This window comes from Calypte anna, chromosome 12 (assembly GCF_003957555.1).
Source record: "Calypte anna isolate BGI_N300 chromosome 12, bCalAnn1_v1.p, whole genome shotgun sequence".
NCBI classification, from domain to species: domain Eukaryota; kingdom Metazoa; phylum Chordata; class Aves; order Apodiformes; family Trochilidae; genus Calypte; species Calypte anna.
This window is the reverse complement of record NC_044258.1, coordinates 5,097,800-5,239,464: the sequence shown is the minus strand read 5'-3', so window position 1 is coordinate 5,239,464 and position 141,665 is coordinate 5,097,800. Positions and strand designations below refer to the sequence as shown.

The window sequence follows — 141,665 nt, the reverse complement described above, 5'->3', positions numbered from 1 at the left end:
CTGCTGATACCACATACATCCTTTGCAGGCTGGCTGGTGGCTTTCTTATTTTTTTTAATAAAGGGAAGGAATAAGAAGAGGACCTGTGGCTAGAGCAGTAGCCTTATTCTTAGAAAACTCTGACTCCATTTGCTGCTATCTTATAGATACGGTGCTGAGAGTGAGGCTTTTAGATACTTAAAGTTTATGATTTTCAGAAACAAAGTGTCTAATTTCCATTGAAATTGATCGAAAGGAAATAGGCTCCTCAGGGCTTTTCAGTTCAGCAGTTTGAGTTGCAGTTATGCATTTCATGTGTTTGAAAAGTGTATCACTCAAGTTTGCATCTGTAGACTTCTTAAGGACCTTTTAAAACTTGCCTTTAGTGCCCTAACTTCCAAGTTCTAAAGAAAGGATTAGATCTGTCCATTTCAGAGAGGTGTGATGGAGAAACACATTGCAGACCATGAAGGGTTCATCTCCCAAGGCAGAGGAGGGACACATAAGGGCCTGAACCATCTAATGAAGGCAGAGGACTGTCAGAGGTTCATGTTTGCCAGAGGCACTCAACCAAACACAAGTGAGTGAAATGGGCAGCTGACCTTGCTACACACTGACAGAAAAGCCCCCTCCTGGGACAGTGTAATCACAGTATAGTTGGAGGGGAAAGGAGGTGCTGGGGTGAGCAATGAAATGGAACCCCAAAGATGCTCCGAGTCTGAAACAGATCAGCAATACCACATCCATCAAATGACAACTGCCTAATGTGGGGTCACCTGTGTCACCTCACTGTGCTCTCCAGCTACATGGAGCACATTAACACTATCTGGTCTTCACAGATTCTGCAAGACCCACATCAGCTTCTGTGTTAGTGCTGTCTGACCTGAACTTGAATGGAGGCTGATGGCAGAAGGCTACCATGTTACTCGGGGTGCTGATTTCACAGCCTTCAATAATAAAGCACTGGCAACAGTTGTCACAAAACTCATCACAAATCGGAATATCCCCTTTTCTGTGTGCTCTCTGCAGAACATGTCAGGGAGGTACTGCCTGCAGGGTGGCAGGAGGAGCTGCTGTTGGCTTTCCCTGTGACTGCCCTGACCACAGGCACAGGCATTTATCTTCCTTGCTTGCTTTTTCACTTTCTGTTCTACTTGCCAACCATTCTGACTGCCCGTCTGGTTTCAGGTCACTGATCAGTTTTCTTATGGAGGGATGTGAAATAACAAAAGCACTTCATGCACCAAAGTGGTTTTTCTGCAGGGGATAAAACACTGCTTAGCCAGATACCCTGTTTACAGCTTAGAGCAGAAACTCAGTGTCCCATTGTTGTTACTGTAAGCACCAATCTTTTCAAATGTGATGCACATGATGGCAAAACGAGAATGAATTTGATGTTGTGATTCACCTTTTAGGCAGCATAAAGGATCAGTTAAGGCAGCATAACGCACAGACCAGAGCATTCTTATGGGATGAGCTCTGCACTTCTGGCTTGCCTGGTGCTAGCTAAGTCTGGGCCAAGGTGCTGAACAAATGGTATTTTTTCACTGTTGTCTTCCTGGCAGGTTGCAGTGCTGACTGTTTTAAAGCAACTTGATGACCTTAGACTCAGACAGATCTAAAGGCTGCAGCAATCAATGCATGTGTAACTAAGAAGCTGTGACATCAAGTGTCAGAAAGGGACCTTCTGCTAATAGCTACAGCTGGATCTGCCTTTGGCTTAGAAGGGCTTGGGAGTCTTGTTTAGTATGTAAGGGAGGTGTATGTAATTTAACCATTAGTAGAATCTGTCTCTAGTACATTTCCCTAAAATATCACTTAATACTTAGGAAAAGCATTCTCATCATGGAACCATTCTGCTTCTGCAGCCCATCAAATTCAATGACTGTGGGTTCAGAGGATGTAAATAATGAGTGAAAGACACTCAGGGAAACTCATGTGCCAAGAGCAAGCTGTAAGAACTAATGTGTGCTGCAAGTACCTGGTGCAGTGCTTGGTCACAACAAACAAAAAGCAGTGTCCCCTTTGAGATTGGCTTCCCCCTCCAAAGCTGTTCCATGGAAGGACAGGGTGCTTTACCCCACGTCCTCTCTGTGCTGGCCCTTTACATCAGGCCATGCAGCCTGAAGTAGCCATTTGGCAACTGTCTTCTGTTTGCTTTGTGCCCTCTTTTTTGCAGTTTTAGCTGCTTTGCTTTTCTTTGCTTTTTAGCTACTCCTCTACTTGCTCTGAAAGGCAAGGTGCTTTGTTACTCTGATGGTTTTTGTTGTGCACTGTGTTTTTTGACTTGTATCAGAAATAATATAGAAGAAAAATAGGATGGGGAGAGCAGAGCTTCAAAGATCCCCAGCCTGTAGTTTTCTGCCTTGTGATGATGTATAGGCTGCTAAGGGGAGAGTGTGTGCTTTAACTTAACATGTCTCCTGGGATTAGAGGGGTATAATTAATATTAAAAGTCTTATTCTGGCAAAGTATCTGCCCCTTACTCTGGTTAAAGTCAAAAAACTTTACATAAAACCCTAACACTTGCCACATTTATAATGTTCTTTATTAATGAAGAATGTTCTTCACAGTTTAATCATATTTGTCTTATATCACCAAGCTTCTTAATTTATGATAACTGGCACCTCTGTAATGATAAGAAAATAACTGTCTCACAGTGCTGGGCACCTCAGCAGGAAAAATCTCTTAAGTTGTAGTCTTAGCTCTCCCACAAATGTGTTTCATCTTCTACTCAGTGTCTGAACTGTGGATATGCCAGTACTGCTTCAGTACTGCAGTACTGTAAGACAGAAGTGTTGAGTGCCCTGAAAGGGCTATGAGGTTTTAGAGGTGTGTAAAACATCATTATTATTTCTATTTTTATACATAAGAAAAAATGAGTTTGCAGCAAGCAACAAAAATATTTCCCAGCTCTCAATGTATAGAACAAGCTACATTGCTCAGCTCTTGTGGTACTTGGGAATGATGAGATATAGGGTGTAACCAGTTTGGATGTAAGCACTGAGTGTCTGCATAGTTAGCATTCCAGAAGCACAGGAAAGCCATTTGTTCAAGCCTTCACTTCCTAGGAGTACCTGGTTTTCTCTCTGTGTGCCTCGAAAATGCTTGCTTGCTATTTATTTCAGCTGTGAACAGGTTTTCTTTTCTTCATTTTGCACTTTTAACTCAAGAGAGAAGGGAGGTTGAGCTGTACTTCAGGTACTTCTGAACCAAGTAGATTCAGAAAACGATTTATTAAGGGTTTCATAGCACTATTAATCTGGAGCAGGTGTTGGCATCAAAACATCATGTCACGGTTTAACACTGGCCCGGCAATTAAACCGAATAACAGAGGCTCTCTATTAATCTCTCTCTCCTTGATAAAGAAAGGAGAGAGAATAAGGGAGAGAGACTGATGGGTTGGAAACTAAACTACACAACTTTAATGAACAGTAATGATAAATAGGTAAAATTACTAAATATATACAAATATACAGGAAAATGGAAACCACATTCCTCCCCCCTCTCCCCCAATAACTCTCACGTCACCACCGAGGCTGTAGGGCAGCCCTGGGAAAGTCCAGGCTGGACTCCTGGAGTCGGCAGCAGTCGGGAACTGGAGGCAGGAACACACAGATATGGGCTGGCAGGGATCAGGACCACAGGCAGATGAACGGACGGGATCCTTCCAGGATGCCAAGAAGGAAGGGAAGCAGGAAATCAGGAAAAGATCTGGCTCGGCCCTCGTGATGCCTCAAATTTATACTGAGTATGACGTATATGGGATGGAATACTCTGTTTGGTCAATTCTGGCATCTATCTTGTCTGTTCCTCCCCAACGGAGGGCTCAGGTGGGACCTCTGTATCCTCCTGGACGGTAAAATGTTTTCCTCAGAGCTGAGCAGTGTCCTTGGCTCTGCATACCAGTCTCTAGCAGTAACTATAAACATCAAGTGTTATCAATCCTAGAAGCACACACTGTCTGAGAAACTTGCTGTTAATTTCAGCAAGTGCAACTACTTACAAGAGACTTAGCTAAAAGCAAAAGTACAAAACAGAAAATCACCTTTATCCTGGCCCAAACCAGGACACATCATAAGCCAGGCCTCCTAAAATCACGATAACTGACTTAGAATCTCTGATATTTGCAAACACACACATTTACAGAAATGACATAAATATATATATATTTAGGGTCATATGAAACCTTCTATTCTCAGACTTTTATCTGTTGCCTCTTGTCCTATCATTTGGCATAACTAAGAAGAACCTGGCACCACCCTCCTGGCCCTCTCCCTTTATGTATTTATAAACATAGAAACCCTCATTCTCTCCTCCAAGCTCCCCAGCTCCCTCAGCCTTTCCTCATAAGGGAGATGTCCCACTCCATCATCTTGGAGGCTCTGCACTGGACTCTTTCAAGAAGTTCCCTGTCCTTCTTGGACTGAGGGGTTCAAGAGAGGTTTATAAGCATAGTAGATATACCTCTTTTATGCTTTCCTTTTCAGTGAAGTATTGTAGAAATTTTATTTTTAAATTCAATTACTGCTAAATTATGCAATCCAGGCACTGAAGCTTTAATGAAAGGCTCAAATACAGTTATGTCCCTGATAAAATAAGTGAGATTTGGCAGTGTCATTTTAAGGAATTTGCTTGGGTTGTTTTCTCATGCCTCTTTCCTCCCCAGTGAATTTACTGTAATGAAGAAGCAGGGAAATGGGTGCACAGGCTGTCAGACTGGTATCACTAGTTTAGCCATACCCTAAAATAAACACAAAGAGAAACATTATTCTGATTGGCAGGATGTTGGGTCTGAGGGAGGGAGCAGACTTTTGGGGATAGCAGATGAGCTGTGTAATTTTAATGGAGTTTTTTTTTTGCTGAGACTCTGAAGTAAGAGTCTGGAGGCCACTAACATAAGCAGTATCCTCTCTCCTGTCCTCCAGAGGGATGCTTTTTTTCAACACAGAAAGGCAAGGAAACTGTTCTTGCCTCATTACAGATGGATCTAGATATAAAGGACAGACAGCAAGAAAAGACACAAGCACCCAAGTGAGGAGACACTTTTTTTATTCCATGTGTCAGAGCTACAGCACTGAGGAACACGAGTTAATTGCAGTGGTCAGGAACTAAAAGGAAATATGGAAATGTATAGTACTGTGCAATCTGTAGTCTTCTACCACTCCCTTCCCTCAAATCTGAGTACTGATCACAGCAAAGTACTTTTTTCTTTTTTTTTTTCCCACTTTTGTTTATCCTGTCAAACCATTCATATCCCAGCCCCTGTGTGTATGAAGCAGCACCCTGCTGGAGCTGGTGAAAGGCACCAGTGCACACAGCCACAAGGGAGATGCAGCAACATCTCTGTTGTAAGCTCTGTTGTGCAGGATGAAGAGACAAAAGTGAAATCTCAGGGGAGGAAAAGCATTGGGTTTATTTTGGTATAATGGTCCTGCTAGGGCCATCAGTGTTTCTTGGAATTTGTACACATTAGAAAATGTGATCTTTGTAAGTTTTTATTGATCTTGTCTCTGTGACAGTGATTAATAGTATTTTCATGCCAACATGTCAGATCTGCTTAGAAACCTGAATTTTTCCCCTTCCATGCTTCCATTCACCCAGTCCCTGGAGAGAACTGATGTGAGAGGAAGCTGAAGCTGAGGGGGAATGGTGTTGCAGACCACACCATCACCACATGACACTTCATTAACCCAATTAAGTTCCTGTATTATTACCTCTTATTGCAGCAGCATTCTGCATCTGCTAAGGGGGGGAGCATCTGTGTTAGATTTTTGTGTGGCTGATAGAAAGGGGTTCCTTATTTCAAAGAACTTGCTGCTTAAGGAGCTGTGCATGGGGATAGTATCAAACCATGTACAAAGACTATTAGGGCTATGTTGCTTGGAGACTGAACTATTCTATAGCTTAGAGGAATATATGGAAATGGTGTCTATTTAGGAAGGACTCTGTGGGGTTTCATTTCTTGGTTCAGGGAGGCCATTACTTTCCAATCACAAATCCAGCAAAAGGTGATCCAACAGCAGTCCAACAGCTGCCTACCTTGTGCTTGCCCTTAGTAATTTGTGTATTGAAATGAAGCCTCTGCTGGTGTCTCCCTTAGTGCTAAAGCTGATGGAAGCTGCAGTTCAGCAATGGGTTTTAACTCAAAGCAGATTATTCATCAGAACTGGGAGGCTTGTTTTCCTATCACTTGCCAAAACTGGAAAAAACATACTTTTTAAAGTTCAAGCTCAGAGCTGTATGGTATTTAACTGCCTATCATCTTTTTGGAGCTTGAGGGAAACTGAGGTACCTGAATCTCTTTGTGGGGTGTCTTCAGCACCCATTGGAGAGGAAAAATAAACACAGTGTGTGTTACTGCTCTGCCTGTGGCTCTTTGAGAAGTCAGAGGTCTCACAGCTAAACTGCTGTGAAAGCTGAATGCTGCTAAGGGTCAGGCTGGCTCTGGAGTATTTCTCCAAGCATCAGGTGGGATACCAAGAAAGCAAAACCAGCTGTTATCAGGTAAAATTATTTCCCTCCAATTTCTCCCTTGGGTCAGGAAAAAATGGCACCAGGAACAAGGGAATTTTGCCTCTGAAGCAGAGAGAATTTCTGGGATATAGGTTGAGAGAACCAATCAATAAGTAAAATGACCAATGGTGGAGCCAAATGCTTTTTGCCTTTGCTCATCAGCAAAGGGGAATGTTCAGTGGCTCAGCTGGACTGCTGCTGACACTTACTGCTGTCTGCCAGCAAGTCAGTAGTGCTGGATGGCATTAATGTGTTGTCAGGGTAATATACATATCCATCTCCCTGCAGTCACACTCAGATGCCTGCCTCTTAAATACAGCCTGCTATTTTATCACTGTTTTGCCTATGGGTCTTAGTGAGCAATCTTAAGGTGCTGAGGTCAGAATTAACAGTCTGCATCCAAGGCTGTGTCCTCAGCAGAGACTCTCTCATTAACTGATGATGACCTGGGGTTTCCTTAGTAGGTTTGAACTTGCTGGTGTGGATTCTCCATAAATTATTATATTAAGTGTGTATCCCCAAAGGATGTAGGTGTGGTGCCTACCAGTAGGTATGTAAAACCATGCTGCCAGTTTCAAGCAAAACTATTTACTTGAGATGCATCCTCTGAGACTGAAGAGGCAACACTGGAAATATTTGTGTAATAATTACTCATGGAAGACCAGTATCTGGACATGTAGGAAATTAATTTGGTGGCATGTGTATGCGATTAGTCTGGGGGATGATTCTATCTTGATGAGTACATTCACTTTTACTAATCCTTTTTCATGCAGAATATACAACAGCAACTGTAATGCTGAGTTAATGAAGGTTGTTGGGGTTTTTTTTTGGAGGACATATATATAATTGCAGGGAAATAAAACATCTGTGGGATGTATATTACATATCTGTATCTGTCCTTGATTGTTACAGTTTTTCTCTTTAGATTTTCAGAACTGGAGATTGGAATGTTATTGAATCTTTACTGCTTCTGAGATCCTGGATTGATATTTGGAGATAGTGGGCTATATAACATCACTGATCTGATTTTGCTTTCTGTGCACTGCAGCTTTACATTTCTAAGAAGTCAAGGCAGCATCTTAAAATAAGGAGTGGGTGCACACTCCACTTCCTGGAGCCTTCGCTTTTGTTCTTTCTTGCTTTTAGACTAAAATAAGTCATTCAGAATAAAAGCCTATTTTTGCTCTTTGTGGGTGGAAAAAACGTACCTCCTTTGGTTCTCAAACTGTGCACATAACTGTGATATACGTACACCCAGTGGTACTGTCTGGGAGATACCAGATAAAGCCTTCAGTTACTTTGATCTACTAGTCATGTGTTAACAGGAGAAATAAAAGTTCCTCTTTAAAATACAGAGATGTTGAGGTGTTTGCAGCATTGTGCTTTCCATCCCTCAGCATTCTGTAAATGTAGGAAGCTAATGTCAAGGGCCCACTTGAATCACCACCCTTCCTTACTGAGGAAAGGAGTTTTTGTAATATATAGGCATGAAACACAAGGGCTTAGGAGAAGGTGTGCTGTGGTCAACTGAGGGGGCAAGTGGAACATCTAGAGTCCACAGAGGAGATACTTAAATTACAGAAATAGAACATGGAGCTTATGAGGTCATTTGTTCCTTTCACTCTGCTCCCTGAGGCAGGATTTTTAATACTTAAACTATTTTTGACAGATGACTGTTTAGCCCATTGCAAAAAATTCAAATGATGGAGATTCTACAACTTCCCAAGGCAATCTTTTCCAGTCTTCAACTGTCCCAACCATTATTCACATATAATCTGTGGAGGACACAAGGACTGACATCTCTTCCATACTAAAAGGAAGGGACTTCTAGAAAACAGAGGATCTTTCAGTTCACTGGGCTGGTTCTCCTGTGATTTGAAGGGAGTTTCCTTCCCAGCACACACTTACGTGTGGCATAGATTGGGCACCTGGAAGAAAGCAGCTGTAAATCACAATTTCCAGAGCTGCTTGTGAGCTTGAGGTCTCAGGAACTCACACCTCCTCGTGGTGTGAGACTGGAGCATGGGTTCCCTTCACGTTTCTTGTTCTCCCAGAAATTTTGTATAGATACAGTATATGAGTTTTGTCAGTTTTGGGGGTATTTCTGGACACGTGCAGGACAGAATGCAGCAAATAAACACAAGATTTTCAAGAGGGTGAGACAGCAGCATGTGGAGAGCAACAGCAGCTGCAGGGATATTTAGCACCCACTTGTGATGTATGCAAGGAGGGAAGGGAGAAAAAAAGGGGAAGGAATACAGGAATATGCTAGAAGGGCTGAGGGCTATTAAAGTCATTCACATAAGAGAGGCAAAGATGCAGAGAAGGGGATTTAGAGTCCTGTTAGCAGTGTGCTGTTGTCAAAGTAGAAATGCAGGAGCTCAGTGCAATTTGTGTTTGTGTCAGTTCCCTTCTGCAGAAGTGGTAAGCTGTCACACAGGGCATGTTTCAACCATGAGCTGCAATTCGTGTTACATTTGTGTAGAATTCTCAGAAAAGTGGTCCAACATGGATCTTCTTGACCAGCAGCTCACGGTTGGTTCTGCAGGAAACTCTTACTTTGTGCTGTGCCCTATCCACACTCTGTGCTGGCACCAAAAAAGCTGCAAGAAGAGTGGCATGGGTTTTTTTTTTTTCTAGTGCAATGGGTTCTGAGAGGAAAGTCTGCAGGCCTAGGAATGTGTGATGTTAGGGGTTGTGCTGTCCCAGTCACTGCTGAGGGATCATCAGAGTTGTTGGCACAGCTTGGATTGAAAAAGTGTCAGTGCCTTGCTTATATGACAGCTGGAGTGTCCTTGGGGGGCAATGGCCATCTGAATTTATTCACATTTTGGGAGAGAGTGAATACCAACTCTTATTTTATGTAGCAATCCACTACTGGAGATTTGGAATCTGAAGCAGACAAATCTGAGACCCTGGCTATGTGCACTGGCCAGGTTTTATTTTTTTCCTGGATGCACACAGGGTAGCTGAGGTGCTCCCTCTGTAACTGTCACACCTAGTGGATGTCCCAAAACATCCTTTCTTAGATGGCTGGGGAGCTCTCTAACCACTACCTTCATTTCTTTTGTTGGAGGAATAGGATATGTGGATATCCATACCTTCTCTTGTAGCTCATGCAAGGTGGGTCCTGAAGCAGGAGCAGCTCAGAGCTGTGTGACAGCACCCTCTGTGACAGGCAGCTATTTTTTCTAATGCTTTCCTGGCATCCTGGACCAGCAAGCCATTCTCAGCCCTCAAAACTTTATTGTCAACATTTTAACTGATGACTCTTAAATTTTACTGTTGTGTGGTTTGGATCTGCTGCAAATTTAATTTGACTTCCTCAACTGGTCTTTACAATGCCATCTGCTGGAAGGGATCCGGGAAGTGCTGCCTGAGCCAGCCTAAGGATCAGGCAGCTTTCCCTGAGCTCTTGTTGTGGCTGAAGCAGATAAGATCTTCCTTCAGATCTCATTGGGTAAGGTATTTCAGTACATCAGAAATATAAATATAAATAAAATGGCAAAGTGGGGTAAATCTAACAGATATTTCTAGGCTATACAGATGCCATAGACCTGAGCACATTTTAGGCAGAAAGGGGTTAACTGCACATGGTTTCCTACTCGTGTGGAAAAAGAATGACACCTTTTTCTTTATCAGCCATTTTTGGTGCTGTCTTTTTTAATTATTTCAGGCTTTGAACTCCTGCTCTGAAAGAGTCTCTGTCTCTTCATCTTTGGTGGCTGCCAGGTCCAGAGGCCTAATCAATGCAGGTTATTGATAGCAAATCAATTAATGCAGACAAAGGATCAAAATTAAGGAGCTTTCACTAAATTAATAAGTGATTCCAAGTCTTTTAACAGAGTGCCTCAGATAAGGGCAGCTCAGTCTTCTGGGACAGCAGCCTCCAGTCCTGTGTTTCCAAAGACAATCAGCTGGAGAGAGAGCTCTGCTTTTATATTTTTTTTTTACCCATTTAAATAACCTGTTTTGTTCAATAGGAAGTGCTTAAAATCTGAGTCTGGAAAGGCTGCCAGGGAGCAGGTCCTAACTGAAAAGAGCAGATTTATCTGCATAGGGATGTCATGGTCTTGCTAAGCTGATTCAGAGAGGACCAGTTATTTCAAGTCAGATTTATGTATGATAGCAGCCAACATCAGAGTTAAGGTTTACTTCAGTAGCAGATAGGTCTGAAATTGGACTGGTGATGTCCTCAGAAACAACTTGATGCAGGAGAGCCAAGAGTAATTTGGACCTCCTGACAAACCCATCCCTTCTGACAAACCCATCCCTTCTGACAAACCCATCCCTTCTGCCCTATGGCATTCTCTCCTGGGAGAAGGTGGGCCAGGCTCAATCCAAGCTCCTTGCAGTTGGTTTCCCTGCCCTGTTCCCTGCCAGGAAGGGTCAGACAAGATGCCTGATGTGCCTGGTACAGCCAGCATCCCTGTCCTGTGGCCCTCAGCCTGTCCTAAGTAGATCCCCACCAGTCGCTGCAGTTTTCCCACCTTCTCTCCTGATTTGACCAAGAGAAACCCACCAACAGTGTCAAGCAGGAAGAAGAGAGAGTATCTCTGGCAGTCCTGGGCCTGTAGTGCTGCTTGTTATCTTCTCCTATTTTCCTGCTTAATACGAAGGGGCATTCTTTGAAATGCCAGAAACTCTCCTGCTGTGACAATAATTAACAGGGATGGGGATGGAGCTGGGAAGTAGATTACAGGCGTACAAATACAGCATTTAGCTCACTGCAGATGAAGAATGGTTTAGGTCACTCTCTGACTCCCCCTCACAGTGTGGTGGAGATGCTCTTTGTGCCTAACTGGGCCTTGGCAGGTCCAGGTGCCACCAGTGCTTGGTGCAGGATGGGGCTGGGTGCTGTCCCCAGGTGCTGTCCCCAGGTGCTGTGCAGGTCAGCCCTGTGCTCTCAGGGCTGGGCAGGGAAGGTGAGAGCAGTCTGCTGGCACCTGCCAAGGGGCCATCAGATGGGGTCCAGTGACCTGGACTTCTTTACAGACTTGATCCTGTGATGCCAGGGCGGATTCTGAATTAAATTCCTGTATGTTTTGGTTGCAATTCTCATGGTGTTAAAGAGTAATAATTTTTATATGCTGTGTGAAAGATTCCTCATGACTAAAAGGGCTGCAGCTTCCAAAACTTCTGACCAGAAGCTTGTGCCAGAGGTTCTAATAATTTAGAGGAATATATGGAGATTTTTTAGCCCTTGTCCCTGCTGATAGCAGACTTGTACCTGAATTTTAAGTTTATTGGGTCAAATCTCATGTATTCAAAGGATCATCTCTTCTTCCTGTTATCTTGTCTGCTTTCCCCTGCCTGCCTGGCTGCTGCCATGTCCAGCCCATTGCTGGCACTGAAGTCCAGTCTGTTACCTCCACCTGCCTGCCTCTGGACTTCAAAGAGCAGCACAGCTGATGGTTGTGGATCTAATTGACTGATCTGTTCCTACCAAAGAGTTACAAACCTGGACACATGGCATAGAGGCCAATGGACATCACAGTCAGCATTGCAGCCCAAAGCTTGGGTCACATCACCTCAAATGAGGTGTAATACTGCAAAAAGTGGCTCTCTGAGGGTACAGTGCTGCTGTTCCTTGTTTCTGTGCCTCTGCAGAGTGACTGTCACTGCTGCACTGCATCTTGCTTACTTCAGGCAGGCTTTGCAGCCCTTGGGTGTACTCTGCTTTGCTTTTCTTCCACAGCTTTTACTTTCCTCCCACAAACTCCTGTGCTGACTGCAGTTCTCAGCAGCCACATATCTCGGTAACTGCTTAACCTAGAAATCCATAGCTAAAAAGATCTGACATCATAACACCCTGGAAAAGACTCCTCTCCCCCCTTCCCCTTCCCTGCTCCTTCTCTTTTCTTTTCCCAGGGTGTGTGAAAAGCTGTAACTACCAAATCAAAATCTATTTGATTTTTGTGCTCCCTTGATAACCGGGCAGCTGATCTCTATCACCCAGCTAAGGCTTATCTGCTGCCTCCAGCCTCCTGCTGGAGCAATTGCTTCCTGCGGGGACAGCTCTGGGTTAAAGTGAGACTGATATCATGGCCAGGGCCTTTAGCTTTCTAACTGTGACCATTGTTGGTGAGATGTTCCTGAGCCAAACGGCTTGGTTTTCTGGGGAAACTTGAAGTAAGAACTGGGCCTCTGAGATTTAGAGGTTCAAAGATGTATTTTTAATCTCTATCTTTCCTTTTTTTTTTTCTTTAAGTTGTCAAGCAATGTCAGGGTACGTACTAGGTCAACAGCATAAGCTAGAGCCTAGGTAATGGGTTGGTGGTTTTGCTTTAGCTCTTGGAGTTCCCTGGTGAGATCTTGGCCTTGTTAGGCAGGCACTAACTCATGTGTTATGTTTGATTCAGCTTGTTCTGAGAACAGTTCTAGTAGGAGAAAAAAATTACAGCTGCTGTACCTAGTATATTACTTTCTAATTATGAACTGTAATGATAATTTTCCTGTAACTTTTGAGTGAGTTTACCAGGGTGCTGAAGAGGCTGTAGATCCATATCTGCACAGCTGGGTGTAGGTAGCTCTCTCCTAGCTACATAGCACCAGTAGGATGTGGGAATAAGAGTGTTCCCACCTCATTCCTTCTGGCTCGGTCATGTCCTAACTGCAGTGATTCAGCTATCTGGAGCCACTGCTGAGGCTGCACTCATGTTACCCCCTTTTCATAACCAACATGGGAGATGAAGAAGCAGGGACCACCACAGGCAGAGCTGTGCTGGTATTCTTTACCTGGCTCAACCTTTGTGTTTCCATTATTCTGGGCACTAGCTTGGGGCTAAGGAATAGAGTTATACCAGATTGCCTTTTTTCCCTGAAATTGAGCAGTCTGGGCAGCACATGCAGGTTTTTTGGCAGTTTGGTTCAAGATCAGTTTGCAGTATAGATAAAAATGCATTTTGCTGTCCCAAGGAGAAGGGTAATGCAGGGTGTTTCTTCCAGTAAGCAGTGTAAGAAAAAAACTGAGCTTAGGTGGAGTGAGGCAGGTGATAAGACTCAGCTAAGTGACAGAGATCAGCTTCAAAAGTATGAAATTCAAAAAGTGAGATAATAATTATAGAAACCTCTGGAAGAAGCCTTCCCTCTGGGCACTCTATCCCAGCAGAAGTCATTGGCCTGGATATCCTGTCCTTGCTTCAGCAGCTGCCACTCAGGTTGTGCAGGGTTCCAGAAGAATACCAAGGGTCCACAGCCATCCTGCCCAGCAGCTCTCCTCTACAGCTGCTGCTCTGCAGGAGTGTGAAGCCACCCCCCTACTCTTTTTATTCTCTGTGCTGCTTTCAAAACTAGCACAGCCAGGCTGGCAATGTGTTTAAGCGTGGTTCTGCTTAAGGAGAAAGGTGAGGGTGGAGGCTTAACTCCTTCCTTTTCAGTTTCTCTTTCTCTAGGTTTGTTACTGTGGTGATGCACCCACCCATGGCTAACAGTACCTCCTGGCACAGCCACAGCCAAGCCCTGGCAAGCTGCCTCAGCTTAGTGGCAGGTGTATTGTCTGCTTCCTCTCTGTGCAAGGTTGGCCTCCCATGTGCACACAAGCAGTTCAGTTCAGTTCCCAAGTTAGCTTGTTTCAAAACTATCTAATAACTAAGACAAATGAGATGGGGTTAGAATTAGCATGTTGAGTACTCCCAGACTGGCTGCTTCCTGGGTCAGGGTGTTCTCCCTGTTGTGAACTCACACAGCTGAGTCATCAACCCTTCAGCCAGGCTGATAAATGTTATTTTGGCATTGATTCCAAGCACTCGTGTTGACCACTGAGATAACTGTAGGATTTTTTGCTTTCAAATGGACAAAACCGTTCCAGTTGGTGGTCTTTGAGGCTGCAACAGCCTAGAGCAAGTCAAAGTCCAGAAATACTGTAGGACTTGATAGCTTGGCTCTGATGCTGACACTGGGACAGCTGGCAGCATCAGCTGGACATGTCTGAAACACTGACTGCTGCTGAGTGAGTTGCAGGCCCCCTTCTTTGCTCTTAGTTCTTGGACAAGGAGGCTTTGTTGTAATGTTTTGATAAACCCTGTCAGGTTTATGATCTGAAGTAAACTCAGGCAGAGGTTTGCAACAGAGACATGCTCAGAATAAACAGCAACTTCACATATAGGTAGCACTTTTCTATAGTCTAGACAGATTATTTTATAATAATCTTAATAATCTTAAGATGTATAATTGCAAGTGGTCAAGATACCAAAGCTCAGGTCAGGCAGCAAATAACCTCATGTACTGATACCCTCACTGAGCAGTGAAGTGCCTTTGTTTAAACCACCAGAATGAAGAACTACTACCTTCACAGTGATTAAAGGCAAAATGTTCTCTTCTGCATTAGAGTTGAATTAAAAGGGTGTGTATAATGTTGCCACAGCCCAGCAGACACACAGTAATTTGATAAACCAATGTCTGCAATCACGTGGCCATGCCATGCTTCTCTGGTTGAACTGAAGTGACTCCATAAACCCTTGAGTTTTAAAAAAGGCTTTTAAAATGTTTCTGCTTGTATTTGTCTGTGTGTATCAGACCTTGACACTCAAATGCAGGAACTGGATGTGCAGACACATTGCCTTCACAAAATGATCTGCACCCATTCCAATGTCAGCTATTTACCAGGAGGGTGCCTCAAATATGTGCTCTTCACTAAGAGATTTCTGTGACTGAGCTTTCCCTTTGTCCTTTTTGCTTCAAGTGGCACATATGTCATTGTGTTCACCATCCAAAGACTTGTGGAGGGTTGAGACAGCCTTATCACCTTGACCAAAATGAACTGAACTTCCACCTGTAGTTGGAGGTGAACATGCATGGTTCAGCTACCAGAAGCATGTTCTTGATGGTTGGTTGCTTTCGCATCAGAAATGGCAACAATTGCCCTCTCCTGAGGCTTAGTTCTGCCTGTGTTCCCTGATGGACAAAAGAGCATCTGGTGGTAGAAGTGCCAGACATCTCATGGGATGGCCTTTTCTGCAAAATGTGGTTAGTGACCAGATCTAGAGAAGTACAAATCACTGCATTACTCTGCTCCTGGACAAAGGAAACAAGGCCTCATGAGTGTGTTACAGAACTCAGGTGCATCCCACTATCATTTTCTTTCTGTTGTGGTTACCCCGAGCAGTGTTGTCTTCCCATTAAGGCAATGAACTGAAGTCTGCAAAAGGCAGTAAAATGACTTCAGGACTGTGGGAATTTCTGCAGTGTGGGAGCAAACCATTGCACAGCAGTTGACAGAAGTAGAAGCATTTGTCCTTACAGTATGGCAGCATTTACTGTATCCAAGCAGAATGCAGACTGCCATCAAATAGATGTGTTGGATGAAAGGTAGGAGGGGAAAGGATGGCACAGAGATAGTGGCAGGGCTAAGAGGAGAACTGACTGTGCTGGCTGCTGCCTCCTGCAGCCCTGCTCACTGGAAGGTGAAGTTTTGGCAACCAGTGTTTAGCATGCAGCTGGGCATTATTTTATATCTCGTGTAATTTGGAAGTTGTCAGGATCTAAAAAGCTCTCAAGAGCAATGATACTGAGCAAGTGGCACTGCTGCCAGCATTGATGGAAGCACAAATTTGAGCTGGCTCTGAGAGGAGAAAAGCATGCTTTAACAAATATGTTTGACAGCAGAAAACAAAGACTTTGCCACTGTTGTCCTACTGGGTCAGGTAAGAATCCCTGAGGGGAAGCTGAATACAAGTGACTGCTGCAGTCCTGCTGCTGGACACCAGCATTGTCTGTAATGGACGTGGTTCTGATTTTGCATGTGTAGCAGTTCTCAGTTTTGCCTACAGGAGATTCAAACAAAATCCCTTCCTCACGCCCTGCAGTGACTGGTTCCACATCCATCTGGCAAAAAAAAATTAAAAATCAGTGTAGCAAGGGACTGGGCTGGGCTGGCAGAGGGTTTGTTTCTTGGGCCATGCAGAGTGTTGTTCTCAGCACTGAGAGCCCTTTGACTTCATTTGCTAGGACAGCAAATGTCCCTGTTGGCAGGGAACAGTCAGCAGTGGTGGAGGGAAGCTGTTTGCAGGTGGGTGGGAGACAGTACCAGTGCAATCAAAAAAATAAAATAGAAGTGGGGTCAGAATCACCCACACTGTTGTCTAGTGCCTGAGAGGAGCAAGAACACAGGTACTCCTATGGTTTGAGACACAAGGAATTTCCCATATAAATCCTGCTTTTCTGTGCACTAATGTTTTTCAAAATACCACTGTTCTTTTCCCTTTTTTCCCCACTCTTGCAGAAACAACATCCCTTTATTGCTTGTAGAATGCATACACAGAGAATTCTTTTTGCAAAGTGCACAATCTCTTCCCCATCCTAAACAGAAATTCAGAATTTCAGCCTGACTTCCCAGAAAAAGGTGGTGCTCAGCATAAGGAAGTTCATTCCCTCTGATGGCTTATCATCATCACTCATTTCACTTTTCTCCTTTATCTCAAAGTGGCTGTTAAAGGAACCAGTCCCTAGTTAGCAAGAAAACTCAAGTCTCTTTGTCCAGCAGCCCAGGCATTGCTAAGACTGTCATTTTAGGGCTGCCTTTAGAAGAGCTGGCCCTGTCATTGGGTTTTTTTGTACTGACCAGAATGATATTTATGTTCAGTATGGCCTGAATAGAGGTAAAAATTGTGTAATGTGTGCTCAGAACAGCTCTTTGGGGCCATCCAGCTGAAGAAGACTGGGGTGTAAATGAAAGACTCTAAATGTAGACTCAGTCCAGTTGTGGCTATACACTCCATTCCTGACAAAGAAAGAGAAGGGAGCTAAAATCTAGGAGAGTTGAGAATCTATTTCTGATTTGGATGAAAACATCCAGAACTGTTTTCATGCAATATATGTTCTCTTTCCTGCCTTCTCCAGTAGGATGAACTACTCCGATGGTTTCCCGGATAGAATCTTGCTCTCAGTGTATGTGTATAAATATGATATTTTCCTTCCAGTGTTTAAGAAATACAAAAAAAAGAAGTTATTCTTTGGCAGCACTGATTCCAGAGTGTATGAATGAGGCTCAGTAGAGCCTGGTGAAGTGTAACTTCTTTCTCTGCAGGGGGGAAATCTGAGCAACAAAGCTGAGGTGACCTGACTAAGATTATGTGATACAGAATTAGGAAGAGGAATCAGGAATTTTGTACTTAAGTCTTTGGCATTCTAACAAGATCTCCAGTCTGTCATCAACAGACTGGAAACATATGAGTCGTGGCTTTGTCTTCAGAAAGGAGAGATTAAATCCAAGTGGGCTATTTCAGTTTGGTCTGAAAGGCTCAGTGGCAGGTGCAAACTTTCTGCTTCCTGTCATCCAGCTCATCATGGCAATTTCTTTGCCATTTGGTGCAGCATTTGGAATTGCAATGATATTATGCTACAGCAGGACCACATAAACATTACTCTGCTGCTGTCTGGTGCCAAGTTCTTCTTTCTGGATGAGTCCATCACAGTCTGAACTGCTAAGCATGACCAAGTGCCAGGGCTTTACTGCAAGTCCTTGGGAAGCTGGGGTAGCTGTGATGTGATCTGACCCTGCATGCAAAATGGGTGACTTTAGGCACGTGTGGCTATTGCCCTGTTCTCCAGTCACCCGTACAATGTTGTGAGCTTTTGTAAGGAGATAGGATGTCCCACCCCCTTTACCTCCCCTCCCCCGGGTGACAAAAAGCATTGAAATGTTGGTTAAGGTTTGCAGCACAGCCTGTCTGGCTGACTCAGCTCCTCTCTGATGGAAAAGCTTAACAAGCACAGGCAGAAAGTGGGCAGATTTCATTGGTGATAGGTGGGGACTTTGGGGAAGAGAAGTAGGGGTGAAGGAAATAAGATGCTCTTAGAGTACTCTGCTACAAGGTCCAGGCAGTTATCACCACTGCCTGATGCAGGCAGTCACTCTGGAGATGTTTGGTGTCTTGTGCTCTCCAAGAAAACCTGAGTGATCCAAAGATCCAAAGAACAGTGGTTACTATGCCTAGGAAATGCTTCAGTTTTGTTCCTCACTTGCTCTACACCCCACTTTGCTCAGTGGGACATCTTTTCTGGTGGGCAGAAGATGGGACACTGGCTCCTTGCTAATACTCCCAACAAGGTGTCTCAGAGCACAGGGCTACTCAAGCTGGGTGCCCCACCAGTGTCTGTCCTTGCTGGCTGCTCGTGATCCCCCAGTGTTTCTCATCTGGAGTACCATAGTGAAACTGGGCTCAGCTCCAGATGAAACAGGTTTAGCGGTGGGGCAGCTGTTTAGGGGGAAAAGGAGGTCCAGTAATCAGCAGCAAGAGTCCTGACTCCTTGCTCTCTTCTGGTGGAAGCTGGTGTGGATTCAGGAGAGCTCTGGTCTATCAGGGTGTTGTGTAGCCTTGGGCATGTGGCTAGGAAGGAAAGGGGAGAAGCAAGGGGCAGGAATAGGGACTGAATCCAGCTTTGTATTCTACAGGGGAAAATTAACATTTCTTTTAAGCCAGCGAGATGGCAGAGTCTGGCTGCACAGAGATAAGTGTGTACAGCAACTGCCCAGTGGGACCGTACAGGCTGACAGTTATTAGCATGCTGTACTTAACAGTTTCATAGCCAGCTCTTCTCAGTGACATGGCACAAGATGAAAAAGCTACAATGGGAAGGTGAGGTGCATATGCTGAATCCTACAAGAAATGTTTTTTCTTTTTTGTAACCTAATGAATGCCTGGATGAAAGAGATGAAGCAAGCATGTGTGAAGGACAGGCAGCTCGTATCACCTCTGTCTGGTGAACTGGCAAGGAGTTTAATGAGGATATCCTGGCAACAGACTGTGGCTCTGCTCTCTGTACAGACAGATCAGTCCTGTTGTGGCTTGGCTGCTTAGAGTTCATACATCTTGATGGGGCTCACCTCTGAGGGGGTGCATGTACCCCCTTGTTTGCAGTGGTGAAGCCAGCTTGCATCTGTCTGCCTCCTTGTCTTGCTGAGAGGAGAAAGGGAGGAGTTGTTTTCAGTGGTCTCTGCAACATCTTGAAACAGGGGTTTTGTCTTTATACACCTGAGGTTGTTCTGAACAGAGATGAGAATGAGGAGCCACAGTGTGCTTGAATGCTTGAAGAAAAGTTTTTTTTTTTTCCTTCTCCAAACATAACCTCTCTGGGGGCAAGGAAGAGTCCTTCTGGGTTAAGAAAGTCACAGCTTGCTTGGAAAGTCTGGGCAGCCATTGATAACTGGGCCTAGATGAGTACCTGAGCTCAGTGCCTCACTTGGTGTGGGTCACTTGTGTTCACAGTACCCTAGCTCAGGCTGGTTTCCCCTTCCTGCATCCAAACAGGCTGTGGTGAATTTGCCTGGCTTAACTGTGTTGTGTCAGCTTTTCTCACTGGGGTACTGAGACAAGTCAAAGGTGCAGACAAGACAACTGGGTCTGGTAGAATTCCTTTGGAGGATCAATGTGAGCTGGCTGGAGCCAGGCTGGTGTTGGTCGTGACCAAGAGGATTAAGTTTCTTTTTTGAGCCCTGTCCCACCATCACTTCTCTCTCTCAGGTTCTGAATTTGGCTTGGGAGATGAGGGCAGCTGAGGTGATCAGGGAGGAGCCCTATGGTCTGGTAAGAGAATGCTAAATATTTGACTCAGTATAACTAGCAACAAAAAGCAGATGGGTGTGAGTGGAGATGCATTATTTAAGCTGAAAAGAAAGGCCAGCAGCAGACAACTGTAAAACCTAATCCTCAGCAAACTGAGGCTGCAAATGAGAATAGATAGAACCATCAGAGAGAAGTTGTGAAGCATCCCTCCCAAAGGAACCATGGAGAAAAAACCTGCTTGTCTAGGATGTTGCTGGTGAATTAGAGGGCACAGATACAAATAGTAGCAGGATCTGGACATAGAAATACACAAGATCCTTTTTGAGCCATATTCCACTTTTTCATTTCACATTTTAAGCTCCCAGCCTTGTGAAAAAAAGTGAGACATGAGCTTCACTTTTACACTCAGGTTCTTCTCCAAGGATTAGGGAGAGATCACTTTGAGTACATCTTCAGGAATCACCAAGAATTTAGCATGGAAACTTTGATAAGGAAGAGGTGTTTACTGTTAAGCTGTGGTTTAAACCTGTTTTATCACCACTGGCTTCCTCTGTAAGGAAATGAAAAGATGAGAAACTCTAAGTATAAATAAGTATATTTTGCATGTACTTATTTTTACAGAACTGCAGGGAAATATTGACAATCTGAAGTTAGTCTGGGCAGAGGAAACGAACCATCAAATCTCAGCAGAGAGGATGAAGACTATAATGCTGGCTGCTGAGAGCAGTACAAGATCTCTCTTTAATAGCAGTTGAAAATGAGGGGATATTTTCACAGGGTGAATATGCAAAACAAAATGCATATGTGGTTCACAGTGGAACACTGGCAGAAGTACCCTGGGATCAGGAAATCATCTGCATATCTTCTGAGATCTTTCTAAATTAAAAGGCTGATGTTTTAGAAAACTAACAGGAGACATTTCAGGGATGTATCCCCCACGTTCTTATTACTGTGCTGTTGGGAGAGCGTCCTGATTTTTTGCAGTTAAACCAAGGCAGGTAACTGTTTCCCATTCTGTGACAGAAGCCAGTGCTACATGAAGGTACTGTGTGTGCAGAGACAGATACCATCCACAGGAAGGGAGTTGGCCAAAATAGGATAATTAAGAGGAATGAAGTGACCCTACCACATCAGCAGACAAATTATCTGAGAATGGAAAAGACCAAGTGGCAGCTTTTGCTGCATTTAGAATAGCAGTATGTTTTCTCAGCATCTGACTGTTTTGTGGGGTTTTTTAAGTATCAAGCACAATCCTTACATATGAAAATGCCTTGTGTGGTCAACAATTGTGTTGCTCCTTAATAACAGGTATCCTGTAACAGGAGCTTGTCAGACTGGTGCTCTCTGTTGCAGCTGTTAGTGCTGAAAAGGCTGAAGTTCCTGTAGTTAATGTGCAGGCTGGATGTTTCCTTGAGTCAAAGGCTCCCCCTGGGTTGTTACTTGTTTCTTCTCTGCATAGTTAAGAACAGATCTTGTTTAAACAGATTTAACAGTATTCTTCCATTGCTGGACATCCCTGCACACATGATCACCAATAATCAGCTGCACAGTAGCAGCTTGTTTGCTGCTATCTGGCTTGTTGGAGATGATACATGAAGTATGAAGAATAGAGTGAGATGTTCTTCTTAAGCTACGTTAAGCCCACTGTGCTGACAGCAGCAGAACAGAACTTGTTTTGACAGGCAGTTGAGCTAAGATGACACAAGAGCTAAACTCAGAAAGATGAGGATCTCTATCAGACCCTAGTGATTTTTTTCTTTTGTGGGTCATTTTTAAAAGCCTTTCCCCAGCACTCTTCTAGGTTCCCAGGCTTTATTTTCTGAGCTGTCACCTTCTCCACAGTGTGAGAGAGATGCCTTGGGTTGTTTTGTTCTGTTTTTTTTTCATTGGTCTTTGTTGCTTCCAGCAAAAAGGCTCAAGATTTATTTTGGGACTGAGGGATCATTACAATATTGGTAGTGTTGCATCTTGATGGCGTTGTGATATGTCACCATGAGTTGTTGCTTCCAAGAAGACTGATGTAGTTTGACAGTAAGGAGACAGTGTCATGTCTCATGACATATTTCTTCTGCACCATGGGGCAGATATGAGGACTTGAGCCCTAACACAGATGGCTTTAGCCTGTAATCATTCTACATCTTCTCTCAGGAAAGCATGGGGAATTCAAATCATCTTCAGGGCATGAATCAGACAGGGATTTCTTTTACTGTAACATTCAAGGGGCAATTGCTACCCCAACAGGTCATTCAGCCAGCTCATTCTGCCTCAGACTGAAAGATGGATTGCTTCAGGTCTGGCATTTATTCATGCTGGGATGGGTTGGGTAGGAGTGAGTCCTGTGCTCCAGAGTGGAAGCTGTTTCCACAGCAGAGGTTGGAAATTTTCCATTCTCCCCCCCCCCATGTTGCATGAACGCTTTGCACAGCTTTGAAGGCTGAAATATTTGAGGTTGCAAGAAATCAGGATGCTGAAACTTAATGGACCCTAAAAGCCTGTGACAAATAGCTTTCATGCTTTTCCATTGATCACCTATACTTGTCAATTCTGCTGGTACATACTGGGGTTCCCTCTGGGCCTGCCCAAGCTCTCGTTAAAGGAAAGTTCCATGTGGTCAGGGATCTTCCCAGCATGCTGCCAGGAGACAGCCATGGTATGCACCCTTCAACCAGGGTTGCAGAGCCTATTGCAAAGCCTGTGCCATAATTTAAGTCTAATGAGTTCATTTGGGTCAGGATTTTGTCCTGCCACTGGAGGCTTTGTTCCCTGTGAGGCCATCCTGACCGTGTCACAGGGAAGTGAGCTAGTAAAGTGCCTTCATCTCTTCTCAAACTGCTGGTCCTCAGACAAAATAGGGCATAAAGTGAGAAGTGTTTGTAAAGCACCCTGGGACAGCTAGGAGCAACATGAAGTTTCATTAGAATTTAGAAAACTCTGTGACCTTCATAATTCCAAGCCTTTTTCCTCTGAAAGCTGCTGCAGAGCTCCCACCACCTGCATCTGTGCAGGACAGAGCCAGGAAATGCAGCAAGTGTTTTGCTGCTTTGCCAGTGGCAATGTCAACAGCTGTCACCTCCTGTGAACCTGGTCCTGGCAGGTAGATAAAGGAAGGAGAAGTCCCTTAACATGCAGGACAAATTATTCATAAGTTCTATAATGTGATGTTACAACAGTCAGCTGCTTGGGTTTTGCCTTTGTGGGCCACGTGCTGGTGTTGAGCAAGAGATAAAATGAAGAGCAGAGGGCAGGCAGCAGTCAAGGGGTCACAGCAAAGCCCTGTGAGAGGGAAACTGTCACCAGTGTAGGGAGGAGCTGGGGAGAATATGGTGAAGGAGTAGGAGTAGTGAAAGATAGGAGTAGTGAAAGAGGAGCAAGGAGTAGGGCGGTGCAGAGAGTTACAGGGTTCTGGCAGTTATGTTGGAATGTGGCTTCAGTGGTAGAAATACAGCCAGAGGCTCAGCTCATGCAGATGGACCAGGCTCATAGGTCAGTAGGGTCCTAGCAATTCACAGCAAATGAGATCCAGTGTGCTGCAGGGAGAGCACAGCCTGAACGCTCTCCAGCTCTCCTCTCTGGAACCTCAGAAGACATCACTGTCTCAACTGAAGGACTAAAGTAGGAACGAATGTCAGAAGAGCCTCCTGCACAAAACAGCTTCTGTTTGTCTACTGCAGTTGGTTGGAGTTGCTCTGTTATTTATCAGTTTGTATCACTTACTCTGCAGTCACATTTTTCTACAAAGTTTTTACTGGAACCATGTGTTAGGGTATAGGAAGTACAGGTACTCTTTAATATATCTCTCTCCCTCTCCAGTGAGAGACATGTTTCTCACATATGCAGAACCTTTGAGGTCAACATTGCTGCCTGATGCAGAAATAGGACTGATGGCCCTGGCAGTACTGCTCTAGGCTTTGTGTGAGCACATGGATATACCTGTATGATAGAAAACATCTTCAATAAAACAGAGGTCACACTAGCAACCACTTCAGCATGTGAGAGGAGCAGCTAATTTTGTCAGAAGTGCTAAACTCCCAGTAACGTTTGTTGTCAAGCTGAAGATGTCACTGGAGATGAGTGTCAGCAACAGAGGTAATGGACCTGAATCATCTGAGATGAGCGATTTGTTGAATGAAGGTCTGTATGTGTTTGGTGAGGAACTGGATCTGCTCCATAGTTTCCTAAAGGACTGTTGAACCCACCCAGTGTTGTCCTGCATGGCACGTAGTTCACAGTAGTATTAAAGACTTTTTTCTAACCTATGCTTTCCACTCTGTTAAGGGAGTATATGGGATACAGACTGTTGGGTCTTCATGTCAGGTCCTTCTGTGTGGTTCAGTAAAGGAACCTCAGACCCAGGCTACAGAGGGACTGCCCCTCCTTTGTGGTTATAATAAACCTCCTGTCAGTGGACAGCATAGTCCTATGCTTGATAGTTGCTGCAGTATCACACATAGTCTCGATGCTCCATCCAGCCAAAATCCAGGTGATAAGATAGGGTGGTCTCAGCCTTGCTTTCAAAGAGACTTTTGCCCCTGTCAGAATCTCTCCAGTCTCCCTGGGCATTTTCAAATAACACCTGTGTGCAAGAACACAGGTGCCAAGTTGCATCTCCAGTCTTGCTGAGAGCTACGAGCTGCACACCAGAGTGTGACACTGTAATAATAGATTTCTTTTGTCAGATGAAATTAATCTTGGATTATCTGCTTCACCAATCCAAATACAGGCTTCTACATTAGCATCCACTTTCCTTAGGCTTGAATCTTTCAGGAAATAGATGCAAATTGGAAAACCTACGTAAGTTAACTCAGGTTGTAAATCCCAGCCACATCACACGTGAGCCCAGGAGGTAGAGAATATCTTTCAAACCACTTCCCACAAATTGAGGCTAAGCATTGCACATCTTATTAAAGCTATGGTGAGAAACAGGCTGGCTAACTCAGTACCCCTGTGCTTGAAGCAACCACTTCCATTTAAGGAACAAAAAAAGCTGTCATCTACCTCCAGCCAGGAGAATCCAGATTAACGTCTGCCCTTTGAATTAACACACAAAAACTTTGTAATGAGTTGCTCAGCCCTTTACTCAACAGATCTGAGACAAGCCCATTGTGTCAAGAAGTCTGTGGTGAATCCAAGGAGCACTTTCCTCTGTCTGTCCTTCTCTCTGCATTACCTGCAACATTTGGGTTTCAGTTTTGGCTGTTAAATCATTCTGTGTGCATAAAGTGTATGTAGTGAAGAGTTTCAACACTGCACATTGCAGTGCAGTAATGCCTGAGCTGGCAAAGGACCATTCAGAACTGGAAACAGGATTGCCAGGGTTAAATATTTTTGTGCCTTGACCTCTCAGATATAGGATGCTGTGGCACAGCTTTCTGGATCAACCCAAAATAGTCTGTCCTTTGCTGTGCTGTGTGGATGTTAAACCCTTTGTCTTTGCATCACCTCATTGCTGACTGCCAGACACACCCTAATTGCCTGAGATTTAATTTCAGGAAACTCCTATATTTTCCTCGTTGTGTTTCCCTCCTCTTTTGCAGATCAGATTGCATCCCTCCAACTGAAGCCTTAGCAACTTTGACATTGTAGTCCAAGCATGATTTAAAAACATGCTAGGAGTGTAAATGCAATTAATGTACCTTAACCACCTTTACTCTGCCCTGCAGCAATGCAAAGGAAAACAATTTGGTTTTAAAGGTTACTGTGTTCTAGAGCTTTAAATTCTAACATGCCTTAATCATTACTGAATGATTATTGAAGAAGTTTACCTTCCTCACAGTCATAAACTGCCAAGTAGAATGTATCTTTTACATTTTTTTTAGACAAACAGCACATCAGCAATGGGCATTGTGACCATTTAGTAAAAGACTGAGGCAAGGATCAGTCAGCAAATGAAACAATGTCAAGTCTCAGCTGACATTATTAAGTAGTGATAGTCATAGCAAGCACATGTATGATGCTCCATACATTTTAAGGCTTTGAAGAAGAAGGAAAATCAGTGCATTGTAAGGTCGATTTCAATACAAACTCCATGTTTCAGCCTGGTCCTGCAATCACCCACAGATGTGATTAGTTTGGTGTTCCTGGGGACCACTCACACCTTTAATGTGAAGACTGATGTATACGGTTTTCTAGCATGAGAGACAGATCTGTCTTCTGAAGCTTCACCTTCTAGACATTATGAAGCACAGAGATGAAGGGCAAAAGAAAAGTCTTTTTGTTGAGTGTGCAGCAGGGCTGATTTGCTCAAACCACATGGGACTGCACTGTGAGTATCTCCTGCCAGCCTCTCCTCACCTGATCTTCCACCAATTTGCTCATGTGATTCAGTAAGGTGTACAGGACCACACAAGAGAAGAATCTGCCCCTTAAGGTGACTTTATCTTAGCGAGATGGAGAGCTCAGAGTACATCTAGTTCCATTTTTTGAAGATCTTTCAAGACAAAGAAAAACCTTCTATCTTTCTCAAAGGACAAGGATTTTCATTTTCAGATGGGTAAAGTGAAATTCTTCATACTGCATGAAGGCTTTTATCGCTCTGTGTCTTCACTATTATGTATCTCCCTGTGAGCCACAGGATGAGGATTTAAAAACCTGTCACTGTTGGTCTTGACTGTTGTCTGTGGTGTGAGGAAAGCTGAGCCAATGGTGTTCTTGGAAATTTTCCACCTTTGTAGAAAAGGGAAGGGCAGTATCTGCTGTGGATCTGTGCTGCTGCAAACCCTTTTGCTGGCTGTGCTTGAACCCGGGCTGTACACCTGCAGCTCAGCTGTGCTGGACAAGGGGTTCATTACACATTACCCTGCTTATCAGGTGCCCTGCTTTGTTAGTGCCTGAGCTGCCATAATCTGACACTTCATTTGGAAAGCATTTGCTGGCCTTTCCTGACAGCATTCTGTGATCCATATTTTTTTACGGCTGGTATAATCTGAAAATCAAGTACTGCTGGCAGGTTTTGTAGCTCCTTATAGTGCACTATATTCATCTGAGCAACTGCCATTTGCCTTTAATCTGTCCAGATCCAATTATTTTAAGTATCCACAGGTGAAGCATTAGAGACCATGTGTCCTTTCCTTTTTAAAAAATGAACTCTTTGTTTTGTCTGTCATGGCTGGAAGTGGGAGCTCAGTTCCTGGTCATCCACTGGCATGTGATGGGAAAAGCACTTCTCTGTGCCTCAGTTCATTCATACGTGCAGCAATACTGCAGCACTCCTTCATTTATAACATGGCTGGAAGTCTACAATGTGCTTAATGTGACCAGGAGAGATTTGTGCATCTGGCCTCTTTCATTTGTTCAGTCCATTTTTGTTGGAGGACAAAAGTTAGTTCAGTATTATCTTCCTTTGGAAAGTAAAAGCAGTGATGATGGGGTCTTCTGTAGCAGGCATGGGCTGGGCTGGAACAGTTAATAAAGATGAGGAAAATAGGGGGGGGAAAGTTTGTTAGCTCAGTGTTTGTCAATTTTTTCATGTTGGGAACACTATTTGAAATGATAAGTATCAACTTTAAACTCTCTTCTCTTACCCTTGTTGTGCAAGTCCACAGAAGTACTAGTGGTTGTCATGTTATGCCAATATAATTGCTTTATATTTTTAAGAGGGTGGCAAAGAGCTCTTGGCTGTAAAGGCTTGGGGTGTAGATAGAACACAGGAGCAAGATTTCTTCTGCCTGAGATCACAGCTGCATGTTCAGATTCTCTCTAATCCTCTTTTCCTTCCCGGACTGTGTTTCCTAACATCCTTGGGGGATTTTGATTCACCAGTAGAAAACCCCTGGCTGTTACTCAGCCTGTGGAAACACACCAAACTAAAACCTGTGTGAGGCCAGGTTGTCCAGGGGTTGCTCTAAAACAAATGTTTCCTCTATGTGTGCAGGCTGCAGGGAAGAAGACTGAAAGACTCAACTCTTCAGTGGCTTGCCCAGCATGTGGATGTGTGCCCCATAGCAGAGGTGGCATTTTAGAGCAGTGGCAGTGTAAAGCACTCAGAATGTACAAGTGTGATGAGGTGTCTGATTTAAGCAGTCTTGTCTCTGGAGCTCAGCAGGGGTGCTGGTCAGTGATGCTGGTTAGAAGATACTGGCACTTCTCTGTGGAAATGGAGACAGACCCAGGGACTGTGGTTTTTGGCATGGATGTCCCCAGCAAGGGCTGGAACCTGTGCTCTGCTGAGAGAGGATTTCTCTCAGTAATTTCTGACCTAACAAAAGTTAATGCTGACTCTTTAGGGGCTGTTTAGTGATATTTAGCAGAGAGGTTTGTGGTCTCAGCTGTACAGCAGCTAGGCTGTTTACTCCCTTACAGTAGCAGCTACCACAGTTGGTAGTACTTGTCCCCTCTGTCTCTCTGCTAAGTCACCTCTCAGCTGAACTGGGGCCACGGAGACGGGATGATCTGAAACATTTCTACCAACTCAACTGGGAGCTCGCCAGCAGCATGACAGAAAGCAGTGCTTGGGCTGTGCCTCAGCCAAACCCCCTTCTCCTGCCTTATCTTGTCAGGACATCTTTAAAAAGGAAGAGCCTATAGCTTTGTCTGCCTGGCAGCTGTGTTAAGGAGTTGGAAGAACCAGGCAGCTGTTTGCTACACCACCACCTCTGCTGGCTGCCTATGAGAAGACCCAAGAAGTCCTGGATGTGCTCAGCCAGCCCAGCATGGGTCTGGGGGCACCCACCCACCCAGAACAGACAAGGCCCATTGAGAGTTAATGCCTGCAATTAGAAATGAGCTGCAAGAGTTGGAGGTTTCAGAAAGATGCCAGTGGGTGTGAAACACTGTAACATTCCCATTAATTCCAAATGTCTCCTCTCTGGCCAGAAAGAAGTGCCCAGATTTTTTAGTCAATATTAATTTTACACTTGGCACCACAGGAGAGTGTGAACTGCTGAGTTCACAAAGGGTCCATCTAATAAACAGACAATAGAAAATCAGAAAGAGAAGATTGAGTTCGCTTGCCCGGGCGATGAGAGCACAATAACCATGAGGGCTGCAGAGGGCAATGGGAAAATCTGAGCTATGATGAGGAGTCACAGGGAGTGCCTGTGGCTCTCTGCTGAGCACAGGTAGGAGCAGTCAGTGAAGGTGGGATAGTGGAGCCTTTTGAGGGAGGGAGGAGGTCTTGGATCTAGAATGAGAGACAGATGAGGAGGAGGGTATCACATCACAGGTGTGCTGGAGGAATGGAGGGACAGTTCAGAAATGCCAATTGCTCCCCTGCAAATGAATCCCAAACCTGATTTCCATCTGATTTGCTTTAGAAGAGAGGTGGAAATTTTAGATGGGCTCTCACATGCATGCCTGCTGCCTGTCAGGTCTGCTCTGCCCCTTCCTGTTTTGAATCACCTCTTTTGCTAGATTACTTTAGGTGAGCCATTCCTGTCTCCTGGTGGCCTGCAGAGTGCTAGACATCAGGCTTTCAAAGCTTCAGAGATTAGCCAAAAAAAATGCTGCTGGAGTAAAGGATGAACTTGCTTCCAAAAAGCCAGATGCTACCAGCTTTCTAACAAACCAGGAGGAAACTCTCTGGCAACAGGAGATAATTATAAGGAAAAGAGATTGCTTTGAGAGCCATGTTTGCTTGCTTTCCTCAACTTTCAATCTGTCCACAAACAGTCAGCAAAGTCTGCAAAACTTGTTTCTTTTATTCAGTCCTGTTGCTAGCAATGAGACTTGCCAAAACCAGAACTACTTATTTTCAGCACTGGATTGCAACCAGTCCATGGGCACTTCAAGCCTGTGTGTGACCCTGTGCCTCAGCCTCTTTCTTCCTGGTATAGCAGGGTCCAAAGCTGGGTAACAGACTGGAAACTCCAGTTCCTGCTTTGGCTGAGATGATGCTTCATAATAGAGATGTGTTCCAAGAACAGATGGATTTTTCTGCAGAATTGTTCTTTTACTTCCCTTTCCTTTGCTTCTTAATATTGTTGATATCTGCGGAATCTGAACTCTACCTTGATTGAAATGATGCCACTGCTATCAAAATTCAAAGCCTGTATCTCAAACTCCAAACCCTTGAAATTCCTGACAAAATTAGCACCTGGTTAATGAATGCATCTCAAGGAACCCAAATACTTTATTTTCATTTGTCCAGGACATGCAAAGTCCTTGGTACAAGAGAAGGTGAAAGGTCTGGTAAAGAAACATGGAGAGAACAAAGTGTGGTTATACAAAGGAAAAGGGGATCCATGTCAAGTTCATGTGTCAGAGGAGAAGTGGGGCAAATAAACGCCTCTGGAGGAATGAAAAATTCCCAGAGGCCCCGGTGTGAACACAGGAAGGGAAGGTTTACAGAAAATTCCTAAAATATTCCAGGAGTGAGGATTGGCATGAGAGATGGAGAAATCTTACAGGGGCATGGAAGCAGAGTAGCAGGATGCAGAGAGCATGAGATGTTCCCTTGTCTCAGGTGTGGCATGGCACTGGATGCTGGAGACTTGTGACTGGGCAAAGCCAGCAGCCTGTGTGAGTACTGGGGACAGATGGTAGAGCAAACCATTGGGCCTGGGTCTCTGTACTGTCTTGTCTGACATTGCAGCTTTCAAGTCTGTTCCTTTACAAACAGGTGTGTTGCTGACAGACTGAGATGAGAAAAACTTCATGCAATCTGGAGGTTTAGCTGGCTTTTCTGTCAAGGTGCAAATACTCTAATTGTGGCCATCTTTGGCATCCACATCTGTAACATTCACAAGTACAATTAAAAAAACAACCTGTTTTGAGGTGGGGGTTAATCCCTGTTGTACATCCCTTTGCAGATGCTCTTCCCCTGCTTCTTGTTCCCTTCAGCCCAGGAGACTCATCCTGGATCTTGGGGTGTGAAACATTGACTTGGACCTCTAGCAGCAATGTGCTGCCTGGGACTGGTGGAGCTGGAGGTGCTTTTGGGGTTGGTCTACCAGCAGGAAATCCCACTCACAGGAGTGCAGTGCAGTGAGATTAATGATTTTTTAAACCTTCTAACACATCCTGTTCATGAAAGGTCTGTTTAAAGGTAACTAGCTGTCTTGTACCATTTAGCCAGCTCTGCTGACAGTGGCTACCTCTGGGGGTGATGGAGGGATAGGGAAAGCAAGTCAAGCTCTGTCACCTCAAGAAGTACCCCCATCTGCATTTCTGCAGTGAAGTGACACCTTCCTCTTTGGTCCTTCATGTCATGAAGGCTTCATAACCAAAACCTCTGCCTTTCTTTCCTTTTTTAAAATGTGCTCACATTGCCATTTGTCTTAGCAGCCCAATGTGGTGATTGGGCTCTGCTGTCTGCCAGGAAGAGTTAACCTTAGTGATCTGCATCTGCTCCAAGATAACCACAGCTCCTAGATGGTGGGATCATGAGGCCTTTGTGTGGATTGGTACAGGGGGTGTGTCATTTAGTTTCCCTGCTACTTCTTGAGTACAGTGATCATTGATACCTTTGCAGTGAGGTCCACCCCAGGTACTAGGGTACCTGACAGGGGGTTGTGTAGGAGGATGCTCATGGGGCTTCATACCCAGCTCTCAGTAGCCTCCCCATTCTGAGCTGGCTGCTTGGTAAGGGTGTTGATAGCACCTTCTTTCTCTCCCACTCTGTCACAGAATATAAAAATCCTGGCAAAATAGATTTGTGCTTTGGATTCAGAATCCAACATTTGAGCAACCTTGAATGCTAACAAATTGCCAGGACTGGAAGGTTTCACCCGGGGTCTGAGGAATTCAAGGATGAAATAGCTGTATAGCCAAAGGCAGTGTGTAACATTTCTCTTAAAAATTTCTTGGCACCTGAAGCATGGAGGGGTGGGTATATGTAACATCAATCTTTTAAAAAAGGTTTTGGGAGGATCCAGGAAATTAAATGCTTGTAAGCCTGGCATCTGCAGTACATAAACTGGTAAAAGGTGTAATATAAAGAATATATCTGACAATGAGATAGACACAGTTTTGGAAAAGTCAGTGTGGTTTCTGTAAAGGCAAAAGGTTTGTCTTGCAAACCTGTTGGAGGTCTCAGAAAAGTGTGTAGGTCAGAGTGAAACAACTGATGCTATGTTACTATAAGACTTTTCACCAAGTTCTTTTACAAAATAGTGTATTGGGAACCTGAGCAGACATTGCCTAGGAAAGGAGGTCCTGATATATATAAATAGTTGGCAAAGAGGTAAGAAACAAGGTAGGAGAAAATGGGAAAAATATTATCCCTGTGGAAGGATATTGCCAGGGAAGTTTCACAAATTGGTGCTGGGATCTGCAGTGTTCAACACATTCAGGAATGACCATTGAAAACAGGGAGAAAACTGAAACTTCATAATTTTTGCTGATAAGTTTAGGTTACTCAAAGACAGTAAAGATCATGATCAACAGTGGTGTTGAAAACCCCTATGAGACTGAATGGCTGGCCAGTAAAATTTCATGTGGAATAAATTTCATGTGAATAGATGTGAAATGAGGCATGCAGAGAAAAACAGTGTTTGCTGTGTATTTAAAATCATGGGCTGAGGGCTTACATACCACTTAGAAACAAGACCTTGGTTTTATGTTAGATAGGTCCATGAAAGGATAATGTCAAGCTTAGCAGAAGGAGAAATCAAATGCTAGAAGTTAAGAAAGGAATGAAGAAGAAATCAGAAAACACCACTGTACTGTTCTGGGTGGAGTGCATGTATTTGGTTTTGGTTTTAGTATTGTTTTGGGGTTTGCTTAATCAAAAAATGCCTATTGTGATTTCACCTTGAATACAACATGTGTTCATGTTTTCTTCACCCTTGGGAAGTATACTAGAGAGGGGAAAATTCCAAGAATGCCTTCTATATAAAATTGAGTATAGAATTCTATATAGGATTGATTGAAAAGGCCTGAATGTTTTTATTTTTTATGTTCTAGGATGATTTTTCTCATGTACAATGGAATCACCTCTCCTAAGGAACACTGCTCTTCTATCTGAGTTTTTTTTCTTGAATAGGGAAGATAAAGTTCCCCTAGGTAAGATCCTGTGTGTTAATTGATGGATTGACTATTCTGGACCAGCCTCCAAATAGAGGTTTGGCTGTGGATGGAGTTTCCTCATGCCCATGAATCACTGTCACTACTATTTATGCCATATATGTATGATAATCCTTTTGATCTCTGCAAGCATCTGGGATTCTTCTGCTTGGGTAACTGGCAGATAGCCCAGCTCATCTGAACTGGCAGCTGCAAAGGTGGAGACTGATCAGAAATAGCTGGAAATTGATAGGACCTTTTCTGAAGACCCCTCTTCCCTTCACACTTTGAAGGTACTGCATGAGTTTTTGCCATGTTTTCACCAGTACTTATAGAATCACCTTTATCATCTATGTCATAACAAGCACAAAACTTTTCTTAAGAACTGAGGAGTTGAGAAAAGTGAGAAGGTGGAGGTTGCAAGAGGCAGGGCTCAAGGTTCACATCTGAGCACCTGCATCCTCAGCCATAGTCTGTCCTACTGGAGGCTAAATACAACTGAGCAGATATCCCCAAATCCCAAACAATCAATCTGTGCCTTAGAGAACTGGAGAAAAGCACTGGGGTGGACACATATTTTATCACCATCAGGCCAGCACACAGCTGTCCCCATCCAAAATCAGTTGGAAGGGCTGAGCAAGACTTTTCACATTATTCAGGCTTCCTCTATTTTTAAGAAGTACATCATTACAGACATCAGCTCTGATGCCTTATTTCTGTGTAATGTGGTTGTAAAGGTTAAAGCTTGTGTTTTTTCTGGGACATTTAGCGTGGGAGAAAAAGTGACAGTTACCAGGAAAGCCTGTGTGGATGGCTCTTTTCCAACATATCCCTCTTTTTCTATCACTTCCCCTTACCTAGTCTTGTTTCTCTAGCACAGCCCTATCAACACACCATTGTTCTCACCTTGAATAAATCCACACATGAAGCATGTCCAGCAGAGAGGTGTTCTGGTAGATGTGTATTTGCTTCAGAGTCCTTGGGACTTTTCCTTAGGGAAAGCCATGGAGTATTAATGATTTTCCAGAGTTTAGAGTGGTGCTGCCAGAGTTCTGGAAGGCAGAACTCATAAAATACCTGAGATCTCAAAGTGTTGAACCCAGAATCTTCAAGTGCAAGGGAGTCAAAACCATGGTAAGAGTAGATTGACCAGAAATTTTAAAATCAGATATTCCTGGTGTTTGGTTTCTAACAACTTGTGATCACCTGATACCTGTGCTGTCGAAGTAGGTGTCTGGCCATCTCTGATGGATTCAAGTTGCACACATTTCAGTTACTTCTGGATTCTGAAAACCCTGTCTGTTCAGTGGCATTTTATGCTCAGAGATAGCTCGGTAAGGGGATAAGAACCTTCGGATTTACCTCTGGGAAATGTGTGGGGAGAGTGCCACTGTGTGGTGACACAGAAAATGTCACCCTTTACACGGAAATGGGGGTATTCCTGCTGTCTCTGCAGGATTTGGGTTGTGCCTGGTAAAGGAGCAGGAGCAACACTTCAGGCACTTACTTTTTGCTTACATATTCTTTTCCCTTCCCTTCCCTTCTCTCTCCCAGTAGCCTTTTGAAAAAGGTAAAGCAAAATGTGTTCTTTTCCAGTCGTGTGTTGCCATCGTATCTTTCCTCAAAGGATGGTGAAGGAAAGGGGTAAGAACATGGCACATGTGATAATATACTGTGCCCTGCAATTTTCTCCAGTCTGTTGTAAATTATCTCAGGTGTGGACAACACAAGTTCAGGGACTTAGAGCTGTGTTTTCCTGTACCTGTGCCAGTGATGCTGGGGCTGTACTGTGATGAGTCCTCTATTACAGCATTCATTCCTGGACCCTACGGTGCCATTGCTGAGACTAAAGTCACCTTATTCCCCTTCCCTGGCATCCTCATAGCCTGATCATTTGGCTTCACTAAGTAGGTCTCATGCCTGAGTGCTTGCCTTCCAATGCCTTTAAGTTGTAGGTCCTTAAATATGAAGCCTGTGGCTAATTTGATACTGCTCTGGTAAGGAAACATTTCCTTCTGAAGCTCAGTTGTTTGCTGTAAGATTAAATGGCAAAGAGGACAAGGGTAAGCAGCAGCCACCTTGCCAGGGGCACAGCCTGGAGGCTGTACCTGTGCTGTAAGCCTGGCATTGGCTCTGCAGCTCAACCATCACTATGTTTATTGGTTCTTTGCAGACATCTTTCCAACACAGCCTGACTTCATGGGCTCTTCAGCCTGACTGTAAGAAATTTGATGGTATTTAAAAGTAAGTGTGAGCTGCTTCCTTCCACTCTTTTAAGGCCTCAAAGGATTCAGGAAATGGTACCTTGAAGCTGCAGATGGGATATACATTGTTAAATCAGGGAAGATTTATGGTATTTATGGTATGGAATCATGGTATGCTCTGCCATTGTTGTTGCTTTAGCATGAACCTATATGACATAGTGTCTGGGACACAGCTTTGATTCTCTTCTTGGGACCCACCAGCCTTTGGTTTGCCTGATAACTGAGGGAATCAAAGAATCATAGAAAGTTAGGGGTTGGAAGGGACCTTGGAAGATTACCTAGTCCAACCTCCCCTGCCAAAGCAGGGTCACCTATAGCAGGTCCCACAGGAATGTTGGAAGGAGCACACTATCACTACAGGAGATGTATGCTGCAGTCTTCAGAATGGCCTTATTCAGATGTGGAGGAGAGACAGACTTGTCTGTCTTACACTGCATCTCTCTTACAGAAACTCAGACCTTCCAGCTAGGATGCCAGTAAGTCCTATTGCCACCAAAGCATCTTTGGGTAGCTCTAAGTGTGGTATCATGAGGAGCTACTGCATTTCCTTTAAATACTCCTCCTTTACGAGGTGCTGCTGTGCTGCTCTTTTGGATGGCATGACCTAAGGGATGGTTGTGTGCCTGAGCTCTTTCCCACAGAAACACACATCTTCCTCCATGTGTACAGCTTCCCCCCCAGTGTTTATGATGCTGCTTGCTACACCTGCCAGTCTGTGCTCCCCAGCTACAGGATTCCTGCTCTGTGTCTTAGGGGAAGCCCTCTGATGTGGGCTGCTTGCCATGGGTCCCTCTGCTGATACTATTGGTTGCCTCTGGTCACAGATGAGAATTACCCAGCTTTTTTTACTTTCCCCCTGGGGTGTGGTCCTCATTCAGACTCAGCTGTTTGCTGGTCAAAGATTCATTTTGTGTTACAAAGTTCCTCCAAGGCCATCTCTAAGCCAAGGCCATCGTTCACAATGCCTGCACATGGCTTTGTTGAACAGGGTGTGAACTCTTTCTAATTCTAGCTGCACCTTTCTTGCCTGCAGGATTGCTGTTCCCTCCTCACTTCTCATTCTCAGCTGTCCCACCTTCCTTGTCTGCACATTGTCAGGAACAGGAACTCTTCTCCTGCTGTAAAGGTAGAAAAGGGTCAGCCTTCTTACCAGCTCATAGTGTTTATGATGTTGCTTTAGCAGGATTGATTTCCCATTGCAAGAGCCAAAGTCTACCATCTCTGGTAATTAATTGACAACATTTTGGGCCTGAAATAGTGAAATACACTTTAGCTTCCCCCATGTGATTCACAAGCTTTGTAGCTGTAGGACCAGGTGGATTCCAGAGATTCCAAATACCCAGCCAGCTCAGGGGATTTTGCAGCCATGCAGAACAAGAAGAAGTTAATTCCTGTCCCCATGAGTCAGCTGTTCTGGCCTTTTGATAGGTACAGCTCTGCATGAACATACTTAACCATGGCCTTGTTAGAAACCTCATGGCACAGAAAAGAGAGCTAGGAGGCAGCCTAGGAAGTTGCTAAAAACACTTCACTTCTGGGGAAGCCTTATTGCCATCCATGCCAATCCATGTGTGTGTGGCCATGTTAGCTTCTTCATGAGCTCCACAAAATTGTAGCTTATTCCAGTGCTTATTATTAATAATTAATTAATAATTAATAATTATTTATTGCAGCTTATTCCAGTGCTTTCCTTTCCTGTCTGTCTGACTGTCCTTAATGTTCACCCTAACTTTCCCTTCTGCATTTAAACTGACTTTTAATCCTACCCATACATTATTACTTTCCTAGATGCTGCACTACTCCGTGTATCTGAAAGCCATTATCATGTCCTTTTCTTTTCCTATCTCTAGGTTTAACAACCCAGTTCCTCAATCTTTCCTAACAGACTGGTTTCTAAGCCTCTGATTTTTGGAAGCCTTCCAGCAAGTCCATAACTTTCTCAAAGTGAGATTTTTGTAACCCTGCATCATCCAGAGAGTTCAAATTGCTGTTGTGCATAATATGAAGAAATACAATATTATGGGCATTCTTCCATTGTGATGATAAAGTAGAGCACAGCAAATCTGTTTCTTATCTTGTGGAGATCACACCTCCAGTTAAAATATTCATTAGTATTAATGAATAATAAGCATGTATAGAACAATTCCTATGAAGCAAGCTTTCATTACACTTAGGAGATACAGGTTTGTGCACACAAGAATTCTGACAAGATCAGGATAGCAGTGAATGAGGCTCTTTATATACACCTGTCTAACAGAAAGGGATTACACAGAGATGAATCTCCAGCTGGTGTTAGCCTATGTATATCACACTGTACCAGAGTGACCACTCTCTTTTCTGGAAGAGTGAAGATAAGGAATAGGAACGCAAGCAGAGATTTGCACTGCATTTTGGTAAAATCTGGATGCTTCCTGAAGGAAACTGGTAACTATCTTGCAAGCACAAGCTGGCCCTTGTGTTGGGCAGGTCTTGCTGCAAACACGCAAAACCCTCTCAGGACATAAATAATTTAGCAAGCCACTCAAAAGTGAAAGCTTTGCTTATTTCATCTCCCCCTGGAGGGGGAATTTGGAGAATTCCTGTCCTCTAGATTTGGCCGCTGCTGTTTTTCTGCTGATTGGTCCCTGCTCATGCTTGTTCCTCCTCTATGGGACCCTCAAAAGAGAAATTTCATCAGAAGGTGCAATTGTGAACAGGCTTCAGCCCTTAGCCAGGAACTGCTCTCCTCAAGGTGCTCTGGGGCCAGGAGCAGGACAGACAAGTCAGGGCAGTCCTGTTCAGCACCTGACACCCAGGATCCAGGTCTCTGTTCAGCACAGCACTGGATTGATGTACACTGGAAACAGGCAGCTTGAATCTTTGGCTTTCAGAGCTCTTGGCATGGAGGCTGCCCAAGGGAAGAAATCCTAGGATTTGAATGCAGGGTTAGAGGGAAGAGGGACCAGGTGTGCCCAGGGAAACTTTGATGGTATCTTCACCTACCTAGCTGGATGGAATCAGCACATGGTAAATCCATTTTGCTGGCAACATATCTATGATATCTAAGATATTTATGTCCCAGATAATCATCTTAATTCTCCTTCTTTGCAGAATACACAGCTACTACCACACCACAGAATGGCAAAGGACATGTTGGTTGATTCAAGTTTTTAAAGTTAAATGATGTGCTAAGGAGCTGCTGTAGTAAAGTTAAGGGGGGGAGAGGTAATTTTTACCTTCTGAACAAGGGTTGCATAAAGTAGTAAAGAATGGGCCAAAAAGGTAAAAAGAAACACCAATATTTAATGGATGGAAGGGGAAACTTGTGAAATAAATAGGAATGCTGTAGAAAAAAACCCAAACAAATAAAAACAACAAAAAAAATCGTTTTGTTTTCTTAAAGGGCTTTTACAAAAGATCCTTGGCTGTTAAACCACAGGAGTGGAAAAGAGGAATTAATTTTACCTCTGGTATAATGGGGGTCAAGGCAGCTACTGAAGTAGGTCACAGTGTTTTGGTGCCCCTCTTCTTAAGCAGTATTAATATTTGAAGATGAAGAGAGGGGCACAAAACTGATTTGATTTTTTATTTTAAAGCTGTACAGTGTGAGTCTTAAGGAGCTCAGCCTCTTTAATTTTTTAGAAGAATAGTGTGAGTGGACTTGATAACAATGTAGAAGTATTGCTGAGCAGGGGAGGCAGGGAATAGGTAGACTGAGTGCTTATCTGAGAAAAGTATGATAAGAACCAGCACCTGCAATCTGCAAGCACACGAATCAAATTGTAAATTAAGCACCCTTTTTAAAAGGGATTAACCACTGGAACACATGTCCAAGGGTAGTGTTTTTAAATCAAGAACACATTTTCTGGGACTGGGGCTTCAGTTTTGGACTCAGCCCAAGGATAACAATGAACTGACAGTCATTTATATACAGAATGATCCAATCATTTCTCTCAGCCTGAAACACTAATGAAATTATGCACCCTGTCCTCCAATATCTGCCCGATAAAGATTAAATAAGGCTCCCTGTGCCAGTTTTACCTCTGACATTTCCTAACTAGAAGTTTCATTTCTACAGCATTAAAAATGTTCTGTATCAGTTATGGACAGTCAGCCATCTCTGATTTAATGCTGTGGAATCAAGTTCAAGACTTCCTCACCAGGAATTTTTTTCCTTTTATACAAAGCATCCTAATCCAGGTTTTGACACAGTCATTATTTATACAGAACTCTGTACAGCATGTAAGCAACTTTGTCTCTAGTGGTATTTTGAAAGAATAATTTAAATACTTTTCACTAAAAAAGAAAAAAAGTTTCTGTATTTCTATTCAATTCAGTAGTGTGTTCAGAGAAGGGTTTTGATAGATGTGCTAGATATATTTAAGCATTAATAATTTTCAGGTACTTGAATTAATACACTACTTTATTTTATTTTTTTATTAGGCACTGTTGCAGGGGTAATCAGAGACTTTTCTTAACTTTTCATTTTTATTTTGTTTTATTAGTGGTTAGGGGCTCCAAATAAAGTCTTGAGCCACTTTGCCAAAGATCTGTGCAATTACACAATTACATTGATGTATCTCTTACCTTAGAACATATTGTCTAAATAAGCAGATGTTACCTGTTTCATCTCCACTCTATTTGTTAGAAGTTGAACACAGAAAAAAGGTGACTTCTGAGGTCACAGAGGAAGTACGTGGCTTCCTCAAGAACTGGACACTTTTCCAGAGCCCTCATGTGCCTCTTTAACCAGGAGATCATAATACTAATACATAATATTATTATAAAATAAATTACTATGCATAATATGTGTAATACTAATACCAATAATAAGGTCAAGACTGGTATTTTCCAGGCTGTGGTAAGTGATTTAGGTGCCTTTCTGACATTTTCAGAAACCACCGAGGAACTCAAGTGATTGCAAATCATTTATATGGATGGCTCTGAGACAAAGAAAAAGAAAAAAATAAAAAAATTAGTCTTTATTTTATTCAGTTGTAATGTCACTGTAAGCAATTTACTACTTGACATAAAGAGGAGTCATATTTTAAGATATTTTACATAGTTCAGTATTCTTGTTATGCTATGGTGATGTGCCAGAAAAGCCAATATACCTGTGTTAAAGGTACCAAGTCAGTGATATGAAAAGCCTGCATTCTTTTTGGCAAAATACTTCTGGGGACCTTTTCCAGCTCTAATGGCTGTTCACACAATCAATACAGAATGCCTAACTTGGTGCCATGCAACGTCTCCTTTCTAAATATCTTTATGCTCAACTGAAGTCAGCTTCCAATTTTTATTTGTGGCTTAGAGTAAATGCTCCCAGCACATCTTGCACTCAGATTAATAACCACTTTGTCATCCCCAGCCTTCCTGGGGCTATCCATTTGGGGCTGTTTGGGGGTTTTTTTTGTTTCATCAAACAGGGTCAGCATGATTCTTTCCAGTGTTTTTTTGTACAGAGGAAAATCCGTGAAATCATCTGTCCCCTTTATTCAGTTCGTTCCTTTCACATTTGGAAACTGGCCTTATTTTTAGTAAGCAGGGCAGTGGTACAAACCGCCTGGTGGAAGTGGTCTGGTTGGGGATTTTTCGTGTTTCTGGTTGTTGCCAGTGCAGGGTGAGGTTCCAGGAGGGCTGAAGTGAGCCGGGTTTCACTTGCTGTCACTACTCAGGACTGCCATCAGAAGGAGATCACTGGCAGTGCTGGTGCTGCTTTCCCTGTCGCCGACTGGGAGTGCAAGAAATAGCGTTCAGCTCCTTGTAAGGCTCCTGAAATGAATGTGTGCAGAGACTTTGGGTAGCTGCTCCTCTCCAGTGCAGGAGGGGTGTCAGCTACTGGATGCCTCCATCGTTCTCTCCTGCCTCCATTGCTAGGTCTGCTGGGGCCGGGTCAAGTGGTGCTGCCCAACTTCTCACCAGGTAACCTTGTTCCTTTCTTACCACGTTACCAAGTCTGCCTTTGAAATGCCTGTGGGGAGCTCATCTGCAAGGTGCTGGGGCTTACTGGGGCACTGGGATTAATAAATTGCATCTTGGTAATTGAGAGAGAATGTCTGAAAATAGGTGGAGGCACAAAACTTGCTGCCTCTTGTGTCCCTGTGCCGGGTGCCAAATCCCCCTGGGAAACACCGAGGCCATTTCCTGGTGCTGCACAAGTGGACAGTGTTTGGCACATGTCAGCAGCTGGGTTGAACAAGAGAGTTATTCTGCAGAGGAGCAAGGCTTGATGCTGGATGATCAATAAAAGATGATTGCGATTCTTAATTTAGTTTTAGTAACCACAGATTGCTCTTTTTCCTTTTGTTTCCCTCTAAGTACTATTTGTTGTTTTTTTCTCCGCTAACTGAACTTGGCAGTGCTTGGAGAGCTTGCTTTTTGGTGAAAGAGTCTGGACAGGGACTTTAAGAGAAGTCCCTTAGCAAACATTTGGGCCTTTGGACAAAGTCCTTAAGGGAGAATTTTACCAGGTTCTTAATGTGTAACAGTAGGGAGGCTACTCCCTACTGGAGGAGGTGCCCAGAGGCACCAAGTGTCACTGAGCTGGCTTGAGACTTCTGGGAGCAGTGCTGGAGGGGTGTTTAAGACCAGAGGCTGTGGCCTCAAGACTTGGGCTCCTGAGTTTGGTATTTGAGTTTCCTTGGACAGAAGGTGAACTGGGCAGGTATCCTCTGGCTGTGAGTGCTGTGCAGCTCAGCAATCTGCAGCCCCACTGGGGAGCCCTTGCTCACAGGGCTGCTCCATCCCAGATTCCCAGGGCAGGGAACTCCAGCTTACACCTTTGGGCCAAATAGGTCTCATGAGCCTTCTGCTTCCTGGGGAAAGAGTGTGTGGCTGCTCAGCAGGGTGTGACTGGTCCTGGGATGTATTTCTTCACCTGCAACAGTCTCTCCTTTGTTCACCACAGCACGGGGGAGGCTGCTGGTGCAGTCTGCTAATGACACCATGCTCTGGTCTCTTCTACTGGGGGTTCTTGCTGTTACTCCACAAACATGAATGACCTAATGCTCAGCCTAATACTAATGCTCAGTTAATACTTCCAATGTTTTTTCATAATCTCATAGACAGAAACTGTGTCTTGCCCAAGATCAGAATCAGGAACAGATTCTGGATCTCTCTCTGGTCTTGTTATCCAATGCTTTTTCATGTCTTCCCTGAGGTGGTTGTCTGTCTCATTGCTTTCCCTGATCTGGTCATAAGAGTCCTGGGGCCTTTTCAGGGTTTGGAAGCTGATGGCACTGAGGTAGGAGTGAGGCTGAGCCCTTCACTGTGGAAGTGTGGGGAAACCTTCAGGGAAAGTCCTGCACATACAGAAGTGAGTAAGACCTCAGTGCTGCCAGCACTCCACACAGGGGCTGACTGATTCCACAGACAAGTGCAAATCCTAACTTTTTTAAGAGAGGAATGGGAGTATTTTAAACTAGCTACAGCAGAGCCATGGTGGTGTTTGTGGTATGGATTAGGATGAACAAGGGGCCTCTCAGAGTAGTAACTGCCTCAGGTATCTGGGCAGGGAAAGAAATAAGTTGTCAGGTGCTGCATCAAGCAGAGGTTCTTTGAGGAGAGTGCTGCTGCAGTGCATGGGTGCTGTGCTGAGGCTGTGTGCTCAGGATCTGGGAAACAGGAAACCCTGTTTGTGTCCACATCACTGCCTGGAACTCAGCAGCTTTTGCCATGTAGCTCTGCGTGACTCAGTGTGTAAAAAGCTTCTGTCACTGTTTCCTAGTAGCTGGATCTTCAGTCCATAAACTCCTACTCCAGCTGGTAACATCTGCCTACCTTGCTGGCCATCTCCAAAGAACAGGCACAGACAGGATGGACTCTTCCTGCCTCATTTGAGTCCTTTCATCTCAGCCTCACCACCAGCATCACTCACCATGCTGCCAGGCACCTATGCACCATTTTGTGGAACTGAAAGACAGGAAGGCATTTTCAGAGAAATCTGTAACAAACTTTTAAGTGTAACTGTGTAGACAGAGCTACAGAAGTTCCTGTCAGACCTTCACCTGGTCCCTAGCATGGATGTGAAACATGGAGGCCCATATGGTTCCTGTAGTTTTTGTCCTATGTAAGCTTTAATTCTGTCTTCTGAACTGGATATTTAATGAGTCAGGATATGCTGGAGACAGTGGACTAGCTTGCTGATTTAACCAGTTTGGAAACTGGTGAGTTGCTTAGCCTGTGCTTTTCAGGTGAGTGGGAGTTTTAATTATCAAGCTGTTCTCACTGCAAATAGTTTTGAGAGTAAGGATCCTTTTTATATTCAGCAGTGTTGAGCTCAGATTAGAAAGGGTGTAAATGGCAACCAAAATTATCAGGAAATTTTATCATATCCCAAGAATCTGGAAGACACTGGCTTGTTCAGCTGGGCAAGATGGGGAGGTCAGAGTACTGAGTACATCTGGTAGAGTGGGCTGAAAAGCAGAAGAGAGAGGAATGTTGCTGCTGAAGGACTCTGGTGATGCAAGAACAAATGACAAGTGTGATTTCTGAGGCAGTGGCAGTTACCTGCTGTTGCCACAAACTTGACTTAATAGCCCCTAAGTTCCTCGAGTGCATTTGCCCAGACTATTACTACCACTGCTCTTTCCCAAGGGAGATATTCCAGTGCTTGGCTGTCCTGCCTTTCTGGTAAAACAATCCATGGAGAGCTGTGACAAGCTGTGGTATTTCTTGATCTGCTGCAAGCTCTGAAAAGACATGAGCACTTGATCAGGAGCACTTGATTTCTCAGAAGGTGAAAGTAATTTCTCATAATGTGTGTGCAGAGCGTTAGTGCTGCAGTTGTTGGAACGAAAGCTTTCTCTCTGCTCAGCTCCTTAGGCCCCTTCTGTAGACGTCTTGACTAACAAAGTCTTTTATCTTCCTCTGCTTGATGCAGGGCTTGGGCCAAATTTTTGCCTCCCTCTTTTACTAAAGGGACTGAAGGGTGACTGTGTTCACATCAGTGAAGTTACCCTGGGTTTACTCTGTCACTCATGACAGCAGAACAATGGCACTTTGCTACTAAGTGGGAGTTGTGATTTGAGGATATTTTTTCCTATTACTATAGAGACAGTGGCAGAGTTAAGGCTATAATGAAGGGTCTCTCATAATCACACTCCTATTATGCTTTGAAAAAGGCTTTGTGAGCTTTGTATTTTTTATGTGGGCACTGCAGCTAGACAATCATTTTCTGGCAGCAGTTGCTGTGAGTCATGCGTGCAGTCTGGGGGTTTTGGTACCATGTCTCAAGCATCCCTGTGCCATATTGTGTTCATCCCAAGGACATAGCCTAAAACTTAACCTCCCTGAGGAAACACATAGGAAGGGGTCTTGCAGTTTTATTTGCCAGCCCAAATCAGCAGGCTTATCCACAAGGCTCCCTATGTAGTCTGTGGAAAGGGAAAAGTCCCTCAAGAACACTGTTCAATACCCTGTTAGGTTACAGCTCCCTTGTCCCCAGGAGAATTTTCTCTTTCCTGAGAATTTGGTATGGTAGAAAACTGGCTTTGTACAGCTTAGCACCTAAACACAAAGTGAGGGTCCCCTGTCCTCTGCCAGGTGCCTGGGAATGCTTTTGGAACATGAGGTGCTTTGTTCAGGTGGTGTCTCTGCACCAGAGAGATCTGAATACTGCCAAAAAACATGCATTGACTTATCTGCATCATTTGCAAAGCTGTCTATATGGCTGACGTGAAGGTAGCAAAGGCCCACAAGCATTCAGACAGGATTTAAAATCTTGTGCCCTTGTAGACTGTGTTGGACTGGAATTCAGCCCTGCTGTCTCCACTCTCAGCAGGGAGTGCAGTGACCCTGGAAAGCATATTTGGTTTTCAGCGTACCATGGGAATCAGTATTGGTTTGGTTTTTATGTATATAAATGGAAAGCAATTGTTGGGAAATTTGAAGCAGAATTGCAGCAGGTGCTTTTGTTTTGTATGCATCTTACACAGTCATGTAAAGCTTACAGTAGCCCTAAGGACTGATGCTGGTGTAGCTTTGCCTGTGTCTTTTTCTTTTCACACCAGGCTTCAAGAAGCATGTGGCTTGGGTGGGTGATGGGAAGGTGGGAGAGAGCTGTACAAAGACACTGCTATCTTCAAGCAATCTCTCTACATTTGTCTGCAATCCTGCTTGTAGAAAGCTTGCTGGATATGTGAAAGACATTGTAGAGTGTATCAGCCTGTCAGGATTGAGAAAAGAGTCATTGTGCAAAAGCTTACTTTGCATCTGGGGAAATATGAATTCTGTACACTGTGGTTGCTCCCACTTGAACAATGACTTGCAAAATTTGGATTTGATGCAGGTCTCAGTTACAGTGAACTCACGAGAGAGGCTGTGTCAGTAAGAGCCACGGCTGCAGTGGCTGTCATGACTGTGTACATCTTGTTAGAATATGGAGGGAAGGCTGGAAGCTTTCTTGCTGCATCTGCCAGTGACATTTTCAGATTCTGTGTTGAGCCTGAGGTGACCAAACAGATAGTGCAATCTGAGATGAAAAAATACAAATATTTAACTCATTCTCCCCCAGGTATAACCACATCTGTTGTTATCTTTGGCACTACCTGCCATACCCTGTCATTCATTCTTTCCCTTACACTTTGGCATTACCATGCACATAGGATGCTTTTTAAGGATGTGTTTATATTTCCTCGATAACTCTTTTCCACATATTAGCATTAGGACCTGGATTCCAAGAGGCACAGATGCAGTGCTGTCAGATTACTGTGATCCATAGGTGGAAGCTGTGGTGGTGTCTTCAGTTAAGGCCCTCTCATCTTTGGAACCTGAGCATCTGATCAAACTACAAAGCTCTGGTAACCGTTTCTGAGAGCACAGCTCTTCTCTGAAAGAGACTGCAAAGGTTTTTCATGCTTGTCTCCCAGGGATTTGATGGCATCTGCGTGTGACTTCAAAGTACAAAGAAACTGCATTTTCCTAACTGTCTCCCCTCCAGATGCAGCCTGAACTCAGAGACCTGAGCTGTGGTCTTTGCATCACCCTCTGATCACTGGGTTTGATGGGAAAGCTGAGAATGCAGCAGCAGCTGTGAGCTGGCTCCCAGCAGTGTCCATGCACGAAGGGACATCAGGGAGTTCACCAGGTAGGGTTGCTCCTGCAGGAACTGGAGCTGAACCCACTTCTGCCCTTCAGCATTATTTTGAAGAAAACTGGCACTCTCACCTACCTGGTGCAGCTCTTGTACTGCTGCTGCCTTTATAGCCTCAGGCAGAGGCTGCCAGAGGGACCTGGGGACCCAGCAGCGCTCAAGGCCACGGGACAAAGAGCTGTTTAAGCACTCTGTTACCTTTCATTTAACAAGTGAGAAAGGAGAAACAAAAAAAGAGCAGAGGGCTGCAAAAACATTTCTCAGTTGGAGGTAGGAGAGCTTCTATGGACAAGGTAGAATACACCTGCAACATCCAGATGAGACAGAGGAGACAATGGCTTCACACAGAAGGTAGAAATGCTTTGTTCATACATGTACTTCTACTTTCCTAAGCAAGCTTTGATGTTGCCTTCCCAACCCCAGTATTCTCAGCTACTTATTTTGTGGTAAGAAATACTGACAAAAGAGGATTCAGCCAGCACTGCTGTCCTCTATCCAGCCAGCTCACTCTCCTCAACCCCTCTCACTGTCTTGAGCCCTCCCTCCTGAGCAAGAAGGAAAGAGGGACAGAGTCTGGGGAGGCTGCCAGTGCCTTCTTCAACCAGATCAGCAAACTGGGAGCTGAACTCAGATCCTTGGGTAGGATTTACCTGCCATGCAAGTGAGACCAGTGACCCTCACCTCTCTGAATGTGCCTGGAACTCAGGTGCCAGCTGAGCTTCTGGTCAATGTTTCTTCCCTCCTTTTCTTGGATGTGAGGCTGTAAAGGCTCATAGCCAGATGCCACCTTCTCTAGCAGACAACACAGAGGAAAGTCATTGGTTTCCTATGTACCCTCAACAGCTCAAATCTTGGTCAATGCTTAGAGCAAGAAAATCAGATCAGGGCTCATTCCAGCCACAGCAGGTGTTAAGGAGAGTTTGGGGACAGGGAGGAGATTGACTGCAAGCCTGCTGGTACAAAACTTGCATCAGACAAATCCATGCTCAGGATCCAAGCAAAATCCAGGTCTGGGTGGCTTCTTCTGTCCTGTAGGAAACAGTGAACCTTGTGCAGGACCAGAGGCTGAGTGCTCTGAAATGATTTGAAGCTATCCCTCCAGATAGCATCTGTTCAGCCAGTGATTAGGAAGAAACTCTTGAGGAGCAGTTTCAGAGCCAAATTCACTTCATGAAGAGTTTTTACCCTGATACTTGCTCTCTGAAGCATCCTCATATAAGACTCTCTGCTGTGGATTTGGGTCTCAGGATTAGCTTTGGTATCTGATGACACAGGAGCTCCAGATGAAGCTTTACCCTTAAATGGGGTGTTTATAACTCATTGCCACCACTTTGTCTCTCACCTCCTGAGGAGTCAGGCAATGGAAGCCTACAAGGAGTAGAGTTCAGAGAGCTGAAGACATTGTCTTTGTTGGTTCATATGAAACTGGCCAGCCAGGGAGGAAAGGCATTCAGATGGCTCTGGCATCTGGAGCCATCAGCTCCTTTGGCCAAATCCTCGGGAAGGTGAGGAATGGGCCATGTGAGAGAATGCTCCAAAAAAGCTTATAAAACACAGTTATGCTTCTAAATTTCTGCTATGTGCAGCATTCCTACAGCTGATAAAGACCATAGGAAGCTGTCATGCCTGATTCTCTCTCACTCTTTCAGCCTTGCAGGTAGAGGAGATTCTATAACAAGATAAGGAAAAAAAGAGGAGACAAGTTTTCTTTCCTAGTCCATGGAAAATAACCTGTTGGATTGTCACCTGGAAACTGTGAAAAGTGCCAACATGAGCCATGAGAGGCCAGTGAACCCCAGCTCACCTACACTGACCAAGGACCTGAAGAGAAAGAGGGGGAGACCAAAGAAGCAGCCACAGGTGAGGGCACATCAACCTGAGAGGCTGTCTGAGATTGCTATGGCCATTACCTGTGTAGGATTTGTGGGCAGCCCTGGGAAGTGGCTCACTAACAAAGAGCAAGGGGAGATGAGGTGCTCTGTGGTAAATATTATTGCTGTTCAGGAAAGCAGCAGTATGTGTACCTTGGGGCATATCTCAGCCACTGGCATCAGAGATGCCTCTAATGTGTCAGGCCATGGCTGCTCAGGCCTGTAGACTGCATGAGAGAAGTCAGCCAGATCTCTGCTCCAGACTGGAGACTTCCAGGTGTCATCACCCTCTGTTTGTGCACCAGTAATTAAAGCAGAGAGGGCCAATCTCTCCCCATTGCAGGCACTGTGGTCAGAGTCCTGGGAACTTACTCGTTTCCCCAGCCCAAAACACAAAGCAGCAGGGGTATTGCTGGCCATCTTCTATGCACTTCACTGCTGGGAAAGCAGAGACAAGCAGGTATGTAGTGATCTGGGTGCTGTTATTGGTGTAGGACAGTCTAAGACACTGTAGAATGAGGTGCAAGGTGTTCCAGGGATCATTATTTTAAAATTATTTTCTCCTTTTATCTCAGGAGGAGGCTGTGGGACCATTGCCAGTGAAGAAACCACGAGGAAGGCCAAGAGGAAGCAAAAAAGTGATTACTGTATCTCAACAAATGGTAAGAGTAAATAGCTTATAATTGTTTCTGAGGGAGAAAGAAGCTGGCTGTGCCTTCTGGAACCATTATCAGACTGACAAGCAGGGACATTTCTCTTAGCTTAAAGATAGACAGTGAAAGTTGCCCTTGATTTAGCTCAGCTTTAATTGTCACTGTTGAACACAGCAGTTATTGTGGTTTTAGTCCTAACTCACCTCCCAGCCTTCCTGTGCTGACACTGCCTGTTCAGCAGCTTCCTTCCAGCATTTATCCTCTACCATTGCCACATAATCACAACCACCATAGTCTGGCAGGCACTTCCTCCTCAACTGTCCTCTAACTCCAGCTTTTCCCTTTTCTGCTGTTTGTCTCACAAGAACTTCTTGCAGAGGTCACCTTCGCCAGGTTCAGTGTGTTTGCAGTCACAGTGCCCAGCAAATATGAGAGCTGAAAATATCTTTTTTTCCAATTGTTTTCAATAAAGGTAGAACCTTCTGCTGGAAAAAGGCCAAGAGGAAGGCCCCGCAAGTGGGTGAGTACAGTGTTGTGTCCTTTTCCAGTCACAGATCCTAGGGGATTTTCAGTTGTGTTTGCTCTTTTCAGGCTCCCTGTCTGCAATTACATTCTTTCAGCATAGTTTGACTGGAAATCCAAAAGGTTAGGGAAGCTGTGACTGCCTTTCCTGTCACCCCTCACATTCAGCTCCTGAAGGATTCTGAGAGCCCAGGACTGCTGCTGTGGTTAATTCAAGACCTAGCAGGCTTCTACACTCCTTTGCCAGCTTGACACATCAGACCAGAGATTCTGTCCTTTCGTGGGCTGAGGGGCTGTCTTACTGCTTAGCATGTCAATTTGTCTCAAAAGAAGGAATTGTAGATTAAGCAAACCGAGGAATTTGGTGAATGATTAAACTTTGAATCCTGCCAGCAGGAGGCTCTTTTAGGCAACAAGCAAAGGATTAGGATGAAGATAGAACATTTCAGACATGAAAAAAAGAGGAAATCTCTGAAGCAATATTCAGTCCTGTGACCAATTAATGGCATGTTATCTATCATTAGGAGTGATTAAAAAACCCTACAACAACCACAAACCATTATTTGATGTGTATCTGCTACCATAAAAAACCCCAGGCCAAACCCAAGCTGTGCACTTGCTGCAGGAATCCATTGGGTTGTTCTACAGCTGTGGTTTGTTCTTCAGGAGTGCTTAGGATGGAGACACTTGTTCAGCAGGAACAGGGATAGAGCATTCCATGAGGGCTACACAGGAGGCTGGGAGGAAATCTTTACTGAGGAGGAAGTGCCAGGATGGGGGAGAGAGTAGAAGAACTTTCTGACATGACAGTGACCATACAAATATTTCTTGGATAGTGGTGGAGGGAAACTGTCTGCAAGCCCAGTGCAAAACTGAATCTCACAGGAAAGGGATCTGCTCCATAAATCTGCACAATTTCTGTTCCTTCTTTGCAATCCAGGTGAGGAGGTCATGGTCTAGTTCACCACATAGCTCTCGCTATAAGCCTATTGCTTTTTCTAAGCCCGTTTATACCCTGGTATTTAAACACCTTGCATAAGGAAATCTGTTGTCTTGCCAGTGCTTAAAGCAACCAGGTCTGTAAATTGGGAAGCTCTGTTATTGTAGGGCTCAGGGCAGCAAAAAAAGTGAAGTACATACTATGTAGAGCTGAGGACCCTAAGTCTGAAAGTCAGTTTCAGAGCAAGGGAAAGTTTTCAGAGCAGCTGCTGGTAGGGCTGTCTTGTGGTTAAACTGACACCAAGAGTGACAGGAGATTGCATCAGCCCTGCTTTGTAGCTGTTCTGTGTGCCAGGCATGATTACAGAGAGCTACCCCTGCTTCCCCTCTGGGGAGAGGCTCCTGCACTGGAAAGGGCAAGGCAGGCAGCCAGGCAGTGTTAAGAACATGCTCTCCACCATCTTCTGGGGCCCAGACACCCATGGGTGTGCTCTTAAAAGCTAACATCTGAAATAAAGCTAGCTGGAATAGTTTTCCTGTCCTATGTTCTCTTTGAAGTGCAATTAAAAAAAAAATCCATGCCTGTTTTTGTTTTTCTGTAATGATAATCTGATTAATCCTTATAAGTTCAGCTGGCACTTTCCTCTTCCTTGAGAGCTTTGTGCCTCACAGAAGGAGCAAGATAACAGTCTGGAGCATCCTTATAGCTCCCAGGATCTACTAATAGTGGTGTTGAGTGTCTGGTGTCCCTCAGGTGTGTGGGTACCTACTCTTCCTTTTTTTTTTTTTTGAATCATAAAATAATTTAGATTGAAAGGGACTTGGAGGTTCTCTAATTCAAACCACTGCTCAAAGCAGGACTGATTGGATCAGGGTGCTCAGGAGTTTGCCCAATCTATAAACATTTATAGCATGCTAGAAATAATTTATAGACATTTCTCATCTATAGAAGGCTGAAAATGAGGTTGGAAAAGATTCTGCCAGCCATTGTCTTCTGTAACAGATTGTAGTAGCTGCAGTTTTAGGGTTAGGCTTGGGGTTTTGTGGTTAAATTAATTGAGTTGTGAGGCAGAGCTGTAAGTGAGTTTGTGACTCCAAACAATGAGCTGCTCAGTATTTTGTAAACAAACAAACAACTTTGCTACATCCCAAGTGAAACTTTCTGTACACTGGCTCCTTTTTCTTTTTTTTTTTTTTTAATGTTTCAAAATGTGTCATTCTAACTGTGGTTAGCAAGCATTCTTACGTTTCAGTTAAAAAAGAATCTGTTTTAACATCTGAGAAATATGGAGGGGGAAAGGGGGGAGAAACCAAAGCAGAAGAAAACCAGACATTTGGGGTTTTTTTTAGTTTTCAGTGGAAAAAAATGTATAGTTGTTCAGGACAGGAAACGTGTCCTGAATTATAGAAAATATTCCCAAGGCTGAAAAAATTTCTCCACAGCTGAATAATGGGGAGAATTAAAAAAAATTTTTTTTTAAAGTGTGGGGTCACAAGACTGGTAATGTGGTGGCTTATTATGGATTCTGATGCTCATGAATGTGTGTGGACATTGCATGCACTGGTGCTTGCTCTTGCCTATTGTTGGATATAGGAAGTGGTGGCAAATGGGCTTTCATGGCTGCATAGTCTTATTTAAATGACATTGATCACAGGCTTCTTGCTTTCCTTCCATTTTGTGTGTTTGCAGTTTTGTCCCTAATTTTGTGGGGGGTTTTTTTGGTGTTTGTCTTCATAGCCTCAGCTAGTGGTCCAAGAAGGAGCAGCTCAGGAAGGAAATCCTCAGGGAAGCAGCGACTTGAATTTGAACTCGACACCATCCACACAAGGTTAGAAATTAGATAATCATAATTACATGAGACTAAACTGTGCAGCCATGCTCTTGGCAAAACATGCATGTACCCCCAAAGCTCTAGCAGTGGATGCAGTCATTCTGGTAAATCCTACAAGCAGAGGAGAATTTGGAAGGCTTCCAGGCACATTACAACAGAAGGGTTAGCACATTGCCTTCATCTAATTGAGTTGTGACTAATTCAGCAGAAGTGGAGGCAGAAGAGAAAGCTAGGAAGAGAATCCATATCTTTGTCTTTTCAAGTCATGTATCTGAGGTTCTGGTTGCTGTTACAGGTATGGCTTGGTGTAATTGTTCAGAAAGTAAAAGTAGTCTGTCATGAAATTCTTACCTTATTTGAAAAAACCTATGAGTTGAAGACCCCTTGCCATTTGGGACATCCTAGTATCCTGGATTTTCTCTAGTATGCCCCCCAGGACCATCTTGTTCTCTCCTTCCTGGCTTGTAGGACAGCTTCTAAGGCAGTGCTCTCAGTTAATGACTGGCACACTGCCATGAAGACAATGCAAAGTTTCTGTATAGGGCTGCAAAGTTACCTAAGCTTCTCTGCTGTGAGATGCCAGATAACTTGTCACTGTTGTAGGAACTTGCAGATGCAGCACCCAGAGCTGCAGCCTCACTACAGCCCTGGGAAAGTGCAAATCCAAGTCCAGTCTGTACCATTCCGGGCTGTTCCTGAGGTAGATTCCAGGAAAACTTGGGTGCAGCTGAGTCCCACCTTCAGTGAGCATTGTAGAAAGCTCTTTATTGAATATTTTCCCTTGAGTGGGAGGGGGAAGGGGCCAGCAGCCCAGAAGAGGCAGGTGTTGTCTTGTTTTGCCATGTGGCCAGCACAGCCGCTGCCGTTGGGGCCGTTGCACGTGGCGTGCAAAGCGAGCAAACCAATGCTGGGCCACCAAACCCAGCCTCGGGTTCTTAGAAGGTCCCTGGAAATGCCACACAATCAAATGCCAGAGTATTTTACCTCAGTTGTTCTACTCAGTTTCCTCTCAGGCTCTTGCTCCCGTATCACTTCCTGCCACCCAGTTGGGTGCTGACATCAGCAGAGCCGCAGGCTGCCAGGTGCTGAGCTCGGCTCCGGTGCTGCCTTTTTGTAGTACCACTCTTTATTGCCCCAAACCACAGCCACTGTGGGTGCTTTCTTATTCCTTTCAGTCTGAGTGAGGAATATGTTTCCTTCCTGCCACCAGGAGGTAGAACCAGATGGGACAGGAGAGGCGGATGCTGCGGGCAGGGGCACAGCAGCGCAGCACAAACTGCTCTGTGGCAGCACCCTCAGCACCAGGGGTGGAGAGGGGAGTTTTACTGTTGGGGAAGGTGTGCTCTCCTTCCTGTAGGCAAAAAACAACCCAGGCAGTTGAAAATCAGTGGAGAGAAGCATGAACAGTATGAAACCTGGCAATCTGCTAGAAAATTTCTTAGCACTTGTTTGCTCAGGAGCTTGAGATGGAGGCGTAATCAAGTCTTAACTTCTGACTAAAAAGGTAAAGGGGGAATTTACCATTCTGACTTACTGCAAACTATAAATCCTGTGGCTTGTTTGCAAGCAAGATGCAGCTGTAGCAGCTTTCAGACAGGTGGATGAAAGCTCTCTGGATGAATCCATTCTCTAGGTCTGGGTTTAACTTGGACATGATATGCCTGCAGACTTGTGTGCTTCTGGTGCAGGAGGCTGCTGCTCTGAGATGTGTTAGCAGGAGTCAGCAACCATAATAATCTCCTATTGGGACAACCAGAGATTTTGGCCGTTGTGAAGTTCATTGTTTTGCTTTTTCCTTTCAGGTAAGGATTTTTGAGCTGCTGAGCTAGAGACAGGGCACAGGAAGACACACATGCTTGCTTGTCCTGCAAGTTGTACACTGTACAACTCTTGATTGGGAAAGATATCAGCCCTGGGCTTCATATCTGCAACATTAAGAAGGAATTGAAATAAACAATGATTCCCTGCTTTTCAGTCAGTCTGTTATGGGGAAAGTCAAGAAACAGGAAGCACCAAACCAGAAACAGCCAAGACTTGCAAGCCTGCATTGGGGCAGAGTGCTGCTTGAAAGCTAGACTATGTTTGTAGTCTGGGTAGCTGGGGATCCAATTCTGATTTTCCTAAGATTTTACGGGCAGCTCTAGCTTATCCAGGAGCAGGCAGGGGTTGTTAATGATTCAGGCCTTATTGTATTGTTACCTGCAGATGCTGCCAATCACAACTCAATTGAAAGTTTTCTGTTTGTCTGGGCCAAGAAGCATTTGTCTTGTCTTCTCCGAGTACCACTGCAGAATGATTGATGAAGCTGATTTCATTGCCTCCTAAGCTACAAGAGCAGCCTTGGTTTGCTTCAGTAACTTTGCTTGGCTAGTAGAATATAGATGTGAGAGGGAATCTGTTTTATGGCAAACTTTTCAAGACCCAGTCTAAAGCCAGAAGCAGCCCTAGGATCTTGCTCCATTTTATCTTTCATTCTCTTTGTTCTTCTCAGTTCATTGAGAGGTGGGGCAGCTGCAGACTCCTTTGTTCCCTCTGCTGCTCCACTGATCACCTCAGCTTTTCTGATACCAGGGGGTTAGGCACAGATCAGAGCAAGCTGGTGGAGCAAGGAGCATTCCCCACTCAGACACATTTCAGAGCTTCTGTGTGTCTGCTTTCTTGATGCCTATGACATGAGGCTCCAGGGTTGCAGATGGAAGCACATATTAACTGCTCACAGCAGAGGATGACCATGTGTGTTTGCATAGCAGAGGGCAGGAAACTTCACACACACTGTAACTTTGGGGCTCTCAGTAACCTCATGCTGCCAGGGGAGGCCATTGTATAGCCTGGAGCTGTTACAAAATCAAAGGGAATGTTGATGTGAAGACCTTTGGTTGTTTGAGAATGGATCCTTGATGCCTTTTAACCTTGCACTGACTCTCTAACGGAGCATTTGGGCAGCTGGGCTCCTGTACCCAAAGCTCTAACCCTCTCTCTCCCCTCATCTTTCCCTTTAGGCATCACTGGAAAAGATGGTTCCAGGCCTGGCAAAACTTCTGGTCTTAGGAGATCTCAGAGTAACATCCCAGCCACAGCACAGTAGTATGCCACTTGTTCATGTCTTGCTGAAGCCAGAGGACTGGAAAGCAAACAGGATTTCTAACGTCAACTTTCAAATTTTTCCTTTGTAATAACTTTGGCCAAGCTTTCTCTCCTGTTGACTGCTGGCTTACCTCAAACTTCCAAACAGGGGCTTCAGGGAAGAAATGGCAAATGCCTTTCACAGGTTGTAGTACATCTTTTGTCAGGATATTAATCTTAAAAATACTTTGATAACATCGTGCCTTGCCCTGCCATGGACAGTAAGAGTTCACTAGAAAGTGTTGTCTCAGTAACACAGACACAGTAAAGGAAACCTATCCAGACAGCTAATTGCTGCACTTATCATACCACGAGTCCCAAGAGTTTTGCTCAGTTGTTCATAGGGATTGCATCTGAAAGACACCATGTGAGTCATTTGCTTACTATATCAGAAATAAAACCCCTCATGGAGCTTTTAGCTTGTCTTGTGCTGCTACTGCAGTGGTCAGTAACCTGGATGCTTTAGAGGAAAGCTTGTTGCCTGATGTCTTGAGGATTGACTCTGAAGTTTTTATCCCAGCCTGCTAAGCTCAGGGCCACCTCCTATTACTAACTTTTGGCCTGGTGGCATTCCCCCTGTATTTGAAAGCAGTTTTGAGTGAACAATGTTTAGAAGTTTAGTCAGTGTCACTGAATTTCATCATTTCAGGGGAGTAGACACTTCAGAACCAGTTGCACAAAGGCTGCTTCCTTGCAGAGCCTCAGGCTTCAGTTCAAGTTAGTCATGACTTCAGTCATAATGTGTGGGTGTGGGGTCCTCTAGTGTTGCAGCTATGCAAATAAAAGCTTGCTGGTAGTTTCATTTTGGGAGACAGCAGTAACCAGTTTGGTCTGAGATGGTTTCTGGCTGCTCTCAGTCTCACACTGAATGCAGATTTATGCTTATGGTGTCAGAGCTGATCCTGCTAAATTCTGAGGAATCAAGAATATTTACAGTTGCAAACAAAGAAATCCCAGTGGTATTTTCCATCTTGTGGATGCTCTGCCTGCCTGTTAAGGGGACAAAGTGGGTATTTCAATTATCTTTGACAAGATGTAAAATTGGCTAGCTTTACAGTGTTAAATATTTAAATAGAACATAATTGGCTTTAAATTTATGGCAGTGCAGAGCAGAAACCCATGAAATGGCAGTGTATATTGAGCTCATTTATTATCTTTTCATCAGAGGTCTGTTCCCTTAGCAGGTATTGATTTAACACAGGAAAATGTCTGCAGAATTAAGAGGAAGGGCTGACTGGAGAGAGATAATAGGAAAAAAAATGGTTCCTTCCTGCTAGGTCATTTTGTCTGGTCTGTCCAGTTTAGGAGTGATCAGAGTCCTAATCCTGTGGATGCTGTGTTGCCTGGTTTGCCCTAACTGGTTTCTTCTGTATGGGGTTTGGAGGCCTCAGCAGAGAACTGTATCACAGTTAACATTTGTGCCTCCTCTGCCACAGAGAAGAGAAATCAAGGATTAAATGGATTAGATCACAGGGACTGACCTTAATCTTATGCTGTAGGATGAGGCTTGCTGCCAGGTATGGGAAGTTTTACCTCCTTCTCCTGCTGTGTGGATAAATCCAAGTGGGACACCATGCATGCAAATCTGTGACTGCTGGTGGTTACATGACACATCCAAATGGTGGCCCTCTGAATTCAGGTTAGGGAGCTGCTCTTCTTCTGTGGGCACACAAGTTCCGCTGCATTCATATCCTCATTCAAAGGTCGCTCCAGTGGCACACCAAAGTATTTTACTGACTTCTTTACCTGATTTTCAGGTGAATTGGGAGGTTTAATACTCTGCTTGCAAGGCTGTACTGCCCATTTTACTATCCCTTTATTACCTGAGAGTAATAAATAGCTGTTAGAATGTGAGACTGGAACCTCAGCTTCTGCTAAAAAGATTAGGGACTGCATCTGTAAGAGACTTAAGCTTTTCTTATGACATCAGACACACCTTTTCCAGCTGGTGGCATGGAGTAGGGATAGAACCTCCTTAAGTTAGATAATAAATCCATTTCCTTTAGGTCAGCAATATTCTTCTGGGGCATGCATACAAAGCACTTCTCCATTAAAAAAAAATAAAATTAAATCTAGTCTTTGCTACCTCGTTTCTACTCTATTGGAAAGCCACAGCAGAAAACATGTCTCCATGAAAATCTAGGTTCTCAAGGAGAACTAGCAGAATTCCACACTATTAGGAGCTACTTTTGTGTGTAGTTGAAATCTCAGGCCATAGCTTTAGCTGCCATGTTTATGCAGACACTTGGAATAAAAGTCATTGCCTGTTAAGGTTGGGCATACTCCAGCCTTTTTCTGAGAGCTGGGATCTCACACTGGATTTACTTGCATTTTCTTTTTTGAAATGATGAATACTTGTTATTTCCCACATAGTTACCTTTTCTGTGAAGCCAAACCTACCTCTAAGCAAATGCAATTCAAGCTTTTTAAGCTCAGTTTTGGTCTGTCTCTGTCAAAAAAAGAGGTCATTCCAGTCAGATCAAAACACAGGAGGTGAAGGAATTTTGTTATTCAGGAAAGTTTGGAAGATTCTCATAAATGGTTCTGGTGAAGGCATAAAAAGTGTTGGCAACTTGCAAATTAGCCTTGGAGTTTGTTTTTAATAAAGGTATAAAATGTAGCACCTCAGGCTTCTGCTTTGCCTCCTCCATGTACGACAACTTCCACTCATGTGCTTATCACCAGGCAAGGTGAGTTTCTCTTTATCTGAGCTTGGGGATTAAAACACAAGATTTGGTCATTCAGGAGCACTTGCAGATCTATGTGAAAACCAGGAGGAATGAGCATAAGGAAAGCATGGAGAAAAATAGGTCCTTGAACCCAAATGCTGGTACCTAATTCCATCTTCCTGTGTATCTTAGAGTGCCTTATAAGTGCCTTGATTGGACAGAACCTGGTTCTGCTTCATGTCTACCTCCCAAAGTCTCCACAGCTGAGTGTCCTTGTGCCCCACATTGTTCTGTGTGCCCTACAACTATTCCCTGGGCATAGCCTCTTTGTTCATTTCACAGTGTTCCTAACTAGTCCCAAATTTTCAGTCTGTGGGCAGAAAGCAAATCTGAAACACACCAACAACATCACCATGGAGCTACCAGTGCTGCTGCCTACAATGTCCACCCCAGTATGGGCAGCCTATCGTGGACAGAGCTGCAGATGAGCCTCCAGTTTGTCCAGGAATTCAGCTGGTTAAAGGATAACATGGCAAACAGACAAGTTGGAATTTATCTATCTGCACTGTGGATGCCCAGGATCTGCTAGGCTGGAAGCTCCTGCCTTCCTGACTTCTCCAAAAAGCCTTTCTGGAGAGGTCTCAGTTTCCATGCCATGAAGCACTAAGCCTTGACCCTCACAGAGCTTGTCCTTCCAAGTTTTTCACATGTACTTCAGTCTTGGAAAGAGCAGTGGAATTCACTGCATACAAGTTACACCATGGGCTGAGGATACACTCCAGCTTCCTGAGGAAATGCAAATGACAGGGAGAAAAAAAGACAATCACACTAGATTTCATGTAAATAGTTTAATTATATTTCAATGCTTAAAACACAGAAACACTTGAATTAATTTACATCATAATGCCTCTGCTATATTGTACATACACTTCCAAGAACTGTGAGAGGAGGTGCTATTGAACTAAAAGAATACTCCAGTGCAAGCCCAGCAAATGCCCATAATATTCTTTTAGTCTTATTATCTGTACTTTGTTAATCTAAGGGCAGTCATCACAGGACAAAGCCTATCGTTGCAGGAAGAATGGTTAAAGAGAATTCCTCTGCAGGTGTGTTTGTTATACAAGATAGATCTCAGCATTAACATGGAAAAAGGTACAGGATTTTGCACCTGAGCTGACAGATGCACTGCTCGTGCAGCACAGAGTTGGGTAAGGAGCACAAAGTAGGCTGTTGGTTTCAGGAAACAGCTCAGTTCACGCTTGCCTTTTATTGAGTTTAAAACAACAAATCAAGTCCAAATGTTAGGAGCTCTAGTGGTAATGTTGCAATTTAGGACAGCCATGCACCCCTGGTGCTGCCTGCATCCCTGTCCTGCTGCAGAGCTCGGGAGTGTGACAGGCAGTGACGTGCCAGCTGCTGAAAGGGAGAAATCTGATGTCTCTGTGCCTGCCTGCCCTCAGTGAGCACTTGGAGGGGATGGTAAGTGTGCATGTGGTGGGGGGGTGATGTATTTGCTTCTTAGCTGGTCCCATAAGCATAACCTCTGGGAATACCCACAGATAATGTCCAAATTCTAAGGATTTAAGACATACTGCAGTATTTGTACCTGTGTGCTCTCCTTCCAAGAGCATCCCTGGAGTGCAGACAGCAGGCTGGGAGTGCCTCCTGACAGATCTCTTGGGTATGAAGGATAGGCTGTTTTACATGGTGATGGCTCTCCTAGCCCTAATACATTCCCAGAACTCCCTGGTTTTAGAAATAAAGAGGGATGGAAAAATTAAAGCAACTTAGCCCACAAAACTGCCATGAATGAAGCTGTGCCAGGGAAGGAAGGAGGGCTGATAAGGAACTGTGCACTGCAGGGGTCAGTGGCACATGCCCAGGAAAGAGTCTGCACTTAATGAATACCAGAGGGAAAAATAACAGTGGGGAAGAAAAAACCTGGCAGGTCCTAACTTGCAACAAAACACATGATACCTGAACTGCCACCCAGTTAAACATCTCCTTTCATAAAGCCTGCCTTAGGATCTGCATGCAAATTTTGGCTTTCCCTGACTCCCATTTGACTGGGGCTGAGGTTGGAATATGATCTGACTGATAAAATGCATGTACTCCAAAAAATGAGAGCATGGCTGGGCACTGATGTTCACGTGCAGGCTCTACTGCTGCTCCCTGGCCTGCAGCACTGAGGGCTGGTGGCCTCCAAAAGGCCCCGAAGAGGACAGTCCCCAGGCTGCAGCATGCCAAGGTGGCCAGAGACTCCTTCACACTCTCTCACTCCTGCAGCCCTGAAGGATGCAGAGGCAGAGAGATGCTTCAGGGTTAGAGGGAAAATCCTGGCCTAACTGTCCCCACCTTCTGCATTGGCAGGTGCAGAGGCTAACACAAAGCTCTGTATTTTCTCCAGCAGGAACAAAGGAAGGCTCTGCCTGCAGGTCCTGGCAGGTAAGGTAGTATGAACCAGCTGCTCAGTCACCTCTGGGGGCAGACATGGGGCTGTTGTAATGTTGAGCCAATACATGTTTTTCCATATTTAAAATAAAGTACTTCAGGGCTTAATTTTTTTTTCCTGAATAATACTCTGCAATGTAGAAACTTCCCTGAGCCAAAGCAGGAGGGGGATATACATGGTATCTGAACCCCAGTTCTACTCTACTCTTATCTGTGGCCCAATTATTCCTAGCTCAGTGGCAGGGAGTCCTGACATTGACACTCCCTGCCTCTAGTTGTGTGAATTCTGTCTATGCAGCAGCCCTAATTTGGGATATTCAGCCACTTCCTCAGTTAAGATGTAATCATCTAAATGTTCATTATTTCACTTTTGTATTCCCTGTGCTTCAGCATCACCCCATATGCACATTTATCAGCAGCCCACATGCCACAGGGGGGATAAACCCATGGTACAGGTGTTCCCTGGTGTGCCCCAGGTTACCCCTCAGTTAGGGGAGTCAGCTCTCCTTGCTCAAAGGGGCTTTGCCCCCAGTCACCCCTCTGGTATCTGCCAAAGGTGTGGTCCCTGTGCAGAGGTGGTGTCTCATTGCTTTCCTTGGGGTCTGGTGGCACAAAGCCAATGGGGAAGATCTCTGAAACACTCACCTCTCCTCCCTCCCTGTCCCACAGAGTGTGCACGTGTGCTCTGACAAGTTCATCTACAGCAAAGCAGGCACTGCTCCACGCAGTTGATTGACGCTGTCAGTCAGAACCAGCCCAGACACTGGAGCTCAGGACCACTTAGTGGTAAGAGATGCCCCCCAAAATCACCACTGCCATCACAAAGGGTTTGTTTCCCAAAGTGACAACAGTTCCCAGTGCTTGTGCCACAAACCAAGGGGGTGAGCAGCTGGGCTCTGTGGGTTGGCCATGCTTGAGGGAAGTCGCTGCTTTGTTGGCTTCGTCCTCCCCGGTCTGGGTGCGATCCCGGAGCAGGGACAGGGACAGGGACAGGAACTGCTCAGGCATTGATGGCATTGGCAACGTCTGTGAAGACGAGGCGGCTGGGTCTCTGGAGGGCTCCTTGACTTGTCAGCAGGATCTGCATTGAAGCAGTGAAAGATGAGACCCAGCAAGACTGCCTTTGCTCAGAGGAGTGTGCTTGGGCACAAGTTGCACAGGGTTGTAAGTAGATTCCACCCCTTACTGGTGGAAAGGGAGGCTGGCTGAGTAACATGGCATTTACGAGGCTGTGACAGAAAAATACAACTGGCCAGAGAGCAAGTCAGCACATCCATGGCAGTTTAAAATCAGCACATCACTGGATTACTGGGGCTTGCTATTTGTATATACAAGGAGCATGAAAAGAAGGCCTGGAAACATGCTACAGGCTGAACTTTGGCTGTTGTTTTAGACTCTTCCTCTCTATTTATGCTAAGCCTTCTGCTTTCCAAGCAGAGGTACCTGTGCAAAGTCCAGACAGATCTGAGATGTCCTGCTAGCCAGTCCCTGTATAGGAAGGATTTGCTTTTACTGTGCTGAATTTACCTCTGGCCTTGTCATTTCCCACCTTTACTACCTGAAGGGAAGTGCTCTGTGAATTAATGGAGGGATTTGATGTTTTCCCAGTATGTGCTACTCAGAGGACACAATCCTTTGCTTTTATACAAACAGTACTGCTTGTTTTCCCAAACCAGTGTATGGAATATGTTAACTATCTTTCATATTCCAACACATATATCCCCTATGTGCTCTTTAGCAGGTTGGGAAGCATATCTCAAGGTAAATATTTTTTAATTAGAGTTTTATTTATTATCTCCTCTTTCTGTTTCTGCCCACACCGAGCTTGCTGCTGATTATCTGAAGATGTAAAGTGTGGAAACTGAGAACTGTCTGGGAGAACTCCAGCTCCTGAAACAGGAAAAGTAAGGGAAGACACAGGCAATACAGAGCAGCTAGAGAGGAGTTCAAGAAAGGAGAGATGTCTACTCTAAGGGGAGGCTGCATCTCTGGCTACGAGACATACCTGTTCCAATCATCCCTGTGGAGTCTGTCTTTCAGAAAGGCTTTTTGTGTGGTGATGGTAACAAAGGAAGAAGAGAACACTGTGAAGCTTACTGCAAACAATGGTGAGAAGCCCTTTTTCCCTATTTCTTGTACCCATTGGAACACTGGGGAAGCAGACAGTCTATTGTCAAAGATCTATCTTTCCCCACAAACAACTTGCCAAGCTATCAAGCTGTTTCCTAACTCACAAATGTAGTAAGCCAGTGGTCTCTGAGGATCTTATAATTTCTCAGCAAGCTGCAGGCCTTTGAACACTCAGAAGTGGTCAAAGCAAAGCCTTCTTCCCCTCTCCCCAAATTCAAATAGAAAACTCTCCTCCCTTTTTCAGAGCCAGGCCTGCTGAGTGCCCAGCAAGGCTGGCCTGGAAGTGCTGATAAGACCAGATGTGCCATGCCACAACAATGTGCAGGCTTTCTGCCTGCATTCTTCAGAGCTTGCAGCACAGTTAACTTTTATAATTACAGGCTTTGCCTCAGCAAGGCCTTTTTCCACACTTACATCCTTAGGCAAAGCAGAGATACCTTAAAACTGGGGGAAAATTACTTGGTTTTCAGAGCCAGGGCAAAGGAGCCTCAAGTGCTTTGTGGGCATTGAAGCCCCACCTCTCAGAGAATGGCATTCATCCTACTGCTCCCTGGTGGTGCCCTGGGTGGTATGCTGGAGTAAACTCACCCTTAATCACTGAAGTTGCCCTTTTCTCTCTCATAGTTGAGCAGAGCAAGCACTTTGCCTCTCTAGGCTCTTCATCCTAGTTGCCTCACACTTCAGTCTATGCACTTCAAAATGTTTGAGCCCCTCCCTGACCTGAGGGCTGGCAAAGATGGGTAAAGTCCTCCAGAGGTCTTACATGCTTTCCTTACCCTTACAAAAAATCTATATCTCTGTAACAAAAGCAGTGCAAGCACCAGAGGTTGTAGTTGCAGACCTGCTGGCCCCTGCTGCCTACCTTGCTCTGTGATGCCTGGGAAGATGCTGCATCTCGCCCATGTTCCAGCAGCTCCTGCTCCAGCTCATCCTGTTCCTCAGTGGGATCAAAGTTGTACATGGGCATAAGCTGGTGCCGTAGCTTCTCCAACCTGCCCGTGGGAGGGAAGGGAAAGGTTTATTTGAGAAGGACAGATGCTCAGGCTGCCTTCCCCACCCCACTGCTGAGGCTTTCTGCTGCTGCACAGGGATTCTGCTCTTGTTGCTCTTGCTAGGTAAGGGTCATGTCCTGTCCTGCAGGGATGAAAATAAGAACCTACTACAGCTGGCAGGAGTGGAAGGTACCCAGAGTGCAGTTACAGGGATTAATTGCCATCACTGATCTGTGTTGGCAGGCATTAAGTACAGAGGAATCAGACAGGGATTTCAGCTCCTGAATACCTTAAAAGATCAAGCTGTATATGGTGGGACATACTGCTAGGCATACTGAAACTTCTTCCCTGTCCTTCTTCCCACAACAGCCACTCCTGCTGTGTCACACTGTCTGACAGCACAAGTCCACTTTTAGCTCCAGGAGCTTAAGAGTTGTACTTTAACTGGGCTTGAAAACCATATAAATAGATAGAAATAATAAACAGTAACTAGAAAATAGGAAAGAAATAGATTCTCATAGGAGGCAGATGCCTGTGGACAGACTATTCTTACTTATATCATTGCCCCAAGTGACAGAGCTGCAAAGTACTGCCCCAAGGGGTCTCTCTAAATATTGGGCAGCTCAGAGATGGTGGATGAAAGGGCATGCTCCTCTGAAAACAGAGCCCTGCCTTAGGCTATAGCTGAGTTTTGAGGGGGTGGGGGATCAAAACACGCAAGCAGTTACTGGCAATGCCACCACAAATGTCTATTTGGCAAGTGTCAGGATGGCATCATTCTCTCCCTGCTTCTCGATGGGTTTGCCAGCACAACCATCATCTTCTGCCATTCTCTACGTTCACAGGCCAAGCATTAGCTGCTCCTGTGGCTGCACCCAGATCTGGGCTTCAGGAAATTTTAAAGTGGGCAGCAGCACTTCATAAAGCCTATGGCCAGGCCAGGCACCCCACAAGGAGTCAGGCAGGGAGGAGTTACCACACCTAACAAATCTTCACCAGTGTCCCTGCTGTCAGAGATGGAAGACTCAAGATGTGTGACTCCCTGATTGCTGCTCTCCTCTCTGTTTTCCACCAGGAGCTTAATGAAGAAATTAAGACAGTAAGTCTGGGGCTAGTAAGCTGTATCTTTGTACTATGGTGCTGCCAGTTGCTGTGACTATAGCTAAAGAGGCCTTCAGCCTTGCAAGGCCACTGTCATTGGCCTGAGCTGCTGGAAAACATGGAAACTTGGGAAGGGCTGAAATGTGAAATCCAAATCTCTCATAAAAGAATTCCCAGCTTCTTTACACACTCATAGCCCTTTCCTCTGTTTTCGTGCACCTCATAAATGAAGCATTAAGAGTTTGAAGGATCCTTAACCTCTTCCTACTCAACCATGTTTTCCTTTCCAAAGCTGCAGAGGAGTCTTTGAAGCTCTGGTGTTAGAAGGTGGCTGATAGCAGGAGTGCAGAATTCCCACCCCAGCCTTATTCACACACAGCTGATTCCCTGTAGGCTTGTTCTCCAACAGCCATCCCTTGCACTTTCCCATCTCCCTGTCTCCTTTCTAGCTCTCTCTGGGTTTTGAAGCACAGAGTTCCCTTCAGCCAACAACAGGCACTACCTACCTCTTCCTCTTCCTGATATACAGCACCTGAAGAGAAAGAAAACCATTATTACAACAGAACCTGTAGGATGGGAACAACTGAGAAGTGAAATTTTGGGCATGGGGCACACAGAAAGGAGGTGTAGCAAGTCTGGTGTCACTGTGCACCATAGCAGGGGGAAGGGACAACGGAAAGTGAAATTTCATATGCATCAGTGTGAGCTCACAGCACATCATGTCTGACACTCAGTGCCCAAGTGGTGTGTTATTAGGTGTGTTAGTAGAAATAAGAGTATTAGGTGCATTATTATTAGGTGTAGCTCAGTACGTTTCTGGTGGCTGCAGGACAAATGGTGCAGTTTAAGAGTGGATGAAGAACCTGGCCTTTGTGGGAAGGGTTGTCTGCAGATTTCCTACAGTGTAGAAGTGCTGTTATCCCCTCCCCACTATAAAGGGAAGAAGCAAAGAGGACATGCTCAGTGACTTGCCTCGTGTCAGCCAGAACGAGCGGCTGTGCTGGGAAGAAAGGGAGGCTTTTGGCCTCCAGAGCTACCAACGCTGGATGTTGCTCTTGGGAACTTATGACCGTTTCCAGGATCTCTTAGGGGCTTTTGGAAAAACTCTTCCTTGGGCCTGCAATGAAATTTTGCAGCAGTCCCTTTCTGTAGGCTCCTCTGGAGGTTGTATTAGTGAAGCTCTTCCTCTTACGAGGAACGGGAGCTTGCTGCTACCTTCTGTTCTCTGTTGGCAGGTAAACGAGCTGGTTATATATCAGAAGCAGAACTGCAGCACTTGCATTGCCCGTGTCAGGCCCAGAACTACAGTTTCAGAAAGTTTCTGCCTACAGCATTAATGCCAACGTTAGTTATGCAGCAAATCCTCAAGGATTTTGTTGATACCCAGCATACAGAACCTTGGAAATGCAGTCCAGAATAAGTCTGGCTAAAATGGTTTCAGGATGCTTTAATTCAAAAAGACACATCCCCAGGGGAGATCAGTGTGGTTTCAACAGTCTGCTTTAAAAGTTAATTTGGGTGAACTTTCTTGCAGGGCCCCCGTGTTGACAACGTTTAAATCAATACAGCTCTTCCAGCTAACAAGTCAGAACAGAATATGGTTTTTGTTCTTTTAACTGAGCTTCTTATTGCTATGAAAAATAAATTCTGATACTACATATGGCTTCTTCTAGGCTTGCTGAGCATCCCGTTGGGACTAGACCTGAGGGAGACTGCAGACTGGATAAAAGCCTTAAAAAGAAAGAGATATCAGGAAGCATCAGTTCCCGGCACGTCTGGGTGAGTCTTTACTAGAATCCAACTAAATTATTCAACCCAAATCAGTCCTAGAATCCCTTTGCTATCCTCCACCCTCAACAGACAGAAAAATATTTAGTGGAGCTCTCTTACCATAGCTACAGCCAACCCAATCACAGTAATGATCCCAAAGGACAGCAGCATTGTGCTCATGCCAGGTCCAGTGCTGGCCACATCTGGGATTTTGGTACTGTTGAAACTGGTAGTCTCAGGGCTTGTGGTAGCTGTTTCTGGTACAGTCACATCCAGACCTGCCCCTGGGTCTGGCTTGGCTGTGGTGGTGGTGCTGTGATACAAGTCATGCACAAGGGGTGAGCTGTAACTCATCCTGACAGCTCTTGGTAGTTCCTTCTACTGAGCTGTTGTCCTCACTCATCAGCTACAGAAGTAGAGAGCTGCCCTTCATATGAAGGACCCTCATGTGAGACCTGTCCTGTAGCAGCATCACTGATGATTTTTCTTCATAAGAACTCCACTGGTTTCTGCCTAGGAAAGAATGAGAACAAATGAACAGTGCAGAGCTCTTAGAGACAGGCACAACCTTTTCCAAATCTTCCCAATTCACTAGTAGAGTTTTTGAGAGCAGCTCACAAATACCCAACCAAGATTAGAAAAAAAAAAAAAAAAAAAGATTTTTTTAGGGGTAGTGAGAGTCCCCAAATGGGGGGGCCCTTGTCCCATGTGCTCTGGAAAGGCAGTTGCCTTAAAGCAGTGGGTTGCACCAGTCCCCCATTTGTTACTAAAGACAGTGAAGATTTCTCAAGTTCCCCAGGAAAGCACCCACTCAAGCTTAGTCATGCACTGGTAATTATCAATATTAATTTTAAACTGAGTCCAATTTTGGATTAGAGTTGTGAAATTTGATAGATCTATTCATGCTGAAAACATGAAAGGCTTTAATTGCTTCATGCTATTATTGTGCAAATCATCAGGAGTTGCAAAACGCCAGGGGTGGCCCTATGGGAAGTATTTGCACAACTTTGTCCATAAATCCACTGGATATAACATCAGTTCAGCAACTGCTTCTATGATAATGCAGCTACCTCTGGACCAGAGCAGTGCCAACCCTGAGAACTACTGTAGCAGTCCTCTGATCACTTCTGTGCTGTTTAGCAGACATCTCTGGACTGGAATGCAGCCAGGACACGGGGGTTAATGAGCTCTGAATAGAAAAAGATGTGCCTGCAAAGAGCCATGAGCCACTGTTCTGCCCTGCTCTGTTCTATTCTAGGCAAGGTTATTGCACAGTTCCCATTGCTGGGATGCCCTGCTGCTGCCCATAACTGTGTTCAGCAGCACAATTAACACCTGTCACTAACAACAGAAGCAGAGAAATCACACCAGGCCAACTGCACCAGGCTGCCCAGACCCAAAAGCCATCTTGACTTGCACAGCCTCATCCTGCATCTGCCTGAACTGGTAAACTCACAACATACACAGAATCTCACAGCTCCCTTTGAAAAACTTTGTGAAGCTCAAGTTGCTGGGGATTTTGAAAGGCCTAGGAGACTGTGGGAGCTGTCAAACTCCCAATATTTTTTTAAAGAAAGGTGAAGGTAGAAGTTCTGGTCTGGTCCCACCTCACATCATGTCCTTCACTGACCACCAAACCACATGTGCCCAGTTTTAACCATGGGACACCTGGATTTCCCCAGCCACTACTGACCACAGTGGAGATGGAAATCTGGTCAAGTGGGAATGGGGGCTCTTGTTCATTCTTTCAGGCTTACACTCCTGCTGAAGGGTTTCCAAGCCCAGAGACCTAGCTCTAAAAGTGCTCCTCTATGAAAGGTTCCTAACATGACTTTAGACAACCAGTTCCAGGTTCAGATGAGGGTATTTCTGTCCCCAAGCCCCTTCTGGTCCAGGTTGGAGAGGGCCTGATGGAGAGGCTGAGTGTGAGTATGGCCCAGGGCCCACAGTTACAGTGGTAGAGCCAGGGGTGGATGATCTTTCCCACTGCTTTCCTTTTCCAGTTGTCATTTTGGTGCTGGAAGTTTGATTTGCTGGCTGGGCACACTTTTTAAGTCTCTGATGGCTTCTCTGGGGGCAGGGACAGCTCTTACCTATTGCTGGCAGGTTTCAGCATGGTCCATACACAAATAGATGAGAACAAAAGAGGAACCAGATCCTCAGTTGCTGCGAGCTGGCATTCTTCCATTGCCTGCACCAAGAGCTTCTCAGACAGCCAGGACTGCTCTATGCTGGGCTCTGCTGGGTCTGGGAATAAGGAGGACATGTTTGTTTCTCTCCTAAACCAGCATTTCCAAATCAATCTCTGCAGTGTCCAGCACCTCTGAGATACAGAACATCCAGTCAGGCACTAGCTTGAGGCTGCTGGCTTTTCTGAGCCTGGGTTTTTATCTCTCTGGCCTCTGGTTTCCCCTTGGGTATGACAGGAATAAAGGTTTATGTCACAGGGATGAAGATGGGTCATGGGGTCTCCGGTTGAAGAAGGCAAATAATAACTAGTATTTTTTCTGCATTATTTCACCAAGATGAAGTGACTCTGGTAACTCAGCAATGCCAGCAGCATTGGGTGGCTGCTGGTTACGGGATGTGTCTTCCCAGTGCTTGAACTTGTGGGTTCCTGCCCCCTGCTGCAGGCTGACCATGCTCCCGGGGAGCCCCCGGGGCAGGGGGAAGCTCCAGCTGCCTGTGCCCGCTTTCCCGAGCGCCTCAGCTGTCACCCTCAGCTGTCACAGCGCTCCCGGTCCCATTCCGCCCTGGCACAGCGGGGGGACGCTCCCCTCCCATGGTGCCTGACGGAAACCTGACGGGACGGCCCTGACTCTCACCCTGACCCTGCGGGCAGAGCCACCCCAGCTGTCTGGGGACCCTGTCCCTGCGGGAAGTCACTTTCCCGTCCCGGGGAGAAGTTTCCAAAGGGATAAGGGGCTACAGGCCCTTCCCGCTCCCTGACGCTGCCCGGGGGGTGAGGGCTCAGCCCCAGGGCTGGCAGCCGCCTCCCTGCCGCAGCGCTGCCTGCGCCCCGCGCCCGCGGCTCCGGACACCCGCAGCGCTCCGCCTGGCCCCGCCGGAGCTGAGCAGGCCTGGACAGGGCGGCCGGGACATAGATGGGACCGGGCAAAAACGTCGCCCGCCCTTCCCCGCCGCAGAGAGGCCGCAGCACCCCGCGCCCGGGACGGGACGGGGCGGCCGGACGCCCCCGCGGCCCATCCCGCCGCGCCCCTCCCCGGAGGCAGCCGCGATTCAGCGCCGCGTCCCCCGCGCCAGGGCGGCCGCTGCCCGTCGGGGCCGGCACTTACTGAGCGCTCCCCGCTGAGGCGTCCGGTCCCCCCGGAGCGCCGCTGGCGGTGGGGCCGCCGGGGGGGCCGCGCCCTCGGCCGCGGGGCCGCGCAGCCCGCGGGGGGCGGGACGGGACGGGCCGCTCAGCTCCGCGCGCAGCGCCTCACAGCCACTATCCCCGCCCCCCCGCGCTGTGCCCCATGCGATTGGTCAGCTCCCGCAGGGCTCGGTTCGCGATTGGTCGCTGCGCCTGCCACTCATGCGCGGCGGCGGGCAGGCAGGCGGTGAGGCGGCTGAGGCGGCGCTCGGTGAGCGGTGGGAGCGCTGTGGCTGTGCGGGGATTCTCCTCACGCACCCTTTCCCCAGCTCCCCGCAGCCTGCTGCAGGAGGCGGCTGCCCACGGTCCCGGTTTCATCTGCCCGGGAGCCGGCTGTGCCTCCAGCCCCGCCAGTGGCAGTTGCTCTGAGGTGAGGGAGGTGTCGCCGTGTGGGCGCGCTCGCCCCTGAGGGGGCCTTAGGCCCTCTGCTGCCCCTCAGGTAACGGCACCCTGCGCCAGCGCCGCCGTGCAGGCCAGGCGGGGGGCCCGGCCTTGGTCTGGGTATTGAGTGTGCAGGGAAGGCCGGGACAGCTGGAAAGAAAGCCGGGCTCCGGTGTGCTGTGGAACTCGATTACCGCCGGAGCGCCGGGCCGTGTGTGAAGCGAGGCGCGAGTGAGAAGCTCCCGGGCTGGCAAATGGGGACCGGTGCGCCCTCCACCGGTACGGCCAGCGGGGCCTGTGCTGGGGCCGGTTCCGCTGACCCTGCGGCAGAAGGGTATCGGCTGTGCCGCACAAGCCTCGATCTGCCCTAGCCCGTGTGCAAGGCTGGTCACGTAGGGCAGGGGCCTTGTGTGGGACTGCCACCAGTGTGCATGCTGGACTACAGGCAGTGGGAAGCTGGGGCTTTGGAGGACCAAACCACAGAACTACTGGGAAAAAAATGTGTGCAAACAGATACTTGCACCAAGAAGTAGCATACAGGGACAGTTCTTGGCAGTGAACTCGCACCAATAGCTGATCTCCTTTGTTAATAATGGCAGCAGTGGCAGCATTGTCCTAGCTGTGGACAATCAGTGTCTTATCTGCCTCCCTAACAACACTATTGGTTTATATTTTATTACTTTAGTGTTACTTTTGTTCCAGTATGTCCTAAACAGGGCCTTGGAGTGGGGGCTGCTCAGGTAAACCCTGAAGCTGTCTGATTGCTTATGCACAGCATAAATGCAAGTTTTTATAGGGGCTTCTTAACCTTTCTGTTGGGGGTAATTAAGATGATAAGAAGGGGATCTCTGGGCTTCTAGAGCTTTGACAGGAGGTAGCAGGTAATCCAGTCGTCAGATGTTTGCTGCGGGGTAATCCCTCTCCTGCTTCCATGGACTCTGGTTTGATTTTAAAGGTGAGAAGTGGGTGCCTGAGTCACAGTGTTGCCTATGGAGGTGGCCCACGCAGCAGGGTCCAGGGCTGCTGTAGGGGTTCAGTGTTAGCATCTGCCCAGGTGGGAGCTGACCCAGCTTCCCCAGATCTCACTGCAGCAGCACTCTCACAAGGCAGAGTCACAAACTGTGGGTGCTGCTGGCTGCTTGGGAGAGGCATTTGGTTGTTTGTGTCATGTTATTTTGGAAGGATTGGAGGAGGGGAGGTTGTGGCGTCTCTGAGACAGTGATGAAAAGAAGCCATCAACAGCTGAATGGGAATGGGCACTGAGGGAAACCAGGGGAACCCACAGTGGCTCCATGGACTGTGAGTCAGAAGGGAGGGGGGCCCTTGTTTCTGATGGGTCACAGCAGGAAGTTGGGGTTATTGTTCTGTTTGTCTCACAGAGTTCCAAGTCTGATAGGCTGCAGCTGTTTTGTAAAGCTTCATCTCCTTTGCCTCCTGTGGTCATCTTGTTTATTTTTCTTCCCTCTGTCTGTTCTCCCCTTTAAGATGCTGACTTCCCTGTGGCAGGGTTTGGCTTTTTTGGTATTTGCATCTTTCAAGTGTCCCTCTAGTTGTACCTTGTGAGTTTTTCTCCTTCCTCTGCTCTTAGCACCTCTGTGCCCCCCTTGTCTGCTCTCTCAGGATGGTGACAATGTGGGAGACCCTTGGCCTACGGAGTCATGGTCTTTTGTGAGCACAGCTGCTAACATAGGACTTGTGGTTTATGAACAGAGAGAGGAATACAAAAATCTAGGAGAAACTGAAGGTCATCCTGCAGGGAACCAGGGTGACCTACCCATGGGGTGGAGAGCAAAGGGCTAGAGCTGAAGGTTGGTGTGTCTGTGGCTCTCTGGGACCAAGGACAGGCAGGAGTGCTGTGCCTGTGTGTAGGCACACTTGCTTCTGCTCTGTCATGGGTGTGGAACCAGCCTCCTAGTAGCTCTGGCATGTGGAGATGGGCAGTTCTGTGAAAAAATTGAAAAATCCAACATGGATGGCAGTGTCAGAGCTGGTTAGATGTCACCTGAGTCTTCTTGGGGTAATCCTTTTTTACTCCTAGTGTGTAAGTAATTGGTTTTGTACCTGTGGGTCAGAATTAGGGTGAGCATTCTGCATTCTGCCAAAGGGGAACCTGTGACATGCAAGCCCAAGGAGTTCAGGCTGTTCTTTTGCCTTCTTTTCTAGGCCACAGGAGCTACAAACCAGTGCCATTTTCATGCTGCCCTGAGGAGGATCAACTGACTGTGGTTCATTGGTGCTTAGCCACAGTGGTTTGTGGTAGCACCGAGTGTTCCATGAGTCTCTGCACTGACTCCACCAGCTGAGGGAAACAAGAAACACGTGTGGAAGATAGGAACTGATTTTGAAACAATGAGGTGCCTCACCCACCTACTGCTCAGGAGACTGCTGGGTCTCTCACCTCAGCAAGTGTCAGGGGCATTGGCTAAAAGTACAGATCCCATCCTCACTCCAGAGTGGTCATCTTGGAGGCAGAGCTGCAGTGTAAGACCTGGACTTGTGACTGCCACTGACATGGTCAGCTACTGGCAGAAGGTGTTTGAGGGAAATGGGATACCTGAAGCACGAGAGTCCAGTGAATATATTGTCTCGTTTGTTCTGGGAGCAAAAACAGTTAAGTAACAGGAAAACAATAAGGTCTCTGCATGCCTCTCACTTTGTTTGGTTGAATCTCTTACCTTCTTTGTATCTCACTTCTAGAAAGTAGAACAACTAACTTTTCCTTTCTTAGATTCCTTGGAGTGAGGCATAGTTTATTAATGTCAGTAGAACACTTTTTGTCTCTTGCTTTCTTTTGCAGAGCCTGAAATGTAACCTGTGATACATACACCCACACTGTACCCTGACTTGCTTGGTGGACTGATCCTTAATTTTACCTGTTCTTCTAACCTTAAAAGAATGGCAGAACAGACTTTGTTTTTAAACAAGCAGATAGGTTCTCCTAATCATCTCTTCAGCAGCCTCAGGCATCTGTGTTTGTTAGTATACTGGGCCTCTCTAGAGGATGCCCTTTGGGGTGCAGAGGACATCAAAGTGTCACGAGTGGGCAGATTTTAAAGTGACCTTATTTTCAGTTTCAGAGCTTGAATTACAAAAGCCTCCACACTCCACTTACAGCAGTGCAGCAGGAGCAAATCCAGCAGCTGAGCAAGAAGCGACTAGAAAGGTAGGAGCACCCTCTTACAGTTGTTCCTTTTGAGAGTTTTCCTTCAGTCCTAATGCAGACAGAAGAATGGTAGCAGAGAGAATGCAGAAGACCAGTAGCAGCTGGCATGTCAAGGAGCTGTTCTGTGGGTCTCTCATGGTGACTCAAATGATGGGTATTTGCTGCTGTTGTTATGTAGCAATTCCCTTCTCTGTCCTGCCTGGGAGCAAAGATGATTTGTGGGATGCTACAGAGGAGCAGGAAGCTGGCTATATTACCTTGGAGTTTGGTACATTTTCATTAAACCCTTCTGTGCTTAAAAAATTCAGCCATGGCCCTTCTGTCTGATTCAGTACTTGCTGTGGCTGCCCACCCTATACTGGGGTGTGCTGTTGCTGTGCTTTCCTTTCTAGGCCTTGTCTACAGACAGATTTCCCTGGTGTTGAGAGGGATTCATGGCTGCTGTAGCTTTGGTCTCCATTTGTCCTCTGTTTGCTTGCCCTGTGTGAGGGCTTCTCCTAGTGCAAAGTTTAGATGGATTTGGTGTGAAGGAGCTACCTGGGAAGCAGTCTGTGGGGAGAGGGAATATTCAGGAACTTGGATCATTTAGAAGTGTGGAAGATAGTTGGGAGTATGCCTGGAGGGAGCTTCCTCCTGCTTGTTTACATGAGTGTGGTTGTGATGGGGATCCTCATTTTACTGTGACTTAGAGAGACAGTGATGTGAGGGTTTCTCAGGGAGTCAGGGTGTTGGCAGTGGTTACTGTTTGTAGGATCCGAGTGCCTTAAATTTTCCCATCTTTCCTTAAATTTTCCTGCTGTTCATGAGTCTTATGTTAGGAGCAGAAATGCAAAATTCCCAGAGCTGTCTGACTTGCATGATGCTCCGCACAAGTGCTGTTAAGGTTGCAACAAATATCTGCTGTTCTGCGTGAAGACATGAGGTGTGGTGCCTCACAGCAACTGAAAACAGGTCCCCAAAATTTATAGAATCATGGAGGCCTGTTCTGGACAGCTTGTTCTAGTGTTTTACCACCCTCACAGTTTTGGGGGAAAAAAAAATTAGTTTAAGTGGAATTTTCTGTATTTCAGTCTGTGTGCTTTGCCTCTCCTCACTGGATACCACTGGGGAGTGTCAGGCTCCATCTTTCTTATTCCATCTCACCAGCTACAAATGGTTATTGAGGAGATTTCCCTCATCTGCCCCCCGAGCCCAAGCCTTCCCTTCTCAAGGCTAAACTGTCCTCACTCTCCTTGTATGTCAGATGCTCCAATCCCTTAATCACCTTAATGGCCATTTGTTGGACTTATGCCAGTATGCCCATGCCTCTACTGTACTGGGAGCCCAGCACTCCAGATGTTTTCTACTGGTGCTGAATAGAGGGGAAGGATTCCCTCCCTCAGCCTTCCAGAAATGCTTTGCCTAATTCATCCCAGGAAGCCTTCTCTGCTGCAAGGGCATAGAGCTGGCTCATGGTCAGCTTGTCCACTCAGTCCCAGGGCCTTCTCTGCAAGGCCTATACTGGTGCATGGTGTTATTCTCCCCCAGTTTGTAGGATTTCACATTACTCTCAATTGAATTTCTTGAAATTCCTGTCAGCTCTTTTCTCCAGCCTCCTGAGATAGCTGTGAACTGTCCCATAGATAATGGGATATTTCTCCTAACTGTACCTCTGAATTTGCTGTCATCTGCAGACATGCCAAGAGTCTTCTCTGTCCCTCCATCCAGATCATTAATGAACATCTTATGCTATATTGGCCCCACTGTTGACTCTGGGAGTATTCCACTAGTGACTGACCTTCAGCTGGACTTCATGTTGCTGAACACAGCTCTCCAAGCCTTCTGGTTCAGTCAGTTTTCAGTCCACCTCACCTGTATGTCATCAGCTTGTGTGGTAGGATGTTATGAAGACAGTATCAAAGCCACTAAGAAATTTGAGATAAATAGTATTGATTACTCTCTCCTCAAGCTCTGAGTTTGTCACTGTGTCATGGGTGGCTTGTCAGATCTTTCAGGAATGATGTCCCCTTTTCAAATCCATGCTGACCACTCCCAGTCCTGTACCTAGTATGTTTGGAAACAATTTCTAGGACAATTCCATCACTTTCCCCAGTATTGAGGGGAAACTGACTGGCCTGTAGTCCCCCAAGTTTGCTTGATACAAATTCTTGGGGGAATGGAGCTCCCATAGTTCCCATCAAGTGCACATGCAGCTGAGAGGCTTAGGGGTGTTTAGGTGCTCCCCTCAGAAGGGTTATGTGGTTAGTGATAAGGTAAGCTTGGTGCTGGAAATGTTCTGTGTTCCAGAGTGTTGTCCTGAAGTGTTCACTCTTGCTTTTGCCTGCCCCAGGATGCCGGTGCAGTACGTGCTTGGTGAGTGGGACTTCCAGGACCTGACTCTGAAGATGAGGCCCCCAGTATTCATTCCTCGGCCTGAAACAGAGGTATGAATGTGGGGAATATAGTGAGGGTGGGCTTGAAGCTATGAAGTACAACACACAATACAATCGTGGCATTGATAAGAAGATCTCCTGTATATTGTGAAGTTGTAGTGACAAGCAGGTCAGGTCACTTCTTTTGGAACAGGGAGATTCTAAGCTTGTGATCTGGAACTGATGCTGGTGAGTGTTTCCTCCTGGCTCAGAGATGTTGCAAGTTAACCTATTGCTTAGGTACACAGAGATCCTTCTCCATCGAGGGAAGGAGTTGGCTTTTTTCCTTATTTCTGCTCTAGTGATGACTCCCAGGAGTTTAAAACCTGTACTGCTGTATGCCAGTGGTTTAGTACTTTAATACAAGGTTAAGAATCCTGAAGCTGTCCAGAGGTTGTTACCAAAAGCCTGCAGTACTAGAAAGCTGCTACTGGGAAACAGCAATGGACTTCAGTGAGCTTGTTGGTCCATGTGCAGAATAAAACAGTGCAGGCTGGTAGGAAATGGCACCTGCCACCTGTCTGATGGCCCCACAGTGGTTTCTGGATCAGCAACATCTCATTAAGAACCTGTTAGCATTTAAATTGTAGTGATGATGCTTGTGTCCAGAGAAGGTATGAGCTCTTCTTTGTGTGTGGGTTTGATCACTTTGTGGTGATTAAGTCTGGAGATAGCTGGAGCCCAGTGATGGTTAGCTTTGTTATGGTCAACAGGATTTCTGCTCCAGTTGATATGAGAAGTATTTCCAACCTCTGACTTCCCGTTGATTCATGGATGCAAGTTAAGCATTAAAACCAGGGAGAACTTGCATGTTCTGCAAGTCAAAATATCTGCTGACAAGGCTTCCCCTGGTGCTGTGCTCTAATTCTCTCCATGCAGTGCCTGGCTTCAAACAAAGAGCTATTGTGTGGAGTGGAAGCCAGGGTGGCTTATGCCTGAGGACATTGTTAATTGCATCCACATGAGCAATTTTGGTAAAAGGATCTCTGTGGCCCAAACTGAACTGCAGTGCTGTGTATCATGACTGCATTTGAAACCACTTAATGTACCCTGGGTGCAAAAATGTGGCATAAACAGCTTAACCCAAACTTTGTCTCTGGGAAAACTTTACTTGATGTGTCATGGTGCTTACTATGAAGTCACTTTTTTAGCACATTTATTATGGAAGGCCAGAAGGTTATGGTGGTAGCTCAGGGATGGAGCTCTGTTGGCATCTGAATTTTCTTGGTCTGTGGTGCTGGGCAGATTACTTGGCCAGGAAGATCACAAGGACAAGATCCAGGAGCACCTGGCAGGACATTGCTTTAGGCATTTGCTGCTTCCAGGAGCTGTGTGTTTTGTGTAACCTGTTGCACAAAGTTGGTGTCCAGATCTTTTCTTCCAGCTAGGAATGAAAGGCTCTTCACCCCTGACTCAAAACTTTGTGCAGTGCGATTGTGTTGGGGTTTTCTGGTGTTTTGTTTCATCACAGTGTAATTTTTCCAAACTTCACTGGACTCTAAAACTGCAGTGTAAATATCTCCTTTCGAAAACACTGAAATTAGTTGCATCTGTTGCTCTTTTTCTGTTTAGGATTTGTCTTATTCTTAAAACAAATAAGCTGAAAATTTTCCCGAAATAATATTTGTAAATATCTTCAGGAAGCAGTTCATTATCAATATGCCACAGTCAAGCTGCTTGCCTGTGACTGCACACAGTAGCCACATGGCATGCCTGGTCCTTGTCCAAGAAAATGTGACTGTGTAAGTGGACTTGCTGGTGCAGATACACAAACAGCTGCGAAATTCTCTTCCAAGTTACATTTCTGTAGCTTCTACAAATGCTCCTGCTTGTTGAGTCAAAGCCTGAAGAGAAGAGGAGCCATCTTCATGGTGCACATGTGATTCCATGCTACAACAGAAGGGTTACGACTTCTGCTCCCAGATGCCTGGGCAATTGCATGAAGGCAAACACAGTAAGACATAAACCACAAGCATTGTCTCAGTCCTGCGGGCAGAGACACATGCAAAGAGAGAAGCTCAGTTGTCTGCTTAATTTTGCCTGAGTGAAATTTGCCCCTTTGTGGTATGTGCTGTTGTCTCTGGTAGCTGAACCCTCTCCTGTTTGCTCCCTCTGGGAATATTTTTTCAGCGCATGTGGCTTCGTTCTTCTGTTCCGTGGGAATCTGAGTGGTGAGGGGGACAGGCAGCCAGAATTAGGAAACTATCAGATCCTGTTTATTCTCTGAGAGTGGGATAGCAAAGCTGATTGCATTCAGACATAAATTCTTGGTGGGAAGGGCTGATAGATACTTCTGTGAACACAGACATACTGGGTTGGAAGAGGGATTTGTTAAGCAGTCCTTAGTCTCACCTGCCTCCAGTTACCTGGCCCTCTGTGAGCAAAGCTTGGAATGACTGCCTTAGGCATTCACTGGTTTTGGAAGGGCTTGCAGAATCTGGTGTCCTTCCTGCTCTCCTCATGTGACCATCAGCCAGGCTTCTGCAGGAAGGACGTGTTTGGGACAAAGTTTAGGGTTGCCCTCAGTCTAGTGAATTATCTTTATTATGTGATTATTATTGTAATGTCAAGGAAACCCTGTTGCAATATTGCTCAGTCACTATTGGTGGTAAAGGAAGTCCTTTTTCCAAAGCAAGGCCTTTTAAAGTTTGGTCTGTGTTACCATTGCAGCAGCCTTATGGATAAGAGGAAAAATAGGACAAAGAGAAGGAGAACTCAGCAAACCATAGTTACATAATTCCTTTTTTTAATCAGGCAGATACATGAAGCCTGACCATGATTTCCTTAAGGGAAGGTGCGGTTTGGTCCAGCACTGACAGTCGTTTGGGGTGTGCTGCTCTCCAGTCTGGTACCCCTAGAGGGCACTCCAGGCTTGGGCTCGTCGAGTTTTTAATGGCTCTATTTCCTATTAATTACTGTAGGATTTCTGGTGTTTCTGATTTCTTCCTCCCTCAGATGTGTTTTAAAGCAAATGAAAGCTTATTTGTTCAGTGGAAACAAAAATGGTCTCTTTTTATTTTTTGCAACTACTGTGTGGGTAGACTCAGATTCTTAGACACTGAATTTTTCTTTTTTGCTGCAGGAAAGCTGCTGCATGGAGAGCTCCATTTTTGCTTAGGAGCATTTTAACAGTACCACCATCTCTCTGACCCTCAGGCCACCCAGGTGTCCCCTGGTGACATCCTTAACCTGTTGTGTTCCCAGCACAAGCTCACACCTTACACAATTTTACTTCAGTCTTGGCTTTGTAGTGGTGGATGTGTTTTGAGAACAGTCCATTGTCCTGTAAAGCAAGCACAGTGTAGGGTCAGATGTGTGTTTAGCCTGGGAAACATCTTAGATAAAGAAATTACAAGTCTGTGCCATGCAGAACATTTTTTAGTAGTCATGCAAAAAATATTGTGCCAGCAATCTCTTGTGAGAGCAAGAAAAATGAGTTAGTCAGACTATATTGGTCTGTCTAGTTCAATATATTGTGTCTGTTTGGGGCTTGTAGCAGATGGTGGGGACAAAATTACAAGGGAAAAGGCAAGTATGGAAGGATTCCCCCTTCTCTTGACAGTCAGCAGTTAAGGACTGTTCTTAGCCAAAGCTGGATTTGGGGCCATCCCACTTCATAATCACTAATGGATCTGCCCTCCATTAATTTGTTTAATCCTCTTTTGAGTCTGTCTCTGCCCAGCCTGCGTTACATCATCTGACAGCAAATCTTCCTAATTTTGTATTTTAAGAGGGGAAAAGTATTTTCTTTGTTTCTGGTGCTGCCTGCTCCCTTAGCGGGAAAGCCTTCTTACTGTGTAACCACATAAATCTTTGTGGCATTTGTACTTTTTAGTCCTGTCACTGCCTAATTAATTCTTTTTCCACATATGATTTTTAAGCTTCTAACTTGTTCCCTAAGGTAGGTTGTTTCTGTCCCATGATAATGTGCTCAGTACAATTAAAGCATTGCTGTTTACTTACACCTGCCAGCTGAATGGCAGTCATTGTGCTGGGGTGCTCTTCAAAAGCACTTCGGAAGCAGATTTGCTCAGAGAAACCTTTATGAAGTTTAATCTTATTTCTAGCTAAACATAATCATTAACATTTCAAGAAGGTCAAGCACAGAGAAAAGGGAGGATTTTAGCTTCCTGACATATATATGTAAATATACAGACTGCAAGGTGGGACCTTTCTCCAGTGCTTTATGTCAAAGCAGTGTACTCATTTTCTATTTTAATCAGTGCTAAAAGGAAGCTTTTGATGCAGAATGGCCTTTCATTTCCCTAATTTCATTGCCACAGATGGGTACTTTTCAGAAGTTCAGAAGGTCATGCTGTCTAGTGGATTACAGCCATGGATCAGGAGTCAGGAGACTGGCTTTTGGTTTTTTTCTTTGTGGTTTTGCCTCTGGCCAGTTGTCTCTTCAAAGGAAGGCAGCTTCTCCTTTCTGTGTCCTTGGCTTTCCTGTTTGGGAAATGAAAAGGAAAATGGTGCCCTACCTTATACATAGCATCAGGTTCTTTCTTGAGATATATATGTATACTCATATGATGTATACTGAACACACATGCCATAGGGTATTATCATAGAGTCACAGAATGGTAGGGGTTAGAAAGGCCTCTGGAAATCATTTAGTCCAATCCCTCTAGTAAAGCAGGTTACCCTTGAACAGGCTGTACAAGACCCTGTCCATGTGGGTTTTGAGTATCTCCAGAGGAAGGCTCTCTGAACAGCCTGTTCCAATGCTCTGTCACCCTCAAAGAAAGGAGTTTTTTTCTTATGTTCAGGTGGAACTTCCTGTGTTCCAGTTTGTGCCCATTGCCTGTTTTCCTGTCACTGGGCACCAGTGAAGAGTTTGCCCCATCCTCTTGACATCCATCTTTTAGATCTTTATAAGTATTGTCAGATCTCCTCTCAGTCTTCTCCAGGCTAAACAGACCCAGATCTCAGCCTTTCCTCATAATACAGATGCTTCAGTCTCCTGATTCTCACATTCCCTAATATTTGTTTAATAGATCAAAAATTAGTTTCTCTTTGTCAAAATATGTCTGTAAACAAATATTCTAAAGTTGGTGTTATGGCCTCATCAATCAGATTTTACCCATATGATGGGTATTTATCAGTGTGTTGGAAGAAAACAATATTTCCTGAAAGGGAGCTGTGATATATAAGCTGGAAAACATGAAAGGAACCTGTTGTTTCTGCAGAGCAATTGGAAATGCACTTTGAGCTAGGCACAAGTGTTCAGTAGGATCATATCTGCAGAAATAAATATTACAGTTTGTGCCTTGTGGCTGAGGGACTTCCCCTGTTAGAAGAGCTGAGGGGAGAAGGATTTGGTGCTCTTATGGCTGACCACAAGCACCCATTTCCCATGGGCTGCCCACAGGCTGGTGTGTTGCAGGTGGTGAGAGAGGATGTAGCAGGATTAAATACTGTGTGTACTACAGCAGTGAAATAATTGCAAATATATTATGTCCAGTTATGTTAGTGAGTAGTTGAGAAAGAAATTAAAAACTAGTCTTGGAGAAGAACTGGTAGATGGACTGAGAGCTGAAAAAATCAGCCTTGTTATGAAAGACTGTTTAGCTCATCAAAAGACAAGCTCAGTAGTTAATTACCTGGCACAGGAAGCAGAGATTTGATATCAGAAGTCTCTTTGGTTTCACAGACAAGTTTATAACAAGCACTATGAATGCAGGCCAGATGAAAGGTGCACATTTTCAACAGAGACTGTAATTAATTTCTGAAACAGCTTAGCAGGAGTCTGTTACTGGCTACTTTAAAATTAGGACAGGATGTTTTCCCGGGAGAGATTTCTTCTTGTTCAAGTGGAAATAGAGGAAGAAACAGGACTGTTCCTGGCTGACTGGCCAAGATGAACTATGAAAGTAGTTTCTCCTGGCTTCCTATGCAAGAAAAAAAAAACGTTCTGCTAGAACAGAGGATTACTTCACAGTTGGTGATTTCCAGAACAGATTTAAAGTTAAAAGTCTGTGCTTAAGACAAAGGAAGCTACAGCTGTTCTTTGAAGTCATGCACAAACTTGTTCCCTTGGTTAATTTATAAAGACTTTCCTCATTTTCAGATCTCTGTGTTGTCAATGCCTTTTTTTTCCCCCTAAAAGAACTCTATGAAGTCTTTAGCTCTTTGATCTCCCTTTTCTGATTGAAAAAATCTCTATTTCTGTGAGTTTCAGTTGAGTATCTTAGCTCGTCAGCAGTTAGAACAGGGTTTAGGACTAGAACTGGAGAAAAAACAAGCTCTGGAACAGCTGTAACAGGAGGAATGGGACTTGTCAGGGTTCCCACATGAATAGGGGGAAAAAAATCCACTTCCTGTTCTCTAGCTTCTTTCAGACATCCAAGTAACCAGAATTTCAGAGCTAGAGATTAGCAAGCTGGCTCAGTGCATCTGTCCAGATGTTGTAGCTGGCAGTGGTCTATACCAGTATCTGCAGAGAAGGAAAATGCCTTGCTTCTAGAGAGCTTTACCTAGATGGAAGTTTGCGCTAGAGACCCAAGGTGCAGCTTTTTTACAGTGACTTTGGTCCACTCTTCTTACCCCATCTGTGCCCAGCTGTGTTTAGATGTGACAACTGTGCAGTAGCACATAGGGGTTGCAAAGGTTCCTGCCTTTTGGTGAAGTAATTTCTGGGTGCTGTCACAGCGTCTTCTCCAACATGAAATGGCTCCCTAATGCATCAGGAGCTTCTGTTGTGTGACAGGGAAACCAAACCTCTACCTCAATATTAGGTGTGCCTGTATCTGTCCGTTTGTCATTGCTTCTGCCTAAAGCCACCTTTTATTTCAGGATCAGTGGCTCCTGAAGTTGCTCTGGTGTTTTGTTTTTCTGTACATGTATAGGGGGAGTTTCATGGGCTTTGTGCAAGGGAAGTGATTGTCCACATGTACTTGGCACTGATGAGGTCACACGTCAAGTGCTGTGTTCAGTTTTGGGCCCTTCACTACAAGAAAGACATAGAGGAGATGCTGAAGAATGTCCAAAGAAGGGCATCAAAGCTGGTGAAGGGTCTGGAGCACAAATCTTACAAGGAGTGGCTGAGGGAACTGCGGATGTTTAACCTAGAGAAGAGGAGGCTGAAGGGAGACCTCACTCTCTACAACTCCCTGAAAGAGGTGTGTTCCAAGGTGGGTGTCAGTCTCTTAAGTAACAAGCAATAGGATGAGAGGAAATGACCTCACATTGCACCAAGGGAGGTTTAGATTAGATATTAGGAAGAATTTCTTCACCAAAAGGTTTATTAGGCCCTGGCACAGGCTGCCCCAGAAGTGGTTGAGTCACCATTCCTGGAGGGATTTAGAAGATGTATAGATGTGGCACTTAGGGACATGGTTTATTGGTGGACTTGGCAGTGGTGGCTAACAGTTGGACTTGATGATATTAAGGGTCTTTTGCAACCTAAACAATTCCATGAATCTGTAATTTTTCTCTTTCCTACTGCAGTGCCTTGCAGGGGCTGTCCATAGGCTGGCTGCCCTCTGAGCACCAGGCTGGCTCAGTTCTGGAAGAAGGGCACATGGCAGTGTGGCTGCTCTGTGGCTACTGCCATGGAGTTAGGTTTCAGCTTGGCTTCCTGGTGTTTTGTCATGTGCTAATTGGCAGCCAAATGGACAAACGATTGATTTGGACAAACAGTGATTTGGTTAATATCAGATCAAGCTCTATGGAAAGTCCTGGATTCTGAGAACAGAAGTTTCTGGAAAGCACACAAATAAGTAAAACATTCCCAGGAAGTGTGTGAGAGCAGAGAGAAGGTTACCCAGGTTTTCATGTGTCTTTTGCTTTCCTCATCCTGTTTGCTAGCCTGGGACCTCTTGCCACCATGGCTCATACCCCTGCTATCTTGTTTTCCCCACTTTCTCCAGAGCATGTGGAGCCCAAACTAAAGGGTGCTTCTAGGGCACCCTTGACTTTCCCATTCTTCCCTTCCTTCTGTTTTTCTTAGCCTTGTACTTTTGATCACAGAAATAACAGATGAGGTCATTCACTGTTGTTGAACCGTAGCGTGACTGCCTCCGCTCTGAACTTCTGCACAGCTCTGTAGCCACAGCTGAGCAGCCAGAATCTCTGCTAATTCCCCCTGCATGTCTTGGTGCTGAAAGGTTCCTGACTCTGCTGCTGGGAGCTGTGCAGCTGTGGAACTTGTGGTTTGGTGCTGGCAGACACTGTCCTCACGCTTTCTCTGTGCAGCTGCGGTTCCGAGAAATACAGTGAACTACAGACCTGGCCACAGGGAGGGGGGGGTAATACCACGAACCTGTCAGAACACCAGTGTGTTCTTTGGGGGCGTTGGGGAACAGGAACTGAGGGTGGAAGGGTGAGGCAGAGGCTCATGGGAAGCCAGAGGTGTTTGCAAAGTTTTGTGTTTGTGGCAGATGGGGGGAGGAACAAATACATGATGGCAGGAATTTAGGGTGAATCTGGCAGTGAAGCAAGACTTCTTGGAACTGCAAGGTGAGAACAGGCTGTGAGTGGCTTGGCTGAGAGACAAAAGCTTGAGAACCTGAGTGCTGGATATTAAGTAGAATGGGAAGCAAATCTTTGTGTCACCTGTATAAGGAACCACAGGCAATAGATCTCCTCTAGTCCTTGCAAACTCTTCCTTTGCTATTCAGGACCCTTCTCCTTCCCAAGGATGTTCTGCATCTTCCCCTGTAGATTTTTAAATTGATTTCTGACAAAGACAAAGAAGGCCTAGATACCTTCTTTCCACTCTGTTTTGTGCTAAACAACAAAATGTAGGTCCCCCAAAACCCATCACTTGATGCCTTCATCACCTCCTGCCTGATGCAGTGTAAAAACCCTTCCAGGTGAAAGGGGTTTTGCAACTTTGCTTTGCACCTACCTTACTGCCTCATGAATGCACAGGTTTCAGATGTGGCTGGTGTGCTTGACAGCTGCTTTATTTGCACTAAATCCTGTGAAATGGGAGAGAAGGGAAGCTTCATTGATTATTGCTGTGCAAAGGGAGATTGCAACATGCAGAGATATTGGGATTTAGTCACAGTAATAACTGCAGAGCTGTTAGTTGGCCCTGTTCCTAAGCCTAGCCTCTCACCATGGCTGTCATGCTGGCTGCCTGAAACAGAAGATGAAAAAGCTCTGGAGCACCCTGGCATGGCCTGGGAAGGTTCATGCCAATCCTACAAGCTGTGTGGGAGACGGCAGCTGTGGGGCAGTTTTAGCCATTCATAAGGTTTGCTTCAAGGAGCAGCAGTGGCTGCTGAGCTCACCTTTCCCTGTGATACCTATCTCTTCCTCTCAGCTGCTTGAACATCTCTCTGCACCCACCTATTGAATGAAATCTGAATCTGAAGTCAGTCCAGGTCTCTTCCCTTCCACCTTGATGCCATTGCCAGCAAAATCAGAGACTCTTTTAGTTTCCTCTGGTTTTGTCTGTTTGCTATTTAATCTGTCCACTCCTTCCAAAACTGGATTTTGCTGGGGAAGGGAGCTTCTTGTACAGACTTGAGGGGAAAAGATCTTAAAAATGTTCCATTTTCCCACTCTGACAGAAATAACACGTCTGTGGACTCCAGGCTCCAGGTTAAAAGTAGTTCTGCCAGTATCTGTAGCACTGATAAGCAGGATTTTTAGTGTAGGTTGTGTTGTCACTGACAATTGACACATACTGTGAGCAATAATTTGAACTCCGTGGATGAGCATTTATCCTGTCCAGTGGTTAGCATGCTGTGGGCAATATAGAATTGGGTCACATTTCTAGGATACTTTTTTGATTTACAATTTTACTTGTTCCTTAATACAACACTTTGGGTTTATTTTTTTTCTTCCAGCTTTTTGTCTACAACTGAAAAAACAACAACAAAAAAACCAGTTCAAGAGCAGCCAAGCACAGTTTCTTTAGATGATGTGGGAATCTGATTGTTTTGTTCTGATGTTTGTGGCCTCTGCTTTTCTGCAGGAGGTCAGTTGCCCTCACACAGCTGTAGACCTGCCTGTTCCAAGCTGGAGTTTGGGGGAGAACTGTTTCCATGATCTAAAGTATCATTGGAAAGGTGCAGATGAGCCTTCTGGAGCACTGGGCTCAGTGATCTGTTCTGCCACAGTCCTCCTTGATGAGTTTGGGATAATCACTGCTCTGCACTTGCCCACCTCGGAAATGGGAGTTGTCAGGATAAATGTGTGAAGGGTACTGAAGTGGTCAGCAGGTCACAGGGATAAGGCACCAGAGCAAGCCAACTCATTTCCCTGTTTTAGAGACTATGGAGACATCCTGATTGTCAGGTCTTTATTTTATCCAAAACAGCATTTTCTGTAATGAAGGACATTTCTCTCTCTGATGAATTGAATTATGTAAATGGTGTGAGAGACAGTAAGCCCTTTTGAGCAGCCTGCCATTTCAGTTCAGAGTGCCAGGTTGGGAAGAATTTACCTAATGTATTCCAAAGGTTAATTACCTAGTCTCCCAAAATGTTTTCTCTTCTTTCCCAGTGGAGTCTTTATAATTTAATCTCTCAGCCTTTAGAGCTGGTGATCAAACAGACAGTTAAGATGGCTTTTAACAACGATGGCATTATATTAGCAGGTGTTTGTGTTCTGAATCTGCTCAATCTGAGAAGATGTGAGGTATCCTGCACAGTAAAGACCACAGCCTGCTGTTGTCTGAGCTTCTGTGTCTGGTATCTCTCTCTTTTTGCCACTTTCTGCCTCTTTGTTGCTCTTCCCCAGCTGTGGCTCTGGTCAGATTCTTGTACAGAGGCAGGGAATGTCTGTCTTGCAGGGTATTTTGTACTCTTCATGTAAACACTGGTGCATGGCCAGAAATAATTTGTCTCCCAAGATGACATTTGAATGCGATTCTGCTGTGCTCTGCAAAGTGCTGTAATTTATCATTTTTCCAGTGGTGGCATCTTGGAGATGATAGTGTGCTTGGAGAAGCATGGCTTTTGGCTGGATCAGTTGCTGAAAGATGAAAAATACCAAGAATCTGAAGAATACCACTTCAAAATTATTTTGAATTACTTGATAATAAGTGGCAGTGGCACTGGGATAACTGGACATACTCTGTACTGTTGCTGGGTTGCCCTGATTCTTTTGCAGATATTGAGGCAATATGGTTTTCATGTGAAAGCTGTAAGTGAAGAAGAGGACCATGGTATCAGAGCCAGTTAATGCAGAATTAGAAAATGTCTTATTCCAGTGCATTCTGTTTTGCCTTTACTTCTTGCTTTTAATATGTACATCACTGCAAATTTAATTCAACATCAAATAATCTGTATTTGTAAATTTTTCCCCTGCTTTGCCAGCTACTATACAGTTTGTTCTGTTTGGCAATCACATTTATTTCATGAAAGAAATTTTTTACACTACTTTTTGGTTGTAGTGAGATACTAATGTCTGGCACAGGATATAATTTCTTTAGATGATCACATTATTTTTATTATCTCTTAATTTTGAACTCTAGTGATAAACACATATAAAAGAACTAGCCCTTGCCTCACTAAGAATTATATGAAATAACCAAGACAGTAAGGCAAGGGAGTCAGGAAGTAGGACATAAAGCCTAAATGATACTAATGTGGTAAATATACACATGGTAAAAACTGAAATCAGTTATAATTAAATAGGAGCTTTGGCTGGCACTTTAAAAATACTTTCACTGTGGAATGTGTAAAGTAGAAGTTCCATTAGAAAACTCCAAGCTTCAAATTCCTAATGCTAAACTTTAAGGAAGTTAATAAATGCTGTCAATAGTTTTACTGTATGGAGGTTACATTTGGACATCTGTAATCAGTAACTTGTGCTATGCTGTGATCAGCCCTGAAGGGAGAGGGTTCTTCTGAATTACTGTACTGATTTCCTGGAAATATTTGTAAGTGACCAGAAATGATTGGTATTTGAAAGAGTGACTTAATGGCTGAGCAGAATTTTTTGAGTGGCTCCTCTTGTGTGGTCTTGGAATCCTCAGCACCTGCTTCCCCAAACCACCTGTGGTTACCATCTCTGGCAGTCTCCATTGCAGAAGAGTTTTCAGACTGATTAATCTGGAGCTGGGAGCAGAAAGGCAAAAGCCATTTTCCTTCAAACATGTAGATGAAGTGTTTGGTTTTCCCTGAGTGCTTGTAGCCCTCTAATATTTTCTCACTGTTGAAAGCTTGTAAGAATGTTTTCCTCTGCAACTGTCGAACAGGAAAGGAATCCTAGAGCAGCAACAAGGATTTTGGAAACTGTCAGCCAAACTCTGTTAGGAGGACAGTGCCAACAGTGACATGGTGACCAGAGTAGTGCATTGCAGTGTGACTCCTCATACCTGGCTGAGGCTAGCTTAAGGTATCAGTCACCAAACTTAATGTTGCAGTGAAGACACACAAGGCCATGAAAACGATCAGGGTTGGAACACCTCTCCTGTGAAAACAGGCTGAGGGAGATGGGGTTGTTCAGCCTGGAGAAGAGAAGGCTCCAGAGAGACTTAAGAGTGACCTTCCAATATCTGAAGGGGGCCTACAGGAAGGCTGGAGAGGAACTGTTTGCAAAGATCTGTAGTGATAGGACAAGTGGTAATGTTTTTTAATTAGAGAAGAGTAGATTCAGACTGGATATTATGAAAAAGTTCTTTACCATGAGGGTAGTAGAACACTGAAGAGGCTGCCAAGTGAGGTAGTTGAGGCCTCATCCCTGGAGATACTCAAGGTGAGAATTGAGGAGGCTCTGAGCAACCTGATCTAGCTTAGGGTGTCCCTGCTTTCTGCAGAGAGGTTGGACTGGATGACCTTAAGAGGTCCCTTCCAACCTGAGTTGTTCTATGGTCTCAGAGAGGCCTCTCAGAATGGTGCCCTCCAGCCTATGGGCTTCTTCCTGTACCCTCTTGAGCCTTTAGGTATGAGCATAACAGCTCATTGCTGAGGAGCACTGAGAGCTGTGGCAGGCAGAGGGCACAGTCTGGAGAAGCACAAAGGCTGTTGGAATTGAGTATCTGGTGAGCAAAGGCACAGATATTTCTGGATCTATTTGTCTCAACAGTGGAAGAAAAATTGAGAGAAAACAATGAAAACAGTTGAAGGTTCTTGTTGCCAAAAAGCCCTTGAAGGCCCCAGAGGCTGTGACTGTGAAAGGGAGCCTAAAGAAAGCTGAGAAACCAGTGGTTCCCAAAAGCCTATTGTTGGGCAAGCCAGGCTACTGGAAATGCAGCAAAGCCTGACACAGCTCAGTTGAATATGGCAAAGGCTCAGAAAAGCTGATGGGAAGATGTATTGTTGCTAGAGAAAGCATGAAGTGTTCCAATACAAGTTTCTACTTACTTTTTCTGGCACTTTTAGCAGGAGGAATCAACAGGCAAAAGGTTCTATGAAAATGGAGCAGTTCAAAGCCTTTGCTATGTTGAAATATACCTGTTTCTCCATCCCCGTCTGCAAAGCCATACAAGCTTCACTGCTGTTCTCTGAGCACTGGGTGTGTGCATGCAGGGGGCACAGTACTTTGATATGATTAAAAGCAGTTCATGTCCTGTGGGACTGTCCACAGGATGCTGACAAAACACCTGTGTCACAGATGCTCTGCTGCCAGGGCTGTTTTGTCGAAGCTCATCTTACCCTAATATTTAATTTTTATATGTCTTTGCATCCTCCCTCCCTCTTTACTGCAGATAGAAATTGGTGTAGCATGTAGGGTATACAACAGTAGAGAGTATCCTCATAAAAACTAGGCTTAGGCTCCTGAAAAAAGGCCATTACTTGCTCAAGAGAAGCTGACCTGCCTGCCAGGACATGTTGCTTTTACATATTCTTGCTTATGCTAGGAACATGCAAGATTCCTTGTAAAATTGGAAGCTGGCAGTTTTTCTGGTAATGTCTTTAATTTTTAACTGCTAGCAAAATCAAGACAATTATTCTTTGTGAATGTTGTTAAGCTTTGTGGATTTATGGGAGAGATCCAAGAGCGGGCTTCTCAAGTGAAACAGCCTGGGCCTGGTGGGAGAGCCTTGGGCAGCAAGGCCTTGTTTCTGTACTGTTGTGCCATGGAAGCACAAGGATTGCAGGGAGCTGTGAGAACCTGCTGAAGGTGTTGATGCATTCAAAATGTTCACAAGGTTCCTACAGTTTTCTCCAGTGAATAGCAAGGGAAGTTCATGCAGCAGTCTGAGGGAGGCACATGTGGTTTCTCTTGTAGCAAGTCACTCATTTTCATGACCCTTAGAACTGTGTGTCTTGGAGACCTCTCCTGCTGTGTTAGATTTTATATGAAACTGCAAAGGGGTTTAAAAAAGAGGAGATTGATGGGAGTGGGGAGGCAGCAATGTCAGAGATGCAAACTGATCTAGGAGCATGGGGAAAAGTCTTTTTCATGTGACTTTAAACCCACAAAACGTTGTAGGCGTCTGCAATCTGAAATGCATGCAGGGAGCTGCTCATTTGGATCATTTAGTATTTCATTGCCTTTGCTTTTCATCTGCAGGTTGAATTATTGGTTTAAATGCTGTTATGAGCTGTGCCCCTGCCTCCAGATTACATACCACACTAAGGCAGAGTAAAAGTCTTATATTTTGAATATAAATCTGAAAGCTGGAATTTTGGAGTAAATAAAATGGTGTTGCAGAAGACAATGTGTTCCAGCTGTTTGATTACTGTTTTTCCCTGCAGTGCTAGAAGATTTCAGAGGATCTGTGGGAAATTGTATCCTGAGGATTTGGTTACTAATTGAAGCACCCTGTGGGGGAGATGGAACTGAAGTGACTTTGGGCATGTCAGTTCCATTGCTGCCATCTGTGTTTTAAAAATTCTTACCACAAAAATACATTTCACTGGGCTACAGTGTCAAGAAACTCCAGTCCTCAGACTGCAAAGGTGTGAGTCAAAGCAGTTCCCTTACTACTAATGTTTTTGGTTTTTTTAGGATCTTGTCTCCTTAGTTGTGGAGGAAGAATCTCACAAATGTGAGAAGAATTCAGGCCTTGGCTGCCCAGTTCCTGCTCCTCATCCTGTGATCCTGGAGGTTGGCTGTGGCTCTGGAGCAATTGCTCTGAGTCTGTTGTGCAAACTGCCACAGGTGAGCTTTTTTCAGTGCTCATGGTACATGAGATGCCCTTATTACAGGTTAATCCCACTCTGCTGGTCTTCACTGAGATTTCACAAACAAACTGCTTTGTTTTGATGGGACTTCAGCAGCTAAGGGTTCTGACAGTCAGCTCTATGCATTCATGCTAGGTATAACAGGAATATTTAGTAAGTGCTCTCTCCAGCTGCCTGCAGAAGTAGTGGATACACAGTCAGAATGGAATCTCTGTCTTCAGCTGTCACAACTCACTATTAATCATAGAATCATAGAATCATAGAATTGGCTGGGTTGGAAGGGACCTCAGAGATCATCGAGTCCAACCCTTGAACCACTGTTGCGGTTGCTAGACCATGGCACTGAGTGCCACATCCAGTCTCTTTTTAAATATCTCCAGAGACGGAGAATCCACTACTTCCCTGGGCAGCCCATTCCAATGCCGGATCACTCTCTCCGTAAAGAAATTCATTCTAATCTCCAACCTAAACTTCCCCTGGCACAACTTAAGACCATGCCCTCTTGTCTTGTTGAAAGTCATTTGGCAAAAGAGCCCAACCCCCACCTGGCTCCAACCTCCTTTCAGGTAGTTGTAGACAGCAATGAGGTCTCTCCTGAGCCACCTCTTCTCCAGGCTGAACACTCCCAGCTCCCTCAGCCTCTCCTCATAGGGTCTGTGCTTGAGTCCCTTCACCAGCCTGGTTGCCCTCCTTTGGACCTGCTCCAGCACCTCAATCTCCTTCCTGAACTGAGGGGCCCAGAACTGGACACAGTACTTGAGGTGTGTCCTCACCAGGGCCAAGTACAGGGGCAGAATCACTTCCTTGGACCTGCTGGCCACGCTGTTCCGGATACAGGCCAGGATGCCATTGGCCTTCTTGGACATCTGGGCACACTGCTGGCTCATGTTCAGCTTCTTGTCGATCCAGACTCCCAGGTCTCTTTCTGCCTGGCTGCTCTCCAGCCACTCTGTGCCCAGCCTGTAGCGCTGCATGGGGTTGTTGTGGCCAAAGTGCAGGACCCGGCACTTGGCCGTGTTGAACCTCATCCCACTGGGATCATCCCAACACTCCAGTCTGTCCAGGTCCCTCTGCAGAGCCCTCCTGCCTTCCAGCTGATCCACACTCCCCCCCAGCTTGGTGTCATCTGGGAATTTGCTGACGATGGACTCAATCCCCTCATCTAAATCCTCACTAAAGATATTAAACAGCACTGGGCCCAACACTGATCCCTGGGGGACACCACTAGTGACCAGCCGCCATTTTGATGCAGCCCCATTCAGCACCACTCTCTGGGCCCGGCCCTCCAGCCAGTTCCTAACCCAGCACAGGGTGCTCCTGTCCAAGCCACGGGCTGACAGCTTTTTCAGGAGGATGCTGTGGGAGACGGTGTCAAAGGCCTTGCTGAAGTCCAGGTAGACCACATCCACAGCCTTCCCCTCATCCACCAGTCGGGTCACCTGATCATAAAAGGAGATCAGGTTGGTCAGGCATGACCTGCCCTTCCTAAAACCGTGCTGGCTGGGTCTGATCCCTTGCCCATCCTGCAGGTGCTGTGTGATTGCACTGAGGATGATCTGTTCCATGACCCTGCCAGGCACTGAGGTCAGGCTGACGGGCCTTTAGTTTCATTTTACCTTGAAGCACAGGTGGGTGTTGGTTTAAACTAATATCCTGGGCTGTGAACTGGAGGGACTGAGACATGGACATGCACTCTATTAGTTGAATTTATGGGGCAGTCATCTCTAAAAATCACCTTGCTGTGAATCAAAAGATTGTTTCTCTAGAAGACTGAAGACTAATGAATTAGGGAAGGAGATTACCACAGAAGTGTCAGTACTTGGGATCAATATGTCACACTGACACATCTGCCAAACCACTTTTTTAAAGTCTTTTGTTCCCTAGTATTGGGTGAAAAGAGCAAGAAGAGACCTGAGATCTGGGTGGCCAAAGGCCCTTCTGCCTCTGATTATTGTATTGTTTAACATGCTTACTGAGTTACTACTGGTAAACAGAAAGAGGAATGAATCCAAGAAGTCATCGCATGTGGTTAAGAGGAAAATATTCCCCTTTTCCTCAGAACTGTTCCTTCTCATGAATGAGAAGTGCTGTGGCCAGTCCTTCCTCTTGCAGAAGCTTAAGACTTGGTGTGTAGGAATGAGAGGTTGATGCCTCTGTTCCTGCTCCCAGTGACCTGATAAGGCTCACACTTGAGCTTTGTTACTTCAGATTATAATTACTCTGATTCCTAGAGTAATTCTTCTGCTCTTTTCCTCACCTCTTATGTTAAAGAACTGTGTCAGTCTGTTTCTGTAGCTGATAAGAGTGCTTCCCCAGCTTACTGGCACAAACTGCTGGGCCCAGAAACGTAAGTAGCCTTGACTAATTAGAATTAGTGGTAGCCACACTGGCAGCTAAGTGGTGTTTACACTCTGTGATCTTTTCAGTGTTTGAGGCAGAATTTCACACTTTGGTACTGAAAAAACAACAACTTCTCCCTTTTGGATTCAGCTGTCCCCTTCAACCTTAAGGCTCAGCTTTGTGTGTGAGTTGTAGTCTCAGGCTGTGAAATTTGTCCCCCTAGGAATGATGCATGATCACACCATCACCTCCAAATGCAAAGTAGTTCCTTTGAGCTTGCTTTCTCTATGTAAATACTTACCAACATTAAAAAAAAAAAACCAAACAAACAACAAAACCACCATAAATGGTGTAAAAACAAGTCAGGCCTTTGCCATCACTTTCCCCAAGCTGGAATAGGTGATCAAACGAATTTCTGTTTAGTCCTATCTCTTGATGTTATTCTGGATTACTTTCAAGTGCACAGTTGAGTATACACAGTCAATACACACAATGAATGTGGTGTGAGGGCTGTAGTGGAGTAACCAGGCAAAAAATGCCTGCAGAACAGATAGCAAATGCCTGAACCTCTGTGCAAGTCATTGTGTTTATGCTGGGAGGGATTCTGTCCACAGTAGAGAGGAGAAGCTGAGGACATGGTCTTCCTTTATCTACCCCAGACTTGCCAGCATGTTGAGTTTCACACGAGTAGGAGCTATGAAAGTATCAGGTGATGTTTGTCAGTGTGACTCCATTGCTGTCAGCTGAGTTGGTTGGGTCAGAAGCCTGTCTATTTTGGTAGAGTGGTGGCAGTGTGGCACAGTGCCTTCTGTCACATTAGTGGCCTTGCTAGAAGTGACTCGTGATCCCATCAGTGCTCTGGGATGCTTTCATCATGAACTGCCCCTTTTAGGTGCCAAGAGTGAACAGTGAATTGTCAGTTCTTATCTTGGATGTCCCCTTGGCAGAGTGTGTCTGCTCAGGAACCTTGATGTTGTAACACTTGTTTGTTGTTGTTTTTTCTGTCCCAGAGCCGGGTGATAGCTGTGGATAAAGAGAAGGCTGCTGTGGATCTCACCTGGGAGAATGCACATAGGTACAATGCCACATATTCCCCTTTTTTTGTAAATTATGGCATGGAGATGTAGTTAATGTGTAGCAGGATGAGGGAATACTGCTGTATATAAGGCAAGGAGTGATACACACATACAGGTTTTGGATGCACAGGAGCCACACCCTGGGATCAGCCTGGGTGCACATGTTGTTCATGGGGCAAAGAGTAGATCCTACATTTCCCTTGCAGATTGAGAGGAATCTGTCTGCAGTCAGGGGCATAGGATAAATGTGTGTCAGATAAGAGGTGTGATATTTAATGATCTATTTATAGAATGTGCTGCTCATGAATTTACACAAACAAGCCTCCTGATCTTTCTTCTTCCTGTTTTTGCACCTGGAATTTTACAGGCTAAAACTCCAGGACAGGATCCACATTCTCCACCATGATGTTTCATATGGTAACTCTTTTCTGACACATCTCCCTTATCTTTCTTTCTTCTTACTTTGGTGGGGAGAGGCAGGCATGAGCCACAGCCAGGGGACCCCTTCTTGAATGCAGGGGCCAGGAGAGTGTTGAAGTTAGTAGAAAAAAAGGTCAGTAAGAAGTGAGGTAATGAAGGTTTTCCTGGCAGAGATTTCCTGGCAAAAGGTTCAGCTAGCAGAAATACCTGACCACATCAGAAGGTGAATTGTTTCTGATTTTAGGTATCTAAAGTTTGTGTCTGAGCTGGTAGTCCAGGTGCTCTCTAGTGTTACTGGGGAGAGGCAAAGATATGCACAGGGTAACTAATCCTGTGCTGATATGGATGCTTTAGATAAACGTGTGTGTACTTGTCTCTCCATTGATGTTACAGGGAGCCCAGATATTTAGCTTAGATTAAGTGCCCAGCCTTATTTATCTGAAATCAGGTGAGCTAAGCTACAGAACAATACTTGCTGTCTTCCCCAAACCAGGCTGAAGCCAGTTAAAACTGCCCTTTGGTGAGGCTTCTCCAGTTAGGTCGATACCTGCTCCTCTGTTTCATAGCCAGGAACTGTGGAGCCCAGGAGTTCCAGCACTGCAGAATCACTGGTGCACCTTTCTGACACTGTTGGATGTGGCCCTGTACTGCCTCTCTGGGGCTGTGTCTGCAGTTGTCTGTCTGCAGATTGGAGTTTGTCAGCAAGCTCTGGTCTAAAACCCATGTAGCTGTGTTGGCATGGCACCTGCATGGCTGAGCCCTGTGCCAAGGGGCTGGGCTGAGGACAGTGCCATGCTCCCATGGTCACAAGATGTCTGGGTGAGGGCAGGTGGGTGTCGGGCCAGGCAGCAGCATAAGTGCAGGAAGCTGAACCCTGTCTGCAGAAGAGCTGATTCTAGAGGGTTGATGCTGCTGAGAGGGCCTGGCTCTCTTGCTCATCAAAGCTGCAGAAGGACCTCTGATAAGAGGAAGGTTATGCATTCTGACAGCTACTCTAAGCTCCCACTCAGGTCTTTGTGGGCTCTCTCAAGTGTTTAAGATCCAGATGGCCACAGAGCTCCAGATCATCAAGGTCCTGTGCTGTAACATGTTCTGTTAAGCAGACCTGTTATGAAAGAGATGAAAAAATGAAAACATTGTGCTTAGCTTTTTATCACTTTTTCATTAAAGGTGAGCAGTCCAGCCAATCCCCCTCCCAAAAATAAAAATAGGATAGGATAAAATTTTATTAGAGAAAAGCAGAGCAAGACACAAACGGGGACTGGAGAGACAGTTTCCTGGATAAGATTTTTACACTCAGCTTATAGGGAAGATTGCTGTGGTTGAGAGCTGGTTGTGATTCTTTTTTTTTTCCTAGGTTCTGCCAAGCAGCTGCTACTCTGGGGACCCGTAGACTTCATAGTCAGTAACCCCCCCTACATCTTCCATGAAGACATGGCTGCCTTGGACACAGAAATCCTCTGGTAATCAGGCAAATAGATTTCCCTTGTCCTTAAAGTAAGGTTTTCTGTCTGCTTCCTTATACTACACACAAAACATGCAAATGTAGTATACATGTATGTACTGTAGGTGTTTTTATATGGTATACAATAATACAGTGTTCCTTTGATAACTGCTTACAGATCTGAAGCAATATCAAAGTATTTTAAATATTTTTTAAAACTGAAAAACCACACACTTAGAAAATAACAAGCTTCCAATGCAGAGTTGTTTCAGAACGTTTTTCCTGTTAGACCTTTCTTCCTATTCCTTCCATAACTTGTGGGAGTTTATGGAAGGAAGTGTAAGTAATCTGAGAAGCTTTATCTGATGGCAGAAATGCTGGGGTAGAAATCCTCTGACCTGTTCTCATCTCAGTACTTGAGTTAAGCAAACAAACCCACACAAACAGAAATAATCTCTTCTGGAATATGGAACCACTTTGTGTGTGCTCCTTCTTTCTCAGAATTGATTTTCATGTATGCCAGGACAAAGTCCTGCACACAGTTGGGTGCAAGGTGGGCACCAGAGCAGGTTCTGAAAGTGGAACTTTCCACATCCTAATTTTGCTCTGCTAAGTTAAAACACAGGGCAGCCTGGCTCTTGTCACAGTTGACATAAAAGAAGTGATCTCTTGCCATACAAGCCACTCTCTCCCTGTCAGCTGGCACAGGGAGAGCAGATCCATGTGTTGGAACTGCATGAACTTGGCTGCAGTTGGCTCATGATTTTCAGGAAGAGTTCCATGGTTGTTTTCTGGTTGTGTGCAACATGGAGTTTCTCAGCCTAATGCTGAGAATGCTTTTGGGTTCCCTGTGTTTGACACAAAAGCTGTGAGTGATGTCACCTGCTCTGGGACTACTGGAGTTCAGGTGTTTTAGGTTCACCTTTCTCCAGGGAGCTTGGGGTGATGCATCCTCAAGGGGTGGCTCATGCCACTTGAGTTGCTTCTGATGTCTTGTTTCCACACTCCAGCTATGAGGACCTTGATGCACTGGATGGGGGAGATGATGGCATGAGGGTCATTAAAACAATCCTGGCTCTGGCTCCTTCTTTGCTGAAGGACTCTGGGTAAGCACTGTTTGAATTTCATGTCTTTTGTCCATTTGCTTCTGTGACTTCTGTTTCCTTTTCATACAGAAAGGTACAGAGTGAAAATAGTTCCAAAATGCCCCCTCCCTCCCCATCTAGTAATGGCACTTTAAAAAAAAAAAGTGACATGTAAGCAAAATTAGCTTGAAATTGGTTAATAAAGGGATATGGGCCTTCTTGTCCACTGGTGGTATTTCCTACTCAGTGAAGGGAGAATATTTAAAGGTCAAAAAAGCAACAAAAAAACCCCACAAAGAGAGCAGCAGAGGGTGCAAACAAAAAAGCTTTCAGAGCAGAATAACTGATGGAAGGAGCAGCAGTGTGGTGCTCTGTGAGAATCAGTGTAGATCTCTGCTTCCCTCCCTCCCTTTAATTAGGGGAAACTTGTTTATTGTGCTAGGATATAATGCTGAATATCTATTGTTTGGATTCCCTGTCATGTGGCATCCATTTTGTACTTCAAGAGCAGTGTACTGATACCCAAAAGTCTGTTATGCCAGTGAATTCCCATACCCTGCTGAAAATTCCTTACCTTTACCAGCATAAGAGAGGTCATTGAAAATCTGCAGGTTTGAGAAGAGGAACAGGAATACAGAGAGGTGTACTGTGTGCAGGAGAACTCATTCCTCATGCTTTGCATGACCACAAGACCAGAAGATGTTCCTTGGAACTTCTTGGCAAGCGATTGGTGCCATGGGTTTGTTTTTTAGGACTGAGTTCTTTCCTTTCCTTTTTGCTTGGCTTAGAAGGTGGAGCCCCCATTGAAGAGTGGAAGTTTTTTTAAGGTCAGGAACGATCTGGTGAATTTTTAGGGAGTTCTTAGTATGGGATGTTTTAGGAATTCTCAGGAGAGGCTTGGGGCTTGGCCTCTGTCCTTTGCCTGTTAAACTTCTATCTTGCTGTGCTGTCACAGGCTGTAACCAGTTCCATCATCTCCACATGCTGTAAGCTGGCATGGTTCAGCCTCATCATGGGACTAGAGACCCAGAAATAGGCCAGTGCCAGAGGCTTAGCTGCAGCAGAGATGGAAATAGCCCTTCAGTGTTCAGGCCTGGTCCTGGTGCTCTGAGCTTGCCTGATTAAGTTGCCTTATCCCTGCTGCACTCTCCTTTGTACAGTCCTCTGTCTGGGACTCTATGGTCTGGTTGCTGGTGGTTTCTTCCTAACTGATTTATGGATAATTTTACTATGGGAAAAATGCATGTGCTGGCCTGTCCCTTAGGACTCTCTTGTCACCCTGCTTGTACAAAGAGGAACTTCATGTTCCAATCCAGCTCCATGTTCATGCATTTGTGTCATAGAACTTTATTCTGTCCTTCAGTCTTTGGGGGCCTCAGAAAGACAGAGCTGGCAGTATCTCTGCATGGTTTTCAGAAGGATCCTTACATCTCAGTACAAATGTTTCACTGCTCATTCAGGTGAATACTGGGAGGATTCACTCCAACATTTTCTCCCCCTGAAGGAGGGAGTTGGGATCTGCATCTCAAATGGACAGCTGTGATCTGGTTTAGGGTTATTGGATTGCTGTGTGTTTGCTGACTCTCTTATTTTCTACACTGATAAGAGTCATCCAAGAAAGACAGACTTTAGTTTTTATCAGTTTAACAACCTAAATGTGTGCATCTCCTCACTTTCTACTCCCAAATGTGTCCTTTCAGGAGTGTGTTTCTGGAAGTTGATCCCAGACACCCAGATATGGTGGCAAACTGGTTACAGGCACATCCCAACTTACTGCTTTTCCTTCGTGCTGTTCACAAGGACTTCTGTGGCAAGTGAGTCTCTCTTACCTTCAGATTTTTGCTTCAGGTGTCTGTGTCCTTTGTAGATTAAGTTCTTGAACCCTGATATGTTGAATGAACTCGGCCAAAGAGTCCACAGCTGACTCCAGTCTTTAACAAAACAGGGGCTTCCTTCAAGTATTTCAGCTGCCTTATATCTTGAGGTAGCCTGGCAAGTGTTTCTGGCCCAGAAATTCTGGCACAAGTAAGCGTTTCTGATGGGCTGACTGGCTCTGGTGAGATTATCACCATTGGGAAATCACTGCTTTTGTGTAACAAAGCAGAGATGTGTTCTTCCCAGCAAGAATTAAAGCTCTGATCATTCTTTTTCCCACAGGCCTAGGTTTCTGCACATCCAATACCAACACAGATGACAACTGTACCAGAAATAACTCTCCTTGCAGAATGCTTTCTGCTGGTCAGCCCTGCTGAATAGCTTGTTGAAAACTCTGCATGGCAGAAGGAACCTCCACATCATTCCCCAGTGCATTGGACTGTCCATGCAGTGGCAGACCCCTCATCTCCTGATCTTCATCCAGAGATCCAAAAGTTCAGAGGAGCGTGTGGAAGTGTTTCACCTTCCTCAGGGAACAATGTGCAACTTTGCAGTCAAAGTGCTAAAGTGACTTGTTAGTATCAGGACCCAATATGGAAGAGTTCACAGCTCCAGATATTAATTTAAAATACAACTTCTCAACCTGTCAGAGAATGTCACATTGCTCATTTGATCTAAAAATAATTTCCACTTTTTGCTTTTTGACCTTGAGATATAAATGTATGTAGAGTGTGACTAGACTGGATGATAGGCCTGAACTCTGGCTTCTGTTTGCACATGGACTTGCTGGTAACACAGGACATGACTAATCTGCATGTTTCAAATTCAGTTCTGTTCCAGGATCCCAATGCCCTGGAGTAGAACTCCAGCAGCAGAGCAGCTTTTGTTTCTCAGTCCTGCTGAGTGCCATCATTGAAGGATCAGCACGTGTGTTACACCATCTGAACCTGCAGCACCTGACTCTTTGTGGGTGCTGCCACAAGCAATCAAAACATTGTAATAAAGATAGTGCTTCAGATCAGTGTCCTTGCAAGAACTGCTGTGCAGTTAGGTTTTCAAACATGCCAGCAGACCTGAATAAACACCTGATGCCTGCACATTGCCTCTGGTAGTGATAGAAATGCCTGGCTTCTATGTAAGGCATTTAGATGCAAGACTTTACAAAGAAGGCTAGAGCAGCTGCACCAGTTTTGCAGATGGAGAAGCTGAAAAACAGGAGGTGAAATGACTTGTGCAAAACTTGACAAGAGGCTACGTGTGGAGTAGGATCCAGTCTCTTGACAGCCATAGGAGGAGCTGAAGTCTCTTTCTTTGGGAAGTGTGACTAAGACTAGGGCTGCCTGAAACCACACTGAAAGATGTCCCTGAAATGGACAGTCAGCATCATGGCATTATAAATAGTGGAAGGATTAAATTCGAGCTGCTTCTTGTTGCTGTTGTCTGTGGTGTTGCAAGTTCCCTTTCTGACCATAGCTAGCCAGGGAAGGAAGGACAGAAAGCCAACCAAAGGATCTGGTCAACCAGTCTGAATGGAAGCACTTGCTGGCAGTGGAGGTGAGCTCTCAGTAAGGTTGGAAATGTCCAGACAGTGAGCTGTGCAGTCTGTGTGTGCCAGGGAGGTGCTATCAAGGTCTCTGTCCAGGCTGAACAGAGAGAATGTAACCAGAAACATTAGGTAGGAGCTGCATTAGTAAACGCTGCATCTGTTTGGAAGGCTGCAATAGATTCAGGGGGCTTTACATTAACACTAATACCTCTAATACCACTAATTTCCTTCTGTCTCCCACACTCACACTCCCCACTGCTTCATCTGCTCTGTAACTCCTGAACACTGGCACAGCTTTTCCAGATCACTGAGCTCTCTCTGATGATGCCAGTGCTCAAATCTCCAGTTGAATCCTTTTCCCACCTTCTGGGCTTCTGCAGCCCTGGTCACACACTGGCCTTTCACTGCACTGTGCCCCTCACACTTCATTTAACCACTCCACTGCTCTACTTACCCCAGTAATTTCCCATGTCCTGTAAACTCTTAACCTGAAGTTGAGCCTTCACTGGGCTGCATCACCTGCCATGGTTAAACGCAGCAGAGGAGATCCAGGGAAGAGAACTAAAAAGTGTATTTGATCCTAGCTTTGGAAATCAAGATCCAGGACAGCTGATATCTGGTAGTTTGACCTGCTAGGGCTGTGAGTACAAATTGTAGTCAAAGAAGTGTTAATGGCTTGTGGGTTTTTTGTGTTGGTCTGTTGTTTTGGTTTTTTGTTTTGCTTTTTTTTTTTTTTTTTAAAATTCGGGTCCTTTAAGTGCAGTTTGTCAGACACAGTTATTTAAATTTATTTTTTAAACAGAGTTCTCAGGTTTCATCTGGGTGTTGGCATCAGTTATGTATGAAACAGCAGCAAGCACAGCTTACATTGCAGGAGTCCTTAAGAGCTGAATATTTTACTGGCTTATGAGAGTGCTAAGCAGCATCACCTTGCATTCTTCCTGCAGGAGGCAAGTTAGCTGTCCCTCTTGAGAGCACTGGTGGCTGGGCTGCAGAAAGCAGTGTGGGTTTTATTTGTTTTGGTTTTTTTTTTGGTAGCATCAACCAATCAGAGCTCTGAGCAGGACACTTCCTCTCTGAAACAGACTCTGTCTAATCCACTAGGACAAGTGTTAAATTCCTATATTTAATAACAAAAACCCTTGTGTTTTGGTGGGGCTGTGCTGTGGTTATATGGCTCAGAAAATCGTATGGTGCCACTGACCTTCTTATAAAGACAAGAATGGAGAAAAGCAGTTGTTCCTCCCAAGAGGTTGGGTTTATTTGTCAGACTCGCATCTGGGGTCATGTGTACGATGTGCTCCAGTGCTTTACACATGTTGGCCCAGGTTCATTTGCAGATGTTGATTTTAGGGACTTCCAGCCCCCTTGCTAAAGCGTTGGACAATGTCTGTGTTGTCCTTGTTGCCTGTGAGCTGGAGGCTCAGCTGGTGCCAGCAAGATACTGTGCACGTGAGCTCTCTGCAGAGGCAGAGCTGCTCCCTAAAGCCACAAGAGTGCTGATGCTTCAGTCTGTATTTTATGTAATCCAGTATCTGTTGTGCACTTAGTTTTCTGGGAACTTACTGGGTTTTTGGAACTGTTAAAATGGTGATTTGTTTCCTCGAGTGGTGCTTTCAGAGGGACTTTGTGTTCCTCCAGGACTCTGCAAGGTGTGGTTGTGTGTGCTGATTTAGAGAGTTACCAGGTGTGAAGCATCTACTGGGGAAAAGCTGACCTTCCTTGAGGAGAAGCTGGTAAAACCTCGGGCTTTGGCAAGGCCCTGCAGATGGAGCTGTGGTCCCAGTTTAGCTGTGTTTGCTGGAGAACAGCCCTGCCACAGCTTTCCTGCTCTGTGGGAGCATGGCAAGGTGCAGTTCCCCAGTGACAGGACTCGGGTCAGGAGAGGACTGCAGTGTAGGTGCAGCTGCAAAGTGGGGCTTTAACCTCTATTTCTGTGTCAGTGAAACAGCTTTGGTACAGGGCTCGTGTAGGGAAGCTGGAGAGAGACCTCACAGCTTGGGATACAGACCTGGGATTGTGTCCCATGCTGTTAATGGGAAGCCTGAAGCCCCCCCTAGGGCTGCATTAATCCATGGTCTTGGATAATCTCTAGCATGCTGGAGGACAGAGAGTACTGGTTTTGTTCTGGTGTAGTTTCTGTATAAGTACCCTGAAGTGCAAGAACCTGTTTTTTTTTTACTGTGTTTGCAGTCTTCCACCCAAATCATGGGGTGAAAGTGACTTTCTCAGGGACCTAGGTGAGTCAAAGAAATGTTTTTATCCCCACAGACCTCTGAGATGAGCCTGCAGTCTTGTAGGGATGAGAGTCCTTTCCAGGTGAGGAACTGACAGACATAGACTGGAATTCACTAGTGTGACACAGAAGATCCCTGGGGGCCCAAGTGACTGGATGTGAGTGCTGTCCAGCGCTCAGTTTCTTGATTCAGGGCCATAGATCAGAATGAGCTGGAAGAGAGCTTGACAGTCATCTAGCCCAATTTCCCTGTCTTAAGTAAGGATCAAATTGGCTTACATCATCCCTGACAGATGTTTGCCCAGCCTGATCTAAAAAGCTTCGAATGCTGGGAAGTACTTTGCATGCAATCTGTTCTGCTGCTTTGCTGTTCTACCTGCTAGAGAGTTATCCTTTGTACCCAGGCTTCCTTACTGCCCTTAAAGCTGAGAACTTCTCTTCTGAGGTAGAGAAAGCTGAGTGTCCTTTGAGCAACTTCCATGGGAAAGCTTGTTCCCAGGTTCCTCACAGGCTTCATTTGTGAGGGAAAGAACACCCATGCTGTGCTGTTTTTGTAGGTCAGTTGCACATCCTTCCCTCCCTGCCTCTAAGATGTAAAGGGGAACCAGGTGTGCTCAAGGGTAGTGTGCTTCAGAGACGTTGCAGGTGATACTTGTGCCTATGATGGTTGGAGTAACAGAGCTGCTACAGCTCATCTTATTACAGGGGAGAGACATTTCTGAAGCAGTGAAGACCAAGCCAAGGCTTGCATTAATATTTTGCTTGGGCAAGTTCTCAGAAGCTGTTTTAAAGTTTTAATAAGCTACTATTTCTACTCCAGGTTGCACCCAGAAGGACAGATACCCAGTGAGAGAAGGCTTCTCTCTCACATTCAGGATGATGAGCTGCTAAGAGAGACTTGATCCAGTTTCCAGATTATTTCCTTTCCATAGATGTTTTGAAATGCTTTAAGTGCTGGAATTTTCAGCCTGTTCCTCCCTGTAGAAGGTCATGTCACAGTCCTCAGTTTCTTCTGGCTGGAAATTGCTTGCAAATTTCAGCCTGGTCCATCCAGTCCCTGGTAAATGGAGGAGGCTTTTTACATGCCACCATCCTGCAGCCTTGGTATCATGGCCAAAACATGCTCTGCAGGACAGGTAGCAGAAATTACTGTAGCCTCAAGGATGTTCTAAAGATTGACCTACCTGCAGAGTCCAACCTGCACCCTGCTTTCTCCTGCCTTGCAGTCACCTGCAAGTCACAACCTGCCTTGGTTGTGTCAGCTTAGGCTGGCATGGCTGGGGTTCAGAGTCTGCAGCTGAACTGTTCCCAAGGCTTGCCCTGGGAGAGTCTTGTAAGTAGGAGGTGTTGCAGTGTTTTTTGGGATACTGACCTATATGATCTCTCTGCCACTGGATTTTTTGGTCTGGCCTGCCACTGCCACAGTGGGTCTGGCAGAACAGGCTTCTGAGGGTAGGATACAAGTACAAGTGGGCTGGTAAACTACCTGCTCATAATGGGGCTTTTGATCTCCTCCAGAGAGGGTACATAAGGGATATGCTGCACCCTATGTAGAAGATACAGAGCAGAGTAAGGAACATGCTGGTGGTAAGAGGCATGGTCATGCTTAACCTGTGTGTGCTGTGCTGTACTGAATTCCATGGTGGTTTTCCTTCTGGGCTGGACCCTGGGATCAGGACCTTGGTGTGTGTGCAAATGCACTGGAGTTTTTGTAAAGTCAGCTGTTTTTCAAGGCATAATTCTTTTCAGCAAACTGCTTTAGATTTCTTTCTCTCATGCCTGTGGATTTCACTGTGAGGGATGGTGTGGGTAGGGATGACAAAGAAAGGGGAACTTGTTTGCAGCAGTTCCTGCCCACAGGCAAGGCCTGAGTAATTCCAGATGTGCCCAAAAGCAGGTGTGACTTGTGTACTTCTCCATCTGCTGTTGCTAACTCAGAGGCAAATAAGCTGTTGTTCCACTTTGCTCCCTTTGGGAGCTGGAATGCTGCATTTGTTGGAAACTGGCCAGTAGTTCCATGCTAAACTGGTATTCACCAAATCTGGATTCCAGTCCCACTGTGTGACAAACTGTGGGTGTGACCTTGGGTGTATTATTACTACTGTGTTACAGTTGGAATAATATCCCTTTGCTGTCTTAGGAGCCACTGTAAAGAATATGTTACATAGAGGATGTGGGGTAACTTCAGAAAGGACTGTGACTGTCCTGTGGCAAGCTTGTTTCCAATTATATCCAGAAAGAGCAAAGAATGAGCCAACTTTTTTGAAGTCCATCTCATCTGCTTCTTGGTTATAGAGCATAACACCCTGCTGCAGCATCAGAAATCAGATTTGCTTTGCTGATTTTCAGTGCTGCCAGTGGAAAACCAAAGGATGTGGTAGTAAGCTAAAGTGCCAGCACTGGTTTTTCTGCAATGAGTGCATCTCTGAGAGTGGTAAGAGCATGAAGCAGAGGCAGACCAGCCTGCTGCAGAGTGCTGAGGAAGTGCATCCTGTTCACAAAAGAAGTACGTGGTGCATTTACAGAGCATGAGCATCAAATATGTTGCTGTTGCACACAGGTGGAGAGAAGTGCTGCCACATGTTGTGCTCTCCATGGTTTGTCTCCTCTATATGGTTAATGACAGAACTGTAGCTTTGTTCAGCAGGCAGCTTCTAGCTATAAAGATCTGCTTCCTCTCCCTTCAACAGCAAACCTCAGTGGTCATGCTTCTGTTCTTGTGTGCTCACCCTGGCATTTAGGGCAGCATGGACACCAAGATGCCATTTCTGATGCCTCTGCCCTGGCAGTGTCATGATGATAGCCCTGAGTCACACAATATCACAGCTGCATGTGAACAAGCTGCTTCCTGAGCAGGAAGGGACCCTGCCCCTACTAAATTCTTGCTGTGGGTTCAGCTTGCTTCAGAGGGCTATCCAAGTAGTCTCAGGCTTTATCCTTTGTTTTGTGACAGCTGGGATGGTCTGAAATCATCCTGTCCATGGCAGGGGAAGCATCAGGAGACATTGCAGGGATTCTCAGCTCCCAGCCTGGCATTTACAGCATGGCAAAGAAGAGTTTGCCAGCTACATATCTGGGACCAACAGGTGTGGCAGGAAACCGAGGCACAGCAAAGGGACAACCAGTTCTGGCAACCCAGTTCTGGCTGTGTGTGTTTATCTCTTTACTGCTTCTTTCAGTAGTGTAGCCATTCCTCCTGTCCCTTGGGAGGATGGGCTTGCCTTGAGATAGGAACCAGTTATTGTTATTCCTTTCTGTTTGCATGAGGAAAGGATGGGAGAATGTGACCAGACTAATGTTCAGTTTCGAGAGCCTCAGTCTTGAGATACTGCACAAGGGTTATTTTGAGAGTTGGTGTTACTGGGGCAGCCATTGGTGAGCTCTGCAGGATCTGGATGTACACAAGTGACTGATGTGGTGACTAAACTGCTACACGAAGTTCATCTAGAGAAGACAGGATGCTTGAGAAAGGGTGTGTTAAAATGGAGCTGAGGTTTTAGGAGGGGTGGCCTGTGCTGCAACATTCCTGCTTTGCCACTCTGAAGTGATAAGCAGAAGCACGGGGCTGAGTGTCCATAAGGTATCCGTTCTATATAGGAGGCAAACTCTGAGCATCTCTGCCTTATGTCTGTACCTCAGAGAGTGAATGGTGCTCCTTATCCAGTATGGATGGCTTTCTGGTGGGCAACAGGGGACAAAGCATAGGACTCTGAGGAACCTGATTTGATCAAGAGCAGAGCACTGCTCAGTGTGTCTCAAAGATGCCTCTTGCCTGAGTTTCTGTAAACACCAGTTGCACATTAGGTGGGAGGGTGTGGGAGGCTTCTGGTGGAACATCTGCAGCAGTTCTTTCATGGGAGATTTTGATTTTCACTCTATGGTAGCTGCTGCCTGTATCTTTAATTGCCTGTCTGCTGCTTTCCTGATGGTTTGCTTGTCTCCTGTGTTTTTTAAGGTAGACTGTAGCAAACACAGGTGGGACATGTTTCCAGTTTGTAAATCCAGAGGGGGCTGTTGCAAATCTGTTGACCTCAGTGAGGCCATCCCACTTACTCCAGCTGGGATGCTGTTAGCTCACCTGGTGGTAGGACTGGTGCTTGTATTCTGTGTAACAAGTGTCCTGTGGTTTAAACCTTTTCAGGGACTGGGGGTTGTGTGATACAGTTTTCCTTTTTCCATATTGCTCTGCCACTGAGCTGTGAGTGCCTTTTTCACCATCCCTTTTGACTCTGAGCTTACTGTTTTTCTGGAGTCCTTCTCTGAGCCTTAGCAGCTCATGGTGTGTTTGTATTGCTTTAGTGCCTAGAAGCATTTTGCTCCATCTCTCTCTAAGCTTTTAGTACACTGCCAGTATCTTGTTGTGTAATTCTCCCCTGCCAATATTTCTGGCTTACACGGATGAATTTCCTTATGCTAGATAATTTGGAGTAAGCTTGTGACAGAAAAATCCTCATTTAAAAGGCAGCTTTGTCTTGCATTGTCCTTCACATGAGTTTGCTGCTTAATGGTGCTTAATGCTCAGGTGGGAGTCATGGTCCTGGCTTGTGCTCTCTTTACTTGAGATTAAGATTGTACTTCCCTCAAACAGGGCTTGTTCAATTAATGCATATGGGCAGTGAGCACTCAGGCTGAAAGTAGATTTTGTACTTTAACTTCCAGGTCAGAGAGTTTTTTGTCTCATCTGTGTCAGCAGACAGCAGCCCTTTATTCAGCTTCATGATTTTTTCCACCTCAGCAACACACAAGCATACACACACATGTGATGCAGATCCAGAACTGTGCCATAAACTCCATGCTAAGTTCCATAAGCCCAGCAAACATGTCATCTGTTCTGCTTCAGGGCTTGATTGTGTGCCCTATTGACCAGCAATAAAACCAAGAATATGGAGGTAGGTAGTTATTAATTTATTTTCCATCATCACCTATGTGGGAAAGAAAAGAGGCATAAATATCTGGAGAGTGAAAATTTTGTCTTTGGAGAAGTGGCCTTTCCAACTAGTGAAAGCTGGAGGATATAATTAAATCAGTCAAATATTATATAAATGAAGTATTTAATTTAGTAATTAAGTAACTTTCTTACTCAGTAGGGCCAGGATTAAGGCCAGACTAAGCCATGAGCAGAAAAATTAAAATATTAACACATCCAGATGAATGGCCTGTAGCCTGTTGTTGATCACAAAACAACTGCTGGAAATCCTGAGTTGGCAACAGGTGGTGCTTGCAAGATCCCTACTGTGCTCATGCACTCTGGAAAAGCAAGAAGGGAGGCAGCATCCTGCTGCTGCTGGTGTGCCTTTTCCTGAGCACCCCTCTGCAAGGTGTGGGCAACCTCTGGAAGCTGTGGGTGCTTGTAGGGTCTTCATCCATTCGTGGAAAGCAGCCCACCTCCCACACCAGAGCATGGCACTTCTCCCTCTTGAGGTCTGGCCCACTGCTTTTCTGCAGGTGGTGGGCAGAAGAGTGCAGGCAGCTCCCTTTTCCTTGCTCTTTTCATCTGGCAGTGCCTCCCTCCTCCAAAGCTCTGCTTGTGCACATTCAGCTCTGCCTGACCTCCTGTTTGGGCTGTGGATCCCTGCAGAATTCCCTTTGTCCTCCTCCTCTTGGACTTTGTCCCTAGCAGAAAATCCTGCTCAGCCTCTCAGAGTCAGCATGCATTAACCTAACTCAGAATTGCTGTCTCCTGGGAAGTTCTGACACTGTAAAGCTTGTTTGTTATTTTTCCCCATCTTTTAATCAGAACTTGATACTTTATTTTTAAAATTTGCAGTTGAGGACACTGTCCTAGATTTTGAATTTTAGAAATGTTTTGCTCTGGGATTTCTGAATTTGTGTTTCGAGGTACATCTGTTTTAAGTTGTATTGCTTATTCTTACTGCTGATTTGCAAACTAAGGACTAGTAGTAGGTCACAGTATGTATGCTATATAAGAAGACTTGGTTACTTTATTTTAAATCAGTAAGAAGTGCTGCTTAATATGACTGAAACATCTCCTCTTGTTCACTAGAACTAGTCTGGCAGTGCTGTTACAACACCCAGGAATACTCTGATCTAGAAAAGCAGGTAACATTTCATCCTGTAGCAAGTAGCAATTCATCTTAATGGTCTAAAAAGTAACGCTATATGTCTTGACTTGTGTCATGTTAGCACAAGATAAGAATGATGCATGTGGGATAAAAACCTCTAAGATAAAGATGTACAGTTTGGAAGTTCCAAAATAGAACATCTGAGCTGCCAATAGCTGTTCCAAGTAGCTTTGCAGGAGCTTTAATCAAAATCAGTTCTCTTTTTAAAAAAAAAAAAAAGTCTTCCCAAGAGGATGTTTTGATGGTACTTTACTACTGCCTTTCTTTCCCTCTTTGTTGTGTTTCTTAGCATTGTGAGTAGAAAAGACTTAAGTGTTTCTCACGAAGACTTCAAACCAAATACCCTACAATTCCTTCACTGCACAAGCTGCTTTTCTCTGGCTCCTGCCCTGCTTTTGTACTGCTTGTAACACATCATGTCAGGTGTGAAATAAATCCCCTTACCCTGAGGCAGACACATGCTGTGCAGACAGCTGCTGTCTCTCCTGCCCTCAGAGGCGGGGAGGACAGAATCCTCCTCTCCCTGCTGGGGCTCCCTCCATGGGGAGGAAACACAACTGTTTGTATGCCAGTTTCTTTTTCCCAAGGTCCTGCCCAAGTGAGCAACACAAATGAGTTCCAAAAAAGCCCAGGATGGCCTGAGCAGGGAAGATAGCAGGCATGACTGGGAAGACACAGAATTCATAGAGCCAAAGTTTTCCTGTCATGTTTTGCACTGTGATTTGATGACTGGCAGGTGGGCCTTTGCTGCTCCTGTGGAGAAAGGTGTCTCTGTGGTAACCTTTCAGCAGACATCACTGCAGGCACTGGTAAGAAGCCACAGTTTGGGGAAACATTTGGGGAAACGTGTGGCTCAGGGCACAGGAGAAGAGTTTGTCAATCCTAAATTAAATCCATGCAGCTATACCACTGGATAGTTAAAAGAAAACAAACATCCCATAGAAGCAGCTTGCTTGTTTTAAGCAAAGGTGTTCAATTTGGGAACAGCATCCACAGCAGAGCAGCAGATCTGGGCTATGGCATGGCAACAGGGTAGGACATTTTCAGGGGAGCTGGTACACAATCTGTGCAGCAATAGTTTTAAGATGTAAAGTATCCCAGCAGAGAAGCATCTGTCAGCAGTGTGCTGCTGAAACTGCTCTGCCCTTAGCAAGACACAGCTGCCGTGTTCACCCCCCTCCACTGATTTAAAGATTTCCTTTTTCTTCATAGTATTTGTGGAAGAACTTTTATAACACAGAGGGCTAAGCTCTCCAGAAGTCAGAAATAAAGATCCTGACAGGTGTGTTGCAAATGCAGAGATAAGAGGATGAGACAGTTCTTGAGCTAGTGTAGAAGAAGCAGATTTCATGATCGGGTTTCTGCTGTGTGACCTTAAGGCCATTGTTATTGCAAAGATCTGTGAGCAGCAGATGAGTGAAGACAGGATATGAGGGCAGTTTCTGGAGCTATGCCACCGAAATAGCACTGGACAAGTTCCCATGGGCGTGCTTCTCTGAAGTTTATTTCGGCAAGACAACAGATGTCCCCACGTGCCCCAATTCACAGAGTTAGATTGAGGGTTGGAAAATGGAAAACAGTCTTTATTCCCTAGGCTAAGATCTGGGGTTTAGCTACTACCAAATGGTAACTTTATGCAAGTATGAAAAAGCCTTTGCTTGTCCTTACACAGGGTTTGTATGCCATTTTTACCCCGAGTTTATACTGAAAGTGAAAGTCTTTGAGAGAGTGGGGAAAAGCCTGTCTGTCATCTGGGAGCCATCATGGACTGGTGGACACTGGAAGCTGCAGGGAAGCCCCAGTGTAATGAAGTCACCAGGAATTTTGCTCGTGAGCAGGGAACTGGTGTTTCATTAGCAGGGTAGCCTGGAGAGAGCTGGGCCATGCTAAGAAAAGGATGTTCTGTTGTTCATGGCAGCTGGGAAAGTTTAGTGAATGTATCTGGCCAGTCTGAAGATGTTTGGCTGTGTTTTGAAGCTTGCAGAGTCTAAGTAAGGGCTGTTTACTTCTGAATAGGGCAGAAGCCTTAGATTTGGGGACCTAAGGGAGGCTCTGTCCTTCTGTCACCACTGACTGAGCCACAGAAGATCCAGGGTTGAAAGCCAGGGAGTTGGTGATGATCAGAAGAGCCACCAGCAATGAGAGGAGACCTGGGAGGCATAGGATGAGGGGAGTCTCCTGTGGGAGTTTGCTTGGTTTAAAGTTGGGGAGCAGGGCAGGGCCTGGTACCTGCAGTGTGTGTGAGAGAGCTCTGGGGAAGTGCCAAGAGCTCGGGCCTGAGTGCTGCCACCTGCTTTGGGCCATTGTGTCCTTAGCAGGGGTGAGAGCAATGTGCAGGAGGTGCTGGCAGGTGGGAGCAGGGGAGGGACTGAGCTGGGTGCTGAGGAGGCTGCTGGAGGCAGCAGTGGAACTTAAGATAATGATAGGAACATATGGTGAAGTGTCAGGGCTGATATGGTTGTAGGGTAGCTGCAAGGAGACAGTCCTGTTACAAAGAGGGAGGTTTAAAACCAAGATGCGGGAGTGTGCCAAGGACATTGTGTACAGTTCTGTCAGAAAAATGTACTCACAGGAGCAGGTGCAGAACAGGGCTAGGGAATGAGTGAGGGACAGAAAGCTCAGCAGATGAGAGAGAAGGGGAAAGACAGGAGCTGGTTTTGCACAGCATAACAAAGACTGGGAGAGGAATGTGATGTCTCTCTGTAAACACTTCATTGCAAAGTAAATACTAGAGGGGAAGAAAGGGTTTTTATAATGAAGATCAATACTGACACAAGGACAAATTGGTACAAATTTGCTATTAATGAACTTAGCCTGGAAATTAGATTTTTAGCCACTAGAGGAGTGAGATTCTGGAGCAGTCTCTCAAAGGGAGAAATGGAAACCAAACTGAGGAGCCTGCAGTAGCAAAGGGAGAGTATATTTTATTTTCTGATTTTATTTTATACATGTTGAGGCTTCAGACAGCCTGACACAGTAGTCTCAGCTGGAGGACAAGCTGTAGTAGAAGGTGGGAGCAGCAGTCAGCAGCCAGAATTAAGACTTGGTAGCCAAGTTACAAGACAGGTTCAGGAGGTGGGAAGTTTTGGGATAATTGAGCTGTGCAGTCGTTCAGCTTTGGCTGTATCTAGTGTTTATGAACAGAAACTTCACCAAACTGACTAAGTTTAGAACCTTTTCACAGCATTTTTTAGAACCAAATCTTGCTCAATGGGAGTCTGCTAAATCTTCCCTCTCCACTTCCCAGTTGCTGCCATTTTCTGCTCCATTCTGCCACAGATCTACATTGTGGCTGTAGCAGGGTAGTTTTGTCTCTGTGCCCTTAGTACCTGGTTCATGAAAGATAAAGATATGTTTTAGAACATCATTTGAGAATGCCTTCAATTTTGCTGGAAGCTTCCTAAAAGAGCCTTATGACATGAAACTGTAGAAGGAAGTTTACCAGAGTTTGCAGAGCTTCCTTTATCAGTGGAGGTTCTAGAATCCTTTTGCAAATCAGCTTGTTGGTTTTCAACAAGCTTGAAATTTTTGGATTAACAGAAAGTGAAGTAATTTCTTGGAAGTGTTTTGAAAATTACAGTGTTATCCCAGGTCAGAACTGAGGAATGCTCACCTATAGGACAAGCTGAACTTTTCAGGCTAGAAAATGAGAGGAAAATGCAAATAGATAAGCAAAAAGTCAGCCAGCTAAAATGAGAACTTCTGCCCTTTCTGCTGGTACACAAAAAGGTATTCCTGGAAACAGCAATTCTTTGGAATTGGTATTCATTGTTATGAAGAATGCAAGAAGCAAGCAATAAACAGAAGCTGCATCAAGGCAGAAACATGAAGAATGAAAGAGGGAAAAGCAGAGCAGGCAGAACAAGTATCTTTTCTCAGCTCCTAAGCAGACATGAGCATTCAGGGCAAAGAGAGATTTTACTTCTCATTCATTCTGGCTGCAGACCTGGAGAGCACCAGATATATGAGAGAAAGATGGAGGAGCATTACTGCCCATCTAAATTAAAAAGCTTCTGCCTCTGAATTTTGCCACAACATCCATGGTGTAGCTCTGCTGAATTTGCTTTTCTGTGCTGCATTTTTCTCTTACTAACAGACTTTACTTATTTATCTCCCAGCCTGTAAAATTGAGCAGAGCATTGGAAAGTTGCCATTAGTCAATGGATTCAATAGATTGGAAGGATAAAGTAAACAGAAAAACTGCATTTCCCAGAGCAGACTCTTACCTGATGATATGAGACATCACAAGTCTTTCAGAAGGGGCCAGGTTCCCTTGGCTCCAGCTCAGTAAAGCATTCTGTCCTTGCATTTCAAGTGATGATGAGACCAGCAGGGAGCATTTGTAAGGAGAGGGGAAATCCTGAGGGACTGACACCCAGCCCTCTGTGGTTGCTCTTGACTTTGAGGGATGTTTCTCCCCATTTGACCTGACAGATCAAGAGAGACAGGACTGAATCCTGGTCTTACCTACTATAAATGAAGAAAAAAGTGGTTCAAAACTGTATTCTAACATAGCCTGTCCAGAAATGAGTGCAGTCTTACCCCTACTCTTCCCAGCAGTGTCTTTCAACATCACAAGAAAACATCTGGTTTTCAAAAAAAGCCACTAATAGACTGGCACACAAAGCTAAGACTGTTTCATCAATTGAAGATTATAAAATGTACATTATCTGAATTTGTTAATGAAATAATTCCTTGAATATTACCTGACACTTCTGAAAATTTGGGCTGTTAAGTATTTCAGATACCACTGTGTTAAGTCTGAATTTCTGTCTGGTTTGCAGAAATTAAAAGCCATGATTGGTTTCTGTAAGACTTAGATCTATAGCCTGCAGGAAAGAGGGATTTTCTTTCCCTTTTTCTACACTATCTGAAAAACATAGAGACAAAAGTTCTGTCCTCAGTTGTCCAAACAATGACTGTTCAGATATGACAAGAATATCTCTGTTCCAAGCTCTCTTAGGATGTTTGCCTCAGAAATGTAGAGGCACTTGGAAGAAGCCTGCCTTCTCTCTTGGCAAACAAATACCACTCACTAGGAAGTGGGAAGCCTCAAGAAACTGTAACTAAGATGAATCAGTCTTCTTCTGAGATCTTCCACAAATTCTTTGTGCTTTCTATCAGTTTAGCATAGGGAATAGTCTGTATAGGGAGCAGTCCAAACAAATTTCTTGGTTGCTTTCCATTTTTTTCCTTTGTCACTCCGTTCTTTCTTGTCTTTCCCTCACAACTTAAATGAAGCCAAATAAAGTGTTTAAGTGTTGTACTTTTAAAATTCCTTTCCTTCGTAACTCTGCTAGTTAATGTAAGAAACATTTTCACATTGAGGAGCTATTTTTAAATTATGTTAATTCCAGCAAAACAGCAATAACAAGCAAAGAGCTTGACTCTCATTTGCCTTCCCTTTTTGTACTTGCTTGCTTCAAACCAGAGCACTGGATGTAATTGCAGTGGTTATAAAAGAGGTCTGAAAGAATTCTGAAGAATGAGTAGTTGTAAACTTGAGAGTTTTGCCCTGGGTGCATGGTCAGTTTTGAAACTTGAATTTTTGCAAGATATTTGAGCTTAGAACTGTGGATCCTCAGGAATTTGTGTTTTGCTCTAAATTACATGGAGACTCTGTCTCAGCTCTGTACATGACAGAATGGCAGTGCCCTCAGAACACCATGATGAGGAAAATGTCTGCTCTATCTTCTCATCTTGTGTGACTGCCACATCTTCTGTCTGCTGCCTGGACAAGTTAGCTACACAATCATACTCAGCCTGTTTACACTACAAGGGCTGCCCTACAGACTTCAGAGCTTGTAAAAGCAAATACTGAGAGTCAAAGCCCACCCTCAGTTGGATGGAAAAGCAGATATCCATGAAGCAATCCAAGCAGACTTCTCCAAAAAGAAAAGAAAGTTGCATGATATTTGCTAGTTGGCAGAAATGGTTGGGTTGGAAAAAATTCAAGGTTTTTTTTCTAATCAGGGAGTCCTTTTTCTACACACAAATGCAGTCCTGCTTACCCTGTCAGAATGAGAAGCTCAGCACATCCTTCAAACTGATTTTCAGTCTTTCCAATTACTTGTGCCATGGTGAGGGTCATTGCAAAGAACCTGTTCAGCTCTTGTCATTAGCTTTGGTCTGACTGTAAGTAATAAAAGGTGAAGTGCATGAATCACAACGAATGCGTTCATAAATTTGGATTGAATAAACTGGTTGAGTTTGCATTTTGTTGCATGAGATGTATTGAAAAACCCAGCCATAGTTTCCCTGTTCACAGTTGTTAAGATTTTTCCATTAAAGTGGATACAATCCCTCCACTGAAAATGAAAGGTATTTTTTCTAGAAGCTGCATTTCCCACTTGAGCTCACTTAGGACATAAGTGCAAGTCTGATATGAAAGACACCCCATCTCTTGTCCTATCCTCCCACACACCATTCTTGTCTCCACAAGTGGCTTCCAAGCTGCTGTTGTTCTTTGTGCTGGTTCTGCATGTTCACCCATGCTGAGATGGTTTCTTGCAACCATGAAGGACAAAGTTAGCAACTAAAACAAGCTGTGCCATCATCCAAAGGTGTTAGGACTCCAGTGCTGATGCTTCTGTGCAGAAGCCCTGTGCCCCTGTACTCAGCCCTGGTGAGGCCACACCTCAAGTCCTGCGTCCAGTTCTGGGCCCCTCAGTTTAGGAAGGAGATTGAGGTCCTGGAGCAGGTCCAAAGGAGGCAACTGGGCTGGTGAAGGGACTAGAGCACAGACCCTATGAGGAGAGGCTGAGGGAGCTGGGGGTGTTCAGCCTGGAGAAGAGGAGGCTCAGGGGAGACCTCATCACTCTCTACAACTCCCTGAAAGGAGGTTGGAGCCAGGGGGGGTTTGGGCTCTTTTCCCAGACGACTTTCAACAAGACAAGAGGGCATGGTCTTAAGTTGTGTCAGGGGAAGTTTAGGTTAGATATTAGAAAGAATTTCTTTACGGAGAGGGTGATCAAGCATTGGAATGGGCTGCCTACTGAAGTAGTGGATTCTCCTTCCCTGGAGATATTTAAAAAGAGACTGGATGTGGCACTCAGTGCCATGGTCTAGCAACCGCAACGGTGGTTCAAGGGTTGGACTCGATGATCTCTGAGGTCCCTTCCAACCCAGCCAATTCTATGATTCTATGAATTCCAACACCTGATGGACTGGACCTTCCCACTTTCTCTGAAAGACAAACCAGCTACAGGGGGTTTGTCAGTACCCTTCCATACAGTGGGCAAGGACAGAACTTGACACATCGCTGTGGCTCAGCTCAGATTCAGGTGATGTGAGTCTGTTCTTGAAATATGTCAATTTTTTGACATATTTTGTAGTACTTTGTCTAAAAATATCTGACAGGGCAAATCCTGCCCCCTCATGTTCAGTTCATGTTCAGACCTCCCATGTTCAGTTTAATCACTGCTTGCAGTCTCAAAAGAAGGAGCAGATGACATTAGGAGGTGGATTAATAAAACGAGGAAGCAGGATGCATGCACTGAGGTTTTCACCCATCTTTCCCTTTCCCTGGCTAGGCATGGTCTTCTACAGTGTTTGTAATACAGCCCTCAGTGCATAGTTGAGAAGTATCATCTAACTACTGAAGGTAGATGTAGTTTTTAATGTCCACTTCTCCATGTAGGATTCTGGATGCTGACACTTCAGTTTAAATTCTGATGGGGAAGAACTACACTGGCTTCAGTGTTGTGCCTCTCAGGGTGGTTAAAGCCAAACAGTCCTTGGAGGTGATGAGACACATACCTTTCATTTCACTGGGCCAGGGTAAGGGTTATTATCTAGAGACAGGGAATCATCTAGTACAAGTTAACTTTAGCTGCAAATATCATGACATATCACTGTGATTTTGTGTGAGGTGCTTTTCTTCTAACCTGTTAGTATAAAGGTGTAGTGCTTCTTTTAACCACTTTTCTGAAGTGCTTGCACCTTCACCATGTTTGAGCCATTCCCATTGACACCTCTTGGAAGTATCTGAACTGCATCCATGCAGACTGACCTGTTACACAATCTTGGGCTACAATACACCTGTAATTTTCCACCTTCAGTCCTAATACTGCTGGGAGTGCAGGGTTAGTGGTAGTGTGATTCATGCCAAGTGACTCATGACCTTCCTGTTGCCTGCCCAGCTCTGATAAAATCTCTGCAATGAGGGTTTGGAGGATCACTTGCTCTGATCATACCAGCTCATGTGGGTGCTTGTCTCCAAAGTCCTGTCTCTGCTGGCAAACATTTTGAAGATTGAAGTTGACAAGCTCAAATCAAGCTGATGAGCTTTAGCTTTAGCAGAAGGCTGTCCAAGAGCTGTATTTATGATGCAATATATTGTGGAATACACTAAGGAGTATCAAATAGTGTGGGATTTCTTTCCATTCTCTTTGAAGTGACAACAGAAACACTGACCAGGTTATTAAAAAAATATTCTGGTTCTTGACTTTTTGTTTTTGCTAGCACTCTATGCTGAGCTTGGTCAGTGTTGGGGATGGATGACCTTGGTGAGGTATTTGAGTGACTGGATTGGTAACTGAATGGGAACACCTGTGACCAGAAAGCCTTTTTACATGGCTTGAGAAGGCTGCTAAATGCCTGTCCTTGATGCAAGTGTTACTCAGACCCAGGCAGGTGCTAAGTGTCAATGAGGAACATTGCTGCAGAGAGAAGGTGGAGTATTTTGGGCTCTGGTCTGGTTTGCAGCAGTGTTTCAGTGTATCTCTGGCAAAGTCTCAAAGTTTCCATGAATGAGGCTGTCATCTGTCTGACCTCGGTTCCTCAGTGACAGAGTAGTAGAGACACACTGTGACATGAGGACAAAGCAAATTGATCAGTTCTGATCAGCATGATGGTGATGTGGTTGCAACAGCTTGCTGACAAAATGGTACTGTATTAACTTTGTGTTTGCTTATTCTAAATGCTAGCACTGTTTGTTCCCATGCAAGCAAGGAAGGAAGAACTGAAGAGTTGTGCCTAATATTATTTTTCAGTGTTGCAGTTACTTGTAAAGTTCTCTGCAAAGTCACTATACCCCCTTTCTCAGTTCTCCCCTCTGCTACATAAAGCCTAGGTGAGAGCATTGACTTCCCCAGATAACTATATCAAGCACAAAGTCATTTTTGGTTTGTTTCACTGTTCCATGTGTATTAAAACGAAACAAATCCAGACTTCCTTGTGTACCTGAATAACAGGGTTTAAATACAGTTCTCACTCCTTTCTTTAGAGAGTCAGAGCAATCCTGATAGCCTTTGAAAATGGAAATGTCTGAGTTATATATGTAGAAAAGGTTTATATAGATTGCACAAGAAATGGAAAAATTATCCACAGTCTTTAAAAATGCTGGGAGAGAAAATTACTTTTGAGAGAATTGAAAACTTTTGATTGAGAAGACCATCATTTAGGCAAAGTTCTGGTTTATTTTTGCTCCCTAATTGATTCCATATTATTGCTGATTTGTGGTTTGAAGTGCACATTATGCATAACCTTATCTGGAAGATTGGTTATTGCAGCTTAGATCACTTATCTTATCTTAGAGCTTATCTTTAGTATCTGTACCTTGGCATCATTCAGACTTGCAACAGGCATTTATGTTTATTTGATAGCTGAGATACTCTCTGTGATCTAATAAGAGATACAGAAGAAAAAGGATAGTGTGTGAAATAATACACTCAGTACAGCTTTTATGTAACAGAAATTGTACAAGGTGTACAGCAGCCCAGTTTACAGTGGAGCATGAAAAATATCCGTGCTGAAAGCTTTGGGAAAGGGAAATATCTGTAGCAGAAAGTAAATGCTTACCAGGATTGAATGGCAAAGTTAAGGACTTCACTTCTGTAGCAGTGGAATGACAAGATAAACAGCTATTTCTTTGTTTTGATCAATGTTGCTGGGTTTCAGCAGAGGAGCATGTTTAGTTTAGAAAGGAGAGGAGCATGTTTTGTTTGGAAGGGTAGTCCCAGGTTTCAAACAGTATCTCAGACCTCTGTGATAAAATGAGCACCTCTGATCTGCTTAATTCCTCTCCTAGCAGAGTTTCTATACTGTGGCCCCAGTGGGACATCTCAGTCTTTGCTCTGTTTGGTGATGCCTGAGTTTTGTTATTCAAAAGATGCACTGAGGTGTAAAACCAGGAGGACTTTGTATCCTATTTGTTTCCCAAGGAAGAGCTTCTTTGTACTACAGGCTGCAATATATTCTGTGATGGTCATGCCTGAAGCACAGTAGTGAGGCTCTCCCCTCAGAGAGTTATCCAGTTGTGGCCTTTGCTTCTGCATGTCCCAGCTCCTGCTCTCCATGTTACGTCTCCCATCATACTTCTTCCATGTTCTTTTCTCGTCAGAGGCATCTGTTGATTATTTGCAGCTCTGTTTGAGCATAGGAGTCAAGTTTGCAGAGAGGCGACTGAACAGAGAAACAAGGAAAAGCAAAGCACTTGAGCAGTCTTGCGCAGTGAGACCCTACTGAACTCTGAAAAATGGGAAAAAGTTCTCATATCCTTTTGAGGTTGATCAACCTCCACAACAGAGACAGCAGAGACCCTCTGCTCAGGAAGCTGTGACATGTACAAAGGCCTTTTGTGGTGCCCATAAACACAGCATTTAGTGGTGTCACAGCACAGGAGGCACTAAGTGTACCTGATAATGAACCACACAGCTTGTCCCAATGTGCCAGTGCACAGGGACCCCAGCTCTGAGCAGGAGGAGTTCATTTTTCATGCTGCTTGAGAAGCTGCCAAGTACAGTTTATCCTCTTAGGATTTCATTAGGCAAAGCAGGGACAGAATGAAGGGGAAGAAAAAGTTAGGGGTATGGTTCAAGAAACTCCTTCACAGCACGGCTGCAGATTCTCAGTTTTGGGGTGGCAACAGTTCCCAGTTCTCACAGAGTTCCTACAAGGTCAGGAGCTCCGGCCTCACCCAGAAACAAGTGTTTCATTCTTTCAACTTTGAGGCAGAAGCAAAAAAAAAAAAAAAAAAACCAGAACAAGCTGCACTGGATTTCAAAATGGGGCAGTAGCTGTGGTCCATGTCATGCAGCAAACTGCAATGTGAGCCTCCCTTACCTTCCAGTCAGAGGGGCTTATGAGCTCTAGGAAATGCAAAAAGCAGGCAGTGAACAAGGAACTGCTGAAAATGGCCTCAGCTGCCATGGGATAAGGAGCAGAAGGAGAGTTAAAAACATTTTTTGACTAACAGGACAAATAGGTCAAGCCTTATGCCTCTGATCTTTGAAAAGACAGCAGAAGAAATTTGGTAGAGCCGTTGAATATAAACCTATGAACCTAGGAAATGTTGGATGCTCCAACAGAGCAATCTGAGCACTGAGAAATGAGGGTAAGTCAGATCCAGATGGAATATATCTTGCCTTCATCATTAGCCATCAAAGAAACTCCTGTTCTAGGAATTTCAGTTAGGTGTTTGCATTTAGCTAGGTCAATATGGGCAGCAAAGGCCTCTTTTACTCTCTTGCTAGATTAGTTTTGGGTTTGTTTGGTTTTTCTTAAAAAAAAAATCCAGATATGTTATTTATTGTTTGTTTGCTTGCTTGCTTTTGTTTTTTTCTGGAAGATATTCCCAAAGAGTGAGATTATCTGTTTTTTGCTTTCTTTAGGACTGTTTCAATGGCATGAATGGAGCTGAAGTGGTGCACAAGTCTGGGCAGAGTCCTCTCTCAGCTGTGAATGTCACTTCAGGTAAGTCACTTCCCTGCTTTAAGATCCCTATGTGATCAGTGTAGGGCACTGTGCCATGGTAACAGTGTGATGACACTTGTGTGCCCTTTTCTATTCTGTTGTGCCCAGCAGGCCTTAAGGTACATTAAGGTACTAACCAGAGGAAACCCAGTGCTTGGGTTAAGCTCTGGGAGGTGGAAATGGCTGAAACTGTTCCTAATGTGGTTGCTGGACTTGATGATCTTGCTGGTCCTTTCCAACTACACTGATTCTATGATAATGTGATGTATGGGGGGTACACAACTCCTCCCCTACAAGCTGCCCTCTGAGTTGTGGGGCTTGCTGGAAGGGGAGTCCTGGGAATGCCTTAAAAATAATGTAATGCAAGGGCAGAGTGGGGAAATGCCCAAGGCTCTCCCATCCCCTTAATGCTATGTGCCAGAGGAGTTGTCTGTGGCTGTTGTCTCCTCTTTGTTCTGTGTCTGTGGTTTTTATAATGGGTTTAGTGAACACATTTCCCAGAGTTTTTAGATGTGGATTAAACACAGACATTCCTTTCAAAGCACTGTTTCTTTGCACAGGAGGATTCAAAGCAGTGGCAAAGCATCATAAAGCCCAAAAGATGCTGGTGCTGTATTATAATATCAGTTGAACAGGAGCTGTAAGTTGTGTTCAGCTGGCTGAGGAGCCAGGAGTTAGCAACAAGCTGTAAGAGCCTATTTATAGTGCTGTAACAAGCATCATCTGATGACCAAAGAGTAATCACTATAAAAAAAAAATTTTAGAGTGCTTATATGTGATTAGCTAGGATTTTTTTGTCTGGAAAAACCACCTAATTTACATTCAGTAAATCTGTCTCCTCTCCCAGTTGCTCAGAAAGCTCTTTAATTTTTAACTGAGTGCGTGTGTGTGTCTTTTGGTTAGAAAATTAAAATGTAATTTTAATTGATGAGGATGAAGTTTAAATATTTAAGCCTTAATACCCTTGGTTATCTGTTAATCAATGATGTGAATCTCTCATGAACAGAAGTTTATGAGAAGAACTTTTTGAAGTAGCTGCAGCTCTCAGGATTGCAGAGCTCCATGTGAACAGGATGGATTGATGTGTGACAATCTGAAGAAATGGGTTTTTTGGCTTTAGCATGGACATCTCAGAATTGCTTGGTGAATGCTGCTTAAAGAATCTCCCTCCTCTTGGAAGTCAGTTAGCACTGAGTAATTTTAAATGAAAAAAAAAGAACTGTAGCTGTCATTGCTGAAAGCTAAAATACAGCTAGAGCAAAAGTAAATAGCCACATACCCTGAAGGCTGTGGCTCAAGAAGCTCCCACAAAACCCATCTTTTCTCATAAATTACTTCCTCATCCCTGACTTCTCCTTCTGAAAGCCAGGGTAAGTAGGAGACTAGGCAGCACATCTCAAAGTTCATCAAGCCCAGTTACTCAGATGAGAACAAGATAGGCTCCAAAAGGAAGGGCAAAAGCTCTTTGGTTTACTCAGAGACTGCTCATTATGGCAAGAATTCTCACACTACCTCCTCCTCCTCCAACTTCCCTCTGCACAGAGGAGAACCTAACCAAGCATTGAAAATTGTTGCCTTGCTCCTGGGTGAAGGGTCAGGGTTCTGATCTAGAAAAACTTATCCACAAAGGCTGCTTTTTAAACTGGGCAACTGCATAGAATTCCCTGGTGACTCTCAGTAGTGATTCATACCTGATGAGTTCTGTGGTCTTTAACTAAGCCATGGCAGGTGAGGGGAGCAGGAAGATGCTTTGTGTTGTTGTGGTTAATCTGAGCAGAGATGAAAGCAGCCCTTCATGTCTCATGTAGTGACTGCACTGGCAGTAAGGACTTATCACAGGTAATGTGTCAGCCAGCTAACCTCACCAAAGTGGTGATTGATTGCTAAAGCCAGGCTGTCATCAAAGTCATCAGAGATGATAGGTTTGGGACAGACTTTTCTTGCCTCAAGAGAGATTAAGTGAGACCCAGAGGACCTGAATGTTTCTCACAGTGTTTTTGTTGCGTAGGTGAATGTTTCCAACAGATAGGAGCAGCCCTGAGTGCTGGTGTTCCTGTTCATAGGTAGCTAGCAGAGCATGTAGGAGTCCCCAGAGACCCTGGCACTGCTGCAGGTACCCAGCCCCAAGTCACCCTACTGCAAAGCATTGGGTGTGGGGCCATGCACTGAAATCACTCTGAAACTGAAGCCAGCACAAAATAAGAGCTGCTTGTTAAGCTCTGCGTCATGGAGAGAACATGTGGCAACAGTTTCTCAGAACTCATATTGGCTTAAGTGGTATCAAAGAGGAATTCAGCCTGTGGTTGTAACCTGTGCCAGGGGTTCCCAGATTTGTCTTGCCCTAATGAACAGGCAGCAGCAATAGCAGCTGTAGGTATTAGCACCAGCCACTGTTATCTGTGCTGAAGTCAAGGGCAGATCACGAGGCAGTGGCCACCGAAAATGTTCTCTTCCATCCATATGGGAAGGTGAACCTCTAGCTTCTTGTTTGCACCTTTCCATCATAGACTTTTCTTAAGCTTTTGTCTTCCTTTCCAGAGGGACCTATTCTTGCTGTCCCGAGTCAAGACCTGCACTGCACCCTGTCACTTCTCAAGCCCCATCTCCATCAGCTTTAAGAGTGCTCATGGAGATGTTTGCACTGTGACTGAGGTAGCTCCTCCTTCAGGGATTCCAGTGCCACAGCTTAGGAGTCACTGGCATACACCTCATAAACTTACTGAGATGGTCTCTTTACCTCTTTGCTTTGGGAGAGTACTTCTTTCAGCATTGCTTCATTCAGCAATGGCTGGATCCAGATTAGAGATGTTTCTCTGGGTTTTACACAGAGCCCTTGAGATAAGATTAATTTTGGAGGCCAGTCCCTTGAAAAGAGACACTAACCCCTGAGTGCCAGAAATGTATCTCTTGTAAACCTCATTGTGTTAGTGCTGACTTAAATTAATTGTTGCAGGATCAAAACCAGTGTGAGTTTGGGTAGAATATCATCTGTAAGTGGAAAAGACCATGATGAGAGGAAAATCTTCCAAATAAACCAAGTCACATTGACCTTTTCTGATTTTCTGGGGCTGTTTTGTTTTTTTAACAGCTTTTCTAGGTCTATACAGGTGAACTGACTTCAGCACAGAATTTAAATAAAAATAGGCACTTGTGCTCTAATGCATTAATCCTTAGACTTTGACAAACCAATTCATTCTCTGAGTTAGGAATATTAGCAAGGCATCCAGGCAGGTATCTGTGTGAGTCGAGACCAGAAACTTTCCCACAGAGATTGCCTAGTTCCTGGGAAGAAGGGTTGATGGGCCTGACTACATCCTGCTGGAGTAATCTTGCACAGTTGGGACTGGCCACTCAGAGAGAGTTTACCTTTGGCTTTGCACAAGATGGTTCAGTGAAGCTGCCAGGGGGGAGAAATTTGACCAAACACTTAACTGAATGCTGAAAGCAATGGTTTTGTGCTGGGTGACATGATGTATCTGTAGCCCTAGGAGTTAAAATGTTTTCAGTAAATACAATTGTTCATCTGACCCTTTTCCATTCTGATTTTTCTGCTCTGGGTTCCATCTAGGAAGGTTCTGTCCCAAAAGAGAGACCAAATACAATATTTGTACTTCTTTCACAGGTGATCTTCCCTTGCTTTTCCTTCTGCCCTGTCAAGGCAGTGGGAGGGATGCTCTGCATGGCAAGGAGAGCAGAAATGTTCTCACTTGGTGGTGGGGATGGAGGTGCATGTTAGTCCCTGGTACCACATTGACTGTGTGGCTGTTGTGCAACTCAAGTCCTGGAATCACCATCCAGAGAAGAAAAGTTCATGATGGTTACGTAAATCAGCAGGTGCAGCCTCTCTGAGTGGAAGGATTTATGTGCTGGGTGGCCTTTGAGAAATCATCCAGTAGTGCTTTAACAGACCCAGCACATCTGGGAGCAAAGGGTTTCAGAGCTGGGTTGGAAGTTGGTAGTATCTGCATGACTGTGACCTTGTTAAAGTCAGAAGAAGATTTTCCCAACTACCAGTGTAACATATACTTTGTCCAAAGTTAAAAGACTTTTTGAGTTAAACCTGGGGAATGTTTTATAGAAAGAAATATTAGAATTAGGTATTCTTTGAGAACAGTGCATTATATGGCAAAGAAGCATGATTCTGCCCTTAGGACAGAGGTATCTTTATAAAAGCTGATCATTGTTCAGTGGTGAAGAACACATTAGGAATAAAGAAAAAAAAGCCATGTGGAAGGCTAGGGAGAGTGGGACACAGTGAATATAAATTAGAAATGAAGTGCAGAAAACTGGAAATGAAAAGGAAAATGTAAATTATCCTTTGCTGCTATATTCAAGGATGATAAAGAAATTAAACATTCTGCTTGAAAGAGAAAAAGAATTGGATAAGGCCTCTTTGAAATGGAAATGATGCAATTGTTAATGATGATGAAAATAAGTAGAAACATTTAGTAAGTATTCCTGATCTCTGTTTGGATGACAGCAGAATAATATGCTAGAATCACAGGAGGATAGTGAATTAATTTCTAAATTACCAGGCCTCAAGAAAAAGTATTATAAAACACTGACTAGTAATCAGCATTTTAGAAAGCACATGTTCAGATAACTTGCAAGAAAGCACCCCAGTGGAGGTGCTAATAAGACAAGTGGCTTTTTACTGGGTGAATCCAGGACACTGAGTTTTTAGCTGAGGTTTCAGTATGCCAAAAGAAAAACTGGGTTAGTCAAGCAAAACTGTTACATGGAGTTTAGAGTGAAGGACTTTTTCCCCAGCTGCCTGGGGACAAGGCCATGGGGAGATGATCCCTCTCTGTGCCTGCTGGATTTAAGGCCTCTCTTGACCCCTATAGGACAGACTGACACTTCAGCTTCTTTAGGCACAGCTCATTAGGAGCCACTGAATAAATAAATAAATACAAAGCCTCTGGGTCAAAAAAGGCCACAAAGCACTGGTGGTTTGAGAGGAAAGTGAGATGGTAGAGTTTCAGCCTCCCTGCTAAGGAAGAGGTATGCTCAGTACTGAGCTTTTGTGCTTGCTGGGACACTGTCCAGCTGCAGGGCTCAGCTGCCTGTGACATCTGAGGGAATTTTCCCACCTTTGCATCTGCTCCAGAAAAAGAGGATTTATAATATTGACCATAAGAAAGTCTTTCTACGTGCTGGCTGTGTCTGACTGGACACTAACAAGGGCTTTCCCGCTGTGGGCTAAAGGCCTGGATGAGATGCAAAGGCCCAAACTGCTCTTACATACCAAATGTAAACATAAAAGGAAGAGATACTGAGCAAGGAAGCTCTTGAAAGATACAAGAAGGATGTGCCTGCGTGCCACTTACCACCCAGGGCTTTTGAGCTCCTCACTGCAAGATCATGCAGAAGTAAGGGAAAGCCTGTTGAGAGGAACAACATGTCTGGGGAGAAAAAGCAAGGCCAAGGGTGAAACCAAGGCTGAACCCGTTCACATGCTGATTCTGCTTTGAATTGTATGATAGAAGATGTTTCCTGTCTATATGTCTGCACAGTCCCCCACCTCCCTCCATCAGCTTGGTCTTTCAGCTTCTCATTTCTGTGCCATTACAGCTCTGCTGTCCTCATCTTGACTGGGCTCACCAGAATGGCACAGGTGGTGATTCCATTTCTATTTCTGTGGTGGTGGCTTGATAGGAAGGTAGCTTGGCTTTTCTTAAAACAATGAAATGTGATTCCCTGAATTGCTTCTTATGTGTTTTTCAGATGTACTTAGATGTCTAGTGTTCTGTAATTTAAGAGTAAATTATTTCTTTTCTATTTTATTCTAGGAAATGTTGGTGTCTGTGAATGACAGAGAGGCTTTTGTGTAGTTGGGTTAAGTCAGGACTAGGGCAGGCAGTTTCTGCACCCTCACCCTTCACAGGTGATGTTATCCATCACTGTTCACTATAAATAAGATTCTCCACCTGGTATTTTGTTCTTACCATCAAGCTGGTATCTTTAATGATGAAATGAGAGCAGTATTAATTATTAGATGAATGGAGGGAACAGAACTAGAAATGGAATTACAAATGGAATTATTAATATTTATGGAAGCCTAATTATACCATAGTGCTGTGTAGCCCTGCACTGAATAAGATCTGCGCAATACAAGAGACACTTTCCCTGGTGCAGTTTGCTGTAATCCATTCTTAATATCTGAGATCAGAGTGAGTGATTTTTTTGATTCATCTTTGGAGGTCAATGCTGCTGTTCCACTGCAGGGTGAAGCAGGGAGGGGAGCTCCCTGGCCCCTTCCTTCCTTCCCAGCTGTTTTGCCTCAGGGTGAATCAAAGGCACAATGGCTGCTTCAGATTTGTGCTGCTGTTGTCTGGTTCCCCTGTCCTGTTTCTCTCCTTGTTTCTGCACTTCTCCTGCTCTGTCCTTGCTTTCTGCCTCCCACAATAGCAGGGGGATGGGAATGCAGTATGTGAAGGCAGTGCAGGGGAACTCTTCAGCTTTCTACCTCACCTGTCCTGCTCCATTAGAGAGCCTACATTATGCAGGAAAAAATTAACCAGGAGAAGTCGGTGGCTTCTGGATGTGGAAAATAAATTCAGTCCTAAAATTTTGTTGGCAAAAGCTGTTCAGAGGACATTTCAAAGGGTGCTCCCTGTGCATGACAGACTGTTCTGTCTGTTTGCAGAACAGTTGCAGACAGTGAGAGGTGAAGAGTTAGGGAGATCAACTCCCCATCACATCCCCACACAACTGACCTCTTCAAGGGTCTTGCCAAAACTATAGAATATGTCTCCAAAAGACCTTTGTGTGATTTAGCTCTTCATCCATGCTTTCTTACATCCTAAGTGGCACTGTGAGACTTGTGATGCTAATTATTATACAAATACATAAAAATGAAGCTCTCATTCACTCACTGTCAGCAACAAGCTTTGACAGCTTCTGGAGCATTTCAGCACTTACAAATCATCCATGTTTCTGTTTACAGAATATTTTCCTAATCATTGTACAAAAGCTGGTGACAGAGAAAGGATTTTTAAAAAAATCTCATTTTCTTACTCAGTCCCATTATAAAACTGGAAGCTTAAGAAGAAAAGGACAGACAAATGGAATCTTCTCATTTCTCATGTAAGACCTATTAATAATGAATTTGAATGATTCCAGTACTACAGGCTCCTGTCTTCTTTCCTCTCTTTGTTGTTAAATGCTGCAGCTGTGGAATCCCTGTCTGTTTTGTGCATTTTGCAGTTTACAGGCTGGATTTGTCTCTTGGATGTTCCTTTCTATATATCTGTTGCTGTTCACCACAGTCCCTGACAGAAACAGATGAGCATTATTGCAGAGGTACCTCGGACCTGTTTTTTCCTTATCCATTAAGGATAGGGGTCCAGGGACATTCTTATTACACAGTAACTTGCCAGCCTGTAGGAGTTGTATCTGTTCAGTAATTCCTTGTACGTGGGCTGTGCACAAGTGTTTCATGCAGTCCCTGGCCTAGGTCACTTTGAAGCCACATTTAATTGAAACAGGGGTGTATTCAGCTGGCGAGAATGTGTGTTTGGAGTTTAAACTCATGGTGGTTTCCTCCTGCCTCCACGGGGCTGATTACCACACATTCCTTTCTTTTAATTTCAGCCCTCTGCAGTTCTAGGAAAAGGTCCTTGATTAAGTACTGAGAAACCAGTCTATTTGTGGGTCTAATTTTGTTGCTCCAATTACATTAGGGTATGCTAAATATAGGAAGGCACCAAGCAAATCCTGGTTCCTGGACTGAACAGGGTGTTCAAGAGCACAGTTAAATCTAAGTGGTGTGGCTTGGGCCTCCGTTTAACTCTACCTAATGAACCAGTTTCTTGCAGAGTGTAAACCAGCACATTTACATTGATTTATAGGCAAGTAGCTGGTTCAACACAATTTTGCATGGCTGAAAATGATCCTCTTGCCCAACTCTGTGCTTCCTGTTTCTGACTGAGTTAGCAGAGGTAGATGGTGCATCATGCTGGTAGAGTTCAGAAGTTGCCTGAAAACCTAGAAATGAGCAAGTGGAAAATGCTCAACAACTTGTAAACTGGTCTTATATTTTGCTGCTGACTTGTGTTCGGTTTTTATAGCCCTAAATCCCAGAAGAGGTAATGATGCAGTCTGCTTGTCTTCTAAACATGAGTCTATGGCCCTGGTGTTGCAGGGAATCCAGGGGCTTGGGTAACCGTGCAGATTTGCATTTTCCTTCTGTCCAGCAGGTGAAAAAAACCACCCAACTGTCAGAAAACCACAGCTCCTTGAGGGCATGGAACACTTGTAATAGGTGAGAGACTGATTGTGCTGGAGACAGACATCTTATCTGCTGACCAGTTTGTGTCTGTCTCAGGGAACTTACTCAGGGAACTTACTCGGTGCCATGGTCTAGCAACTGCTCCGGTGGGTCAAGGGTTGGACTAGATGATCTCTGAGGTCCCTTCCAACCCGACTAATTCTATGATTCTATGATTCTATGAACAGCTTCTCCTGCAGCACCTGTGTGGCTGCACACCATGGCCCCATCCCGAGGTGAGCAGTTGTTGGGCTGAGCTGCTGCAGACCCCATTCATTCCTGGCCCTGTTGGCCAAGATGCCTGACAAGAGACCTGGTTTTCTGGGGGCTCAGTTGAGGCCCAGCAACCCAAGGCACGTAGGCTTGGTTTTAGTTTTCAGCAGGATCAGACTTGAGTCTGTATAAAAGCTGCTGCTGACTCTTATCCGGCTGTGCTGCTGACTGCAGACTTTGCAGTGGGGTTTTTCCCTCTAATCACAGCTCAGTGCTGCTGCCTTGTATTTCAAGGGCATCTTGGGGGGAGTTGTGAAACAAACTCGGTCTGATTCCTGTTTTCCTCTTTTTTTGTGCCTCGAGGCTATCCTCACGTTCCTTTCAGCTGGTGACTGTTCTGTTTCCCTGAGTCTCATTGAGTGCTGCACCTACAAGCCAGATACTTGTCATCTCTAAAAGATGTTTGTTTCCACGGAAGAATAGCAATGAGGTTACTGTCTGCTCCCTTCACAGTTAGCCAGGCTGGGAGAAGTCCAAATATCCAATCATCCCTTGGAATTCATATTGCATGAAGATAAAGCAGCCAAAAATAGTTTCCATGAGCTGGATGGTTCTATAGCTTTCTGTGTTTATCTAACAGGAAAATATTAAGGAGTACAGTAGGTCATGCACTAAACTGAGCAAAATCATGGGACGTGTGGGAGCTCACTGAGATGAGTCTATCATTTATTTATTTGATTAACTTAACCTCTCTCTGCTTGAGAATTGCCTGCAGTTTTCTTTCATTGCTCCTATATTTATTTGATAAAAGGAAAAAAACAACCCAGCCATGCCATGGGGAATTAGGGATGCTGAAGGAGGCTTTTGGGGAGGGGAGGAGGGAGAGGAGAGTTTGCACAGCTTTGCCAGAGCCTTATTTTTTCCTGCCTTCCAAGAACAGGGCTGTGTTCCATTCCCTGCCGCCCCCTCAGCTGGTGCTGGGAAGAGCAGCTGAGTTTAGCTCACTGTTCCTGGAAGTCACTGAGACACCAGCATCTAGAAACCAGCATTTTCTGTAGCAGGCTGTGCCTGAATGGAAAAGATGGGCTGATCTTCATCCTTTTTTTTTTTTGCTAGCCTGGATTAACCCTCACTGCACTCAGAGAGGCTTCAAAGGCCTTTAATGTGGTCTTTTAGAAAGGGACAAAGGCTTTCTTCAGTCATTGGAACCAGGAGTTAGGAAGCCAATCTGAAACACAATGTCACACCAAATATATCCCTGATGTAACTCAAGTTTACTTGATTTATGCTAGGATCACCTTTTATGGGTTTTTTTACCTTGCGTGTCAGAACTGGAGCACAAGCAGCTGTTCAGCCAAGCAGACTGCTTCAGTGGCCATGTCCTCCCTGTGCTCTGTGCTTCAGCATGGAAAGTGCCTTCTGGACTGCAAAGAACTTCTCAGCCATAGACTCCCCTAAAATTGTCCTGGTTCAGGTGTATCTTGAGGTATATCTTCAGGTATACCTGGTTCAGCTGGGGACCATGCGGGTTCATTAATGCCTGTAGGTCCCCAGGGAGTGAGTTCTCTGGAAACACAAATTATGGCTGGGTCACTGGAAATGCTATGGCTCGTTTGCTTCTTTCCTCAGGCTGACTCCAAGCTTGTTATTCCACAGCTGTGACTGTCACAGCCATAGCCCCAGTGCCAAATTTATCTGAGTCTGATGGCTATGATGAACCCAATGAGATCCAGAGAACAGCTTGAGGTGACCAGAACATCACACATGTAGACAGTTGTATTGCTACTTCCACAGAAGCAATTATCTGATGACAAGTAGTCCAAAGGTTTTTCTCTTTCAATGTTTTTGGCTTTCATTATTCAGGGGAGAAAGAAAATCCCTTCCTTTCCTTTGTGTCTAAAATTGGCTTAGGCTTCTCACTTGACACAGGTCTTCAGGTTGATTTTGGGCAGCCTGGGAGCTGTGATGAGGGCTGGCTCCTGATTGCAGCTTAGTGCTTTAATCCAGGAAGCAAAATTAAGCCACCCTGGGTACCAGCATGGGTATCATGCACATAAATGTCAAATTTATACATGTCAAATTCACTGTTTCTTAATTGGCACTGGTAGTTGTGTGTAATGAGATGACTTTTTGAGATGATTTTGTGGCTCTGTGGAAGTGGCTGATTTTTTTTTCCCTGGCATGGGGTAGGGGTGAAGGAAAAATGGCTGAACCACTGGGAACTTGTGAGTCTCTGCTTTTCCTTATCCTTTCCCCTAAAGGAATTCACTGTTTTTCAAGTTTCAGACTTCATAGTCAGGAACCTGTAGTATTTATTGCAAGGCAGAGAAGAGGCTGTGGTGTGCAAATTGTCTCCCAGATTATGGCCTCTTTGGAGGGAACTGAGTGGACCCAGTCTCCTACTTTCCCCCTGCCACCACTGTGGAATCACTGTGGTTTGGTAGGGGCCTGAATAAACAGAAGTGAGGAGGTTTTTCTGCTCGAGCCGCTATTCTGGGAGGTGTAAGGGCACAGTGCCTGAGGCTGCCACCCCCTCTGGTGTCTGCAGAGGTGCAGGAGGTGCTGTCACCAGCGGGTCCCTGCATGTGCTGCTCTGCTGTGTGTGGTCTTGTTTTGGTTTGTGCAGATTCTTGCTGCAGTGTGGGAAGTTGGCAGAGCAGTGATGTTCATACTGTTGATGAACCTGTAAACGTTTTTGTTCAGCTGCCTCAGTTCTTAGAATTGATCTAGGTCAGGCAGCATCTTGCAAAACAGTAACTAGAAAAATGAATTCTTCCACCTGATGCTTTCCTACCAGCACAGATTCGAAGGGAAGGAGAGAGCCTCTGCAAAACAGTGAAGGCATCCTGTGTGGTGAGGTGTCAGCAGCTGAGACACTCATAAAGCATCATTTTAAAAAATAAATCCATGAGTACCTGCTCAGCTGGACACAGCTTCATCCCACTGCTATGCCCACAGGTGGGTGAGTGTTTGCAGTGGCAGAATAACACACATGACACCAATGGTTTCAGTCTTTGCCTTGTAGCCATACAGATACCACCCACACAGAGTTGTCCTATTTCTGAGTAACTGATCACAGTGAAATAAAGAATTACAATATGGGGTCCTGCTGAACCTGTGATAACAATCACTGATTTCTAGCAAATTTGTTCTCCAGCAGCCTTGTGTTTTAGTGGGTGAAGAATAAGAATTTCCTTTGACATGATAAAAATGTTACTGTTCTGTTACCAATAGTTGTAGGGTTGGTTGCCTGCTCCCCTGTGTGCAGTGCTGATGCACAGCTCCTTTTCCCAGGCTCAGTAGCTCTGGGGCATTAGATCATGTGAGCATGTTACATATGCTACATTTGCCCTAGAAATTGGAAGCTTTAAACTTAAAGTACTCATTATTATTTCTATTACAGAAGCATTTAGCAATTTGCAGCGTGGGATGAATTTAATGTTACAGGCGTATAGCCACTGCCCAGGAAGCTCACATTTGATACCAGCAAAGCAAACAATGGGAGAAGAGGGAACCAGAGCCCAAAGCCACAAAGTGCTTTGTCCCAGGATTTCTGACAGGGGCAGAAATGTAAATCAACTTCAGGTCTTCTGAGTTTCAGCCACCATCTTTACTGTTCCTCACCTGGTAAAAATCACCAAAACTGGTGGTTTGATCACTCATGGCTTCTGACTTGTTACCAATTTGCAGTTGAAAGACTGTATGGTATTTTTTTAGTGCCTTGTTGTGCACAGTGAGGATGCTGAACAGCTCTCCAGGTACAGTGTAGGTCTGCTTCAGGTGGACAGTGTCTGTGCAGCTGCAGCCCCAGAGTGTACCTGTGTGGGGGAGTAGAAAGCTCTCCTGGAAAGCACAGAACAGTCCCTTTGAAAAATTACACATCTTGATAGTGAATTTTGTGTATAACTAGGTATGGGTTTCCCTAACTCGTGCTATGTTTGTGCTTTAGTGGGTTTTGACACTGGTGAGCTGAGACAGAACGGGGCCTTTTCTAACTCACTGAGGGGTTTTTGTGAAAGCCCATGTGTGTTGTTCCAATGGCCACAGCTTCCTCCTCTCTTTGTGCAAAAGCAGTTCTGTAGGCAGAGTTTTGTCTGTGGGGAGCAGATGGTGGGAATTGGGAAATTCAGCTGGCATCAAGCTCCCTGAAGTGTCTGGGAGATTTACTTGGAGATCAGAAATTTCCAGAAGTCTACTTGTGTCCAAGACCATCCTGTACCTGGCACTGGACTGACACAGGCAAAGGACTGAGCCTGGAGTGCTAACACTGTGTCTGCATTCATGGTGGGGCAACAAAGACTATTCCATATGGCTGGAAAACGGTACTTTTGTGTCGTGTTCCCCTCCTGTGCTTTAGGGCTCTGGTTGTTTTTCAGGAATAGCCCTTACACAGATTAACAGAGACCCAGAAATGCAAACTCTGGTGGATGTGTAATGAGGATTCAAAATGAATGGTGCCTCTTTCCCTCCATACAATAATTCTTTGCTCTCTCAATCCCAGCGGTATTTTGGTTTTGCTTGTACCTTCCTCATCACTGCTAATCAACTCTCCCTATGATCTTTTCTCCATCCTCTCTCTGCATTCCTCTATTTCTTTGCTTGACCCACATTCTTGGCTTCTTTCCTCCAGGTATCTCAGATGCCTCTCTCCCCAGCTGTCCCTTCACCATTCCTGACCACGCAGACTGTCTCCTCCACCACATTTGTCCTCTTCCTTTTTCTCAAATTCTGTCTTTCTTAAATCTCCCCTCTGCTCTGGTTTCTCTGTGGCTTTCAGGCACTTAGGCCCCTACACCCTTTGTCTGAGAAAGAAGAACAAATAGACTAAACAAGAGGTTTGCCAGGTCTTTGCTGTGCTCTTGAGAGATGCAGTGTTTCTGTAGCTCCTCACTCTTCTGTCAGCGCAGGCAGGGAGCCCAGCATCCCCCCTCCCACACTGTGAGCTCAGAGGGAGCTGTCAGAATTTATTCTAAGAAATCAGCTAATGTACAGTACTCAGCAGAGGCACCCCTCCCCTGGGAGGATCAGCAGAATTAGGATGTGCAGCAAGTTATCTTGGGGATTACACCATCTTATCACCTCCTCCAGGGTGCTGAGGAGCAGCAAGCACCGTGCTCTCTGAGTCATGCTTCCCCCTGCCATGCAGTACAGGTTTCTTGACTCACTTCCTCCCAGGACTTCTCTTTCTTTTGGGCTCTGCACCAACATCACAAGCAAAAAAAAATGTGGCAGAGACAAAGGAAAGCCAAGGCAGCCATGGCCTCCAAGCCATGGTTGTGCTTGCCTCCATGGTCCTTGTCTGCTCTGACCTTGGGTGGGAAGCTGGTGCTGCTCAGCAGGCAGTGCACAAAGAGCTGCTCAGTGCTGGGGAGGCAGTAGGAGTTTTATTTGGCTTGCTGAGACTTAGGACCTAGCAGAACACTTTCAGCTATGTGGCTGTATTGTATTTTTTTAACTCAGAAACACCCTGCCATGCGTTTCCAAATGAAACACATACAAGTGATCACCCTCCTTTGGTAGGTGGCTTGTTCCTCTGTCAGCTGAGAATAGAAGAGAGAGAATGAGTGAGAGCTGCTGTGCCACAGATCCTGCCCTGGGAGCTGGATGGTTGCAGAAGCAAATCTTTCCAGGCAATGGTGGTGGTCTTGCCTTGCTCCTGGCTCTTTGACAGCTGGCATCATCCTGAAATCTCCATCACTGGGGGGATGCTCTTGCAGTTGTTAGCTCTCTGTATCCTTACTGTTTTTCCTCAAGCCTCTGGCTCTGGATTTATAATTCACTCTAGTGAATTTCTTGAAAAAATACAAATATTTTCTCAGCCCTTGTAGTGACAAGGAGAGCTTGGAAGATAGGACTCTGTAAAGGGTCAACAGTCTGAAGGCCAATAGCCAGCCACATGAAACCCTTCAACCCTGACTCCCCGGCTACTAACATTTCACTTTATTGAGTGTTTGAGACCTGACTCCTGGGTTCAGAGTGTTGGGAATAAGCCTTGTGTCATGCACTTCACCTACTCCAGTGGAGTGGGAAGCAAGTGCTGAGTTATTGGAATAGCTGTGTCTTCAATACCTGAAAATCTTATTTCTCTCTGCCTCAAATGGAGTCCAAGTTGCTAGTCATGCCCAGGGCTCAGTTTTCTCAAGGCTTTAAACTAGAGCAAGGATCTGTATGAAGCCTAGAAGGTCCTGCTTATCTTCACAGTGACCTGACTGGCAGTGTGCATTTCCAGGATAGGTTGATAGAAAGCCAGAGCCTGGTTTGGTGTAGCACTCCCACGCAGAGCTGTAGATCAGACTGCAGCAGCTGGCGGACATCCTGACATCTGCCCCTGATACCACCCATCTGCACTCTTAAGTCAGTAATATAAAGTCATCATGCTGAGCCAGCAGCTTGTGCCTCCCTGCTGTTAGAGAACAAGTAGAAAAGAACGGGCCTTTCCATTCTGTTTAGTGTGACTTCTCTACAAGCACTAGAAGAGGCTTAAAAGAGATTAAATGTGACAACCAGTTCCTGTGTTTATTTGTGTGCTTTGTAGTTTGGCTGGAAGACAGGAGAGGGAAGTGTGACTGTATGAGACTTCACTTGGGACTTCTTCCTCCTACCCAGGGCATGTGGTGTAAATTCACTAGTGAATAAGTTAGTGAATCAGTTGTCCCAGAGAACTGGGTGTGAGTTAGTTCTTTGGCAAGGACAAACCTTTCTCTGGACCTTTCTTTGGACAGGTCAGTAGGAAAGCATGGGACAACCAGGCTCTGCTGAGATGCAGGCAGTTTGCATTCTGCCTCATGAAGTAACACTTTGCAAGGGGTGAAACACCCCGGCTAGGGCTGAGCATATAATTTTCTCATGTAGTTTTCCTTTACTCTGACAGTAGAGAGAATAGACTTCTTTTTTTTTTTCCACTCAGTTACAGGTACACAGAGCCAGCAACAGTACTCACGCAAGAATCACAAGATCAAGTACTAGTTTGAAAGCCTTACAACCAGAAAGGTAGCAAAGGTTCTTCAGCTTTAAGCTTTCAGAAGGGGTAAAAAGGAGAGCCTGCAGCACCCCTGTGTTTGGAGAACAGGAATAAGAGCATTGGCCTCTGCTTTGGGCTGAGGGAAATGGGATTGGGAGCCTCAGCTGCAGGGGAATAGGAGGGCTCTGTTGTGGAACATCCCAGCATGTGTCAGGTTTATTGCTGTCAGAAGGAGGAATTAAAAACATGGTCAGATCTTAATGCTGAGCATGTGAGAAGACTGACATCTCCTCTTGGAAATACACAGCAGCTGAGTACTGTGCCCATTTTTGTTTGTGGTATGTGACTGCATTTTTCCATTTTTTTTAGCCCCCTGTTTATTGACCTACAATAGTTTGGCCATTAAACGAAAAAGTGAAAGGATATCATAGACTGTTCAATTTATTTGAGGAGCTTCATGATCTTGCTGTGACTCCTGCAACTGTATCTTAAAGGGCCTCTTTATCAGGAGAAGCCTGACCTAACACAGCTCATTCTGCTTCAGGCCCCTTTTGCCCTTTGCTCTCCCAGGGTAGCTTGTGGTTTTGGGGCAGGTAGGTCAGGTGGATGTGAAGGATGAGGAAGGGCCATTGTGAGCAGCAGAGGACAGGTTCTTCTGCTAACTTCAGCAAACAGCACATTGGCATTAGCTGTCTCAAGTTCAGAGAGGTGGAAGGATCTTATAATAGCACCTGGTCTCATTTTTCTCACTCTTATATCTCTGAGTACTCTTCTTGGACAATGGGAATTTATCCCACTGTCTCTGTGAGGATTTTTCTCCAAAAATATCTGATAGTTAAAGAAGTAGTTTTACAGTCTTGTCTCATGCTGATGAAGAGTTCTTGCTGGGCAGCTCTTGTAATCTAAATAATGCAAGATAAAACCACAACAGATAAAACACAGGGCATGAATTGAAGGAAAGGTTAGCAAGAGGACAATTTAGATGTAAACCAATTTGGACATACTGAACTTTTTTTTTTTTTTTTTTCACTGGGGAGGTTCAAATTAGTAATGTGTGGAGAGGACTTTCCTTGGAGTTCTGAGTTTTCAGATCTGGCTGCAACAGAGCCCTTTGCTCAGCTGCTTCCATGCCTCGATCTGCTAAACCTGCAGAGAGGGAAAGTCTGTGCAGCAAACAAAAGGCAGCTTTGACGTCAAGACCTGGGAGCATTGCCCTGACAGTGGGAGGTGGAGCACAGGAAGGAATCCGCAGCTAACAGACTCTGGACTGGAGTGCCCTTTGGCAGAGGGACAGCTACTACCCCTTCTTTCCAGGAATAATATTGTTTATTTCTATCGCACTCTCTCCGGCTGAAATTACCCTGGTCAGGTTTCACTTCACCTGTCTCTACCACGACGTCATCAGAGCCCAGAACAAATCTAATCTGTAAACTCCCTGTTCTCCCTACCCTCTTCCCTGTAGGGCTAGACTCCATATTTGTTTTCTTTGAGGAGTTCATGACTGCAGCTTCCTCTTACTGAAGCTTTTGCTGGTATAATTTAATAAAGATAGTTTATTTATAATTTAATAACACAGTTTGCCATGTCTGTGTGTGGCTGCATATGTGTAGACGTTCAGGTATCACTCCTGTCTGCTCAGGAGTGGTCTCTGTGGCAGCATGCATGTACATAGAATTCCCTGCTTTAACAGCAGTGGGTATTTCTGATTTGTGCAAATGGCTCTGTCCTGGGAATGGGAGTTTTGTTCTGGGAAGTTTCAAAACGTTACAACACAGTGCTGTAAAAACTTGAAGTTCAGTGGATTTGTTACATGGTTTTGATTGGTCTGGATATGTCCAGAAAGCCACTTTTTACATCAGTTTTAGGTTGCCAGCCTTTCCTGAGCAGACTTAACAAACTGTTGAGTCATGGATCAGACCTTTAGTAAACTGTCCCGTATTTTCTGTTTTATTCATCTTTCCTAACTGCAGTTCAGGTCAGTGCCTCTTTGCCCCCTGTGCACTTAGGAACACTGTGCAGCCTTTGAAAGGTTAGGAGCTGAATTGCAGCCTCTAGACTGGATGGCAAAAGCACTCTCAGGTGTATTTGGCTGTATATGAGCCCAGAGGACATGAAGGGGAACTTTACAACAGCTTTGGAAAGCTTCACTCATAAATCAAATGCAAATTTGTCTCAGTCTCATGAGTTGTAATCCCTGGTCACTTGTTCCTTAGGTTACTTGCAGAGAGCAACCTGTAAACAAACATTCCCAGCACTGCACAAGGCTGTGCTCAGACTGTTGCAGACTTTTTCATCAGCTCTTACTTAATCTTTCTGAGATTTAAGATAATTAAAGCATGTTGCTACTTTTTTTACATACATATGCAACATGAATGAGAAGTATTGAAAATGGGTCTACCGGATAGTGAAAGTATAAGAGTTTATGGTTCTTTTTTTTTATATATTTTGGAGTTAAATTTGCTCCTTTAAAATACATGAGTTCATTTTTTCCATGTGTGGTCAGTTAGTCCAGATTGTCCCTGGTGAGATCTGAGTTACTTTGTTATGTTGGCAGTCATTTGCTTCTCTCTCCCACCTCCAGTTCAAGGGATTATGAATGAAAAAAAAAAAAAAAGAAAGAAAAAAAAAAGTTTAAAATGAGTGCCCAGCAGCTCCCCAAATATGCAGATTTAAAAAGGGGTTGGTTTTTCCTCTTAGTTCCTAGTACAAGCCTGTTGCTCTCATCTTCAACACGGTCTTGAAGATGTGCAAGTTTTCAAACTTGGTTCAGAGCCGTCTCTGCTTCTCTCTGTACTTCCCTAATTTGAATTCCTCCTTGTGTGTTGTAAGAGTTTCTTTGTGTGTCATTCTACACAGAAGCCAGATCCTAAGAAGTAGTAAAATGCTTCTTTCTAAAAAATAATTTCCCTCTTACAATCTCTTGCCCCCCTGTGTGATCGGGTGTTTGGCAGATGCATGATTCAGCTCTGGTCTTGTCTGATTTCCTGGAAGAGCCTGGCTGCTGGCTGAAGTGACCACAGCAAGGAGGATGAGAGGGACTGCCCTGCAAAAAAGCTGGTGACAGATGAGTGCTAACAGAGAAGAAAGAGTTCTTGGACCTGGTTTAACTTCCCCAGCCTTCCTAAGAAAAGGAGGAGAAAGATTGCAGCTTTCCAATGCTGCACTGTTCCAGCTGCCTTCTGCCCCTCCAGATAGGCACTAGCTCAGTGTTTCCTTGTTAAGCAATAGAGAAGATGCTCCAATCTTGACCTAAAACATCTTAACACTTTAGATTGTACCATGGTTTCTTGTTCTGTTTTCCACTTCAATTAGAGCTTATGTTATGTTGTTACTTAGAGCTTTTTTTGTCTATGTAGAAGCACACTGAGAAGAGAAGGGGCCACCCAGATGTTTCAGCAGCAAAGGAGGGCAAGGTGGGGCACTTGGAGACACAGAAGGGACTTGAAAGTCCAATAAACTGACTGGCAGTGAAGTAATGAGCACTGGCACACTGCCATCACCAAGCAGGGATGCCATTTGCTTGGATCAGTCTTTCAAGGTGTTTTTTTGCCCAAGTCCTGATCCCAGCAACCCCAATGGTGAACTGCAGTTTGTCAGAGCAGAAAGGAAAGTGGTGTGATAAATTGTGTAGCTGCCCAGCTGTGATAGTTGTAGCTGGGGGATGAAAACAGGCAAGTGGAGAATTTCTGAGTATTGATAAAGGCAAATCCTGACAATCATAACCCCATTTGGAAACCAGCTCTGTGGAAAAAAGCTGTGCATGTTATGGTAGTTGGGCACAAATGCTTGGTGAAGATGTGTATAGAATTAAGCTCTGTGGGGTGAGTCTGAGACACGAGTGATTTGCTGGGAAAGTTCAGCAGATACCTTAGCAGTGACTGAAGAAGTTAATTGAGACACGGGCTGCATCTGTTTGGACAGACTTGTAGCTGGTTTTGTGCTCAAACTTTGAGAGCCCAGAAGGAATAGGGAGAGGCAGGATTAGTAGCAAGAAATGTAAGGATGCTTTTATGTCTTTCTTGGTTTGTTTTGTTGAGGGGTTTTTGTTTGTTTTTCAGTCTTAATTATGCAGTGTTGTGAGGTGCCAGCCAAATGGCTTCCTGCAGTTGCAGTTTTTCAGTTCAGAACATATTTGTGTTGGGACCAGGAGGAGACAGCAGCAAACACTTGGGGAAAATAAAGGATATTGGAAGTCCCCTGTGGAAGATGAGTAAGATGTGGAGGGAGTGTGCAATGAGGGTGTTGAGAAATGAGGGAACCTGTGAAGTCTAGAAGCAACTGAGGAGCTATTTTCCTTTAAAAAGAAAGAGTGGAAATAATGCAGGGAGTAAAAAAGGTGAAAGCAGCAACTGTGAGAGAGAGAAGAAAATGGCCTGAATAAAACAATGGGAAAGAAAACAGCAAAAATGTGTGAATTTTTATGAATCTGATATTTGGTTCTGTATTTTACTGATTTTCTGTGGCACCCACTAGTGTCAGACTGGTTGCTCCTTTCTGTGATTCATGTTGTGTGTTAATGTGCAGGAGCTGTTTTGAAAACTACAGCCAGGGCCACTTTGACCTCAGTGAATATTCACAGCATCTTCCCATCCATGGCAGGGCTACAGAGGGCTGGTCAAGATGTGAGCAGCTCCATCCTCTGTGCCAGGGCTAAATTCTTCACTGGCTGATCAGGAACACAGGAGGTAGTTCCTAAAGCCTATTGCAAACCTGCTCTGGTCTCCTAGAGTCTCTGGTCTTCCTTTCTTACACCTCCATGACGTGGGACATAGTATAAAAGACAGGTAGAAGTAATGAGCAAGTTTAATGACCTGAGTACAGCTGCATGTGCAAATCAGCAGCAGTGATGGGACACTCTGTAACAAGAGGTCAATACATGAAGTGCTGTGCACATTGTGGTGTTCTGCAGTGCCTGAGGAGTGGAATCACATTTGGCTTTTTCTTATATTTTGCTCCAGCTATTCAGAACTTCACTGTTTGGGCCAGCAGAATGGGAGTGAAGAGTGAAGATTTAAACCAGTTTGTTTTTCAAGTAGAAATAAAAGTGCTTCCTGCATCTTTCTTCTCTTGTATCAGTAAAATGACCTGACCTGCTTTGCCTGAGTAAGGGCCAGTTTAGCTCTATTGTCTACAATTTCATTGCAGTTTGAGTTACAGCAACTGTAACTTTAATAGCAGTTCTGAGACATTTTCTGCATAGCTGTGTGCTTATCACAAATATTGCATGCTTATACCTCATGTGCCATACATTAGTACTTATAAGTAGGTTGCTACTAGGCTCATTGTAGCTGAGCTGAGGAGGCCCAGCTGCCATCTTTGGCAAAGAATTGTCCTTAAAGCTGTCACCCATCTCATTTGTTGATGCTCTCCTGCTATGCAAAAAGGGATTTCTGCTCACATAACATTGGTACAGTCAGAGGGTGTTAAGAACATGGATAACCTTTACATGTGTCTGTCACTTGGGATGAGTTCAGGATCTGTATTGTTGTCTCAGTTTCAGAGATGATTACTCAAGGAAACTGCTTGGAATTTAACAAGAGGAGTTAAATTAGGGGGGAGTGAATTTAAGTCAGTATGTAGGTGGGAGGAGGAAGAGCATCACCTGTCAGCCCCCACCCCAGGCATTCAAAGACTCAGAGAAACTGCAAATCATCACCTAGGGTACTGGTTGTCAACACTTTAAATATGAGTAACTCAAAACTTCCCATCAGAAAGTCCTCCTGTTAGAAGGCT

At 44.9% G+C, this 141,665-nt stretch overlaps 3 protein-coding genes across 5 annotated transcripts; 2 read left to right on the top strand and 1 right to left on the bottom strand.

The window, feature by feature from the left end:
• The first annotated feature begins 47,987 nt into the window (after window positions 1-47,987).
• LOC115599011 (high mobility group protein HMGI-C-like) lies at window positions 47,988-55,968 on the top strand. Its single transcript, XM_030458558.1, has 5 exons — window positions 47,988-48,134; window positions 48,721-48,807; window positions 49,271-49,318; window positions 51,998-52,088; window positions 55,091-55,968. The coding sequence occupies exons 1-5, from the start codon at window positions 47,994-47,996 to the stop codon at window positions 55,174-55,176; spliced, it is 453 nt and encodes a 150-aa protein (XP_030314418.1). The 5' UTR covers window positions 47,988-47,993; the 3' UTR covers window positions 55,177-55,968.
• A 2,748-nt stretch (window positions 55,969-58,716) lies between these two features.
• On the bottom strand, window positions 58,717-69,720 carry C12H3orf18 (chromosome 12 C3orf18 homolog). 2 transcript variants are annotated; one of them, XM_030458405.1, is made up of 6 exons: window positions 69,624-69,720; window positions 68,421-68,574; window positions 66,448-66,840; window positions 65,064-65,089; window positions 63,327-63,456; window positions 58,717-61,415 (listed from the first exon to the last, which is right to left on the bottom strand). In XM_030458405.1, the coding sequence occupies exons 3-6, from the start codon at window positions 66,679-66,681 to the stop codon at window positions 61,335-61,337; spliced, it is 471 nt and encodes a 156-aa protein (XP_030314265.1). In that variant the 5' UTR covers window positions 66,682-66,840; window positions 68,421-68,574; window positions 69,624-69,720; the 3' UTR covers window positions 58,717-61,334. The 2 variants fall into 2 exon arrangements, with proteins under 2 accessions (XP_030314265.1, XP_030314267.1); XM_030458407.1 differs by lacking the exon at window positions 68,421-68,574 and having other exon boundaries at window positions 69,624-69,692.
• Window positions 69,721-69,955: 235 nt separating this feature from the next.
• Window positions 69,956-100,024, top strand: HEMK1 (HemK methyltransferase family member 1). Of its 2 annotated transcripts, none has more exons than XM_030458710.1 (11): window positions 69,956-70,070; window positions 72,245-72,691; window positions 73,153-73,244; window positions 75,574-75,667; window positions 90,512-90,664; window positions 94,038-94,102; window positions 94,471-94,520; window positions 95,881-95,986; window positions 96,978-97,073; window positions 98,753-98,866; window positions 99,210-100,024. In XM_030458710.1, exons 2-11 carry the CDS (start codon window positions 72,431-72,433, stop codon window positions 99,244-99,246), a joined length of 1,068 nt encoding a protein of 355 aa, XP_030314570.1. In that variant the 5' UTR covers window positions 69,956-70,070; window positions 72,245-72,430; the 3' UTR covers window positions 99,247-100,024. The 2 variants fall into 2 exon arrangements, with proteins under 2 accessions (XP_030314570.1, XP_030314571.1); XM_030458711.1 differs by having other exon boundaries at window positions 70,062-70,139.
• The last annotated feature ends 41,641 nt before the right edge of the window (window positions 100,025-141,665 follow it).

What these genes read in the sequence shown, in the direction of transcription:
- LOC115599011 (XM_030458558.1), top strand. Translation starts at nt 47,994, where the DNA reads ATGGAAAATAACCTGTTGGATTGTCACCTGGAAACTGTGAAAAGTGCC. An exon ending in GACCAAAGAAGCAGCCACAG is followed by an intron (nt 48,135 to 48,720) that starts GTGAGGGCACAT and finishes CTTTTATCTCAG; the next exon opens with GAGGAGGCTGTGGGACCATT. An exon ending in TTACTGTATCTCAACAAATG is followed by an intron (nt 48,808 to 49,270) that starts GTAAGAGTAAAT and finishes TTTTCAATAAAG; the next exon opens with GTAGAACCTTCTGCTGGAAA.
- C12H3orf18 (XM_030458405.1), bottom strand. Translation starts at nt 66,681, where the DNA reads ATGAGTTACAGCTCACCCCTTGTGCATGACTTGTATCACAGCACCACC. An exon ending in TTGGGTTGGCTGTAGCTATG is followed by an intron (nt 65,090 to 66,447) that starts GTAAGAGAGCTC and finishes CTTTCTCTTCAG; the next exon opens with GTGCTGTATATCAGGAAGAG. An exon ending in CCCAGGCATCACAGAGCAAG is followed by an intron (nt 61,416 to 63,326) that starts GTAGGCAGCAGG and finishes GCTTCAATGCAG; the next exon opens with ATCCTGCTGACAAGTCAAGG.
- HEMK1 (XM_030458710.1), top strand. Translation starts at nt 72,431, where the DNA reads ATGAGGTGCCTCACCCACCTACTGCTCAGGAGACTGCTGGGTCTCTCA. An exon ending in TTGTTCTGGGAGCAAAAACA is followed by an intron (nt 72,692 to 73,152) that starts GTTAAGTAACAG and finishes CCTTATTTTCAG; the next exon opens with TTTCAGAGCTTGAATTACAA. An exon ending in ACCTGGGAGAATGCACATAG is followed by an intron (nt 94,103 to 94,470) that starts GTACAATGCCAC and finishes GGAATTTTACAG; the next exon opens with GCTAAAACTCCAGGACAGGA.